At 40.1% G+C, this 144179-nt stretch overlaps 1 protein-coding gene across 1 annotated transcript; it reads right to left on the reverse strand.

Annotated features, from left to right (window-relative positions):
- Positions 1 to 52188: 52188 nt before the first annotated feature.
- GALNT1 (polypeptide N-acetylgalactosaminyltransferase 1) lies at positions 52189 to 114430 on the reverse strand. The gene is made up of 12 exons (XM_082479787.1): positions 114309 to 114430; positions 99172 to 99400; positions 91942 to 92116; positions 79073 to 79239; positions 71842 to 72049; positions 70072 to 70242; positions 68479 to 68596; positions 67337 to 67517; positions 58531 to 58670; positions 57345 to 57443; positions 56457 to 56591; positions 52189 to 53984 (listed from the first exon to the last, which is right to left on the reverse strand). The coding sequence occupies exons 2-12, from the start codon at positions 99308 to 99310 to the stop codon at positions 53838 to 53840; spliced, it is 1680 nt and encodes a 559-aa protein (XP_082335913.1). The 5' UTR covers positions 99311 to 99400; positions 114309 to 114430; the 3' UTR covers positions 52189 to 53837.
- Positions 114431 to 144179: the final 29749 nt, after the last annotated feature.

Consider the following 144179-nt stretch of genomic DNA (forward strand, 5'->3'; position numbering starts at 1 on the left):
CCGTGGCAAAGCGCAGCCACACGCTCCGGCAGCTTCCCGTGCCCCATGGGAGCGACACCTCCAAGCAGCTCTCACCACCGCTGGCCCTCCCAGGCAAGTGGAAGCCCACATCATTCGTGTGAAAGACGAAGCCTCACTGTAAGGCATATTTTAAAAAGGAGCCGTATGATGGGGCGATCTTCTGGTTGCTATTTCATCATCCCCCAATAAATGCCAAAATCCAGCAGGTTTCAATAAATTCAACAGCAGCCTCAGCTCCAGACCCTTCTACCAAGCCTTGCTGTGCAGTCATACTTTCTCCCTCCCCCAAAACTAGGACCCTGTGTTATGGCATCACTGAATGCAGCCTAAATGCTTTCCAAGGGCTTGCTTTTAAAAGCACATTAGCCACTTGCCCAGTCCTTGGCTTCCAGCAGAGATTCTTCCTGGAGGCCAGCCTGGGATCTTCAGTCACCAGGAGCATCCCGGTCTCATTTAAAAAAAAAATAAAAAAAAATCCCCTACTACATTGATACATACTCTCTCTGTGGCAGGAGCATCTCCAATTTGACGTGATTTTCAGCTAGGTGCTCAGGCAGCCTCCCCACTCCAAATAACCAAGAAGAAGAGTATTTGTGCAGATGAAGGAAACCCAGCTCCAGGGCCATCTAATCCCCAGACGGGACCCATAGTTTACAGGGAGGCTCTGGAGGCTCTGTCTCCTCTCAGCTGTCTGCATCTAGTGCCACTCCTGCCCAGCCACTCCTTGATTTGAAGTCACCTGTTATTTTGATACAAAATCCACCATAATTGACTTTGTGTCAGGACTGGAGGTATAGCAGGAGGGTGGGGTGTTCTGCTTTGCTTTTTTTCCTAAGAACAGACTCAGTCTCTAAAATGATCTGCAAATGGCAACAATAATGATGATGTACATAGGGAATAGCAATATATAGTTTTCTATGCCCAGTGGATGAGACATGAACTGAGAATGCAGCTGTATTTGCCTTGAATTTATATTATTTTCAACTTCCCTCTTGCCTGCTACTCTGACAATGTTTGTGAAAACACATAACCAAGCACATGGGTTGATGCCCAAAAGTTTGGGATAGGAGCTGGGTAAGGTGATAGATCTGAGAGATCTCTCAAACCTGAGATAAGACAAGCTGAGAGATCTTGCAGAGTAAGAAGAGGTCTAAAAGGAGGTGGGGGGCAGGGAGAGAAGGGACGGAGGAGAGAGGGGAAAAGGGTTAAGTATGGAAAATGGGAATGGCGAGGAAAGAAAAACTCATAATTTTAAGTAGCCACCAAACACAGCAAGGGGAAAACAAACCAACATGAGAGGGAATTTGTGGGCTTCCAGTTTCATCTAAAAATGAATTTTATGCCCCATTTCTATTTTCATTATTTATGGAGGTTTTCTGATAATCCCTCCTACTGGGAAGGAGATGACCACAGTCCCACATCTGTTTACCTTTGTTTACAGCTGGGAACACAGCCATGGATTTGTTCTGCTTCAGTGAGAAGCAGACTGATTTGATTATTGCTTTCTGACATACAAAAATGTTGTTGCTAAGACTCTTGCTTAAGAAAGAAATGCCAGAAAGCTGGTTTTAGCAAGTTATGGGAAAAGCGGGGATGAGAAAGCTAAGGGCCATGATGGCACTTTCACCCTCTGGTCCCCAGGGTGCCACCACTGAGCTCGGTCAGCTGAGGTGATACGGGGCTGGCCCAGTTGCTCTGAGCAAGACTCCAGGTCCCACCACTGCAAAAAAGTTTGCCCTGATTTCAGCAGAGATGATACCTGAACACATCATCCAACTCTGTCTTAGATGTCCTGCTGCCTGTGGGGATGCTCCAGAGGTGCAGAGGCAGGTAGGGCTCTTGCTGATCTCTTCTCTAAATTATTCGGTCAGTCACAAGCTGTCCTCACTCAGCCAGGCCTGTTTCTGTCATCCCAATTTGTGTGGGGTGGTTTCTGTTCCTGAAGGAAGCCCAGTGGCACACCCAGGAGTCACCCCAAACTGGAGCTGAGAAATTACACTGGGATTTCTTTACCTTTAAGAAAAGCATATGGTCTTTCCTAAGATGCCTGGGAAGCAATGCAGCCTTTCCAGTGAAGGCTTCTTTGAATAATCAGGATAGAGAAGAGAGAGATTTTAAGCACTCGCAGTTCAGCTATCATCGTCTATACTCTTACATTGTCAGGACAAGTGGTAGATCAAAACCTGCTAGAGGGTTTGCAACAAACTGACAGGAATTTTCCATAAAAGCTCCTGATTGCATTAAAAGGCAGAGGCACTGATCTGCATCCTGCTGCCGGGGTTGACCGATTCTCCTCTGGTCGCCCTCCTCCTTGCCCTACCCAGCTTCCACCCAGCCATGGGCAGACCCTCGTGAAGGTCACGCACGTCATAGCAATTTACCTGAGGATTAAATGCTGCACCTGGAAAGGGCAGGTACCACCAGACCAGAGCAATTTAGAAATATCATCAAAGCTTGGTTCAGCTGTAATGGCAATTTTTCTGATGACCAGGTGGCTATGGCTAGTTTGCTTTACTTTTGTTTATCTTTGCACGGTACAAGACTAATTTTATATAGATCACAGTAACAAGCAATTTTGCTATAAAGAACGGGATATTTACAACTCTAACATAATGATGCACTAGAGAGGACAGAGACCTTGAGAGGTGGAGACACGAGAGGTGGTGTAGAGGAGCGCAGGCATGGGGTGATAATGCAAGGGGCACAGGCTGGCCCTGGAGACCCCACAGTTATAAACAACTCACCAATCATCAGTTAATGAAGTGCTGACTTGGAGCTGGAGAAAACTGGTTCTAGGGGTAAGGAAGAGAACAAAGACAAGGTATCCAGCATTCATGAAGAGCAGCATAAATAGTAAATTCCCATGTAATGTGGAGCTGCAGACAACGCAAAAAAACCCAAGGTCCAAAAGGATGTTAGAATGACAAATCAAATGTGGGGAGAGAGAAAGAAGGAAGGAAAGAGAAGTGAGGAAGAAGAAACCATCGGCACCATGTTTCTCCCATTGAAGGACTCCAGATGCCAATGAGTGGCCCTGACACACCCCTCCACCACGACCAAACTGGAGCTTGGGCCCAGAGGACAGCATAACACCAAGAAAAAGGTGTAGAAACTAAAAAGGTAGGTAAATAGCAACTCAACTGTATTATTGTTATTACTGAGACTTTCTCTGCATAGAAGTATTCCTTCTTTTCCTGTAAACAGATAAGCACTAATAATACTTCTTGCATTATACTATTCAGATTTCAATTACACTAACAATAAAATCTTGCCTTTATCTACAAGGTGTGTTTGCTTTTCATCCACAAAAACGATTCGAGTGTAACAAGAGGGGGTGAGAATCATATCCTAGGCTTGGTCCTCACGGGGAGGGAAGGTAGCTGAGAAAGACAGCCCCACCAAGCCAACACGCCAAAAACATCCTGCACAGCCCTTTACTGGCAGCTGGAGCTTTAGAAAGCTATGATGCAAGGAGGGAAAGAGAAACTTGCAAAAAGAAGTCTTGAGTTCAGAGTAACAGCTTGCAGCGATTGCAGTACAAGGGTACCTGCGGGCACGCCTTGGCACCATGTAACTAGCGCTGGGCACACCAATGTTTTGTGTCTCATGATTTACATCATCAAAACGTGGTGTCCAAATGCTACGCAAGCTAAAAACGTTTAAACTTTTCTGGGAAAAAGTATAAACGTCTTTAGACTCTTGAAAAACCCTCAGATTTTGCCAATTCTGACCCAAATAATTCACAAAGCTGCTTTGGCTGAACTGAACCAAAAAGTTGAAGAGAAATTCTCACTGAAAAAAACTCAAATTTTAGTCAAAGCCAAGGATAAGACAACTGGAGGGATACTAGGCAAGAGTTTAAAAGTCTACGGGGCTTCGTCTGGGGTTTGGGAGGGGAGTTGTTGGGGTTTTTTTGTTTGTTTAGAGAAAGCAGACTTTTTTTTTTTATTTTTTAACTAGGTGATGAAGAGCTCATGAGTTTCTCTAGGACATTTACTGTCCTAGAGCCTTACACTGGATTGTTCAGGCTGCTCTGAACACTAAATGTCTGCATGAATTCAAGGGGACCCCCAAAAAAATCATTATTAGATCATGTATTTAATTTGGTGTATTTAACAAATACATTATTAAAGACACAGAAAACACCTGGCCCTACATCAAAAAGGGTTGCAGAGTATTTTGGGGAAATACCACCTATGCTTGTCCTTCACTGTTGCCTACTTATCCACCTGAGGCCATTGCCAGAGGTCATCACTAGAGATGGGGCTCCTTGCATCTTCGGCCTGACCCAGGGCATCCACCCCCACCATTGCATGCAACATCTTGAGCAGACTGGAAAGAACTGTTACCCTGTCTCACTGACATGAGGCGGGAGAAATAAGGCCACACAGCGAATCTGTGGGAAACCGAGATTGCAAATGTCCTGTCCAAAGCCTACCCATGGACCCAGGTTATCTTTCCTCTCTCAGTGGAGCACACAAAATAGATTTCAGGAAAGGAGAGTCTCCAGAAACAGCCAACCTCAGGAGGCACAGAAATCCTTAGTGAGAGTGAGCCAAGCATCACTCTTAGAGCAATACTACTGCAGTTTGTTTGCTCAAAGGTATTTACCACCAGCCCCACATCTTTGTGTACCAGTTGCTGTTTGCTCCTTCAGGCAGTTAGCCACTTGTCTGCTCTCCAAATACTATTTATTACTGACTCGTTCCCAAGGTGATTCAATTAAGAAGTCAGAGAAGTGGTCACATTGCTCACAAGGCAGTAAAGAATTTCTTTTACGGTACAGTTTGCCATGTGTTCTTCTCTCCTGTATGTAAAGGGAATAATATGATGCAGTAAACTGCACTAGGCAATAAACATCTGTTACAATTATTTAAATGCCTCAGATTGGCTTCATTGTTTAATTGCCTGCAAAGAAAGCCATTTAATGCCCTTATATATTCTTTCCCTGCCAGAAACACTATCCTTTAAATGTAAGATAAAACATTTTAAAACGCAAACATATCTTACAATACTGCATTGTAACTGCCACGCTGTAAAATATATCCTGGCTTCAGGTTTCCTGTATTCAGCATCACCCCCTCCTGCAGATGCACACAACTCTGCAGCCTCAAGAAGTACAGTAGTGGGGTGGTGGTGGGTGGTCAGCATTGCTTTCTCATCACTCCTCATTCCCTGCAATAGAATGAAAGAGAAATCGCATATCATTGTAACAAACCACAGCTGGACAAAGGCAATGGATACAGAGAAAACAACACAAAATAAACACAAACCCCAATTCAAGTGGGATTAAATGGGATAATCCAGGAGCAGTTGAGGCAAAGCCAAAAAAGAAAAAAAAAAAAAAAAATCAATGCCATCGCTCAGTGCTGACTCGATAGGTTTCATGCTCAGCAAACACGCTCCTGCGAAATCCCTGGGTGTCTCAAAGGCTTCCAAAGCTGGGGAGAGAGCAGGGCTGGCAACCAAAGCACCAGCTATGAAACCAGCAGCTGCCGTTTACACTGCAGACCGCTCCAGGAGCTGTGCAGGTCCAAAAACACGGGATGGGGGGACCTCCAGTGCCAGGTTACTGGTGTTGGAAAAACCTGGGGCAAACCCATGAAGCTGGCCCACTCATGTTCTTCCAGAGATCACAGAGGTGACAACAAGAGAAATGGGGATAGAGAGGAGATGAGTGTCAGAAGAGAAGGGTATGGTTTTGTCTTGTGATCTGGTCTGTTTTAAAGTAAGGTGTGTGCTTTTAATGTGATGTTAACCTTATGTCATGGAAGTTATTACCATGCCATTACATACAAAACTACATCTGAAAAGCCACCTATTAAAGCAGAAACTCAGTGACTAAGAAATATCAGAGCTAAAACCACCCACACAGCTTCCTTACTTCAGCTTCAAGTTAAAATACAACCTTTAATTACATGATTGCAGACTATATTTCTATACAGAGGCCCTGTCTTCCTCAGTGAGTGGCTAAATGTTTCTATTTATTTTTACCCTGCTACTATAATATGCATCCCTTATCCTTATTTACTTCACATCAAATCCTGACTCAAAAAAAAATATTGTGTTTTCCTCCCAGCTGTTCCCACTGCAGCATCTTATACTCCACAAATACTAAGGATTCCTTACAGTTTGATTAGGACAGCTAGGAATTACTTTCCTCATTTTCCAAACAGAGGACTAAGAGATGGGGAAAGCTAAGTATAGGCCTATCAAAAGCTTCTGCAAATTTTGAATAACGAGGCCGAGACTCCCATTTTCCAGAGTAGTTCATCTTTCTTTCTTACAGCTCATCTTCTAGACAAACCTCCCACCAACTGCCTCTGCAGTTAGCCCCTCTTAAAAAAAAAAAAAAAAAACAACAAAAAAACAAAACCAAAAAGCCCCACCACAAACAAAAAACAACAAACGAAAAAAAAAAAAAAACAGAAAACCAAAAAGCTCCATCTGCCTTACCTTGGACATGCAGAAAAGGAGAAGCATGCACTTTGTGGTCAACTTCTCAGTTTAAGGGATAGAAATCAAGTTTGTGGCTGAGCAAGATAGAGAACCTCATTCTCCACAAAGGCGTCGAGCCTCCCCTCTGAGGCCATTTTAGGACTTTCTGCAGTATCCTGCCTCATTCATTATGCATTTCCAGACTTCTGCAGCAAGCAAAGCCAGAGTCCTCCAGACAACAAACGCCTTCGCTACACAGTCCTACTCCATTTCATTAGTTTCTTCTTCTGTTCTCTTGGGCACCCACTGAGGCAGCCATCTGCAGAAAAAATAGCAGAACATGATATTTTAATTAAAGTCTACATTACTGTGCATACAAAGGACCAAGCTACAGTTATATTATATTGCTCTGTCCTAACTCCTGAGAGTTAGCATTTGAGCCCAAAACATTCTTCCCATCCTGGTTTGTGCACAGGTAGGAGATCCTCGGGTTTTTAAAAAGACATAAAACCAGGAGTGAAATCACCCATACACAGAAGCTGGCAGTGGATTTGAGATGTGTTTGCCGTCAAGCATGAGTCCAGGCAATAAATACCTCCTACGCTCAGGAAAAGGCATATGCTTATTTGCATGTGTAAATACATGTAAATATATGCAATGATGATTTTCAAGTGCGTTTAAAAACTGCAATGGTGGGCAGCACGGCTGCAACTTAAGTTACTAGATGATCAGCCACATGGCTCTGGTGTAGCTGTGACCTTCTCCCCGGATTCAGCACCATTGTAACTCTCGCTACACTTCACATACATGGCTCCAATCCCTGCAGGAGACCTCTTCCTCAGCCATCAACCTGTTGGCTTGCTTTCCCTATCATGAATACTTCACAGGATAAGGGACCTATCTGGACTAAGCAGAGGGAGAAAGCTGGTGAAAAAAATTCTCCCGCTTTCCTTGACTTTTCTAACACCTTTTAACCCTGAATAAATTAACCAGAAAACAAAGAAACAAACAGAAAATTTCACATTATTTAAAAAAAAAAAAAGAAAAAAGCAACCAAACACCCAAACTGTTCTGTGAGCAGCAGAATTAATGAAACTTTCTTTCCGGTGGATTTGTGACATGTTCCATAAACTTTCTTCTCCTCCTAGCTGCAATAACTCCTACTGCCTACTCTCATTTGCCTTTGATAGCACCAAGAAAGGGAAACATCTGTGGTGGCCAATTTGAAAACGCTTGTAAGCAGGAGAGCCAGCAAACACACACACTGAGGCACTGCCAATTTCTAATTCAGTAGGTCTGAGGCTTTCTTGCCTCTCGTTGGCTCCCCCTAGACTGTCAACAGGGACTTCACTTTTGGGGACTTTAATGTCCCTTTCAAATGAGATTGAAACCAGCCAACAGAACGGAGAGTCGGTCAGAGACATTTATCACATAAGGCCTGGCCAGCCTATCACTTGGCCAGCCGGCCAAGTTCCCAGAACCATTCCTTCGGTTTAATGTGCTAAGTGAGTATCCACATGGCTTAGTTGGGGAGACGCTGATATTGAAACTATTAGTGTCATATAAAATTAATAAACCTTGGTTAATACCCTTGTCTTCTCTCCTATAAGCTTAGCTCAGCACCACATACTTGAAAACGAAAACCCATAGTGCTGGATTTGGGCTGTAATTGGAACTCCTGTTTAAGACAACAGACCTTTTTCAGCGAGGCAGTCCCCAAACATTTTGGATGGACTTGGCACGAGCCCTTTTATGGTGCCACATTTAAATATGCACAAAGGACGTAGCATCACTGTCTAGTCTGACTGCTTTTGCATCTCTCCTCAGCATCAGGACCTGCTCCTTTGCTTAATGGACCTCATGCTTTTTATCCCATCCCTAAGTCTTGGGCTTTCAAGGGGAAGAGACTAAAACAGTCTCCCTGCGCATTGCAGGACCTTGGCAGCCATGCAAGAACCCCAATCAGAGCTTGTCTGCTGGTGCAATCAATACCCCAAAAGCACACATTAGAGACAGATTCAAATCAGAGGGAAAATAACTTGTCAACCAAAGCAAACTCTGTGAAAGCTATTGCTTTCGAAAACACAGAGGAACTACTGCTGTGCTTCCCATCTGGTAGAAACGATGAATCAATAGATATTCAATTTGCCCTGAAAAAGGAAAGAGAAAGGTTTCCAGCATGAACATGTCTATTATTTCATCAGCTATTCTGTTTGCACGTTTCAGACGGAAACTTGGCCAGAGCAGTCTGGGAGCTCTGAGTATTGTCGGTTTTGCTGAAGTGCATTTAGGCACCAAAAAAAAAAAAAAAAAAAAAAAAATCAACAACCCCACCAACAAAACAACAACAAAAAAACCCACTGGCAAAACAGGATCCTAGTCAGCTAATTAAATCAGGTTGCCATGTTCAGAATAGCCGCAGCCTCCAAAATGAGCAAAACCTCATTCAGACAGACAGAGGCTCTAGACCAAATGTTGTTTTTCTTTCCCATCTGTTAAAAATAAAACCTGCAGAATGGCATGCCAGTTTATCAAAGTCCATCCCACTAGAATATTAATCAGTGCATCGTATTTGATATTTATCTGCCTATAAACATTGCTTAACATTTTCCCGGCCTTTGTGCATTTTCTGCTGTTAGAAGAACTCTGTTTCTGCCGTTTCATCGCCTTCTTGCAAAAATTATCTTTGCTACTACTAAACGAACATAGAGCTTTATAGCTTTTAAGCAATATGGTCTCTGCTCCTAGACAGAACACAGTTGAGGTTTCATGGATGCGGTTAAACTGACCATGAAGAGAGGGAAAGAAGGGTAAAAGCAAAAGAAAATAAGGCACATCATAGCGTGGAGAGAGCAAACCAGCTTTGTCTAGATACTCACTGGGAGAAAAGGGGAGAAAAACCAGAGCAGGGTGCACCCCGCTGGAAGACAAAAGAAATGGGAGTTCAAGAATTATGTGGGGAAGGAAAATACAGAGCATTTAGGGAAAGGGAATTTACTCGTGAAGCAGTAGCAGAAGAAAGATGAGGAGCAAAGCTAGGGACAGTAAAGTGGGAGCACACAGTGAGCTTGAATTTTTGGCAGCAGCAGGGGTCTTTGATGGTGCCAGAGGGGGCCAAAGCAAAGAGCAAAAAGCAGTGTTTTGGGCCATAAACGCCAGCTAAGCAAGAAACACAGAGGTTAGATCAATCCAAGCTGGAACATGTGGTGGTGTGAGCAGCACAGGGGACAGAGAGACAGACAGACTGCAGAAACTTGGGAGGAAGAGCAAAATGTCTCAGTGAGGTTCAGCGATGGGTGTAAAATGAGGAAACATTTATGTTCAGCATGACTGAAACCTCAGCATCGGGGAGAGCAGTAGATTTATCAGTGTCCGCAAGGACATATGTCAGAGACATGTGGAGACATCACTCTAACCCATGTTCAGTCTAGTCCATGAAGACCTGCTGCAGATGAAAAGAAATGGTGGGAGAGGACAGAGTAGAGAGGGATCCCAGCCGGAGTGGTGTCAATACTTGGGCAGTACAGCCCAGATGGGGTTTGTGCAGGATCCCCACCAGATCACCACTAACCCATAGAAGGCTGCTTTCCTTCGGAACACAGCACCTCCGTCTGAGGGAGTCTGGCTAAATTGCCAGTTTTCCCATCACACGATCGCGCCCTCTAATGTCCTTTTAATTAACATTCTAACACTTGTACCAAGAGAGCAAACTACAGTTACAATAAGGACCAAACAGCCCATTTGCCCGTTTTGCACACCTCCAAAACCCGTGCATAGAATTTCACGTTTACACTATCATACCATTCTGGGTCATAAGCCACCCATAGAAAATTCACAAGGTAAGAGCTAAATAATGACTTTCATTGAATTTTAATGAGAGTCAGTCATCTTACCTGAGCTCTTATTTCCTCAGTCAGGCATGGGCTGCCAAACACTCAAAGCTGGCTTGAAGCCTGTATTATGCCTGTAAATATTCAATCACAAGCATAAGATTTCCCACACTTCCTCATCACACTCCTAAAACATTCATCGTATAAATTAGTTTAAAGAGAATGCTGGGTCAGAATTTCAATTAGAAGGAATAAAGAGTCAATGGCAAAAAAAAAAAAAGAAAACAACCCAAAAATATGCAGCCTGGCAGCAATGCAACAGGAAAGGAAGAGGAAAACCATGGCATCAAACTTTCAGAAGTGTCTATGGTTTCTAAGTCATTGACAAATTTAGGAGTCTGAGTTTCATTGTAAATCTGTGGGAGCTGGTCCCACTAGACCATAGTCTTCCCTCAGTGATACCATTTTCCCTGCCCAGAGCAACGGTGCCTGTGCACTGAAATCCACAGTGACTGGCAAGGGGTCACTCTTATGGAGAGACCTCATCAGCAAGGACGCGTGTTGTGGGCACCCACCGCCAGGCTGCTGCAGGTGTGTAAGCCTCCAGAGGTGATTTCTGAGGGGGGCTGTGAAAGATACTGAAGGAAAGGCACTATGTTTAAACAGAAGCCCGCACCCCCTGTGCAAAGTACGTGAGCTCTGCAAACTGAGGAAGGTGGTGAAGCACTGTCACAGGTCAACAGATTGGTGCTTTTGACCTTGCCCAGTTAGGGGTAAAGTCATCCTGTGTGATCGGAGGGGGTGGGAGACCAGCATTCAAAGGGCAAGTGGGGCAGCCAAGCCAGGCCCCCGTGCTGAGCCTCTCCCTTCCCCACCTGTGTAGGGACAAAAGGAGAGCTGATGCACCACAGGGACTGTGCTAGTGCCTCGCTGCCCAGGGATGCTCACCTCCCTTCCCCACCTCCCCAGGGGGCCATCAGGGTGCTACCACTGTTGGCACAGCAAAACCTGGGCCCAGCACATTGTCCCAGGGAGGAAGACCCAGCTTTGGCCAACGTGTCCTCCATGGGGGAGTGTTTTTCTACATAAGTGCTGCACTAGAGACACATGCAGACAGACTAGCTTCCCCAGGGATCAGCAGCCATGGGCGCTGGTGGAGCTCACAGCCAACCCCGCTCAGCTGGGGGGTCCCCCACTGCCTAGACCCATGCATGTGCATGGGGCGTCTGTCCAGGTCAAGTGGGTCTGCAGGCCCACCTCAGCCTCTGAACGCTTCCTCCCATTAAACCAGCCACCCTAGGGCTGAACCATCTCAGAGCCTCCCCGGGACAGCTGGGGGAAACTCACTGTATTACATCTGGAGTTTCGAACGCCGATAACCATGTGCTCTCAAAACAACTGAGACCCTCAACCTCCATTTGGGGCTGCATGGTTCTGAAGGCTCACCAGTTTTAATCGTACTTGGAAAAACTTGGCTGGGATTTTGCAAATTATATGAGGCCAGGAACAGGGCCAGTTTCACCTGGTTCCCTCACAAATGACTTTTTGTCACTAGTGTTTATGAGGGTTTAAATACACTGAGCAGGCATCACCAAACATCAATAAAAAAGATGTATTTCATATAGCAGCCTTCCCATTCCTGTCAATAGCAGCAAGAATGTATTTAAGAAGCCCACTTCAAACAAGCATAACTCTCAAGTTTCCTCTGACAGGAAAACCATCATGAAAGAAGTGTCTTGTCCATGAGAGACAGGAACAAAAGTCTGCAGATATTTCCCTCTTTCCTGCACCTCCACCTTCCCCAGGAGGAGGGAGGGACAAAGAACTGGGGGGTTTCATAGCCAGACGGAAATAAATTTGGTGAACTCCTGGATTAGAGACAAGGTGATGTTTGCCCAGCCCAGTCCTGTGTCAGAAGCAGAGCACCAGCAGTTTTAATAAAAAGCACTAGATGGGAGTAAAACATCGAGCAAAGTCTGCTTGAAGAACAGCAGGAAGGTTTTTCCAGACAGGGCAAGTGAGCAGAAGGTGCTGCTGCGAAGATGTGTCTTATTCTGATGCAGCTCCAGAGTAGTCTAAATTAACTTAAAATAAATATGTCTGGAAGTGCTGTAATAACGCTCAGTGCACAGACAAAAAAGCAGAACTTCCCTGACATGATGCAGAGACTTGGCCATCTGTCCAACATCGAGTTGCTGTAATTAGAGGGAAATAGAGGGGTTACTTCATAGACTAAACATTTTCCTTCCTTAGGTAAGTGTCTAGGTGATGGTGGGTGGTGCTGGTTCCCAAATGCAGGTGGTATCTATCATTCAATCCACAGTGGAAATTGCTGACCAGAATTCACACACCTGGGCCAGGAGGCTACAAACTCAGCAATATGGGATTTTTGCAGGTTTTGCTTTAAAAGACGAAACAGCATTTACAAAGCAGGGAGATGTTTACACTCTTACAGAATATTAGCAATGCAGCTTTCTCCTCTTCTTCCTCTATGTCCATTACCAGGAGAGAGCAGTGCTTTCTCCACCTTTCAGAAATGACTAAACGAATTATTCTTTTAATGAATCTTCTCAATTCCCATTTGCACAGAAAAGAATGAGCTCATCCCCCAGATACATAAATGGTGTTTGCAACACTCCCTCTCTCTTTTCTCCTTCCTTTCTGCCAGTGTTTGGGGAGGAAGCTGTTTCCCCAGTGCACGCAGCCATTCTGAGCGTACGAGAGCGTGTCACATACCATAGGCATCACTACATTCAAACTCATGCACCCGGGCTGAACACAGCAAGTGCTGGCAGGGACACATTATTTCTGCTTTGTCCCCCCCCCACCCCGGCCTCCCTGAAAAAAAAAAAAAAAAACAAAAACACCACCACAATAACTTTAGGGCTCTTGATGTGACATTAGAGTTGATGAGAAATACCCAGGACACAGACATTTGAAAAATACCCCCTCCACATTGTAGTAGCTTGGCACCTCTCTGTGTGTAGGTGCTCTTATCCAAGCACTGAAGTCAATCAGGAACCAAACCTCACAACCTGTCCAAGCCCTGTGCAGTTCATGACGCAGTGGGACAAGGGAAAAGGTCCTGTGGGTATTTCACCCTCTTTCCCCACCAATCCAGTTCAGAACCTCTCTTTCCTGGGGTGCAAGGTTAAGTAGGACCTCCCATTAACTCTCCAGATAGATGCCCCTGATGAAAGGCTACCAGCTCCCACCAGCGTGCTGTGCAGCGCTGTTCCACCACTTTGGAAACAGCAAGCCCTGCCATTGTTTCCACAGAGGAAACATCAGCTGGGTTACAAATTTTGTTCATGACTGACCTGAGTTGGGAAGAATGATCTCAGAGGAAAATGAAAATCATTTCTCTGGCCCATCACCTGTGGCCCAGATCCTCATGGGCAAAAAACAAGGCTAACAATGGGAGACATCTACAAAAAGCAGACAGAAAAGCAGGTTGGGCAACAGTGTTGTGACCCCACCATGCATCAACCTCTGCACAGACCCAGACTAGGTCCCCTTGGGGCCCACCTTCAGCCCTGCCTTAGGAAGGTCCCAGCTTCAAGGAAGGCGAGGGATAATGCCCATCTATGGCCAAGTCAGGAAAAGGTTTTAGCAGGAATAAACCAAGGCACAACATTGGTGTCCTCACGGCTGGTTTGGAGCTATTATGTGGTGTGGGCAGGGTGGAAGAGGGAAGCTCTCCAGCTGGTACAATGAAGCACACGTCAAATTGCACCTCAAGAAAGGGCACGGCACAACACTGCCTCCACACGTTCATCTCCAGGTGCCTGGAGCCACGTGAATGCCAAGGTCGGCACCCCAGGGTAACCCATGCTGTTGGGAGTATCCTCCTTCCACACCTGCTGCCTTCACCGCTGCTTGTTCCTCTCTCCCCCAGCACATTCCCATATCGTCCTCTCCTTCTCTTTGCTGACATTTCTCTTCCCCTCTTGCACCTCGTCTCCTTCCCTGTTTATCCTCATAGCTTCAGCTGTGGGTTGGCCTGGCAGTGCCATCGTCCCTGGAGAAGCCACCGCAGCACACTAGCAAATTACTAGATCAGCACTTGCCTGCAGCACCAACAGCGCTCTGTCTCCCTTCCCCTCTGCTGAAATAAAAGCAAACAAAAGCTGCTTCAAGTGAAAGCCAGCAGCTGCTTAACCAACAGTTCCTGTAGTATTTGATAACGGAGTATTTGATAACAGAGACCACCTCCAACACCAGCCAAAGGACAGTTTTGCTGCAAAGGTTTTCCTGCTCTCACAAGTAAGCAACAGGCATGTCGAATAATCCGTTGTTGAGAGGCAATATTAGACTAAGGGGTGGGGGGGAATAAAGCAATAATTCACAGGAGACGGAATTAAAACCCCTGTAATTAAATAAACCTTCAACATCAAATGACATATGTCAAACAGGGCCAGTACGTTTTCATTCGATCAGGGCCAGCCTTTCCCAAAGAGATGGGCCGTAGGTAATTCATTCTGTTTGTTTACTCAAAGTTCAATTGTATTCTGCCAGTATTAAATATTTACTTAATTTCTCTGTGCATAAAGGATGGGACATACTAGCACAAAACAGTGACACTAAAAGCTATATCCATTAACTGATGCTTTGTGGGGAGAAGGAGAATGCTGCTATGCATCTTGCATTATCGTGTAACGTAGGAAATAGAGAGGAAATGGCCTTTTCAATTCTCCTGAGCATGCAATTTGACAGTTCTCAGCAGTCTTATCTTGCACAGAGATTAGAGCCAGGCAAATAAATTAAAGCAGTGTAATCAATGAATGCATTCCTTTTTCCTGTTTGTGAAGAGGGGAGGGAGGCCGGGGTAACACCAGGCGGTCAGGTTAATGAATGCGTTCACGGGCCAGCATTACTAAATGGGTATTTGTGCACACACACATACCAAGCTATTGATTACACATAACGCTATTTGCAGAGAAAACCCCTCCGAATAGTTTGTAGTTTTGATTAGACGTTGGACCTGTGGGAACTGTGATTAAAAAAAGCTGTACCAGCCTATCTTACCAAGTTTATTGATTTAACTGCACCAGCATAAAAATCTCTCTGCTGCAGGATATTGAACGTGCAATACAGGTTGGCGCTCGTATCATTATATCAGGTCAGCTGAACACAGACATCATTGTCCTGCTTGCGATCCGCCTGGATGACCCTTCTTCACGGATCACTTGAGATCCTAGCTAAAATCACGAGAAAATTGGGCTCAGCTACAAAATCAAATATTGCAATTAAAAATCATAAAAAAAAAAACACAGGGAAAAAAGCTAATAGATGGAAATAGGGGTACAACCCAGGCAAAGATCCTGGCTGAAGAGTTGCTGGCATGTTTGTAAATGAATTATATTTTGCAGCTTTAGCACCATTGCTTTGGATTCCTTGACAAACAAGGTGAAATGGGGTCAACATGAACTTTGTTTTAGCGTAAACATTCTTCCAAAAATAAGGTGATGGGAAGCATTTCCAGATGAGAGACTCAGGGCTGAGACCTTAAAGTTTTCTGCACTGCTCCAGGCTGCCGCAGGGGCAGGCTCTACAGTATTTTCTCATCGAGAAGCACACAGAGCTGCCTCACCTCCTGAGCATCCTGTAATCAGGGGTGCTCAAGGGTCAGATTGCTCCAGCAGCAAAGGCAGTACCCACCCCAAAAATGCACACGTTAACCCAGATAGCCGGCAGACAGATTTATTGCCGTAGCTGAACTATCTGATCTGGCTAGTTTGTGTGCGCACCCCCTGGGGACTGCAGATTATCTCCTCTTTAATCTCCTCTCCCCTTTCCCTAACCTGCAGGCTGCTACCTGCAAACACGCACTGTTTGCTCTAGCCTTAAACTGTTAGCTATTCCCATCAGGGCCCTACCTTTTATTTGCTTGCAGAGCCCCTGGCACATTTCGGTGCGTCATAAATAAAGGGAGAGTCCGTTCCATTTGCCCCTCCTTGTCGGCCGCAGCTTCCTTGGGTTACCTCTTTGTTTGGCAATAATGGCTCTTTTCATACCTTGGATAAATACACTCAATCCTCTTTTAATATTTCCCCCGTGTCTGCAAGTTCGCTTCATCTCTTTGTTCTGTGACACTTCCAGCTGTTTTCAGTGTCTTTCTATGGGTGTTCGTAGGCACGTCTTTGTCTCCTACAGCAAGGTGCCCGCTGTAACGCAGAGCGGCGTCTGACCGTACCTCTACTGGAAAGAGGCAGGTTTGGGGATTACCAAAAAGAGCAGAGGGCAGGAGGAGACACCACAACGCAACTAGAGGCCCATTTCGCTCCTTCCCATGGCCCCACTGCAGAAGATGGGCAGCAGGCACCTCTCCCCTACCACCACGCCGGGTGTTTCAAGGAGCTGAATTAATTACTGGGGCTGCACAAAGCTTCAGCGCACGAGTACGAACTCTGCTCTTTGGTTTGTAATAACATATAATGTATTGCTAGAGGGAGCCATCACAGTAGCGCTTAACACTGACGAGTTTCTGCCCTCAGCAGATACGATGCTACACAAACAAAGCCATCAGCAACAGTTTGATCAGGCAGCAATTTCTTTTCCACTTTGCATCGCAGTTAAACCTAGCTGAAAACTACTTTATCCTAATACAAGCTTTACCAAACATTACGGTGACATCAAGCTATCCTTTGCCAAGCCCTCAATTGTATAGCCACGCAGCCAGCTAAGGAGGAGTCCCGCTGAAGGGTAATATTTGATGGTATAACTTTGTATAACATAACAGGGGAAAAAATAACCCACAGTGCTTTTCAAGTGAATTCATAATGTTCCATAACGTTTTTCGGGGAAAAAATGCAGGGATAAAGTAAAAAGGAAATCAAAAGCACACCACAGCATGCAAGCTCCTCCATTCAGTCACTCCGAAGCAGCAAGAACAGCTCATATTTGTATGAGTTGGAAAATAAAGTCTGCCAATCCCTTTCCCAGGAAATTATTTCAGGGAACACTACCGAATTCAGAATAGCAGCAGCACCGTTATTTAACTGAAAGATGGAGCAGATAATTTAGTTTGATTTTGCCCCTTGCATCTCAGATCAGCCAAAAAGCAGCCATCCCTGCAAGGGAAAACAGCAGTGATTAGCGACACGCCAGAGAGCCCAGGAAAAAACTTTGGTTAACCGTTCACAGACAAAGCTCTGCTCTAGGAAAAACAGCTTTAAAATACCATTAGACCTTTACTACAGCAGGCAGCCTTTGATTAATAAGGTCTCAACCAAATGAATGTTAACTATTAGAACCATTAGTAATTGAGACTGAAGATAAAAGCACAAATACGTCCGGGGTCTGCCTCTGCGAGCTCCTTAAGCCCGGGCAGAAAAACAACAGAGAGTTGTGTGGCTGGAGGAGATACGAGACCTGCTCAGATATGGAGGAGATACGAGACCTGCTCCCACCCAGACTCAAAAGCAACACCCATTCTCTGTAGCAGGAATGCGGACAGGCCACAGCATCTGCATTGCTTTGTGTTTCCTTCTGAACGGGAGAGAGGGCTGGGAGAAACACGCAGATGCCAAAACCTCCTGCTCAGAAGATGCATGAAGCTGGCTGTTAATGCTGACCTGCACCGTCGCTTTTTTTTTTTCTTTTTTTTTTTTTCTTGCAGAACCAGCTTCCCTGAATAAATTATGTCTCTGGGCCTTTTGCACCTGAATTTATTTTTCAGCACCCTTTGACTGAGCTTCTCTCTTTGGGACCAAAATGCTCACAGTGATGACGGCCCAAATCGCTTCCCATAACCTCTCCACTCTCACCTCTGTGCTCCAGGGGTGCAGGGACCCCTGCCCGGCCCCCCTCTGACATGGCAGCTGAATTATAGCCTGGGCTCAACCAAGCAAAGTGCTCTAACACACCTGCTTCAAGGCTACAGCAATACATAGGCTGCTACATAAGCTAAACACCAGCAGCTGAGATCAGAGCCTCACCACCACCCATGGTCCTAAGCGTGCATGTCCATTTTATGGTAACTGTGCCCCGACACAGCCTGATGGGGTGATGCCTTCAGACATGATGGTGTACTGACTCGAAACAGCACCAAACAAAATTAAAAAAAAACCAAACAACAATAAAAATATATATTTTTTTTTTAATTTAGAAAAGGTCAAACCCACAGAATTAGGAGATACCAGCCAGAAATATATTTAAACTTTGCTATAGGACCTCCATTTTTGGAATTTGCAGCAAGAGACTGGATTTACTTTCCTTTCTTCTTCTAAAGCTGGCAAGTGCCTCCCAGCTCTGTAGTGAAGACATGGAGGTGAGGGAAGAACGCAAGAGGACTTAGTGTTTTGTTCTTTAAATGTGTTGCAGGATTTTTCTTATGCTTACTGTATATGAAGTATTATTTTAAGAAACAAGCTGGGAAATTTTTATCAAAATCACTACAGCTGATGGATAAAAATTGGCATATCCGTTTCATTAGACCTTTAAAAGTGTTTGCCTGAAGAGCGGCTTATAAAATCACCTAAACATCATGAAAGATGCCTAACAATGTTTAGATTGTCACTAAAACATTATATAAATTACTAACACACAGATTTTTTTTTTTAGATAGTATTATATATCTTATATTATACTATATGTATTTCTAACAACTCCCTATTTTACTGCAGTATCTTGAGACACCTTTTCCCCAATGTAGCCCCAGCAACTAAACCAAGCAAACCCCCTATTACCCTGGTTTTTAAGATTTTGGTTATAGCAGAACTGAGATGAGAAAAAGAATTGAGAAAACCTGTCTAACTGAAATCAGAGCCCTTTTTACGATAGAAAGAGTGTTGGCATCTCCCTTCACGAGAAAGAGGATTTTTCACTCAGGTAAACCTCAATGCAAATCTGGTCTCGGGCCTTGTCCCTTACCCAAACAGACACGGCCCCTGTTCCTACATGCAGCAGGTGGTTTTCCAGTGTTTCTAGATGAAGGTTTACACTAAATTGAAGAGATGGGGAACCTGTGGGTCATCCGAAGGGCAATGCTCCCATGAGCGCTGAGGAGAGCATCAAGGGGCCCAGAGGACCCAATCTGGTGGTGCGCTCTGGCTGTGAAGTGTAACGGCGAGGGAGAAGAGAGTGATGAGGTGCTTTCAGGATGACTTATTTCCAGAGAATGGCAGACAGGGAATTTGGAGGAAGAGAAGTGGATATTGGTAAACAAGAGCAGAAATGGTGGTCAACAGTCCTAATATTTTTAAAGGCATTTCAAATTTTAGAAAAACAACAACATTTGAACTGCAAAATCATTACGGGCAGCTGGAGAGATCAGTCATGTGGACAATCAAGTCCGCAGGTCACCTGCAAACACCATGTAGAAAAAATTCAAGCTTACCTACGAGCCCTGCCAGGATACAGAGCATGTTTCCCCATGCTGGCACGGCTGTTACTTTCCAGGGACGGGACCCAAGCCGCTGCACTCATTTCCTCAGCAGTTATTTTCTTGGAACTCAGCAGAGTATTCCTTCCTTTTTTTTCCTCCCTGACAGAAAAGCATGTGATGTTATTGAATGTAGCGAGCCAGATTTCCCATCATTTTAATTTCTTTCAAGGAGAACCACCCCACACAGCAACACACAATGCTGCACAATAGCGTGCCAAAGGCTTTAAGCGGGCAGCATGGAACTCTTTCAGTGTGTCTAAAAGGGTGACATGTAATGCACTTTTTTTTTTTTCATCATTTTCTTTTATTTCCCCCTCTCTGCAAGACTTCCAGTCAAGTGACATTTTGTTTGATATTCACATCATTTCCCAATTACAGTTCTTCTAAAATTCTTGTGAACAGCTGAATAATTCCTGGCATGGCTTTGTTACGGCTCATTTCACTGCATTAGCTTCCACTACCTCTCCTCTTTAGAGGCTGAACCTGGTGATGTAGTTCAAATCTCCCTCTCTTTCACATCCCTCCCTCTCCACTTACACTTTTACCAAAAACTTTTATCTCAACTGCCATTTTGCAACATTTCTGTCAAGATCTGGTTTAGTGTAATTGTCCCAGCACACGACAGCTAAAAGAAAGGCTCAAATACATCCTAGTGATAGAACTACCCCAGCAGCTCAGCACTACTTACCTGAGGCACTCCTGATCAGGCAGGGGACTTACAAATGAGAAGGATCAAGAGCAATAACATGACTCTCATGCTCGAGACTCTCCAGCACACTTTCACAGTTGAAGGAGAGCAGTGATATTGGTTAGGACATTCAGATGCATAAAAAAAAAAAAAGGAGCAATCCATTTTTTATGCCTTTGAAAAGGTAGATGCTCGTTGAACATCTCTCCTGCAAATATTTGTACTCACTGGCAACTTTATAGCTATAACACAGCCCATTGAACGCCACTGACAGTCCTCTCTCAGGTGAGACTATTCAAACAAGGAAGTTTGTTTTCTTTCCCCAGGCAGAGCAATATAGAGTTTGTCGGCCTAGAGACCATCCTAAATGGATGCTGCAGTCCTGGCTCTGCAGGCCAAGTGCTTACCAGTCTGGTTCTTATACCCTCCTTCCCCCCAAACTAAAACAGCCTGAAGACATGAGCTATGCAAAAGCAAAGTGGAAAACGACATGCTTATAGAGAAGCTCATGATTGTTAATGAGTTCACTAGCAATTATACCCACCAAACACACATTTTTGTGCTAGCCAGCCACAAGTCTGAAGGACTTTTCCATCACACGCGAAGACCAATTTTGCATGCCATGACACCATCATCAAAGCTCAGTGGGGCTGGAGAGGAGCTTCCTGAAACACCTGGGGTTTATTTAAGATAGCTTAACACCTAGAAAGAGACCGAGGAAGCAGAGAGAGATAGATACTACCTCTACACGTAGTGCCTCCACCTTCTCTTGTTAAAAAGGGACACTGAGAAAGCCTCTTTTTTGTTGTTCCCTCATGGCCTCACTTCTGCAGACCTTTGAAGACTGGCTGCAGTCGGGTCCCTCTGGTCCCTGCTGACCAAAAAGCAGTAACACACACGTTAACACTAGCAGAAACAGGAGTCCTGGTGCAGAGCACGCAAGACAGAGACAATTTTCAGCTGCGTCCTTGTTATTTCGTACCTCCAGACTCAAGCTTGTTCCCCAGCCCACCCACGCAGCCTGCAGCCATGTGAAGGCTCACTCGTTGTCCACCTTCTTTGTGGGGACATGTGAACTGCTTTTGGATACAGATATTTGCTGAGAAGCAGAACACCGGTCAGGAGATCACTGGGGTTAAGTGAGCTAAGCCAGGCTACCCTGCACTTGGGTGATTTATTTTTTTTTCTGAAGAGATTGTGGGTAGAGCTTATGCTGCCACCTGGGCCCAGTAGGAGAGCCACCAGGTTGGGAAGTCAGGAGCCCTCAGCTGCCATCTTGGCTATTCCGTTGTAACGTTCATCCTTGGATAGCAACAATGATCCTGCACAAACAGTGTCCTACATCTGCAAGCTGGTCTCAGCACTGAGGTTAACACTGTTTTTTTCACCCTTCCTTCCCTCACTATGCTCAGAGAATGAATTTCTCCACCCAGAACCCATGTCCCAGCTCGTACCTGGGCTGAGAAGTTGAGGTGTCCTTCCTTCCCCAGCCCAAAAGCTGAGCAGAGTTTATCCTGAGGTCACCTTTGCAGCATGAGGCATATTTCTGAGAATGTTCCTGACCACAGAGTCCCCACCATGCTTTGCTTCAGCTGCAGTGAGCCAAGAGCCTATAGATTTCCTGCTCTTAAAATACATTAACGCAATAAAAGTCAGAATTACATAGCCTGGTATTTGTGATTTACAGCCCTATGCCAAAGACAACAAGTAAGAAATAAGAACATCTTGTGGCAACTCAAACAACCCAAGTCTGTTATGCAGGGGCTGAACTTTTTACCTGCAGCAGAGGAGAGGAGTTATTATGACCATTACAGCCAAAACAGAAGTGACAGAGCAACATCTGCAATACTTTCTTCTGCTTTTCGAGTGAATGGATCAACATTATTAATGACTAGCCTCGGCAGCTGTCCTGTCTAATTACCAGCTGCACTCGGACATTATCATCTAATATTAATACCACTGGAAACCCTTATTACATTCAGTTTATCATGATGTCATGTCTGGTTTCTTGTCTTTCTTCTCTAAGTCTGTATGGTTAACCTAGACCAGTATCACTCCCTGCTTCCAGACCGAGCTGGAATTTTCAGAGCCTCTTTGCTGAGGATGGTTTTAAGAAAAGCATCACAGGGCAAGGCACTATCTTTGCTCTACAATTAGCTTTATTCTGTCCAGAGTCTCTTTTTTTCCATATCCACATCAGTATTTAATCTTCTTACATAAGCACAACCCCAGTGACTAGCTAATGAAGCTGAGTCTTAATTTTAATGTGTTTTGACCTGAAAAAATGTGCTTTTATTGGCACTGACTGAAAGACTTAGATGAACAACCAGCAGCAGTCCTGCACTGCACCTGTAGCCCCCAAAAGGAGTAACGCAAACACAAGACCTTTGCCTTTCAAGCCTATGTATCAGTGGCAGCACCATGCTTTTTTGTTAGCTTCAACAAGCAAAAAAAATGGAAGAATTATCTCTTTGCATCTAAATGAATGAACTTAACAGTGTTCCTGAAGGGAGACAGAAGAGCAATCCAATTCAGGAGAAAACTTAGGCTACAGATTGCACCATGCTACATGTTTGATGTTCTGCAGTACCAAAGCACCAGGAAAAGGTGCATTGGGGTGCTAACGCAGGGTCCGCATACTCTCCTGAGGGCAATGTAGGCTTTGAATGTCACACTGAGAACACAGAAAACCAAAATATTGTGCTAATCTCTAGGTTAAACGTGTGACAGGCAATAGGAGCTTATTTTCTCTTGCTAGCGTGCTTCAGGAGCCAGATACCCAGAGGAAGGCACCTGGAGGGATGAGGGGGAAGTCAGATCTTGCCTTTGAGGCTGAGATGTGTTTTGGCTTCCTGTTGGTATCAGCTTCTAGGAAACGGGCCCTGTTTCCACAAAGGGGCGTATAAACCGAGCATTTTCCATAGGCTTGTTGTTACTGCTTACGAGGGTTTGGTTTTTTCCGTTCCTGCCAGACCGCTGGGGAGATGGGCCCCACATCCCTTCATCCTTGCCACCTCATCCCCCCTTTGTCGTGCTGGCAGCAGCTGCTGCAGCATCACTTCAGAAACCAGGTGCTTCCACCCCGGGGGTACAAACTGCATGACCCCACTCTGTATAAAAGGGCCACATTAGTCACGGAAAGTGCTTCCAGGAAGGCTAATGACAGGAAATGGACCCAGGCGCTGATGCTTTGCATATTAAGTATCTCTTACTGCAAGGATCTTCCCTGCTCTTCAATTAAATAACATTCAGAGGAAGTGCTGGTCACAAACTTTCTCTGCCATCATCCTTAATAGCTGGTAAAACACTTACTTTGACCCCTTGATGATGCTACCCAACCACAAAAGCAGTGGAAGAGTGGATGCTGTCGTCGGGCACAGTAAGTCAGAAACGACTGTGCACACGGGCTTGAAGTTTTCTCATGGACATCTGCTTTGAGATCCTTAGCATCCATGTACCCCTCCGCTGCCCTCCGTTACGGTCACCTGCAAAAAAAACAGCGGTTATTATAGTGAAGACAACCTAACTTGGGAGCCAAAATTATGGTCATGCCGCTAAACTACACAGGTCTCCTCTTACTCCAGAAAAGGACAGACTCAAGTCCTGAGACATCAGACTCAAATTTGGGCATAAGTCTAATATAAGTGAAAACATTGCCTTTTTAGCATATTGTTAAGCATCATAGCAAGCCTGAATCTGAATCAAGTTACCCCAGTCTCAAAAGGGAATAAGTTACAAGTGAACGTTGAAGCTTCCTATACTGAGGAGCCTTCAAAATCACAAACAGAGTTACTGTATCTGGGATATACATATGCGTACACACAATGTGTAGCTGATCAACAACTGGAAGACCTTTTGCTAACTGTTTTCTTGCTGTAAGTTTTGCTTTTTTACTAGTATAGGAAGGGAAGGAAGAAAGAATCTGATTTTCAGCTAAAGCATGTGTATTTCATTTTCCTTTTTCTCTTCAGTGCAAGTAGCAAGAAGTGGGGTAATTACAGTTTTGAGTACTTACACTATTTAGGTGGTTTTTTTTTTAAGTGGATTAGCAATATCAGTATATATATGCCACGTGCAAGGAACAGATGAGCACTAGGGTTAAGTGACGATCAAAGGGCATATATGTATCTGGATGTGCTTCCTCTAACTGTTTTTTGCTTGCACAGTAAGTACTAGGATCTGTGTCTATAATATAAGCAATATAGAGCATGGGAATTCTGGAAAGGAAAGTGGGGAAGACAAGTAGAAATTGTTTGATATCAAACCTCACATTTGAGCTTTTCTTAGAAAAAATAATCATCCTCCAGAAAACAGAAGGTAAGGGTTTTCATAACATTAAACACTATTTTCTGAAGTATGGTACCGAGACAAAAAGCAATGTCTGGTGGCAAAGAAAAGCCAAACCATGAAGCTTCTAGCAGCTGGGAAGTTCAAACAACCAAGTAAGGGTCTGAGTCGGACAAAACTCAAATGGACTTAAATAATACAAAGCTGCTGGGTCTCCAGCCAGCTCCACTGTTTCCCTACATGTGTAACAGGACATTCCTGACTCGCCTGCTCCAGTTTCCTGCCTTGATTCTCTCTCTTTCTTTTGCTGGTTGTTGGTCTTCCATGCATCTCTGAGAGGATATCAAAAATGTTTTTAATGTCATCACCTTGTGCTGGTTTTGGCTGAGATAGAGTTTATTTTCCTCATAGTAGCTAGAATGGGGCTGTGTTTCGGATTTGTGCCGAAAACAGCATTGATAACACACGGAGGTTTTCATTATTGCTGAGCAGCGCTTACACAGAGTCAAGGCCTTTTCTGCTCCTCACACCATCCCATCAGCAAGTAGGCTGGGGGTGGCATGTCACACAAAGTTGGGAGGGGACACAGCTGGGACAACTGACGCCAACTGACCAAAGGGGTACTTCATACCATATCACATCATGCTCAGTATATACAGCTGGGGGAAGAAGAAGGAAATGGGGGACAGTTGGAGTTATGGCATTTTGTCTTCCCAAGTAACCATTACGCATGATAGAGGCCTGCGTTCCTGGAGATGCCTGAACACCTGCCTGCCCATGGGAAGCAGTGAATGAATTCCTTGTTTTGCTTCGCTTGTGTGTGCAGCTTTTGCTTTGTTTATTAAACTGACTTCATTTGAACCCACAAGTTTTCTGACTTTTCTGATTTTCTCCCCCATCCCACTGGGAAGGGAGTGAGTGAGTGTCTGTGTGGTGCTTAGTTGCCAGATGGGATGAAACCACAGCACATCTTTTGAAATAGCTTCAGGAATTAAAAAAAAAAAAAAAAAAAAAAAAAAAAAAAAAAAAAAAGGTTTTTTCCAATGAGGCACAAGTTTCTTTAAATTTCTGAGTTCAGGAGAGCAGCTGTGATACATGGTGAGGAAGATTATTTCTTTTGCGGAGCATGCAAGAGCCCTGAAGATCTCTGCAATTACTTCAGACCCTATCACTGCTGTTTTACATTAATTTCAGTCCATCAGATCTTTTTCAGGTGAATGTTCTTGTTGCTGGTGGGTGCATTTCCTCAGGACCCACAAGCCCGCAAATTTTGAGAGAAACCTCACAAAACTGCAGCGCTCCTCAGCTGTCTGCTTGCTCCCTTGGGATGCACATGTGTGCCTCGTGTCAACAAAGTTGTTCTCAGTCCACCTGTGAAGAAGAATTGTTATTTTCTCATTTGAATGTTGAAGCGATACCAGGTGAGACAACAAAATATGCCAGATGGAGAGGTCAAGGCAGCACCATCTCATTTACGGGACTCCAAACCACATCAGTTTTTTTGTCTCCTTTCAGAGTACGAGTCCCAGCTGTGTCTCATTTGCTGGTGACAGAGGATGCCAACAGTGGGAAGGGGGGCAAGGTGCCAGGTGGGATCAGCCATTTCACCCCCCTCCCCGAGTCCAGATGATTCTGACCAAGGCCAAGGTGGCCCCAGCAGGTCTCAGGTGGCAAGATCTGAGCCTGGGAAACAAATTGCTCCCTTCAAATTCTGGGGGCTCCTTTCCCTGCCCCCAAAACCAGCGGGGCAAAGAAAGTGCCTCTCCCCCCGTTCCCCCAGCATTGCAGGCATCTCTTCTGCCGCTCTTCACAACGTCACTCCCCTGTATAAGGCCACCGCATGAAACACTAAATGAGACCATGAAAAGCAGTGTGCGCGCAGCACAGCTAAAGGTCACTGCTGCATGTAAATTCACTTTTAAAAATAATTAATTGAACAACAGTCTGACATTTACCCTGCAAAGGGATTTTTGAAAGTTTGCTTGCTGAAGCCTGATGTTCACAGGCTGAAATGTTTACTGCTGGGGGAGCGGAGGATCATTGTTATTCTAGAGCAAATAAAAGAAAATGGATCAAATTCAACTTTGAGTAAAGGAAAAAAAACAACCAAAACTATAGGCAAACCTTGCACTGGATTCGTTCAGCTTTGCTCTTTCTCCCTGCTTTGTTTCATGGGACCAGTGAATACCATTAAGACTGAACAAACGTTTCCAATGCAAAAAGTAATTTCCGCTTGCACGTAATGTCTTTCCTCAGGCTGAAGTTTCACACACCTTTTCCTACTTCAGAAATATTTTTATTAATGTTATTTGCAGGAATGAGAGTCTGAATAATGGTCAAGCAGTTTTTTTGAGGATATAGATGAAGCAGGAATAAAAGAAAGGAAATTGTGGTCTCCTTACATCCTTTTTTTTTTTTTAACTGGTAGCTCAGCTGCAAGTGTTTCATCCCTCTGTTTCAGAGATGGGCTGAGTCATGTGGCCTGATCAGCATGAGTTGTGAGGGGCCAACAACCTAAAACCTTTCTTTTTACACACTTGGCTTTTGCACACCCATGGGCTATCAATTTCCTGCTGACTTTACGCACCCCTTTGAGCCCTAGAAGGAATAGGCAACAGGCTTATTATCAGTGACATTGAATGCAGCGGTTGCTCACCCATAAGCCTGTTCCACACAATGTTCATTAAGTATTTTGTCTCGCAGGGAAGCTAAAATGTGAATTTTCATTGTGGACTTGGACCCGACTCTACTCCATTTTCAAAGCATCTGATATTTGAACGTACTGCATATCAGAGCATCTCATCCTCTAACCAGCTTTCTGTCCATTAAAAAAATATATTAAAAAAACAAAAACAAAACCAACCCAAAACACTTTCCTCCAGTCCCACAGCAACTTAGTTTCTTTGGTAGCCCGTGGTGTGGACCCTGGCCTAATGCTGTTCAGAAATCCACATACATCCTCTCTTCTGTGCCCTCCTTACCCACATACTTAGTGACACCCCCATGGGACCCAGGATGCGAGTCAAGTAGGGTTTCCCTTTAAAAAAGCCTGTGAGAAGCAGTCAGCACAGCTGAGTTTGTATCTACCTGCCCGATGCTCTTAGGCCTTACTATCAGCTCTATCATCTTACCAGTGCTGGGAGTCAGACTCACTGCCCCGTGGTTCCTAGGATGCTCTTTAAAGCTGCTATTCGTAAAGGGATTTTACAAGAAGGGATTTCAACGCTCCTTTAAAGACACAAGCTTTTCATGTGCAATGATACTGATTTTAAGTTTTGACAATGACAATCTCAGTCTGGTGTCTGTATGTTCTTCTAGTCACAGCCAAGTCTGTGATTCTCAGTATTATGGCAACTGCAAGCAAAAGCTTAATTCTTTGCGTATCACGTCTTGCCTAATCACCTGCTATTTGTTGAATAACTCATAAAGGGAATCTCATACATTAGCGCATTGTAGCACCTGGCATAAGAATGCATGTGTAGGGACAACACATACATCTCCCAAATCACAATGTAAATCAAACATTTTTCTTTAAACGCTATACATTTTCTAACATATTTGCATAATTAGCTCTTGTACAATTTATCACTCAAACCACCATTACAATCTGCTTTCTGAATGCACAATATACGCAGCATCATACTGCAGACTGCGTGCAATGTAAAGACACCCAAGCCAGACTTGCCAACTCTGCTATTGTATAGGTACCAGGGAAAGTAACTAAGCCAGCCACTGTGCCAGGGTGGTCCCTGCAGTCACATGAGACCGACTGGATAATTGACCTCATTAGTTTACAGCTAGCTCTGAAATTAATGGTGCAGCCCTTATATTACAGCCTAGAAGGCCAAGTTTAAGAAGCAGGTAGATCTGCAGATTTATTGCAAGTGCATTTAGGTCAATTATCTAAAAAAAATCGTTTTAATTTCCTAAAGGTGCATTATGAAGCCGGTTAATCTTACAGCTGGCAGGCCAGATGTGGCCTGGGACCTCTTATACACCTTGGCTTTGGCTCCCAGCTCCCTTATCTACTGGCCAGAGCTATTTATGCCTGACCCCTGTGATGAATGCGGGTGCGGTACCCAGCCGCCAGGGCTGGGGTCCTTCACACGCCGCTTGTTTCTCAAGCGCAGATGGGGTAGATACACAGACATACGCAGCAAGTTTCTCAACATCCAGTACCGACATTTTGCAATTCCTTTATCTACACACTTCATGGGCAGAGTTCCTCCTGTTTACAAACTCTGATCAATCAAGTCAAGGCAAGTTTGCTGCTGTGTTTTTCTGCCAGTGGATTGTTCTGCTGGTGCCGTTTCGAACGCCAGCTGGCTGCGCTGACCGCATTTCAGCTCAGCAGAAAAAAAAAAAACAAAAAAAAAAAAAAACCAAAAACCAACAAAAAACCCAAAACCACACAGCGTTGCTGTTCTGGTGCTCGAAGGGGCTGCACAGATCTTTTCTAGGAGAGCGGCTCCAAGCTCCTTGCAGATAACAGTGCTGACCACTGCAGCCAGGCATCCCACGGGAAGTGGCACATCCCTCCCTCTTCCCCTCAGCAGGGAGGATCTGGAGAATGCAACCAGAGCAGATTTCCAAACGTGATGGTCCATATCAAAGGTTACTAAAGAAACAGAGCTCACTTGCAATTAGCAAAATGACTCTGGACTAAAATTAGATTAAGAGATGGGAAGCAAACAGCAGGCCTTAGTGGTCAGTTTCGAAGAGAGGAGAGTCCCCCAGGAATCAGTGCTGGGACTGTTCCTAGCCAACATCTTTCTCAGAGATGGGAGTGAACATTGAAATAGTCATGTTTTTGCATGATGCTGAGCTCTTTTTTTCTATGTCGATGGCAAAGAATTTCCAAAGGAGCTGAACAGAGTCGAGCAGGCAGAAAGGTGGCAGGTGAGCTTCAGTGCCAATGTAAGCAAGGAAATACACCCACAGAAAAATAGCCTACCTGTGCCTAATTGATGTGAAGCTTGGAAGAGGCAATTACAGCTCAGAAAAGAGATCTTGGAGTCACTGTTGGAAATTTCTGGCTCAGTGTACAGGAGCAGACAAAAAGAAAACACCAGTGTGTGTTGGGCATCATGAGGAAGGGTAATGAGAACAAGACAGAAAAGAACCATTTTTCCACCACATGAGAAGTTGCCTACATCTTGAAAATGGTGTGTGGCTTGGGTCTCTGCATCTCAAGAGGGACACAGTGAAATTAGAGAAGCATAACTAAAATGATTAAGGGGACAGTGCAGTCGCCCAACAAAAGACTGCAAGAGGCTGTGACTCTTCAGTTTGCAAAGGACAAAGCTGAGGGATATCATACAACACAATATCAATATAATGACATATCAAAGTTGGTGGCTGTGCTGAGTGCCAAACTGTCGCTCACCAGTTCCTACATTGCAGGAACTGGAGGACACTCAAGGAAACTGGCTGGAAACCAGCTTGAAAATGTTAAAACAATCGTGTACATAGGAGGTAGTGAACTCTGGGACTTGCTGCCACAGGAGAGCGTGGATGTCAATAGTATCAGCAGATTAAAAAAGGAATTAAACAAGTTCACAGGCAATATATAAATCACTTCTGAAAGGACTCGGCAAAGCTGTACTCTGTATAATTTTTATGACGGTGATTGTGGATGTTGGAGAAGTATGAAGGGTATGGATCAACACAAATGGAAGGGCTTGCATAATCTCCTTAAACTGCACCTCCTGTTGCCATTAGAATCTATGCAAATTCTGCAATCATTTCCAAATATGGTTAACATACCACAGAACCAACATAAGCTCCCATATATCATGAATGGGACTTGCTGGTAACCCAGCAGCTAAAGGCTGTGATGGATTAAATCCTGCTTGGTAAGGAGGCACACTCTCAGGCTCAGAAGCTTCAGAGGACTTCTACAATTTTGACTGGATAATCCAGTTCCATTATACTTGGCACACAGTGGACCTCATCAGATCTTAAGCAAGATCTGAACGCAAACATTACTGCACATTGCTTACCAAAGTACAAGAAATACATTGTTGACACTCCACAGTGCACTTCATTGTAATTGAATTCTTTCGACTTCCTAAAGACACAGAGTCTCAACCTTCAAATTTTAGGACAGAGACAGACAAAACAACTCCTCATTCGGGAAAGAACCATGAACAAATTGGGATTTGTTGATGTGCATCAAGGTTTATCTGACATTTTGTTTTCTTGATTTATAGGACTGTTTGGCAGTGTGCCATAAGGACACACTCAAGATCAACATTCCCATTTATGAGTATCTGCAAAATATCCCCTAACCTCCCTGCCTTTATATCACATATTTTTAAACAGTGGGAAATCCAAACTACAATAAAAAACCTGCATACTCAGCTCTTCCAGCAAAATGCCAAATCACATTATAGCTTATTCATCTAGTTTGAATTGAGCCTGTCACAGTGAATGAGCAAAACTGAAGGAAGGGGTCACTTAGGATGGTTTACTAAATCTTTCCTATGCCGGTTTTCAGTTGGAAGGGTGGTACTAGTCATGGTAAAGAGCCTAAATCATGCCCTGTATGTCAGCTGATAACACCAAATATAGCACACAAGGGAAACGCTGACCCTTGCAACTACTGGTGAGAAAGAAGTCCCAGGTTACAGATGGGAAAAGGGGCGCCTGGCAGTGAGAGGACGCAGAAACACCACAGATAAAACCTCAGAGAACTTCTTGGCAACCCAAGATCTGAGGACCACGGTACATTATATTCTGCTCACTAAGGTGACTCAATCTCAGACACTCAGTAGTCAACTGAGGCTCCCATAATTCAGATAGGTTAACTGGAAATTAATGGCTTTGGTTTTGCTATCCCAGAGCCTGTGAAGCTTGCAGGAATTTTCTAGGTCTAATTTATGTGTGCCAGCCTACAATTTGCCACCAACGTATGTTGGTAAGGAGATCTGAGAGGAGACTTGAAGGAATGAACATGAGCATTATATCTCAAGAATCAGAGCTAAAATTATATGCTTAATCCACTCACAAACCCTGTTTCTCATTGCAACACAAGTAATCGCCCCCATGATTCTGCTAAATTGACTGGTGTGTCCCAGTTAACATCTTGCACCACCAAGTCTGTTTAGATTCCTATAGATTAACTTCAGTTTTGAGAGGTAGAAATACCAGTAGTTGTATCTAAGTGATCTGAAACACTAATCAGAGGTACTGGGTGCACATAAAATTGTATTGATATTTAGTTCCAAAAGTAGTACCCTTTTACCAAGACACACAGACACCTTTTACTCCACATGAACTTGTGATTTCTGAAAGAAAAAAAAACAAACAACAAAAAAAACAAAGCAAAAAAAAAAACAAACACCCAAACCAAACAAACCCATTTGTTTCACTCCAACATTTTTTTTTTAATCAGTTAGTGATAATGATTGGCTAAAAAACACCTTACCACAGCGATGAATTTGTGTGGGAGCAACATCATCATTCCTCTTTAAGGTTCAAATTACACAAACTTCCCCTTTACTCAGCAGCCAAGATACTTTCTGAGGAATTTCTTAGGAGATGAACAGGTCAAAACAGGCTGCTGCGCAATACCATCCTAGATAAACTCTGGTGTACATACTTACCCAGAAACCTAGACAGAAATGATCTGTTCACATCATCATGGCTTTTTGATGTGGTTGTGCATTACAGCATCCTGAACACTCACTCCCTATTTCAAAGCCTCAGAAGCAGCAAGGCTGAGCCACAACTTTCTACTCCTTTGATGGAAATTTGGATTCATGGGTTTTGTTGGGGGTGAGGGTGAAAGTGTGAATTGCTAAATTAAAAGAGTTACATCTGTGGTAACAGACATTTTCCATCCACAAGCCAAGAGGCTTTTCATCCTTTTACTTCCTTGAACAGAATAGCTCTGATTAACAACTGCTTTTTAGAAGCCTGTATTGTAACACCAACTCCTCCCAGCTTTTTTGGTTATTCCTCTCCACTTCATTTACAAAAACGTGAGCTCATGTCTGGTGCTCGCTTCTAACCTCTGCTCCCTTCTTGCTCAGACAAGAGATCCCATATGCCTTCGTGCCTTCAGAGGTGCCTGGCTAAAGGTCAGCTCTGGAGCATCTCTCTCTTCTGCCATGAAACTGAGCAAACTTCAAACTTTATGAAACTTTCTGTCTCTCCATCACGCCATATCAGTTAGGGCAGTTAGCTGTTATATATTCTCTTAATACAATTTTGTTCACATGAACTCAGAGTCTCTCTTTCTGGTAAGTGCATTTCCAGAGATACAGCCTGCTCCTTAAGACATCGCTTACAGGATTGGGACAGGAACAGAGAAACATAGAGGATCAAAGGAATAGCCTCCGAGAGCTGAGGGCAGGAGGCAAGGGAGCTACACACACAAGACAACACTGCTCCTGACTTCAGGAGGCTTTTGGTTTGGTTTTAACAACAACTAATCAGTAGAATATAGACATGAAAGATGCACAACATGTCACTGCTCCTCTGTGATGTCCTGTGCTCTGCCACCACCCACACCCTCTGGAGAAACAGGATCCTTCCAAACCATGTTCTGAACTACTTCAGCTGAAAAAAAGCCAGAATGTACCAATCCCACCCATGTATGACAATAGTCACTTTTATACATAAACATTAGTGCAATATTGGCTGGTACAGATATCCTTGTGATATATGAATACTATATTACTTCCAGCATGATGCATAGTACTGGTTCAGAAGACATGAATTTAAAATCTGGTCATTTAGAACAAAACAGAACTCAAAGCATGGCCCTGTATCTGCTCCTTACATGTTCAACCTTTTCCCTATTACTACAAGCACTTTTTTTCCTGGTTTGTTAAGCTTCCTTTTCCCTTTTATGCCTCTTGCCCTCTGAAGGACTTGCTCAAATACTTGGACAGGCTCCACCAATGTGTACTTCCAGTCAAGTGAAGGAGTACCCGGGCAGGGTGAAGAATTTGCAAATTGCAGATTAAAGCCTGAGAGAGGAGGACAAAAAGAAAAATAGACAAATAAATTATGTTTTTCCCCCTATAACTTACTGTTGCCAACATTCAAAGAACAAAAATTCATGGAGGCTATTTGGGGAGGAGTGAAGGAAAGAAGCTGCACATTAGCTAATCAGAAACGCACAGATGGTCACATATGTTCCTACATACAGTCTGCATGAAGCAGATGATGTGCATTTTAGACAACCACCTGCTTCACCTGTTGACATCTATTGACATGCACATACGTTACTCAAAGACCTTGCCTTAATGGAGGCAATATAATCCAAACTGTGTTTTAATAATACAACTGTGCTTTCAAAAAGCTATTGATAACTTTGAAGAGTTATTATTCAAAACCCTTGCCATCTCTGGAGACTTTCATTTAATGTGAAACCAGAGCTGATTTTCAATTGAGTTCATTCTCTTCATGTGAGGCCAATATGCCTTATCAAGTTAAATGAAACTCTACCTCCAAGATTAGACATCTGATTTCGTTAAGACTTCTGAAAGCATTTAATTAAGGATTCTTCCTCTTTCCACATTCCCGTAGTCACACAATATTGAAGACACCAGGTGATTCTCTCATTTTAATTTTGCCCCTAGTAGCTTTCAACAACTGCTTCTTGAGCTGGATATCTTTCTGCTGGCAACAGCATCCTAATATCAGCAATGAGACATTCAATACGTGTGCTTGTCTCTGCCACGTAACCAGAAGAAGCAACTGCAGCTAGAGGGCTTCAGGGCACAATAAAGAGGAAAAGGCCATCCAAGTCCAGTGCCCACCTCCAGTAGACAGCATGTCTTCTGGGGTTGTGATATTGATGTAGGAGAGGTAACTGGATGGGAGAAGCAGCAGTCGAAGGAAAAATTTGATTTCAGCTCAAACTGGTAAACAATTGAACTTAAACATGTAGACAAAGAGAACAAGCACTGAGAAATTAATATCCCAACAAACCTGACTTAGCCCAGGATTTTGCTTTTCTGATTTTTTTAAGGACCATTTAGAATTCTGACAAGTTATACCGCCATCCCTGCCTTGGCATTAGTTCCACAGAAACAGAGAGAACAAGAAGCGTTACAAGGTCGAGGACAAGCAAAGCGTTAAGCCTGCAGGCCATCCCTCTGCCTTCACTCCCGGGTGCTCTCACCTCCTGGCTCCTCATATCCCACCAGCAAATCAATTGCACAGTAGCAGCTGCAAATGCCAGAGCATGGAGAAGAAGAGCAGGGGCAGGGTGAAGGGCATCACAGCAAGGAGGTTCCTTGAGCCCTTTATTGACAGGGACTACCTAGAGACACTGCCAGGAGACCCATTTTTATCCCTTGGTAAGGCCATAGATTTACTGCAAGTTACACAAAACCCGAACCAAAGCTCGGGAAACAGAAATAGGACTCCAATGATGCAAATGGGTCTGTTCATCTCTAAAATCCTTTGTTGTCACTAGACCCCAGAGGACCTGCCAAGCTCCCTCACCTTTTTTCCCCCCAACTCAGTGTCTCTATGCGAAACACAGGAGCGAGTTTCGTCTCCAAACACTGATGACCTTATTGTTGGGGAAGGGGTGACGGGGGGGAACCCACATAGATGTATTTGGACAGACAAAAAAAATCCACTGTGAAACTTGGTTGATAAATGCACTCTAGAGGTAAAGGTCTTTGATGGGCGAGTTTCAGCTGCTGGAAGATACGGGTTGACCAGTGAAGCAGCCCAGTCCCGAGGCAGAGGGCTGTTCGCTCCTGGGCCTGGCTGCCGTGGTGGTGGCCCAGCTGGACCACGCAGCACCCAGCCCCTGGTGGCAGCTGGGCCAGCGAGCCACAGAGGACAGCTGGCTCTTCGAAACACACAAAATGTCACTGCTAAAAATCCGCAGATGAAACGGCTACACACAGAATGTTGATTAACACAGTAAAACAGCAAAGTAAATGACAAAAAGATTATGCTCGATCTGCTTGCGTGCATGAGTGTTCCCTTGCACGTTTGTGGAACAGCAACCAAACACAAAAGGTGCCCATTTAATCAGTAGAACAAGTGGACTAATAAAGACTGCAACTACGCACGTCAAATGCATTCAGCTAATACACAGCCGTTTGCCTATTTGGAAATACCGTATTTTGCAGGCCATTTATCTACACCCTTAAAATAGCTTTACTTAGAAGCATACAGTTCCCATCAGTAAATACAGACAGTGATTCAATTTTCTTTTCTAAATGGAAAATGTGGTCCACATGACCCTAATCCCTCTGTAAAATACCTCACCAAAACCACCATATAACACTTTAAAATATTTTCATTATTTTTATATGGTCATGCAGACATATTTAATATTCACGCAGAAGCAGCTTATGCTAAAAAAGTGTTCTCCAGCCATTTGCCACCATAACTACTCTTTAGGCTTTATAGCACACAAAAGAACAGTTTTGAAACTTGGAAAATAAATAACATTTCCACCAGATTCATAAAACAAACCGATTCCTGTCAGAAAGTAGCAGCTGAACCCACGCACACACCGAGGCCAGAAGGGAAGTGCAGGTCCCCAGGCAGGTGGCTTAGCTGATAGAGACCCGAATTGAGTAAGGGGACCTGGCAAGCAGAAATGCACTTTCTGGTCCTTGAGTAGCCTGGGACCTGCTCGCTGAGCAATGAAGGCATGTTTGCAAGCACCTTCTGCCCTGTGCAGTTCTCAAACAGACCCTAACAAGAACTGATGAAAAGAATAGCTTGAGCTTGTGCACAGCGGGAAGAATGAAAGAGCTGAATGCCATGGTATTGAGTATATAGTGTAGAGTCCCTCTGGAACAAAAATATTTAAGCAGCATTTCACCCCAAATGAAGTGAGAACTTGCTAGCAACAATGACGAGGACCTCATTTGGTCAAGTGATGTAGTTGGTATATTTAGCAGCTGTCAGCTGTCTCAGACAGTAGAAGGTAATAGAAGGGTCCACGATGAGATGATGAGCAGTACTGCGTGGTTTTGAGTTGGTGACTGAGGCAGGGCTGATCTTGACGAGCCTCCCCGACACTGTCAGAGACTGAAAAGAAATCAGATTGCAGTGGGAACCCAGAGCAGCAGCCCTAGAAAGGCTACCAGGAGAACTGTACTTATCCCTGGATAACCCAATTCAATTTCTGCAGCTTGCACACAACCTAAAACAAAGCTTGGACTCCGACGCTGCCGTCAGGACTGTCTGGCTCTAAAATCCTGCAGCAGGAAGTCTTGCTGAGCTTAAAACCAGCCAAGCAAGCTGTGGTGAGCTCCACAGGTCAACAGAATATTACCACATGGAGGAAAAAAAAAAAAAAAAACCAAAAAAAAAACCAAAACCCATGCAATAGATTGCCTCATTTTTGGCAAGCACACAGTGGACAGAAATGATCACCTCAAGCACTGCTAGCTAAGGGGAATTGACAATCTGTCCATAGCCTGCTGCAGAGCACTCTGAAAAGCAAATGAGGTTATTAACTTTCAATTGGTCACTGTTACACGGTTACAAGTCAGTTGCCAGAATCAACAGTATTAAATGGAATTAGAAGTTCCAAGCACCGAAAATTTGTCAGTAAGTCCGGGGTTTATTGTGAGGAGTCTGTCCTGTGAGAGGAGAAAGGAAACTTGACACGCTGGTGAGTGAACCACCACCAATATTAATGAAGAAGAAAATATTTGTAGCAGCGCTCAGGAAAACGGTACCTTACCTTTAGCGCATAAATGAGGGGAATACTTGCTCATTGCCGCAGCAATTCCAAGTGTTTAAATATATAAACTGCAAAGTCAAAGATAGAATTGCATCCTACAAAGCTTCAGCCTCCAAATATTTTCCTCCGAGGATGACCACTTGATTTGGTTAAAAATACTGGGAAGCATGAACAGTGACAACTGTCACTTCGTGAAAGAGCCAGAGCAAACACAAACCAAGGCAAGTTTCACATAACAGGAACTATATTAAATAATGAAGCAGCAACTGAAAATGGATGTTCGGCTAAACTGTGACTTGTGCAGCTAAATTTAGAGCAGATCTACAATATAACACAGGTTTCTGGGATCAGAGTGTTTTCAGATCAAGAATGGGGTTGCCGTGATGCTGAAAGCTGGTATCAGAGGTTTGGGTTTTATGGATATGTAAGAGGTAGACAAAGCTTCATAGAAAGCTCTCTGATTTTTGATTCTAGGTTCTGCCTCCACTTTCTGCAGCGCAAGCCCACATCTGCTGGGGACAGCAGACAGCAGTCATCACACCAGCTTGCCACTCCAAAGGAACGTGTGTTGGGAGATAAGAGGTAACACCCTCCCCGGTGTCAGGGCAGAAGGACGCCAAAAGAAGCCGAGGACAAAACTCCTGCTGCCCGGGAAGGCTTCAGGCAACAACCAAAGCAGATTAAACAAGTGCCTCAGGTCAGGCACGTGTGTCCTACTCTGAAGGGGAGAAAGGTAAGAGAGAGCATCTGTCATTTGTTTTAGTGGCCAGCCCAGCCCAAACCACGCCAGACAATACACAGATAAGGATGTTTCAGGTGCAAGCCCAGGCCACCACGCAAAGCAGCTCACAACTTATGTGAACACCAACAGTAAACCCAGATGCAAGCTCAGGGGCTTGTGTTGTACCACAGCAGTCTGCAAAGTCGGGTTTAGCTGAGAAGAGATGGATGTGCTACGGGGACCACCGTCCTCAGGAGCCTACCTACCCCTCCTTCAAAGCCCTGAGATAACAATTTTGCTCATCCCTCACCTTTGTGTTGTACAATATATTCTTTCTTATAAGAAAACACAGGAGATGGGACAAGGAGCGAGAAAAGGATCAACCAACGCATCCTGCCTATTAGAAGGAGACAATACTGATATACTCCCCCGCCAAATCCTTCATGCAAAACCATCCGCAGTCTGACGGAAACATCACCTGACAGAGCTCAGGAGGCTCGCAGGGAGCAAACTGCTGGTGTCAGCACAATGCAAATAGGTGAAGGAAAAGTTCACTGAAAGCACTGCTCAAACAGAGGAACCATAATGCAAGTTTATTCGGTAGCTGGTGGTTGAGCTTTTACTGGGAAGTTAGCTACTCTGAGTGGCTCTTGAGACTGAAATACCCCAAATACTCCTGTAATCCCTCTCTTTTTCTTTTTAGCCAAAGCTAGATGTATAATATTAAAAAAATAACAGAAACACATCCAAATAAGAACACAGCCATTGCACTCCAGATTACTTCCATATGAAGCCTTAATTTTAAACAGATGATGATCATTATGTGAAGCAAACAGGAGTAAAAAGTACTGAGTAATGGACTCTGAAATGTAGTTATTTTAAACAACCTACTTAAATAACAGCCAGCACACTAAATCCACACATCGGCAATTAAGAAAGCGAAAGGACGAAGACTGAAGACCCTCACTTCCCAGTGTGGCATCAAACGCGCTGGAGGCACGGCCACACGCTCTGCTCCTTCCCCCTCGCTTTTCCCCTTTGAACTCTGGTATCATCCTAAGGCGGTTCAGGAACATTACGCAACAGAAGCCAGATCTAACTTAAAAAGTCAAACTTGTCATCTAAACCAGCTTCCCCACTTTAACTCTTTGGCACATGGCACAGTTGTCAGAGGATGATATTTATAGCCCAGAGAAGCGTTTCTGGTAGAGCTCCATCAGGAAAGGAGTCCTATTGCATCACAGGAGAAAACTAGTGTTCTCTTCTGAGGGTTTATTTAGTCTTCACTTACAGGTTCAGAGCAGTATCATTATTTTTAAGTTCAAAGCAGACCATATTATTTTATTCAAATCCTCTCCTCCTCGCTCTTTCTTTTCAGCATTCTCTGTTTATTGGAAATTATTGAAAACTTACTTGCCTTCTTCAGCTGAGCAAATGGAATACTGTGTCCAGTTCTGGGCTCCCCAGTTCAAGAGGGACAGGGAACTGCTGGATCGAGTCCAGAGAAGGGCAACTAAGATGATTAATGGATTGGAGCATCTGCCTTATGAGGAAAGGCTGAGAGAGCTGGGACTCTTTAGCCTGGAGAAGAGAAAGCTGAGGGGAGACCTTATTAATGCTTACAAGTATCTAAAGGGTGGGTTGAAGGAGGATGGAGCCAGGCTCTTTTCAATGGTTCCCAGTGACAGGACGGGACGAGGGGCAACAGGCACAAGTTGGAACATAGGAAGTTCCATTCAAGCACAAGAAAAAACTTCTTTATGGTGAGGGTGACAGAGCACTGGCACAGGCTGCCCAAGGAGGTTGTGGAGTCCCCTTCTCTGGAGATTTTCAAGACCCGCCTGGATGCAGTCCTGAGTAATGTGCTCTGGGCAATCCTGCTTTATCAGGGGAGTTGGACTAGATGATCTCTAGAGGTCCCTTCCAACTCTGAAAACCCCGTGATTCCGTAATATGAAAGATCAAGTCAATTCTAGGCCAGTTCTTGAGGTACAGTAAAATATAAGCACAGAAAGGAAAATTCCCAGAAATGACAATTATTTTCATCCTGAAAAGCAGCGTGGAAATCACAAAAGATTCAGTGAATTCTTATTCCATTTTAGAACAAACAAGACTTAGGGTTAAAGTGCAATACTTGTACACACCCTGATCTTCAGGACTGAATTTCAGCCCTCTGTAGCTAAGCAGAAAAGAAAAGTAGATTATTTTTTTAAAGGCACGGGGAAGTTGTAGTTCTTGCATTCCTACCCTTCCCCCTCAAAAAGAAAACCAAAACAAACAACAAAAAAAAGACCTTCACAGACACTTTTAATTTACTTACTCCAACAAGCACAGGAGAAAGCATTTATCAGCAGTACAAATTAATAATTGGAGCCACCTCTACTCTTTAAATTAGAGCACTTGCTGCCTGTCAAAGCAAAATCTGCAAACTAGATAAAAGTCATGGATAACTATTGATAATTTGAACCACTGTGCTCTGAATCAAAATGTGGTGCCAATAGCAGGTTGATTTTACAAGGCCAGCTGCAAGCAGTTTCAGTGTCATCTAGAAAGCTGTTTGATACAAGCTTGAAATATTTGCATTCTCATTCTTTGTAGTCCTCCACTTTTTGGAAAGGGACTGCAGCCGAGTACTCTGGACGGGGGTAATTCCATGCTTACCCCAGCATTTTAAGCCAGCTATGACAAAGTTTGACAGGACAGCTGGTAATTACTGCTAACCCTACAGGACCCTAAAATTTCAGATCACCGAACTTACAACATTATTAGGCACAGGAAAGAGGTTTTAATTTCTTTCATATGTTTTTATAGCTGCCTCTGGCCTTGCACAGTTGTACTTATAGTAACTGATGCTCCTGGCTTTAACAACAAGAAAGGGGATGCCAAAAATCAGTCCAACACAAACACTTCAAATCTGTTTAAAACAATTGTAAAATGATTTTCTCTAAGATTTGATCACTTGCTGCTATGCAAAAGATTTTGCTTGCAATGCCCAGAAGTTTTCTGAAAGGTTTTCATTACATAGAGGGAAAATGAGACTGCACATCTTGGGAGAAACCCACAATGCAACTCACAAGCGAAGAGATTACTGAAGAAAGAGACCTGGTTTTGACTGGCCCAGGTTTGCTTTTCACAGGCGGACAAAAACCATGCTGATGGCTAACAGGCACCAGCAAGATCACTTACACCCTTCATAGCACTAAACCAAAAACACACTTTTTTTTTTTTTTTTTACCTTTAAAACATTGTCAAAAATCAAAACGCTCGCAGGCACTTTATACGCCATCTGGAACCAACGTTGGCATCATCCCGTTTTGTCTTTGCCACCAGCTTTAAGCTGTCACTTTGAAAAAGGCTGCACCTCATGGCTAGGCGCAGCAGAAGCAATTTATGCCCAGAGCAGCCAAGTGACAGGAGGCAAAGCGAGGTCCTTCATGGGAGGCGGCAAGGACCACAGGAGCCAGGTGCCACTGGCAGCCACAGCGCACCAGGGCTAGCGTTAGCGCTGGTTCAGCTGCCTCTGTCACGGGAATTCAGACAAAAAGGCAGTTAAACGAAACCACGGATAGAGATCTCCCCTCTGAACAGGGCTCTGGCTTTAGATACGTGACACTTTTGCAATGGGGAGGGAAAGCGGAGAGGAGATCACGTCAGAGAGATAGACCCAGCGTAGGGAAGGTTTTGAAATTTAATGGTGCCTTTGATCCCTGGTTTAAGATCAGAAAGAGAAGGGCGGGTGGTTGCTCTGATTTGGTGAGAGAAAAACCACATGAAGCAACTGTCTGTACCAGTGTAAACAGTGGGATGCGGAATTGCTAGAATAATTACAACCGAGGAAAGCGCAGAGCAATGGAAGAGCAGCAAGACACCACACCTGCTTACCTCCTGTTCTGCCCCAAGATTAAGCCTCTGATGTAACCACAGAGTTACATTTTTGGCATTCAAGACAAAGGGGAAAGGGCAGGAGGGAAGAGTGAAAAGATGTGTTGCAATGCCAAGAAAATGGGACCAAACCCAAAAGTGAAAAAGTGAGCTTTTTTAGCTGTCATCATCTTCAAAATACTTTGCCAATTCTTTGCAAAACGATGTGTTGTTTATTCTTCTTTAAGGGTAAACATTTCAAAATATTCAGCCATGGAAGTGTTTTTTTCATTAAAAAATTGCTTTATGTATTATTTTTTCTTCCCATGAACCAGATACTCATGCTGACAGCCGCGGAATCCTGCCTAGCTAGGCTTTCTGTGCAATTCAGTGGGGAGGTTTAGACTAAACACAGTGTCTTAGATTCGCTGCTTCCCCATACCTGCTCCCTCCCTTCCCACAAAAAGGGAATCTAACCATTGTTTTTCCTTTGACTGTTAAGTAAAGCTTCCTTTTCTTTGAGAATTAACCTATTCTACACGTGAGAGGAAAAAGGGAGAGAAAGACAAGCACTATCCTTTCAATGAGAAGAGAAGGATGGCTTTTGTGGGCTAGCCCTTTTGCAAATGAGAACTGAACTGGGCGTGGAGAACGATGACGGCCATTCTGACACAGCCACCACCGTTGTGCTTCAGAGGAAGTCCCCGTTACTGAAATTTCAGTCCTGGGGCTGGTGCTGCTTTGACCATTAGAAAGATGCTGCCTCAGCCTCGGCATGCCCACCTCTTTCAGGATATCCAGAAGTCCTTCCTGTGAAGCAGACGAACAATGCCATGAGAGTGACAAGGGTGGGTTGAAGGTGGATGGAGCCAGGCTCTTTTCAATGGTTCCCAGTGACAGGACGAGGGGCAACGGGGCACAAGTTGGAACATAGGAAGTTCCATTCAAGCACAAGAAAAAACTTCTTTGTGGTGAAGGTGACAGAGCACTGGCACAGGCTGCCCAGGGAGGTTGTGGAGTCCCCTTCTCTGGAGATTTTCAAGACCCGCCTGGATGCAGTCCTGAGTAATGTGCTCTGGGCAATCCTGCTTTAGCAGGGGAGTTGGACTAGATGATCTCTAGAGGTCTCTTCCAACTCCAAAAATTCCGTGATTCCATGAGTCATGATGAGCAAGTCCTCAGAGGGATGCTTTTCTCCAGTTCACAATGTTTCATTTTTATTTCCAGTTGTTATCATGTCTTAATGACTTTTGCTTGTCTCTCAATAACCTGCCCCTGTGCCTACCCCCGCACTCGGGAGCCCCGGTCCCCAGGCTGTGCTCAGCAGCTCCAGCCCAAAGCAAAAGCTCCCTGTGCGGTTCTGTGGCGGCAACATGCAGAGCTGGCCTTTTGCGTTGAGCTGGTAGTCCCTCACAGAGGTGACAGGCATTACTCACCTGCCCCCAAGAAGCACGTGAGCTCAGCCACCCGTTTCAGATGAAGGATTGTAAAATAACAAGTTTAAATTTAGCTAAAACTTGTGAAGACATCTCTTTTGCCAGCAGTGACCCAGATATGATTTTTGGCTCTCCTAAAAGAAAAATTTGTCTTTCCTAGGACTCAGCTATATGCATTTATTGTAAGTTACTTTCCCAGGAGTCACTCTGTTGGTTCAAGTATAACTTGCCCCTGTCCTGACCCTAAAAATTTCGCCATTTAGAGTGGTTGCATATACAGCAAAAACTGGTTAAGATACACTATCTTTTACTTTAAAAGAAAAAATCCTGCGTTCTGTAAGTAGAGAAGCATTAGAAAGTAATCTTTGAGAAATTCAGAGAAGCAACGTATTCCATTGTTCGAATTTTTTTACTATCTCCCTAACTGTGAGAGATTATTAAAACATAGTATAGTCACTAACAGGGCTGGCTTTTTTTGGCTTTTTTTTTTTTTTTGATGTGCCAGCAGGGAACGAGTCTGTTCCAAGTCACATTTACCCCATTACCTTTTAATCCAAACCCCATCAGGTAGAATATGAGCTCCTATTCCTTGTCTCCTTGATTGCATACAGCTGTATTAAATCTGTTTTAGCTTGTTAACATTCCTAGTCCAGGCACATCCTAAAAACACTAAGCTGACGTTTACAGTCATCAACCTACGTCCACAGGATGCAGGAACAATCACTTCATTAGCCTTTTGCAACAGCTTACTTTTCAATAAGCTTCACGCTCTGAATAATCAAGATAGTCAGAAGTCAAGGCTCACACTTCATCAGTTTAAAAAAAAAAATATCATACACAAGTTTATGTAAAAGTGAGATTACCTCTAAGTGGAGTTCTCCAAGTTGCAGTCTACTTCCACATTTGCATCTTGGTTGTACGTATACCACAATTCTTTATTCCTAGTTCCCATAGTGGGGAAAGTAACTCTTCTGCTCTTCATACCTGGGGCACAGACATGTTTAGCACCATCCAAGTTGCTTCTCAGCCACTTGACAGCCACAAACTGTAAGGACTCTTACGGAAAGGGAAAGGAGGGAAGAAAATGAGCGCACACATATGAATTAATTCCAGATGTGGGCTTTTAACCATTCTGTTATCAAAAGAAAGATGTATGGAGTCAGCTATAGTGTTAACATGAAGTGTCCGACACATTGATAAGTACTTGTCAGAGGGTTTCTTCTCACAAACAGCAACTTCACAAACACCTTACTGACCCCACATTATCCCTCAGTGCTCACATCGTCTGCTTGAAGAAGTGGCAGGAAGAACACTTGATACAACCCCAACTGTAGTGAAGTACTCTGCAAAGGAGGAGGACACGGTGCATACACAGAGGTGACCATTCCCCTAGCTTCGTCAATTAATGCTACAGACAACCTTACCATTGACAAAGGTAAAACTGTCTGTGGTTACACTATGAAGCACAGCTTTTGCGATGAGCAGTTTCATGAAAAATCCGGGTACCTTTATATCACAATTAAAGCAGACCTCAGATTACTGCAGGAAGAAATTTAAGCTGAACTATCTCAAAAACACTTGGGTAAAGGTTGGTGCAGGGTAGGGGAGTTATCATCTGTAAGCATTTTTATCTTCTCTGTATTTCTGGGACAATTTGTCCTTCTTGCAGACATCTTCACAGACAAGTTCCATCAGAGAACAGGTAGGATTCGTCTAACTTCCTTATGAAGCTGTAATATTATGGAATGTGAACACAGCAAAAGACAGTAAAAAAAACAAACAACCACCCAACACCAAGACCCACAAATCAAAACCCCTTTTAACAAAATGTCCGCAAAACTGAAGGACAAACCAGTCTCCTCCAATCATACATGGGTATACACTGTGTAATCCTTTTTGCCATTGATGAAAATATCATGCAAGACAGAAGAGATGTATGCTCCTAAAAGAGCCGTCTTGCACCCATGCCCAAGATCACGCACAGGAAAATTGATAGGCACAGTGCTGCACAGATCTCCATCAGGAGGTCTGGGAGAAGGGAGCGCATCACTGAACAGTTTTGAGAGCACGATAAAAAGACATTCCCACTATCACTACAGTCCCCACCAAACCACATCGATTATTACCACATTGCCATCATTACTATGAGTCTAGTTCTGTCCTCTCTTTGAAAAATGAAGGAAACTTGTACATCAGCCTTTCCAGTCCTACAGCCAGAATTACATCTAATGGATCTCTTAATTTCCCCACACATCACTGACAGGATGAGAACAATTAATGCATCTTCTTGATGGCCAAGTCAAACACACAATTAACAGGCAGATTCAAATGGCCCCATGTCTACAAGAAAGTCCATTACACATTCCTCTGATATTTCCTACACAAGATACAGGAACTTGAACCAATTCAGCCTGTGCACTAGAATATTCAGAGTATGCAGTAAGTGAGCCATAAGCAAATCTGAGGCTCAGTGCACCAATATACCAGTGGTCAACTGCTTCTACACCAAAATACAACATTTTGCTGTGTTGTGGATATTATACCAGCTGGTTACATCGTGTTGTCAGCTGCATGTAATGTCCCAGTAGATACTGATGAAACACCATGCAAAAGGTGTTGCCTGTTCATTGTTCAGGATAACGTGGCCTCTTTCCCTTTATAAGCCAACAAGCTGGTTCTGCTCTAAGCAAACGCTTCGTATGAAGCGCCTTTAACTAGCTATTCAGGCAAAAATGGCACAGAGGATCCCACCTTACTGAGTATCAAATTGGTTCAACCACCAAAAAAGAAAACATTTCAAGTCACTACTTTGTGACCTTCAAAACAAAACCATCCATCCATTCAAGCTGTGGCAAGCCAGGTCTGCAATCTTCAGGCACCTGTTGTGGGATCAGGTGAAGGGAAGGTGGACGCTGCCACCTGTCCCTGATGTGCTGCATGGTGGCAGCACAGTGGTGGCAGGAGCAGAGAGGTGCTCACAGGCAAGTAGCTTCCAACCCCAACTACAGAGCAGAGCAGGTGTGCTGAACTGGAGGGAATCGGTAGCTCAAAAATGCCTATGCCTGAGCATAGCTGGAGTTGTCTCTAGTTACTGCCCTGACAAAGTCCCCCAAATCCCTTCTCCATTGAAAAAGTACTGGTTTGGGGTGGAAGGATTTTTGGGATCTTGAAGAAAGCAATTTCTTTTTAGCGATGCCAGTGCTTACTTAAGATCACCCCTAACAGTCGTCAGAAATCTGACTGCAGGAACCGACTGAGTTAATGGATTATACTCAAATGGCCTCTTAAGCTTTCATGAGGCTGGCAGATCACCGATCCAATTGGACTGAAGCATCAGAGAAACAAAGCACGTCTCAGGGCACTGATCGTGACACATTCAGGAGATCTAGTCTCCGGCAAGTCCTTAGCCAGAAAAAAAAACCCAGACCTTTGGGTCTGGTTTCCACCAAACCCATGACTCAGAAGATACAATTTCTTTCGAGATGTTTCAGCACTGTTGCACAGGGCCACAATGCACTTTTCAAGGCAAGAATACAACGCAGAAAAGTGGAAATGGCACACAATGCCTCCTAGCAGTCCAGAACTATGAAAAGGAATGAGAACAATGAAGCATTTCATCACACCAGGGACCTGACTGAGCAGGCTTGAGATGGTACTGACTATGTCTTATGCACCAGAAGACAGGCAGGGCTAAGTATGCCCACAAGATAATACAGAATTAAAACAGCCTCTCAAGTGGTAGTGTGTACACACTCCTGCTGTGGGGCTGAACTTCAGTTATAATTGGTTGAAGTGGTTTAATGTGCTTTGTCTAAACTACTTCACATAAATACGCACATATGCGCAATCCGTAATTAAATAATTCTTTGCTTTTTCGTTTAGTAATTCACATTCAAGATCACAAAAAACCCAGGCAAGATCAGAAGAATGATTGGCTTTGACTACAAAGGGTAATTTTTGAGAGCTACTACATTCAAGCAAGCCATAAATATGGGTAATACAGAGCTGGTTCCTGTGGTTTTCAGCATCTGGGAATGAAAGAGAAGATTTGGGGGGTTGAGATTTGTCTCCAGTTCATTCACCATATTAGTACAGCCACATCTGAATGGAATTATGTGTGCAACTCGATCTCACTGCCTCAAGGATACATTTCTTTTTTCGTTTCATATGAGGAGAGGTTCTCTACTCTGGTAATGGAAGTGACACTTTCTACTCCCAGCACTTCCCTGACTTAAAAGGCTACAGGAGAAATTGCAAACAAAGGGTTCATCGGCATTCAACAAGCCATCACTTACCATGTCACAGCAATCACCTATAGTGACAGCTGTTATATCCCGAAATCCTAGAATACTTACCATCACAACTGGTCACTTGAGCTGTGTCCATCTAACTGGTGTAGATCTGAAACTACCACTTTGCTAATCTGGTTAGCTACCTGAAAACATTTTCAGACCACAAAGATCCATTAGAGACTCGGACACCCCGATTCATCAATTCACTTACATCAAAACCATGACAGAAAACAGCAGCTTAGAAAATTCTTCCTGTTTTCACTGAACTTGAAGCAAGGTTTCTGCTCTGAAACAATCCAGATCTCCTCATCGTGCAGCCAAGGCAACTACAAAACTTATTCTCAAATTCTTTGGTCTGAATATTTCCACGGCTGAAGTTGCCGCAGCAATGAAGGCTGGGCTCTTTTCCCACTTCCTGTGGGCTGGACATGGACACAACAGTTTTTCTTGGACCACTTAACAGGATAGGTGCCTCCCTTTGCCAAAGTTAAGTTTGTAGGAAAGGCGTACTTCTAGAATTTAGAGGAAGCGGTGGTGAAGTCTCTTAAAACACTGGTTTAACCTCCTTTCTATTAGCAGATCACTTTCAGTATATAAACTATACATGGCCAACTGGTTATAGTCCCAAAACAGGGAAGTGACATAGCAGAGAGAGTATCTGAACAGTAAAGATTTACGATCACCTTTGAAATACACAGTGAAAAGACGAGAGGCAACAGACAAGTTGCAGGAAAGGAAATTCCGATTAGGTATTGGAGGAAGGGGGGGGAAATCTTCACCATGAGAGGTGTCAAACAAACAGGTTGACCAGAAGATTGCATCCTTCAAGATACTGAGAACTTGAGTGGACAAGGCCCTGAGCAACCTGCTCTAACTTTGAATTCAGCCCAGTTTCTGCAGGGGTTTGGACCAGATGACCTGCAGAGGTCTTTTCCAACCCAAGAAGCAAAGATGGGAACATCAGAAACTTGTGACTGAAACAGTATCCTTAAGTACTGAGAAAGAAGTCCAAGTTATTTAAGATAGCAAAACAACCAAAACTAGGTTATTTAAAACAGCATACAAGGAAAGAAAGCAAAAATCTCTAAATTCAACTTAATGCAAATGGAACAAAGAATTACTTCTACAGTCCTGTGTTATAAGATAAATGTTCAGAAGACTAAAATGCCACTGAGGATCACTTCATGAAAACATTTACTTAATGCACTATTAAAATGCATAATGGATAACATAGAAAAAATGCACATCTCTAATGGCAATATATGAACTCATTGGTACCTTTAACACGATAATCCAATCTTTGAAAGAATAAAAAAAAAAAAAGAATCAGGAAAGGGGATAGAAATGAGACAGAACTCCACAAGAGGTGAAACCAAAAAGCTTTCTTGAAGAATACAAATACAAAGCATGAATAATATCAAGGTTATTTGAGAACTCCCGGAGACATTAACCTACTGAAAGATGATGCATTTAAAACTGAACAAAAGGAAGTTCTTCTGCGTCTTACTAGTTGCTTCAGAGGTAAGGAAACCAGTAATGACCATTTCAGAGGCAGGTTACTATCTACGCCCCGACCCGGTGCTATGGCAATTGCCTGGTTTACTGTCAGAAGTAGCAGCTTGCTTTCACTTGAGAGTTCGGTTTTGATACGGAGTAGCATCACCTGTCTAAATGGCTTGCACGGTAAGGATCAGTTGACACTATATGAAATGCAGGCAGAATGCTACAAATGTATTCTCCAAGATTAAAAAAAAAAAGCGAACAATGTAGTGAGTTAGATTTCGTCTCAGTGTCATAATTTCTAGTCTCTAGATAACTTACTAGCTATGTGCCAGTTTTTTTCTATGTTAAAAACTTTTATTACATAAAAAGTACTATTTTGTTATTCAGAGTACTGTACACCATGTGCATCACCTTCACATATTACAACTATGTTTAGCTGAACAATTCTCAATTATTAGAGTGTTTAGAGTAAGGCACAAACTTGGGAACTATTTGCTTTACGATTGTAAGAAATGTTCTTATAGACCCGAGAGCAAACAGCATTCTGACGTTGTGCGAGTTTGATCATTTTAACTTGACATATTCCTGCCTTACCCTAAATCTTAAGTATTACAGTTAAGTTCAAATATGATGCAAGGCTTCTAAAGCTATTAACACCTATTCTGTAACACTTAATTTTTCCCGGATTTGTTCATTTGAAAGCATGGAGAAATTGTTAAAGTGATGAAGGAAAGCTTTGAGTAACTATTTCTCAGTCAGTCTCCTGAAGCATACTTGTATTTCTTACTTACCTTGAAGGGGAAATATGGCAGAATAAATCTGCCAAGGTTTTGCTCATCTCTCTGAATGCGTTACATTACTTGAACAAATAGAGCAACTAAGCAGCATCCTGCAGAGTAAGAATTCAAAAGATTATCTTAGTTTTGCTGCTAACTTGTAACAGAGATTCTCTCTCCTGCTTACAGTACATATCTCAGATTAGGACCGTTGCTGTGATAAGATGAAAAGTGACTGCTAAGCTCTTTCATATAATACTAGCATAAAAATAAAGCTACTAAAATACAACTTAATTTCATACTGATAAAACAAACTGGCAGACTGAGACAAAAACATTCACAGTTTATGTACACACTGACAACTGTTTTGTGTCTTTCAGTACCTAAACAGACTGAAGATGACCTAATCAGACCTGGCACAGTGTAGTTATCCAAAGTTTGTACCATAATACACTTCAACTCAGTTAAAAGGCACTGCTGTTTCTCAACAAATGTCTTCGCACAGGCAAATGAGAAGAGATGGAGAGCAGAACACTATCTTTAGAGAATACATAGCAAATTTATGCTAAACACACTGAGCACAGGACAGAAGAACAAACGAGAGTTTACCTATTCTCTGAAAAACTACTGATTTTTTCCACTTACCCTGCTTGTATTTGCTATCAGTGTCAAATAAGACAGAAGTGGTCTTTTATTTTTCCTCCTAGATTTGATCTGAACAAAGCAGCCACAAATGCAGAGGCACTGGAAAGCAGAATAGGATTTCTACTAGAAATTACTCATATGGCTAATAACACAGGTATGTCACACAGTAACAAAAGATGCCTTTTTTTTTTTTTTTTTTCCCTCAGAACTACAGCTAAACAGAGTCACTGAGGAAGCCCACCTTCAGCAGGGAGCTCTGACGACAGCCACTACATTTGTGATAGGTAAGGGAAGCTAGAAGAAAACCATGTGGGGAAGCTATTCTGTGGTCGCGTTTGAGAGATGCTTAATACAACGGAGTATTTGAGATGCACATTATTACAGGGACGGGGAACCTTTGCAGAAGCCCTGTGTTGTCCACCAACACAGCCTGTGGCGAGATGAGCAAGCTAAGAAGAGCCCACTGCCAGTCAACCAGCACCCGTTACCCCACCCCTGAACTGGCTGAGCTACGGGGTTTTGAGCCAAACAGCCAGGGGCTGCAGGCACTCTCCAGCCTTCTGCTTCCCCTCCCCATATCCAGAAGGGGAAGGGGGCTGCCTTTGCAGGTAAGGATCGATAAGGCATAGGCTGGAAATCGGACTGCTACTTCAGCTTTCCGAAGCTGACAACTTGATAAGTGAGTTTTTAAGTTGTGTGGTGGTTTTTACTGCAGTTTTATGTGACCAACATATAAAATGACTTGTTGAATTAGCAAGGGTCAAAATCAGAGTAACGCTGAGGCCTGCCTACAGGTTTAGTTACATTACAAGCCATGGCACTTAAGTTTTGTTAACAGGATATCACAGCAGTAATCATAAGAGTTAAAAATACAAAGTGAAAATGTATTCGTGTGTGTTCAGTGATGTGCCATACACTTATGAAATCTGAAACGCTAAATAAGACATTTTGAAAGCTTACAGGACTTTTACACTGCACTTGTGATGTTCTTGCTTCTCATTCCACAAAAGGTTACCCACCTCCGATTCAGAGCCCCTTTGCTGGCTATGTTTTCAAAAGGATGTATTTTGAGTTTCAGAAATTGTTTCTGAACTAATACATGACCTTATCTTTACACACCATGCCCCCTCCCCTGCACAAAGTGCTAGTTTGCTAAGATAAACTAAACTAAAATCCAGAACAAGACCCAAACCATCACTCACTGGTACATAGCAGAAAACTGAAAACAGTATTTTGGTGGCTAATATGCCGTATCAGACAACCACAAACTGTACTTCATAAACAGGATAAAAGCAGGAGGGACCACAGATTATCTAAGGAGCAAGAATACATATAAATTACAAATGATGACGCTGTCACCCATTCCATCCTTTTCCCTGACCATACCAAAGGAGTAAGTCTTCTCACATGAACACTCAGCCTTTTTTTTAAGTCATCTTGGCATACTTCAGTATCTTGCTGATGAATGTACCACACCATTACTTTCATAAATCCACTTCAATCTCATAAGATTTGCAGGGCTGTCCAAAAAGAGGAGTCAATGAAAGATAGGTAGATATTTAGATGCATTATGTGATGTTAATCCCACATTGTCTCATTCTATGTATTTTTAAAGTAGCAACATAATACTGCAATTTAACATTTCCCCTGCTTTGAGGATGAACACTCTTGTGTACTGCTGCAGAAATAACAGGTAACACTGACTAAAGCAACTTGGAATAGTAAATCTAAAATGGCTATAAAAGCCAAATATAATTCCACACAACTTTTGCATGAGTCTAGGTTTAATTTGCTTTACAGGACAGTTGGCCAAACAATGACATTTATCATAAAAATATCCTTTCCATTAAGCAAATCTCATTTTTCTTTCCAAAAGAAGATTCAATGTATACTCTGAGCGTTCAGTGGCTCATTTTCAAGATCAGCCCACACAGATTTTTCTTAACAAAACAAAGCAATTCAGTTAAAAAATGCAGACCAATGTAATGACATAGTCATATTGCTTTTGGCTATGTTAACTTTAAAAACCATGCCAATTTAACTATTTTTCTTTAGGTTTTATTAGAAAAAAAGCAGCAGATCAACATTACAATTCAGAGTCTAATCTAAATATGCACTTGACAATGAAGCACATCTGAATATGAAGTGAAAAAGGATTCCAGAAAACCTTCGTTTTTGCCAATCTCCTGCTACCCAAATCATGTATCTTTTCTTCTGGCTTTCTGATGACTGAAATCAAACAAGGAACAAAAGATTTATTGCTATGAAAACAAAACCGTAGTACAGTAGTATGAGTCTTGGGCGCTAAGCGTATTCCATCAAGTTAACTTAATTTCAAAGTGTACTTAAATCTTTTGTTTGGCCGTGAAAGTCCATAAGCTGACTGACCCAAGTATAAACTGAAACGGCAGGTCTGGACAGGAAAAAAAAAGTTAGACAGCATGTTAACCTCCAGTTTTCAGACAGTAATAGAAAGATACAATTCCAACAGCCAAGAAATTAAAATAAAAAAAATGAAAAAAGTTGATCTGACATTCAAGAGCTAAGTTTATTCTTATGCTCATTTTGTTCGCGCCCAAAATAATTTTAGACCCACCAGAAAAAAAAGTATTTATGGACTATCACAATTGAAAAAGAGAAACAATTGCCTTTTGACTGGGTTATTTTCCCCCACTGAGGTATAAAATCTACATATAAATTTGATACTTCACTATAACAAATTGTACTTTTCATAGTTCCGATTTAGTTTCCATTAAACCCTGTTTACTTTTTGTTTTTAAACCACGGAATTCTTATTTCATGTTACTGAATCTGGTTTCCAGCGCGCTCTCATTTATTTGTGGATCTATATTTAGTAGCCTGGTTACCACTGCTAACCAGGAAAAAAAAACCCTTGGAACTTTCTTCATTACAACAGCACTTTCAGCAGAGGTTACTGATGTGCAAGCAAACTACAACGATATGCAGCTCTTCAGAGAGACTATTTCATTGATTATGTTTCCACTGTCCAAACGTTCTCTAAATTATTTGCTGGAAGAAACTCTTTCGATCTTGTAAACATCAGTGGGCGCAGTTTCACTAGTATGTGTGGTAGTTTCACATCCTTATACAGGAAGGCTGGTTCACAGCTACTGAGAAGCTGCAGGAGTTCTAACAGCCGACGAACTGTGGATTCTGCCGAGCAGAAGTTTCTTCTGTTGCTACTTAACAGTGTAGCCAAAGTATCAGCCGAGGTAGCCCAGTCAATCCTTGCTTTTCTTTAGAACCTTTCAGAATATTTCTGGAAGGGTGACATTGCGAAGCAGCCACTGCTGGGAGCGGCTGCCGTTGCAGTCTCTGATGCTGGGTACCTGGCTGTCCTCTTCGGTGGCTTTGTCCAGGCACTGGTTACTGTTCACATGCAACAGGGTTAATTTCTTGAAAACAAAATGAAGAGAAATTAGTTTTACAAACATCACCAGGCATAAGCTAACCAAATGGTTTCTAGCGGCCATTAACATTCTTCCATGGGTAAGTAGGAAATAGACAAGACCCCTTGATTACTGACTCCAATCCCAATTCTAAAGAACACTTAAATGTGCTATTTGATGCTGTAGATAATAAAACCACTGCTTCGTGAAAAAAAGACCAGTCTGAACTTTTAAATGATACTCTTTATCAAGCAATATCCACCATTCTTTAAATAGGACTATACAGCTACAGATCTTTGAGGAGTTAGAAATTAAAGTTTTGTAAGACATACAACTTCAATTATTAGTTATAATAGTAGTTTTGATCAGATCAGAATAAACACACTGAATATGCATTCAAGAGTACATTTTTTCTCAGCTGGGGACACCAAACTGACCTTACACTATGTTCTTTTTAAAAGTATGTTCTTTTAGAAAAAAAGATGTGTACAAATTCATATATGTATATATCTTTTCCAATACCTACTAATCTCACTTATGCAATCTTCCATACACCACTCCATCTATCTCAGCACTATCCTCATGGAGAAGAGTTCTTCAGAAGCTGCATTTCCTGCCACTGTACTGCAGATACTCATCAGTGCATCAACTTGTGTACGGTACTGACTGGCATTACTATCAGTATTTCTTCTCTCACTCAGCAGCACAACCAGGACACTGGACTGACTGAAAAGTGGCAGAACAGGCAGGCCTTATGTGCACAAGCAGCGAAGCGTCAAAAAAAACACAAACCAACTCAAACCAACAACCTGAGCACAATCTCCTGCACTCATACAGCAGCTGCAGAATGAAGAAGGGAGTTGGAACAGACTTAAGTAGACAACAACTAACACAAAGCTTTCCCACCCCCCCCCACCCCTCCCCCACTTTCTTTTTCTTCCTGGTAGACATTAAGTGAAAGGGGTTTCTTACATGCCTCCTGAACAGAGGCAGAAGGAAAAAAATACTACAGGAAAATCACCCAACTACGTGGGCAGGAGTTCTTGCTAAGTATTCTCTAACTTATTTTTGTGCTTTATTAGCCAGCTTTCAGTAAAGTTCTGAAGATTATACCTAGATTTTTCATTGACAGAATAAAGAGAAAAAACACATACAACCAAATTTATGTTTGAGGATTGACACGGGAGAAGTCTGTTTTACAGTCTGTGGCAATCATTGCAAGACAGTGCAATTAGGTGTCTAAAGATGTAGTGTTCTTGCCATTTATAAAGTAGAAACAAAATAAAAAGCACTTGCTGCTTGGTGAATCACTGCATGTAGTAATATTACTCATATTATTTAAGTCAGGTAAACTAACAACATAAACCCCAAGAAAGAATAGTTCCCAAGACTCAAATTTAATAATATAAATTAACATTTAATCCTGAAAGCCTTCAACAGCTTTCTTTAGTCTCCTATCAGCAGTTGCTAGCAATATGCAGAAATCCTAGAAGAGATCCACTGTCTTCCACATTAACTGCCATCCTAATCAAAAATCATTATTCATACATATTTCCTTTTAGTCTTAAAGGCTGTAGGTTTTGTTAACACCTCAGCCACCAAAATCTGTAGTAAGTCTATTTAGTTAGAAATACACTTTTTTTTTTTTTTTTTTTTTAAATCAGTGAATTGAGGTTTTAGTTGCTAGATATCTACATGTTCTCTTTGTAAAATAGTCATCATGGTTATACTGGCAAGATTCCTCTTCCACAATAACTGATTTTAATTTAACAAGCTTGAGAACTATTTTTTTAGGTAGCCATGCCATAAGTCAGAGTTCTTGACTGCACTACTCCATCACAAAATTGTTTTTAGAGCTTGCAAATCAAATTAATGATGAATGGATCAATGGTCAATGATTTCTAGATCTGACAGTTCAACATATGAACTTCAAAATAAATTTGAACATTATGTACAAGAAAGAGAACGATTAAAATAAAGCTGTTTTAAGGATCTCTACCTTATACATACTATGATCAGAAAAGTAAAATATGCCTTATAATTTTGGGATGCTGATTTTTTAATCAGAAAAGTATTTCCTTTAAACCTTGTCCAAGATAAGACAACAGGTGCTGAATTTGTCACAAAATCATTAGCATTATCTTTTACTGGTCCAGTAGATAACCTGGAACACTTTTCCATTGTTGATCTCATTGTAACACAACACTACACTATAATAGACTATCTTTCTCCAGAGCATCCAAAAGCACATTGAGAATATTCTTCTAAAAGCTCCCCCAAAAGTCACTAGGTAATTAAATCAATATAGATGCCCATTGAGTGACTACACCATAAATAAGAGGGAACATAACCCTGACTTTTACTGTTCCCTGTTTTGACTGTCAAATAGTGGTCCCACACTGGAATATGTTGCTCTGTAGGCTCACGTAAAAACTCAACTTCTCTCATTTTAATGTCACAAGTCACTAGAAGACTTACCACTGGATCATATTCCCAAAGCTGATTTCCTTTTAGATGGTGGCACTTAAGCATTGTTACTGGGCCATTAAGTTTGGATACATCTAAACACAAATCATCTGTCCGAATTTCTTTGTTGGCAGTATATGAGAAAACCTAGACAGAAAAAGAATGAGAGGAACTCAAAAAAAAGTTCAACTAAAAGATTTTCTGGGGCAGGGGGAACATTCATGCATTACTTCATTAATTACCCATTAAATCACTTTTCTTTCTTTTCCCTTCAGCATGCATAGAATGATTAATTATTTTTTTTTAGGGAGTAAATATAAACACTATATGAACAAGCTCTTCAGACAAAATTGACATTTTTTTTTTAATTGCAAACTGCTTCCTGCATAGAAACAGGAGGATTCCCAATACAGATAATCTCTGTATATTGGAAAACAATTCATCAAGAATTATTATCAAAGTAGAACTGAAAACCAGATATAAACTAAATTCCATAACTGACACCCAGAAAAAAAAGAACATTAAACCAGAATTTCAGGTACAGGCATGTTTTGTTAAAGTAATGATGCCAATCAGGAGGTCTAACCAGAGAACCTACAGGAGGTGAAGTCTAGCATGTAGCAGTCTCCTCCTCCCCTTATTTCATTTTTGACTTGAAAGTTGATCTAAACCCTATTGCAGTCAGGACTCAAAATACTACAAATGACAAACCAGCAACAAATCTCATGCATTTCCTCTTGCAAGCGTCTTTTTCAATGAAGGTTTCCTAAACTTTACACTTTAAGTATACTTTGAAGATAACTACTAAAAGAAACAAAGAATTGTCCTGATGAGAAATAGGGTTCCAAATAATTCAGTCCTTTAAGATAATTTAAAAAAAAAAAAAAAAAAAAGAGTCACCTGATTGCCACCCATTCCATGGCAGTTAAAGATTCCAACTTTCTCGTTTTCTTTTCTTGCCATGTTATCCAGACATTGATTTGTCTCCACATTTCTTATCTGGGAGTGAAGAAGAGCACATCACCAAAGGCTGTTATTTTTAGAAAAGAAAGAGGTCCCTATCAAACCACACCAGCACCAGTTCTCTCAGCTATACACCAGAGGTTACATAAAATGTAAAATATGGGAACCGTACTGCAATGAGACACCACTGTCTGAGACTCAAACTCCCAAGCAAAAGTTACCATGTTACAGAACCACGTTTGTTTCTTTGCTTTCTTTCAGGGACCTTTATCTCAGGGACTCTTTTTTGCTCAAAGACTCAGCTACAACAGAATGGACACAACTGAGTATCCAGCCCAGAACCTTCAGAAGTTTTAAAGCACTCTCCTAGGCACAGTGGGTTTAATCCCCTTTGAAATGAGTGGGTTCAGTTTCCTCACTTCTTTAATCCCTGTATTACTATATAGTAAGCAGGCACGAATATCAAGTCTTTTGATAGCCACGCAGCAGCATGAATACCTGCTCCATTTTTTTAAAAGAAATGCTTTTAACAACAAACAGTACAAAAATCACCCTACAACATCCTTCATATTTGGTGCAACATGATTTGTAGGGGAGAGTGAGTGCCTACTTATTTAGGACAGCATCATCTGTGCTACCTCTACAGTCACTTAAACTTTAAAGAAAAAACAGAGAAATGCCCAGCAAGGCTTAGAGATCACTAAAATCTGCTAGTCATTGACAAGGGTTCTGGGGATAAAGTTCAGAGTAGTTTTTAGAAAAAGTCCTTGTTTGACCTGGTATAGCTTTTTTAAGCAAACCTCTGCTCATACTCTACATAGAGAACATTATAAAGTTATCCATAACTATACATTTCCAAAAGAGTATTTCTAAAGCCCTTCTATGTGACATCTAGTACCGTAGTAAAAAAGGGAAAACATTCAAATTACAGTACTGTACACCAAAGCTCAGTTTTCTGCCCCACTGAGAAGCCAGATGTATCATTTTACAGATAACAGGAACACAGGTGCAAGAGACTTGAACTTTGCTGGAGATAACTTGTTTGCACAACGTAGTTCAGAATACAACTTACTGTGTAATGTACTTTACATAGGGTAGATAAATACGTAGGATGAAATCTTACCTCTCCCAGAGAAAAGTAATGGCGTGGAATTTGGGAATCAGGATAAACATTCTCCAGGTACCAGGAGAAAGGCTTGCACTGGAGCTTGCGTCTTAGTCCAAGTCGTGACGATATGTCCCCATAATCAACTTTTGTAACGCCTGTAGAAACAGAACGTTTTATTCAATGGCTGCTAATAAGTGTTATATAATTCCACTTAATACAAAAATCATCAGTATAATACACTGCTTGCATGAAAGACACTGTCTTTCGAAATTCATCTCTACACAAAGAAATGAGTAGTTTTTGGTTTTTTTTAAGATAGCATTATGCTGTTTACATTCTCAGAGAGGACACGTCAGTCACTACCTGTGACTTTTTTTTCCAGGTAATTATACAAAAAGATGGAACCACTACATCTGTGCTACACATGACAATTTCTTACCTGTGGTTTGTGGAACAATTTGAATGCAGTTGCTTACTAAGTTATCAGAGGAGAAAGGCTGAAACTGTTATAGTCAATAATGTTATTCTATCCCCAGTGGCAACCGGGGTGCATATCTATGCAGCATAACACAGCAGTCTCCTTCTGTGAAGCAAGGAGAATTCCATTTTAATTTAGTTTTGTAAGCCAGGTACCACCTGCTGGACCCTTCATCATCTAACTGCACAAAGAAACAGTCAGAAAGCAGCCTTCATAAAGAGAACTAATCCTTTAATAATTCAGTGTTTGTTCAATATAACTGCAGCATTTGCAGGAAGTACGTTCACCATTAGGACTGTTTTGTTTTTTTTTTTTTTTTTTTTGTGGTATTTTGCTTGTCTTTTTTGTCCTTTGCCTCTCACTTATCAAAGCGCTCGTTCTTCCTGTATCTTCCCACTCCTTTATGGTTGCTCTAATTCCTTCTGAAAATTAATTTGTGCAAGTCCCATCTGCAGATGGGTCAAGGAAGGCATGCATGATCAGTATTTATGCCTTAGAATTAAGCACTATTGTCATTAATATTCCAATAGTATTAAATAAGGGTAGGATAATTTCTAGTTTTCAGGCATCACGTTCTTGTATTTTCCACACTACACTCAATACCACACAGGCAAAAGTAATACATTACAAAAAAAAACAAACCAAACAAAAAGCCAAACCAAAAAAAGAACAAAACCAAGTCCTAGCAATTTAAATTCCCCTCACAGATCACAAATATGGTTCAACTGGCCACCACACTATATACCTCCAGCTGCATACGTTTTTCAGAAATCCCTCCCTTAGAGGACTGTGATTTACTTCTAAAACTGTTGACCTTTTCTAACAGTTTGAGGCATTTCTAAGTTGGCATACTGTGTTATTAAATCGACCTGCCAGCAGATGGTGTATTTCTACTCAATTAAGACAGATAACTGCATAATTTCAGCTAAATGTTTCTAAATATCAATAAAAACATTAGTAATTCCAATATTCCAGAAAGAAAAAATACTAGCCAGGCTTTGAGGCTTTTGTTTTGTTTTAAAAAACAAACAAAAAGAACAAACCACACAGAGACTGTTAAACAGAGATGCCAGAGAACTATACTGGTAAGGGAATGAAAGCAAAGGAAAGTTTATTTTTTAATGAAATTTTGAATACTGTCAATGAAATTTCTTGGAACAGAATCCCAGAAAACTTCAGTCTGGGCTTTCCAATCACAAAAGAAATACCAAAACGAAGAAACACAAGACAAAAAAAAAAAAACAAACACTTCCCTATCTTCACCAAAGCAAATATTTGCTCTACATCAAAAGGAGCACTCTCAAAAGATGATGAAGTAAGAAGAGAAAGACTGTACCAACCACACCTAAGTATGGAGCTAAGTACGGAGTTCTTAATTTTTCAGTGATGAAAAAGCAGCTGATGGATGAAACATTTATTATGCCATCCTCACAACAGCCTTATGATACTCAAAACTGATCCATCAGTTTGCCATGCTGACCTTCAGAAAACAACACTGTTAAGGCTTTGTCACATAATTGAATGGCAATAAGAATTAAAGTCACAACCATAAAGAATTAAATGCAAAGTGATACTTAATAGCATATAAGTGTGCTGTTCCTTAAAGTAGTTTTAAATGTCACCATGTAGAAAGAAAAGTGCCAGCTGATTTTCCCTCCCTTACAATGACATGAGGTGTGTATTATATTCTATTTAACCATTTTTAGTTTGAAAAACTTCTTAAAAAGTCCTCTCTCGAGTTAAGTCTGCACCAAACCATGTACTGGCACATAGACTACAGTCAGCAGATGGACTGAATAGCAGCACCAGTATAGTTGTCTTAGTAGTGTCCTCTAACAAGACTGAATTACTCTGTTTCCCAGGTTTCTGGTACCTTATCCATACTACCCAAAACTAGCTTGACTGTTCCTATACATTTGTACTGTGCAGTACAGTGGCAGTTACTTATGGGTAACAGTTCTTTTTTGGGAAAAAAAAAAAAGACCAAGAAAGCTGCAAAATATAAAGTAAATAAAAAAAATTACGTACATCTAAATCATTATTTCCTCCACAGACTGGTAAAATTTATATACACATAACAGTGACATACACCATCCAGTGTTTTTGTACTTGTTTTTAAAGGCTCAGCTAAGAAAACAAAACGAAAAACAAACCACAAAACCAGCATTAGATCAAATCTTCCTCCTAGAAGACAATTATGGCAGACTCTACAGGTATGTGCATCATGAGGAAGACAATCATATCCACTAGTTGTTCTTTCAAATATTTGGGTTTAGTTCGTTTAAAAAAACCTCTCAGAAATAGTATTTAACAACACTTGCTACTGTTGTCTTTATTTGACCATGCAAGATATTTTTTTCCCAAGCCCTAATTATATTAAAAGCCTGGACCTCCCTGATGATTCTATTTGTCACAGCTTGCTATTTGCTGTGGGGCAATCGCATGCTTTTTTCCACACGTACGCTTCAAGATGTACTAAAAATAAACATTGATAAGGCAAAAAAACCCACATGAAACCATCCAATCACACCATCACCAGATAATTATACAAACGTAAGATTCATCTCAGCACTTGCTTGTGCTGTCGCTATTCTCGAATAAATTTGGTATGCCGTACCAAATTTCTCTGATTAGTAATATATAATATATATAGTCTTTCTTATACCTTTAGAAGATCGTACGTATAATGATGTCTATCAGTAGAATATTCCTTCAGATAACTTTTTTTGCCACCTTGTATTTAAGCTCCCCATCAGCCGCCTTGCAACAGTTCTGCCATCCTCAAAATTTCAAAAGAGCTGAAGATTCCATCAAATGGTTAGAGTTGGAAGGGACCTTAATGATCATCTACTTCCAACCCCCCTGCCATGGGCAGGGACACCTCCCACTAGACCAGGTTTCTCAAAGCCCCGTCCAACCTGGCCTTGAACACTTCCAGGGATGGGGCATCCACAACTTCCCTGAGCTACCTGTTCCAGTGTCTCACCACCCTCAGAGTGAAAAAATTCTTCCTAATATCTAATCTAAATCTACCCTCTTCCAGTTTGAAGCCATTTCCCCTCATCCTATCACTACATGCCCTTGTAAAAAGTCCCTCTCCAGCTTTCTTGTAGGCCCCCTGCAGACACTGGAAGGCTGCTACAAGGTCTACCTGGAGTCTTCTCTTCTCCAGGCTGAACAACCCCAACTCTCTCAGCCTCTCTTCATAGGAGAGGTGCTCCAGCCCTCTGATTATCTTTGTGGCCCTCCTCTGGACTCGCTCCAGCAGGTTCACGTCCTTCTTATATTGAGGGCTCCAGAGCTGGATGTAATATTCCAGGTGTGGTCTCATGAGAGTGGAGTAGAGAGGCAGAATCACCTCCCACAAGCTGCTGGCCACACTTCTTTTGATGCAGCCCAGGATATGGCTGGCTTTCTGGGCTGCCAGCACACATTGCTGGCTCATGTTGAGCTTCTCATCAACCAACACCCCCAAGTCCTTCTCCTCAGGGCTGTCCTCAATCCATTCTCCACCCAGTCTGTATTTGTGCTTGGGATTGCCAAATGAAGGCCCACATGCAGGACCTTGCACTTGGCCTCGTTGAACTTCAAGAAGTTCACACAGGCACACATCTCAAGCCCGTCCAGGTCCCTCTGGATGGCACCCCTCCCCTGTAGCGTGTTGACCGCTCCACACAGCCTGGTGTCGTCGACAAACTTGCTGAGGGTGCACTCCCTCCCAACATCCATGTCACCAACAAAGATGTTGAACAGCATTAGTCCCAGTACTGACCCCTGAGGAACACCACTTATCACTGGTTGCCACTTGGACATGGAGCTGTCGACCGCAACTCTGAGTGTGACCGTCCAGCCAGTTCCTTATCCACCAAGTGGTCCATTAGTCAAATCCACATCCCTCCAATTTAGAAAACAGGATGTCGTGTAGGATGGTGTCAAATGCTTTGCACAAGTCCAGGTAGATAAGTTCAAGCAAGCACTTGCTTGCCAAGTTCAGTGTGTGCCAATACAGTTACGTTAAACTGCTTTGAAAAAAAAAGTATGACGTTTTCATCACGATTATAAGTTGTTCAATCATTTTCAAAAGCACAGTATGAAAACTGTTTCATCTAAAACTAGTCTTCTGTTAAAAATCATAGAACTTGGGTTTTTTTAGAATTATGAAACTTGATAAGCGATAATTATTCCAAACCAATTTGAAGAGCTACATTATTTGCATTCCCAATTAAAGTTAATAGGAAATACTAGCTGAAAACAAGAACACATGGAATCAATCAGTACATATTTTGACCACAGGCAAGATCTACTGTCATGGACTCAGCCCCTTCTCTGTCCTCCTGATCACTCAAAAAATGTTATCCACGTACGCAGCAAACCTCAACTTACCATGCTTGGCTAGAGACAAGTACATGCAGTGATTAGAAACTAGGCCTACTGATCCAGTTTTCAGGATAACACGTCTATGTTTCTGTCTAGATGGCACTCGCAGTGCTGCCTTTCCAAGCCTTCTGCCTGTCCACTTAGCCCCAGTGGAATGGAAGATACCTTCTGGGGTAAACTTTTGGTCAATAATAAAATTAATTTCCATAATTTCCATGCCAGACAAGGCTCTACCGAATCTCATTGGAGCTGCGTTTTGGGATGCCTTCAGCTCACCAGCTGGGATACGAGAGGCTGCTGAACAACAAGGATGCACGCTGGACGAGGAGCAATGGGCCACATGTAGCAGCTGGAACCCAGACTCACATACAGCACAGGGAAATCACATATTCTAAAAGTATCCATGCTTCACCTTTAGATTAAGGATACCAACAAATTCAATTTATCGTTGACTAGCAGTTAGGAGAAGGTTAAGGGGAGGTAGCTGTGGTAAGACAAATGCTTTGCAACAGCTGCTGTGAAAAGCAGTGGCTTTCCCTTGCTTAACTTCAGATTCCTGCTGCACCTCCTGTGCGGACAGAGGTGCTAACTTAACCAGTAGAGAGCCAGCCCACAGCGCAAATGATCTTGACAAGTTTGACAAGTCAAATCCATTGACATAGATGATCAGTAAGTGAGGGGAGGTGAAGCCCTATCACCTGCGATGAAAAGCAAGGCACTCTTCTCGCAGCAAGCTGTTAGACTGACATTGCCATCTCATGAAGCCTCACCTTGGACAATCTAGTCCTAGTATTTTAGACTGGAGAGAGTGGTGAAAGGCCAGCATTAGAAATAAAGAAGTGGCAGAGTCCACAGAACAGAACGACCAGAGCCAGGAATCAGACTATTCACCTGCACATGCTGGATTCATCTTCTGAAAGCCTAAGAGAAAATGGCCTGGGAAACAGTGCCCTGCTGCAATGCATGACTGTGAGGAAAACTGTCGGCTCATGAGAAAAGACTACAGCTAGTGCCATTACTGCCACAGAGAATAGCTGGTGCATGCAATGAGATAGACTTGATTTTGGCTGAGCAGTAGCTGCTGCAACACTTTCCTGCCTAACCTCCATCTGTACCTTAACCACTTCTAAGCAGAGAGATGGCTTCTAAAATACATGAAAGCGTAAAACGGACAAGTAACAATTTCTACTAGGCTGTACTTATTCAAGAAAAAAGGATTACAGGCTTACTTTTCGAGAGGGCAGCTTTCCATTTAACTACATCACATCAATAGTAAAAAGTCTCTTGAGTGCCTATCATTCAAGCAGTAAGCCTTTTTTTTTTTTTTCCAGACAACACAGATTACATGAAGTGGGAAAGCTACTCGAGAATCGTAGGTTTGCTTTCCTGGACCAATCCCTCTGTGATTCACTGTCTTAGGGGAGCAGAAGAAAAAGGATATAAAGGAAGAAACAAACTTCTTGTTAGATAGGCTCAATGATGCCTGTCAGTATATTACCTCCTTCAAAATCCAATTTTCTCATCCATGTCAACTAACAGGAGAAACACCTGCGTGCCTGTTTTCTTTGCTCATCTGCACCCAGGCTTGCAAACCAGCATCAGCTGAAAAATTCTCATCTCGCTCCTTGCAAGAACTTGTGACACTGTCACAGTAATATTGAAAGTACACATCGTACTGGCAAAGAGTTTCACAGGCAGCATACTCCGGTCTGCCAGAGGGTCACTACACCATCATTCCGCAAGAACTAAACATTTAAATTTTTATATTAGAAAGATACCTGGAAAAGCAGAGTATGGCTAAACGATCCAACATAGCAGGGATTCATCAAGTTCTTAAGACAACTATTGGCCAGAAAGACTTACTAAAATTTACATTGCTGCTATTTACTGTCAACAGGTAAAATCAGGGTCTGCAAAACTCATAATATTTGAGATACCAAAATTACAAAAGTAAGGTGTTTGTGAACTTCCCAAAATAGTAACGCTTTCTAGTTAACACCTACTGGCTCTCACAACTTACGTGGATTTGGGAAGTGAGAGGCATGAGCAGCACTGAATACATTTCTGTGTTCATTCTCTGAACAATAGGTATTATATAGCTAAGAACAAACCACAGTACTAACCACTCTCTTCACAGCCCCAGGCAACAAACCAGTTTCATAACCCAACTTATTCAGGTACTATATGAACCTATTCTTGGAACACTTAAGAATTCTGGTATCAAACTTTAGTGCCGTGTCAATACAGATATGGGTACACAAATGAGAACCTGTGCCAGTCAGCAGGTGCAGATGCTCTAAGAGGAGCTTGGCAAGAACACATCCCTATCCACCAATCATTCAGGCTATTTGCATACAAAGTACGCAGACATGCATCTTTTGAAAGGAAAGAAAATATACAGTGTAGTTACAGATAATTGCTCAAGTTACTTTTACTATCTCAAAATTTTTAGCATATTTATTTTAAATTAAATTTCTTTCATTCCTTTTCTCCACCAGGAGAATGCATGCATATTCCACAATACTGCAAAGCTATGAAAGAAAGTCCTATCAAAACAACAATCCTACATAATTCAAACAGTACAGCTCCTTTTGTAGCTTATGGTTACCAAATGAAATGGAAGGTCTACAGTGATTATATATAAAGTAACATAGCCTCATCACAGTGTTCAGTAATTTACATCTGTTTTCAAGAATTAGGTTATTTTTATAGTCAGGTGTTCCAGCTACTTAGTACATTTTAAAATCTAGCTTGACATGAATGCATATTAAGCAATCTTAACCAAAAATGACTGCACCTCTTTATATACAACTTTTCTGAATACTATATCTATACATGTCATGTTTGAATTCATAATGCTTCATTAATAACAACACAGGGCAGTAACCATAAGCTGTTAGCTTCTGATTTCACCTAAAAAGCTTTGAATAGTAGCAAAAATTATTTTTTAATTAAAAAAGCTACATAGTTTTATTTGAGTAATGCATTCTCTTAAGATGAAAAACCACCATAAATCCGCACAGTCATTTGTTCTTACAAGTATTCTTAAAACCTGCAATTTAAAATTTGACACTTTTCAGACTCCTATTACAATGTATTACACCTTTTAAATTTCAATACAAATGCAGGCTTAATAAGCAGGTCATAAGGAAATACTAGTTTTAAAGATAAGACTTTGGAGAAGCAGACATGGCATATAGAACCACTTAGTATTTAAACTGAATGTCTCTAATGTCTCAAGTATTTAGAGAGGATGTCCGTTGCTACCCAAAGTTTATCTCTTTTTTGTTTTTAAAAAACAAAAAAAATACCCTATAGTGGAAAGTAATAATTCAGTAATTCCCAGGCTTCCTTTCTTTTCCTGATTTTTTTTCAGAAAGTTTGAGTTAATAGGAAATTTGCTCTCATATTTTACATCCTCTCATTTTGTTAACATGCATTTTAAGAAACATAATAAATATCATCACAGTCAAATATATTGGCAGTTTGCCTCCATACGGTGAAGTGCAAACACTACCAAGCCAAGAGATGTTAACTTTTGCCACTCATGCTACAGGGTTTCACTTAAATCACTTCTGACCTATTCAACCTGGAATGCCTACAACACCCAAGGCGGAGGCCAAACTCCAGCACATCGTGAGATGTATTTGGACTGCCAGTTTTTAGCACTACAGTTGAGCTCTTTGATATTCCACTGAGCTTTAATTCTCTTACACATGAAGCTCATTCTTAAATAATATTTAAAAAAAAAAAAAAAGAAAATGTTTAAAAAAAAAAAGGAGAAAAAAGACTTCAAGGCACATCTCTGGCTAACAAAATTTTTCAATTAAGACCTTCCTTTTTGTACATTTTACGTGAGCTTTGTCTTACAAACTCCAAATCAGTAACATTATTTAAATACTCGTACTCTTTCCCTGTAGTAATAACATTTTCATAGGTATTTCTTATAACCAAAGACTTGCTTACCTGGGGAAATGATATAAAAAAAGTTTTTGAATTCATCCATCCAGACTTCTGCAAGCCGTCTGTTATTTTTGTTGATTATCTGCCCTGTACCTCCTGGAAAAGTGTATGGTGTTGCTTTTCTGAACACATGCCCAACATGTGAACAAGTTACAATTTCCAAAGTGCCACCACACTGCCAAATCTGAAAGTGATAGACAGTTATTGCATAGCTTCAAGTTGATAAAAATGCTTAAAGACTTTAATCACTTGCTTCTGTTCAAGTTGGAGAAACAACATTACATGAGGTCTAGAAAAAAATATATATACTCTGTGGAAGAGAAAGGTATGCTTGTTTCCTGCTCAAAGATGCTCACAGGCCTGAGCAAGATAGCGTAAGAAAGAGTACGTCAGGCCTCACAGTAATAATGCGTCAGCAAGAGATTACTTTAGAGAACTGGACAAGCTGACAGTGAAGGAAAGAAAAGGCTCACATGAACCACAGGGAAGTAACAGGCAGTGATCTGTCCAAAAAAGTCCCATTATGAAACAGAATCTCCATGTGAAAACGCCCATTCACTTCCCAAGTAAACTTTCTGAAAATATTTTCAATATTATTTTGGAATTCTAAAAATGGCAGATTCAGAAAGCTGATCTACTTCAGAAATATCTGCCTATATACTCTGAGCTGATAAGTAAACCAAAAGGAAACAGTGCTATTCGGTAGGAACTGTGAGAACAGGTCCACATCCAAATGAACATGCGCAATCATTAAGCTAGAAAACAGCGAGAAGAGTTTGTGACAGAGGTGATCACATTTCACTGACACATTAAATCACACCTTAATTTAATCACACATTAAATTCACCCTTAACTTATGCTCCCCAATTAGCTTTTCTAACTGAACTCCTTTAGGCACACACACATTCCTTCTTCAGAATGACCATCCCAATCTTTTAATCACAAGGCTCTGCCAATTATTCACCATGCACGTTCTACTGACAGATACAGTCTTTGTCTATCTTCATTGGAGGAACTTGACAGGAAGCAAAGTGCTAACAGCAACAGGAGAGGACACTGACACAGGCAGCAGACCCATATTTTACAAACCTCAGGATGCACTGTCCTGAATAACAAAATACTGAAAAGAGAAGAGCTTTACCTACCCTGAAAGAAATTTCCAAGTTTTCTCCACCCCAAATATCCATTCCAGCATCATACGTTCCAATTTCCTGAAAGTAATCTCTGTCTATTGAAAAAAGACCTCCTGCCATTGTAGGTGTCCTGGAAAGAAGAAAAAAAAAAAAAAAAAAAGAGACGAAAAATAAGCACCAGTCACTACGAAAACATATACTTAAATACATTTCACACTTACACTGACAAAATGGCTTTTTATTTCCTAAGTTCCTAATATGTTCTTTCTCAGTAGGCTTCCAACCAAATTCAGTTACCATTGATGTACTTGCTAGCTCAAAATTTTCCAGAGATGGAACCAGTTAGTGACAGTTCTCCTTATTTTCTCACTTCAAATTGGAATCTGGACAGAGAAAAAGGCCCTCGAAAGCTGCTGCCGATCCTGCAAAGATGACTTCTGCCTCCAGTGATCGTAAGTCATAAAAGAGAAACCAGTTTCTTACAGTAAATTTATACTCCTAGCAACTATTATTGAAAAAGTTATGGGAGGCCATAAAATGGCCTGCTTGCTTTCACTATTATTGTTTCATACAAGAAAATTAGACAGGGTTACATTCAGATTTTCTTTACAAATTTCTTATTGGTAGAAAAAAATAAAAATGTGCTAGGTTTCTCCAAACTTCAAATTTCCATTTTAGCCATCAGTTATACAATAGGTAAATTATATATTAGGCTGATGATATAACTTTTTAATTCAAACGCACAAATTATTTACACTTTTAGTATAAACTATTTTCTATCACTAGTAATGTTCCCGAAATACTTCACGCTTTTTGTAAAAGAGACATAAAATACAAGCTAGGTCACAATCTAACTAAAAATTTATGTGGCTTTTTTCCCCCCTAAAAGGAAAGGGGAGTAAGGGGGAGGAACACAATTAGCCGTATCCTGAGAAGACCTCAGGACTTCTTAAATGAAAAAAAAAAACAAACAAAAAAAGTGTAAAGGCCATATCCTCAACCTTGGGGTAAGTAAATATTGCCCATTTCTCAGAACAATAAGACCAGAAAATGTAAGTTTACAATAATTAAAAAGTACACATTACACACAAGTTATGTTTCTCATTACCTTTGTCATAACATCTACATGACATGCAAGTAAAAAAAAAAAATCACTTCCTTTCGATGCACTTAGAAGACATTAATTTTGTATATTGACAAATATATGCAGACATATGTATATGCAAATATATGCAGACATATGCCAAAAACTGATACCTTTTCAAAATATTGTTTGCTTTGTTAAAAGATAAAAATAAGGCTCAACAAAAAAAGATAAAAATAAGCTTCAGTAAAAACCCGTGCATCAGTATAAAAATAGTAAAAGCTAGTAACTCACCAGAAATTGACATAAAACTTAAAAATATTTCTAAAGCAAAGACTGCTTCCTTCACTGCTGCCAAGAATTACCAACAGCCAATCCATGCAAAAACTTTTATGCTGTTCTTTCAACCAGACAAAAACAATGCTACAACACAATTCATTAATTACTTAAGAGATTACCCTAGAAAAGATATGAGTAAACATCAGGTGAACATCTTAACCAATTTAATAATTTCCCATTACCTAACAGGAAGGGTTCGATCTCCTTTCCGACGATCCATCTCTCTCTGAGGAACAGGATACCAACGGAAATTCAACTTCCAGTTGAATCCACCATAGGTCATGTCAGAACCTGCCATATATTCAAAGGTGTCATCGCTAATTACATCAATGATGGGACACACTACTGTTCTCCTAGAAAGAGGAAAGAACCAAAACCTATTAGTTAAAGTGTCAAAAAAAGGTTGGGATTGTTTGGGGGTTTTCCATTTTGTGTAACACATGCAATTTAATTTTCAAACGCCATCCCTTAACAACAGTACTCAAAGATTGTTACCATGAAACATATTCCAAATCTGTCTTGCTAATTAGAGTTAATTCCTCTAAAGGAAAATGTGTTTTTCTGATGCAATTTTGGCAATGCTAGCTCTTTTTTAAAATAGTATTCGCATTATTACCAGTAATAAATATTCATCCCTCTGCAGATGGAAAAATAATCATAGCTTTCTCAGTGCTACACAGTGATTGTATAGAAAGTAAGAGCTTTCATTTCTAGTTAAGTGGTCAAAGTAACTTGCATGTTTTGAAATTAAAACTGGCCGTTAGCTCTGGAGAACTATTCTTATATATCCTCAGGACTAAGAAATGAACGTCATTGTTTAACTACTGAGCTAAGTGAAGAGAAAGAGGCTTCCTTGTCACTGTACTGTCATTATTAAGGCATATACTCACAGAAAGTAATTCTAATCATCTTAGAGACACTTTAATTGTCCTCAAGCAGGCTTCCTCTCACAGAAAGCTCTGCAAAAAGATTCAAGGGTTGGTTGCAACTAAATTCAAAGCACTTACTTATTTGGGCCGTTTGCACAAGTTGTAACAATTTATGTATTGTAGTCTTACAAAAATGCGTATTAATGATAACTTAAAGGTTAGTATTGTGTCTTAGCACATTTCTGAATTTCTTTATTACTTGCACCTATTTATTCAAGTAATGCTATATTTTGTAACATTAAATTTTAAAAGTGATTTTTATCTATAACCATAAGAACAAAACATAGATCTGTAAGATCATACTTAATATCTAGTCTATTTAATATGCTGGTTACTAACAGACTAGTGTGCAACTACAGTTACTGCTTGGATGTATGAATGTTTTACAAAGCAGACTATTCTCTCACTTGTGTTTTGTTGGTTTTTTACTCTCAAAACAATTTTCATCACACTATCATGGACATAAGCGTTGTGACTTAATGACTTATGATAGAAACACAAAGCTGTTACTGCAGTGTAGATGAGCCTGATTCCAGTAACCATTCTAACTTCAGAAAATACACTCCAGAAGACCAAGCCACAGCACAGAATTCCGTAACATGAATACATTTTGAAATAAAAAATTGTGAAATCACAATGAGAACCTGAAAACAGTAAGCCTGACAGTTCTCGCTCAGTGTTGGTGTTACATTCTTCCTCAAGAATATCTTGCCAAATTCATGAAGGAATGGGCCATGCTGCAGACAGAACTCCTCAAATTCCACTACTTCTAACTCTATTCATGCTCAGATCTCCTGCTAATTAACACATTATCCCATGCATCCTAATATAAGCTTCATTTTAAACCAAGTTTTACTTTTTAAAAGTTGTACTGAATTAGTCGTTTATCTTTACACAAATGAGAAGTAAATAATTTATCCAGCCTTTCAGAAAGTAGATATTTGCTTGTAGGCTATACCGTAATACTTGAAGCATTTTTTAATAACTGAAAAACACAACATGGACCAGTAGATGGATAATTACCTGTCAGCTTTGATCCTTGCCAGCAGAGGTTCAAGCCAGCCTACTGTACATTCACAATGAGCATCTAAGAAGGTGATGACCTGGCCTTTAGAAGCAGCAGCCCCCTTTAATCTGGCTCTAATCAATCCAGAACGCTGTTCCATGCGAATCACATGAACAGGTACTTTTAATTTTTTCACATAACTCTCCAGAGGTCTTTTCAAGAAATCTGCAAAGAATGTTCAAAAACCACAGAAACTGTCAGTTACAGAGTTCATCTTTTTTTTTTTTATTTTAATGAAAAGACTCGAATTAAGAGACATTTCCTCATTTCTTCTCTATCCTTTTCTTACTTTCTCAGCTAGTTTCCTCTGCTGCTTATTCTACGCTTCACAATATGCCCTTCCACATCTCCATGTGTTTCACTTGCTAGAGCAGGAAGTTCCTCCTCCTCTTCATTTCTTCATTATGGGAAACACAAAAATGAAGAGACTGTAGAATGCTTACACAGAAACCAGATGGGATAAGCAAGCTTTTATTATGGAGTAGATGTGACTCTTACTTTCAAAAACATATGCATAAGTGTTCTTGGACATAACACTTCTCTACTAAGAAAATACAGAAAATTATATGACTAGCTGAACATAATGAATTAACTCCTACAGGAATGTAAGTTACAGATAATTTCTTCGCAAACAGTTTAAAACATGATCAAATCCACTTTTGAATTGTGCTTTCTCTAGATTTTTCAGGCTAATATTTTTTCTATTAAATTATCACTATAACACCTAAAAGCAACAATAAAGACAAAATCAGCTATACATAAATGAGTATCTGTAACACTAACAAACCTCAGTTTAGCTGAGAAACAAATTATTCAAAATAGAACAGTCATAGCTGACTGCCATATGCCTGGAGACTCAAAATTACTTGCATTACAAAGACCTGCCAAATTAACAGATTTCCCATTGCCAGGCATAGTTTTTGTCCATCATGAAAAATTAGACTATGATGGATGATGCCAAAAGGCAGAACAAAGAGTTGAGGGAGAATTAAATTGACAATCACAGAAACAGACTTCTGCAGTAAACTTGCAGATTTCAAATCCGTAAAAAAGGCAAAGTAATCTTATAATACAGCTACAGAATATATTAGATTACCCACTCAAAGCACATGGGAGTTGTACGACAACAGTGCAAAGCCTGTAGTAGTATTTAGCGTAAGACAGTAAGCACCTCATACAAGAATAAGCACGACTGTGGAGGGGCGGAAAAAAAGCACGGCATGAACTCTTAGTGGCTGTTTTGTAAATCTCAAGAGGCAGAGCTGACCTGAGGGCGATTACCATTCCTTACCACTGCTCCGGATGAACGAGTTCTAATTGCCTCCTCATTTTTTTCTGTGCATTGTTGGACTGTCACTAAAACCCACAGAAATAAGTTCTGACACATCTTGAAAGCTGAATTGTGCTAGAAGAGCCTAAGAGTTTGATAGATCTTAAATATTTGTCTCCAGAGAAACTCAAAACAAGTTAAGTCTTATTTTGCATATTAACAGAGATTCAAATGAATAAGTGTTTATTACTACAAAGCAAGTGTACACGTCTGAACATTTTGCAGCCGTTCTGGGGTAGAGCACAAAGATCATTTGGCTGACTGTCTGTAGCAAATATAATCTCATTTCTTTATGGTGTAGCTTTCCAAAGCCGCTAATTCAAAAGAACTAGTATCATGGTAATGTTTATAGTTTTAATGTATATGGCTTCCATGATATACACAAAGAGAATACAACGTTGAAGCATTTCTCTCTATGCTAACCATCTCATGAGCCAGTCACACAAACCAGCAATGTTCCTCTGCATATTTCAAGTGTACTGCTGATAAGATCTTAAAGTAGTTCTAACCACTTAAAGCTGAATGAATATGGGCTGTGACATCAGTCCTTGAACACACAGTTACATTAACAGAATGGTAAAATTCTGCCAGGAGGAAGAAAGAGATTCAAAATTTCAATAATACAACTGCAGCCAGTCAAGAACTAGCACAAACCAGAAAGTTACATTACAGAAACTCACATTACAGAAAGTCATGGTCAACATATTGCATATAATAATCTTAAGTCCTACCTACATTTTCTCTGTAAACTATTTCCAATTTCAATTTATGTTTTCAAGTACTTTTCAATTTTTTCTCTAAGAAACGATCAGAGAGATCTGTGCAGTTTTTTCACTATGGAGGGAATAGGGTTAAGAACAGTCCTTCTACCACGTTGAACCATGTCCATAAAAATACTCTTATGAACTATCACGTTGTTGAAAACTTCAGAAGGGGATATTCCCAGGAACACAACACTGTGCTAGACATTCAGTAACTGTGCCCTTAAATATTACTGGAATTTCAGCAAAATAAACAAAAAGGTAAAGCTTGATGTCTCATCCATACAAAGGCATGGAAAAATAACTCAGGCATCAAGATTTCTGGTGTTCCTCTGCTACCAGCAGTTAGGGTAAACGCTCAAATCTAAGCAGTGTATTTTCCCTTCAGAGCAATACACATGCCCCACAAACTGCCCCCTTAGTTCAAGTAGCAAGAGTCTAGAATTTTGAACTCGTCATCCATCTAGAAACTGGTAATAGTTTCTTGTAAGGCAAGACTTGCTTTTTTCTTTTCTTAAAAAACAAAACAAAACAAAAAAAAAGAGTATTTTCAAAAGTATTTTAATGCATGCAATACATTTTGGTCTACAAGAAATGCCAGAATCAAGCTGTAGAGATGGATGACTGTCTCTACAAACCTATTGGTCATATTTATACAAAATCTTATAATAAACACTCAAATGAAAAATTTTATGCATTACAGAGTCAGTTGTTTACAAGTGACCCAGGATGACAGCTGAGTAAATTTTTAGCATTGCGTCATACACTTCAAACAGAGAGGGACATTTTGGTAATAATAAAAAACCAAAACAAAACAAATATTATTCTTCCCAAGTAAAAGTAATTCATGTATTTTCAGGGGTGTAGCTTTAGTTTCATTTGACTTTCTCCTGGATATTTCTGTCAAACTTTTTCTGTATCAAAAGGGTGCATACTTTTACCCAAGACTATGGAGAGTTTAAAGAGCATCTGTGGCAGTAGCAGAACTAAGAAAGCCAAAAGAGCATATATGTTCAGTTCAAGTCAAGTAAGTGCATAAGTTGAAATATACTTTACCAATTCTATTACTGAGTCACATTTATATGAATATAAAGGAATAATTAAGTTTCAAACCTTTTTTATAATTAAAATACAATAAAACACAGATTTATCACATACAAGAATGCAAACAATTTTAAGAGGTGGGAATATTTTTATAAGGCATTATGGGCAGGAATTTAGTTTTGGTTACATTGTTTTGATCTGTATCTGTATAACTAACTTCTGTGAGCGTATTCTATCCTGATACAATCTGCTTACCACGCTTGGCTATTCAGTGCTGACCTAGTTTTAAGTACTGACTAATCCTGATTTCTCCTGTTAACTTTTTTTGTTTTAAATAGTTAAAGATCAATACTTAAAACATGCAATTCTGATCAATAACTAGAGAACAATGGTACAGATATGTCTTGTTTCCCCAAAGCTTTTCTTTTCAGTGTAAATAAGTGCGTGATATTATGCAAATTCATTCTTTTAAGAGCATGACACGAGCAGGTACAAAGTGTGCTTCAGGCAGACTGAATGCTTACGTTATTCCAATTAAATTGACTCTGATGCTAGAATTCAAAATACACTACTCAAGCTGAACATTTTTTTTTCTGGAAAAGTCTGCTGTTTTAGTTCAACACAAACAGAATGCTTAAATAGCATATGCTAAACCCTTCAAATTTTCAGGCATCATACCCTTCCATTTTGTTTAATGTAAAAGCATGCTTGCTGGAACCATAACAAGTTTTTGGAAAACAAAACACAAAAAATCTTTCAGTAATTGCTGAAAATAACTACAAATAAAAGATGCCTGAGTGATCCGAAATGAAGATCACAGATTTCAAAACTAAATATTGGAACAGGTTCAATAACAACACCAAAAAAAGCCTGAAGTGCTATATCTTTCAGCCTGGAGTTAAGTTACCTTGTTTTTATTACCTAACTCAGGCCCAGAAACAGAAAAGTTATCTAGATGTCCTGGTTTGAAGTAAAACAGAACCAGTTTTGTTCAGTAACTTCGCTTCTTAGCTGGGCCTCTTCTGGCTACTGAAATTAACTGCATCTTGTGCAGAGAGAGCTCACTCTCTCAGAGTGATAAGACCAATGTTTATAGCTGATGCCCAGGCATGGGATGCAGAGAGGCTCCTGCTTATACTTATGGCTATAATCCCCAAGGCCAACCAACTTTGTTATTTGCCACGTTGGAGGGTCGGAAGCGGAAAAGCATAGTGGGGTCCCACCTGCGGGGAGGAGCGGACAGGACAGGTGACCCAAACCTGACCAACAGGATATTCCATCCCATCTGCCTCGTGCTCAGTAGAAAAGCTGAGGGATCAAAGGGTCACGGGCTCTTCCTTCAATGGCCAATGTCTGAGGAGGACTCTGTTAGTCTGCCTGTGATCCTGATCCTGAATCCAGATCTGGAATCCAGTTCCCGTCTGTCACTGAGTCCAGCCTGGGACTGCCCCAGTGCCAGCTGGTGTCATGATTGTCATCTCGGGAGCTTGATACGGTTTTGTATATATTTTTTCATTATTTGTTTTTATTTTATTATTAATATTTCATTAAAGTAGTTTAGTTCCTTCTAAACTCATAAGTCTCTTTTTCCTCCTCTGCCTCTCTCTTTGAAGAGGGGTAGAGGGAAGCATCTGTCGGTCCCATCTGGGGTCCCCCAGGTCCCCAGTAGCCGATTTGGCCTAAATAACGACACTAGAGAAAGCCACATGCTTTAACTGGACTATAATTCTACTTCATAATGAGGACATGGCTATTGCTGTTAAAATTGATTATTTTAAAAACAGAAATTGAAGAGGCAAAACATAAGAAATATTATGTCTACATTATTTTAATATTAGCTTGCTCTATTTCTAGGATATACTGAAAGCTAACCTGTCACAACTAATCACTAGTACTGATTTGAATTAGTTCCAAGGACTGTTTTGACAAATGAAACAGAGCCCACTTGCAATAAACTTTGGTTTTCTGGCAAGAGTCTGTGCACAAAAGCTAACTAACCAAAACAAATGTATTATCTCTGTTCCATTAAGGAAGCATATACCTGTATCATAACCTGGTATAGGCACTCAGACTCGAAATATCAGCATCCGTGTTAAAAAGATGATTGTTCCCTGGGAACAACACCAAGAGACATGAGCAGTTTCACATGCATCAGAACCAAAAAAAAAAACACACCCTGGAGATTTTATATAAAGGTTGAAAAACTACAAGAAATTGTGGAGGGTAAATACAAATTCCCCACAACTGAAAACTGAAATTTTGATCTTGTGCCTTTCTAAAAGCAAAAGGTAATCACACCTCTCATCTAAACTGGAACACATTTATGTGGTAGCCTTTCCCTTTGCATAGGCATTCCTCCTCTGCTACCAGAACATAATTGTATTTAAGGCTTCTGTCCCTTCTTCCAAATTGCACTGAAACTGGCTGAACAGTCAAGGTTAGTATCAGGTAAGAAAGCAAAAGCAAGTGAGGGTGCCCGAGAGAGGAAAGGAATACAGACTGATACAAGTGCAAACAGAACCTGACTGCATGAGCTATGCTTCCTTAGGAAAACAGGATGAACGGAACTCAGTTAGCTGATACGATCTTTCTTTAGTCTACTCAGCTACTCTACAACCAGCTGTACTCTAGACCTACATAGTTTGGAACAAGTCAGTTAATATGCTAAGGCATCATACACACATGCAACCTGAAAAAAACTCATTATACTTTCTACCATGTTTGATAGGAGTGGATTTTTGCACTTCATAAAGTTCTTCAGCTACAAAAACTCCTGTTAACCACTGTAATGGTTACCAATCCTCATAAAACCTCCTGTTAACCATTGTAACCTATGCATCATCCTATGCATCATAATGCTACCTAGACCATATGATCTGAAATCCAGTGTTTGTCTTCATACATAGATCTTGTTTGAACAGATCTTGTTGTTTGGACAACAGTCACCCATCTTACTGTGAAGTTGGAATTAGCACAAGCAGCAGAATATGGATTTTGCATCACTGGAATCAGAAGCATCAGGCAGAGGTGTCAGTACGCTGGGTGTAAAACCCTTCCGTGACTAAAGCATGGCAATTCCTGCTAATACAGATAACAGCCTCCAACTGGTGGCTTCCAGGACTTTTTTCTAGTGGCCTACTAGCTATTAGTCCTAGTGGAAAACTCTCAGTGTACAAATATAGACAAAAGGGTGGTTCAATATAAAAATACAGAAATGTTTTAGATAAAAAAAAAAAAAACACAAAACATCATACCCTCTCATCTCCATTTACAAACACAAGAAAAAAATATCCCTCAAGTTACACTTTATAACCTATACCACCAAGGATGATTAAGCAAAGAATAAGCCAAATATCAACTATTAACCAAAATGAAGTATCAGTTACTGTCTAGATTATAATTTTTATATCTACTATATTGTATTGCAATTTACAAAAAATATGAAAAGAATAAAATCTAAATAAAGTTATTTTATTTTAAGAAAAACATCAGCTTAAGTTTTGTCTATTAATTTCTTTACACAGGGAAAGTTTCATTCTGTAGCACGGAGTTTTCACCTGGAGCACTAGTTATTAAAAAGTGGAATCTCTTACAGCACAGACACTGAATTTCGATTTCCCAGGAACTGAATAATCAAAATTAATCCCTCTGAGCACCAAGTTTGATGGTGGTACTGATAGTAAATTTGGATGTGTGTGAGGAACAGAGTTGCCTATGCTATTATTCATCGGGTGATTCAAGTATTAAATGCCCTCAAGCCTTAGGAATGTGTTAAAACTCTAAACACGTAACATGAAAGTTATCCCATATAATGGGATAAATCCACTAGCAAACACAAACTCTACACTGTCAACAGAAAAAGAAACAGACAGATAAACTTACACTAGTTTTCGGTGGAACATGACCCACCTGTATTTCAAAACGGGCATTGCTCACTCTGCTTCCCCTGCCCCAGCTACTGTGTTTTGCTGAGGAGAGCTAAGCCCGTACAATGTCAGCCTCAACCTTTGAATTAAAAAGAGTAGCAGGCTAAGGCATCGACGTTATCATTACCTCTTTCACTGGCATCATCGACCAGGACGATTTCTTCTAGCATGTGTCGTGGTGACCGGTTTATCACACTATGAACAGTTCGTAGAAGCGTGCTCCAAGCCTCATTGTGAAAAACAATGACAACGCTTGTCGTGGGAAGGTTGTCTGCATACACCTTCGTTTTACACCTGTAAATAAATAAAAGGCATATATTTGTAAAGGTCAAACCTTCAGCTGGAACTGCAATTTTGAGGTTTATTTCTGAGTATCGATACTAACATTCATTTTGTATGCAAAGTATGACAAAGGAGCAAACAGCGCACAGATTATGTTTTTACCTAAAAAACACCCTGACTTTTATGTATACATCCATGTATTCCACCCTTCCACTAGGAAAGGAGAACCTCAACCCAATAAGCAATTCTAGAAATGAAAGAGACGTCCATACCGCTAACACGCAGAGATAACAGATTATTTAATTCCACTACCCCTGTTTTGTGAAGTCGCATGTCCAGATACACTAATCCAAGCCCCTAATTGAGGCCTGCGTTCCCTCCGAGGGCAAGGGGGAAACCCTCGTGCTGTAGTGGGGTCAGAGAGGGAAGGGACAGACACATGCAAGATATGAAATGGCAAAATTAAACTAGGAAGTAAATGCAATAAAAAGCATATAGAACAAACCCAAATAACAACTAAAAGAGGTAGAGAATTCTGGACATGATGTTTGGGAAAAGGAAAGTCTACATGTATGCTACTTATAATACTAGTGAGTTAAGTGTATCTAACAATTTAACGTGTTTATATTACACAAAGAAGGTGAGTTTTTTTCCTCCTGATTGTATACATGTTGAAAGTGCTATAAAGGTTCATCAAATTAAAAAATAATTATATTCACATTCCAAAGTTAGCACAGAAGACCACAAGTTTAGCTCTCCTAACAGCATATATAGGGCATTTATGCAAAATATGACATACACTCCAAGTAACCCCACATGCAGCCAACATTTCACTCTGTATTGGTATTTCAAAACAAATGATATCTTCAGTATCTCCTAGAAAAAAAATCAATACGCTGTACATAAAGTACGCTTCACAATTCTGAAAAATACAATTCTGCTCTAAAAAATAACCATACAAATATAAGTGTCTCCCCACAGATCTCTTCCTCCTGCATATTCAAAAATCACACACAGAAACTTACATAAGATTTGATGGTACTAAATCCTTTAAGAATCAAAGCTCAAGAGATACATGCAGATCTCAAACACAAGGAAAACATTGAAGCAGAAAAAGAAATATATTCGATGGAGTTTCATTCCAACAAAAAAAGCTTTTATTAGATCCCAAATTACTGAGTCAATTCGCTCTAATGTAACCTGATCTAAATGCTATTAAAATATGCTAACAAGTATTTGTGACTACCACGCTAACAGTAGTGGCCCTGTCTGAGGGCTTGAGAAGTACATAGCGTGTATTCTATACCCTAAGTGTATAAGAAGAATACTGAAGGAACAACCTCCCCATACAGGATCATGGTGTCAGCATCTATGCCCACCCTTTTTTCCCCTTTGGAAAAATTGGTGACACCAGGTATGTCAGTCAAAACTGAGCTCCCAGCACAAATATTTTATTTGCTGGATAACTTGGTTAGCCAGAGCACTTCTACATGAGAGCAGCTCTCACAACACAAAGGCATTTCAGCTCTGAGGTGGTAACAAAAGCCTAATGTGCACTAAGATCCCAGAAAAGAACAGTAAGTCCAGGTACAATTGAAGAAATATCTAGAAGAGCTTCTGTGGAATCATGCTTAGTTTCTGAGAACTGAAGCAGTAGGATAAGGCACTATCTATCTTCAATATTATATATATTATACAGTTATGTCCAAATTTAATTATTCAAACTGAAGTGAACATCGTAAAATCTTTAGGGAAAACAGCCATATATCCCTATGCTTTCTGATTTAATTCACGTACAAAAAAAGTTGCAAAGCTTGCCAACCAGTACATTTATTTCTGTGGCATTACTTGAAAAATAAAATAGCTTTTCACAAAAATGCTATGAATTTCAGATGAAAAAATCATAAGCCAAATATTTTTTGTCCCATGTTTGTCACTTGTTCAGCCTATTTTGCTATTTTAAAACCAAATTCTGAATGTTTTATTCCTTCTGCTGTGCTGCTCCCTACATCAGAAAATAAGCATCTGATTATAGACTTTCAGCTACAATAGTAATACAAATCCACCAATTGTTCCTCTACTTTTTGGCAGAATATTTGTAAAAAAAAAAAAAAAAGTTGAGAGGAGCCTGTTAGCAGTTCTCTGTGAAAAGCAGTAACAATATGCCATTCACCAGGAATATCTTGCTGAGGTGGCCACAGGATCTACAATTGTAACATGAAATCTCTCATCTACTGACTTGCCTTTTTTTACGGTTTTACAGAAGCTTTTATTTTGCTGAGCTCAAATCAATGAATTGGTACGATAAAACCCATCCAAGTGATCAGGGACTACCATGTTTATAAACCATTACACTGTCCAAAGTATAAATACATCAAAACATTTAAGATCCATCTTTGAAGGGGAACTTCTTAGTACCAAGAGGAAGGCATACAGGAATTTTTTGGGACATTCTCCCCCAAGGCATTCCCACTGCTCTGTCCTGCAGAAGGTTAATATCCTCCTTTCCATAATGAGACCTGCCTATTCTCACCCTCAGAGATCAACCCTTTCTGGAACAACAATTTAAGAGCAACCTAGACTGGCTTTCTTACCAATATGTAAAAGGTTGCCATGCGTAACACAGGGGTGTTTCATAACAACAGTGCCTTGAACATTTTTGAATGCTATTCTTAATAAAGTGTTTGGCATTAAGTTATTCTTGAAAGATTCACACAGGATAAAGGAAAGAATTAATAGTACGATATCTGAATTTAATACTCTTCACCTGTCTTTCTCTACATACTTTTTTAGCTATGTTGGTACAAATTTTTGTGAATATATACAAATAAAACTCCCTGGTTTTAATTTTGAAAACATGAGCATACACTTCTTCCCCTCCAGGAACATATTGCTGCAGAACATAAGAGAAATAAAATAGAACAGTTGACACCTGTGATTAGAGCATTAGCCTTCTATGTAAACCTCATGTTTTATCCTTACTAACCAACATTTAAATTAAGAATCCTTTTTGTCTTTTTTTTTTAAAAACCAATTACCCGAGGAAGGGATTACTATAGAATTTAAAATAAAATATTAGTTTCAACCAAGAGTTATGCAACATTAGTAGCAGAATAACCATGAGGGGAATGACACATAGGGTATGAATTAAGGACAATTTGAATTTTAATTCACTACTAATACATTATGTTCCTTTTGTTGGATCATGCCTCAAACAGTTTTAAAATTGAGTGCATAATATTAAGGAAGGCACACCATCTCCAGTAATTTAATGAAGACTCCAAACGGCAGCTGAGAATGTCTGCTTCACATGGAATGCCTCATCCTTTATTTAATCTATGGCATTCACCATGCAAACTCTCAGCTAATGTGACTCCATATATTATTTAGATTGCGGAAACTCCCTAAAAAATGTCAGACATTTTAAATGCAAGCACAGACTTACTGCCCTATTACCTAAAGACACAGAAAAAGAATAGGCCAGATTGTTAAAATATGATCAAGACAAAAAGCCTAATTAGTCTACATTTCTTTATGTACACATTCCAATGCTCAAAACAGTACCATTTTTTATTTCATAGTAAGACTCCTTCTCATGCACTGAAATCCCCACCTTCAGCTGCATTAGCCTTGTATTCTTCCTTAAGACTCCATTTCTTGCTTTCATGGGATTAGGAAATAAAATGGCAAATTAATTAGGAAGTAAAATTAGTTATCCAAAATCTCTAGTGTCCCATCAAAAATCAGATTTGAGAAAAAAATTAAGTTTACAAACTATAATTTTAATAGTTGTTTTACAAAGGAGCCACAGGACTCCCCCAGCCAGGCTGGATGGGGCTTTGAGCAACCTGGTCTAGTGGGAGATGTCCCTACCCATGGCAGGGGGCTTGGAACTCAATCTTGAAGGTCCCTTCCAACCCAAACCATTCTGTGATTTTTTGACTATAAAGACATGACTCTGCTTCGACCTCTTTAAGATGCTCATATGCGTTCCTCACAGAATTTCACCTTTTTGCAATTTTGGGTCATATATTCAGAATACTTTGGCCCAGTCCCTTACAACTACACGGCTACTCGTAGGTCCATATCTTCTCAAGAGCACAAGGCAGTTTAACAGGTTGAAATCCTTCATAACCTAAATTCAGTTTTAATGGCCTAAAAGTAAAAAAAGGAGGACGGATCCTAGCATATATGTGCATAACTTTGCCAAAGAACAGCGACAGAAAAATACAGTGTTGTCCGTAACACCCTGTAGCCTGATTTCAAAGTTTTAAATCCATTACAAAAGTTTTTAAAATGGAAGGCAAGAAACAACTGAGTTGTATTATGCTTCTCTAGTATCATGACTTTTTGTGAAGATGTTAATTGAATCTTATATAGAAGCTCTGCACACTTTAGATAAGGAGATATTTAGAAAAAAAAAAATCTCAAGAATAATTTTATTCAGTGGATTATGTATAGCCATTTGAAAACTACCTGATGCTACTTAAAATGCACCTGAAGAGCTTCTAAATAAACTGCTTTCCTCTTTTCTCTTTCAGCCCAGGGTACAAGTAGTCCACAGGAGACATTACAAAAAATAATCAGAGACACCAAGTAAGGCAATTCTGTCCATATAAAATTAAACCATTACATCTCAGAGTTTAATTGCTGCTTCAGCACAATCTTGCAAGGAAACGACAATTCTTCATTTTGTGCTTCCCACACCACCACAACCATATGCTCTCAACTCTCCTCCACATCTGGCAGAACTGGAAGCCTCTCCCTTCTCTCATGACACTGAAGGAATGAGAAAAACATACTCCACCACTGCAGGGACTGAAGAAATCTACCAGGCGATCTTACAAGATCCTTCATTTGAATTCCTCAGAAGGTAAAATTCTTCTGATACCTATCTGCTCTGCTCAGTGCCCAACTCAGAGATCAACAAGGCTTACTCACTCTAGCCATCCACACTCAAGACACAGAGATACCAGGAACTCGGGACACTGCCATTTGCTATCCTAATGCCATCTCTTTCAGTTTACTGTTGGGACTTTCACAAACACTTCAAATATTGCCTTAAAAAAATGCAACTGCGCAGCCATCTTATTACAGAATAGCATTTGGCATTTTATCAATACTATGAAATTGTATTCATAGATCAATTTACTTAGAAATTATTCCTAAAATCCAAGATTGAGTGCTACGTGTGTAATATTGCATTATCTTGAAAGACAAATATTTACAATGTTAGCAGTGATCTGTTTGCACACCCTTCAAAGTCATGCTAAATCATTTCTGAAAGTAATGTAATAAAACAGGATTTAATATCCTGATAGCTCTTAAATACTTTTTTATAGGCTAAAGCATCACGCCCCCAAAAAAGCTACAAACAAGGTAGAAGTCTTGTAGGAAATCAATTATACACTACCATAATGTTTATGAAATGAGACACAATGAGGAAAACCTCATTCACTGAGGCAAAACATGAAAAAAAATAGGTCACTTTCTAGAATGATGTCATAATTATATTCTGCATTAGAAAAACGCTAAATTTCTAAATACTGCAGGGCAGATGCTGCTAACAGGTTATTCTCCACAGAGGAGCAACGGGAGGACTAGTAACATTGGAATATATTTTTTTTTTAAATTTTGGAATTTTCAAAACAAGGCTGCTCATGCTTAACTAAACACAAAAATTAATAGACCCAGACACTACCTGAGCCATGATTTGCCTCACCTGATATCAATTTTGCTCCCAGATTCCACCAGCCTTTCATAGGAATAAGGCACAACCAATAATTCACAGCGGCTCAAAAACATTAACAGCAGTAAAACATGTATGCAATCCTTGTTTTCTAGCCCAGTGCGCACAACTTGGAGAGCTCTGATAAAGGACAGAGACAGAGCGCAAGCAAAAGCATCTCCTGTGTACTCAGCAGCTCAGTTGGGAAATCCCAGTGGAGCTCGGACTGGAGCTTGTATGTGCGGTATGGTAAAGCAGTGCCGATGCATTTTTGAAAAGAGTACTAGCAACAGATTGGGGCAGCGAAATGTATTTAGTCATCTTACAAATTTAGTACAATCCTTTATCTTGCACACTACAAACAACAGTTATAAATAAAAGTTGAAGTTATAAATAAACTTCACCCTAGAACTTAAATTCAACAAAGGAATAATCAAAGTCTTGCCAAAAAATCAAAACTTGCTGAAGTTTTGAGGAAACGCTGCACAGCACAGCCCCTGTAATAAATCTGTTTAATATTACTGATGCAGTACAAACAGCATACTCCTCAGTATTAAAATATATTGGAGTCCCTGGGAAGTAAGCATTGGTACCCTTAGACTTGAAAATACACATTTATTTTCTGTTGAGGTTACCAAAGTTAATGGCAGATCGATAGAGAAGAAAAATCAGAAAATCTGAACTCCTCTCAGGAAACCTCAGGCTTTAATTACTGATATTTGATGAATATTGCTGCAGTGCCATAAAATGTCAGTACTCTATTGTTTACCTGTCCACTTGCCATAAGTTATAGCCTGCAATACAGTTAATGTAACAAAGCTGAGGCATGGCTATGCCCAACACGCAAACTCCTCTCTGCTTAAATCACGGATGAAAACAGTTTTGAAATAAGACTCAGAGTCACCCTGAAGCTGCTGAGACTGACCTACATTTCCATCCGAGGATAACGCCCTGTAGCAGAGGTGGCAGAGAAAGTGTCAAAACACAACAGCAAGAAACACCAGCACTCAAGTCAAGTGGTGTTTCTGGTAAACGCTGACTTAGTCTTTCCTGGATATGAGAAGCAGCCTCATAACATCATTATGAACAAAGGTGTTAATCAGTCTGCTTCTGACATAAATTTTAAGAATACCCCAAGCCCTCAAAGTGAAAACAATTGAGCTGGACAAAGATCTAATTTTCACAAAGATCTGACACAGCTAAAAGGGCTGAAAGCAACACTTCTGAGAAAGATGGAATCACTGACTGCCGTAGCATGCCAAACCACTTTTCACTACACAGACTTTGTATGCAACCACAGTTTTAACTTGTGGCCACACAAAGCACTGCAGATAAGAAACAAAACTTCACGCTACCCCTGAAGCTGCTTCTTCTGATGAAATGAAAACAATTCGATTTAGAATGAGGTTTTCATTTCTGTAATTCGTATAACAACTCCAATTAATCTTTCTGAACAGGTTACCTGAATGCAGGCAAATCCCTTATTCTTATTTAAACATTTCCATCCAGACTGCTTAACGTCTGCCTTCAACAGTATTATGTAATTTACCTGACATCAAGAGTATGAAATTTTCCTTTCTTCTGATCTCAAAGATTTGGATATAAGAAAGGTCGCATTATCTCATGTGTCAAGTGGAAATCTTCTTTAGACCCTGGAAACAAAATCCAAAATGGTCCTTAAAACCATTGTGGTTACAGAATTCAAGCAGAATTTCACAAAAATAATTAGCTGCAATTGACAATCTTCCTTATCCTGAAAGTGATTACAGGAAAGCCTCTCTTGACAGAAGCAAGAACAATTCTGTCCTCAAAGACTGAAATTGGACCTTAAGCTTTCCTGCCAAATTATTTTCCATTATTTTCCATACTTCACCTATCAATTTGAATAAAGTTCAGTCTATGGCTGCCGATCCAAAATGCTCATAACTAAAAATGAGATCGCCAAGTGTTTGTGTATATACAGACACACACACATATATGTATGCATACATACACGTGTATATATATGTCTATATATAAAAAAAACAGTTTGCAGGAAACAAGCTGATTTTTAAAGTGACTTTTTTCCCCTCTAAACTTTCTCTGAGAAAAAGATTTATAGGTAGTTTCTTCTATCAAACTCATTAAGTCAACGTAAACAAGAACTTTCCCAAATGTTGATTCAACAGTGGGCCAGTACCAAAAGGAGCCCAGCGTAATTGCTATACACTCCACAACATTCATGTAAGTTAGACTTAGAAGAATGGTTTTTAACCCCAGAAAAAAAATTGCCTACTTCCTCCCGATTGTGAAAGTAAACTTGGCAGCAGGAACTGAGCAGGGTAGGTTGATTCAGTAAAAAAGCCTTCAATAATAACTTAAGCTGACCACATTACTGTGCTAGTTAAACATTATGGTCTTAGTTAGAGATCTGCATCTCATTTTTCTATTAAGTGGCCAAAGTCATAGTTCATATGAATTTAGACCCAGTTCACTCAAATATGTAGGGCCATGTGGCTAAAAACTCTGATTATATCCTAACACTATCTATACCACTCAAAATTCAACATAATTCCTTAATACAGACAGTTTGAGAAAAGGACAGTTAAAAGATTCCCAAATGTTATGCAGAACTAACTGAGGTATAAGAAGATGTCCAATACCCTTAAATCTGGCAAAATTATACCAACTAAGGAACCAAATAACAAGGAAGCTCTTTTATGCCAAGCTCTACAGAACCTGCAGCCTTGGAGAAAGGGTTGCTAAGGTATCCCAAAGCTATCCACACTCCTCCTTGCTGCAGGTCTGCTTAGGAAAGCCCATCCCCTGTCCAAGACATCTCAACATGACAAAATATGACAACTCTCCTAGCACTGCATCATAAGCTCCAGAGAGGACCAGAGCTTACATCAACGACATCATTCTGTCCCAGCTATGGCTTCCAGCCTTGACCATTTGGTGCCTGGAAAAGAACAACATTTTAAGATGCTCTTTTCTAGTGTAAGAAAGTCAGAATTGGGTTTAAAGTCTCACACCAGGGACCCAAATGTCTCCTTAAATGTTTTATATATTCCACAAATTATTAAATAATGACTATAGCCTGGAAAGTTCAGCCTTAGAACACAGTACTCTTCTTCATTTTATAAAGCAGCTTCCAAGTCACCTCAAACAGCACTGAGAGCAAAACCAAGTCATATGACACATCCAAGTTTCACGCATTTAACCACACCACTTTCCATCCGGAATGCTGGTCTAAGACACATAGGCACAGCTGAACACCTATTTTAGTCATTGACACCTATTTTATTTATTGCCTCCCTCGTCTTCAGCAAAATCAAGGCAAGACTCTGGTGTTCCTAATCACCCATCTTTTACTCTTTGCTGTCATGTCAAGCCCACAGCTGCATATTTTCCTGGCAACTGTGAATCAACTCCCACTTTGATGACTGATTCACAGACCAGAATAAGATGTGCTTACAAGAATTATTCTATTAACACCTTAAAACCAATCTGTTATCCCCAACTGCTTATCCCTCCGCAACAACATCCCTCCAGAGGTCGTGGTACCGTCAATTCTATTAGTGAGTTACGCTAACCTGCCCCAGTCCAGATTCAGGGAAGTATCCAGGCTAAAAAAAAAAAATTACTTCTGGTTTAGTTCTTTCTGTTAAGCAAATCATTCAGTTGGGATGAGCAGAATAACATTCCTGCTTACAGACACAAAATGACTAACAATTCAGGCGTATGTCAATGATTTCAAAGGCATTTATGTGCCTCGGTAATTTTGTGCCAAATAATAAAAATAAATATAAACCTGTTAATACAACTGGGGCACAGCTCAGCAGAACAGAGATTTCAACTTCTGTAGATGTCTCATACTGAGGAGTTGCCTGAGCTGGAGAAGTGCCGAGAAGTTATTAAAAACAGCTCACATTTTTGTTCTTCTAGTAAGAAAACAAAATTTCTTGGCCAAAACATAAACATGATGCCCAGAGTGGGTCATCTATAAAAATTCACCTACGAGCACTTGGAGGCAGAAACGCGAGACAAAACATGTAACCCATGAAGTTACTCGCTGCATTGAGGACCAAGCAGGTACACAAATGTGCTTGCCTTTGCACAGGTGATGGGGGCTTGGCAGAACTACAAATTAATGCAAAGGACAACGTAGACTACTTCAAAAGCTGCTGTCGAGCTGACAGGTTATGCCATCCCCATTAAATACATGTGGCAAATTGGTCCTGGCACACCTAATTCACCAGCTTTTCAATGATTAACTGTTAGGCAAAAGTTTTACAGACCTCTGTATTTCAGAAGAACTGACATGCCGGAGAATTATAGGACTTGAAATAGTCACATCTTCCCCCCACACCACATTAAAGGAAGCAACCCACAAAACCTGTGAAGAAAATAATTACATGGTTGAACAGTTAAGTGTGCCTTTGAACATATCCTGCTTTTTCAAAACCTTGATTGAAAGTGCTACTGGCAGCTGTGCTGTAAGAACATAAATGTGGTAAGGAATGATTAGAAATTACCCATTCTCCTTCTCCCCAAACTGTTTCCCTATTAGGAGGGATACAGATAGAACACGTTATAAGAGAAGTAACTTCACTAATGCAGTAGAAAGTGTTTCTGACCATGTGAGTATTTGCACTAATCAGATAAATACTTTCATAAGACAGACATACAAGACCAGCGCATATTTATAATTTTCACAATTCTGACAATGCCTACAGTGTTTTTCAAAAGTAATATTAATCCACACATACAGATTAAGATTCCCTTGCATTGTACAGACAGCATTGTTCTCAAATTTGCTGGGGAAATGTTAACACATTCCCCAACTTCTTAATTAGCGTGACCTTATAGAGTACACACTGAAAAGATGACAAAAGGAGGAGCTCTTGGGGGGGCATTTTTCTCTCAAAATCTACTAAAAATGCAAACAGCAAATACATGTTAAAATTGTTGGCAGCAATTTACAAAAACAGAAAATCCAGCTCTGCCCTGAGACCTTACCTAAAATTTTATTCTAAGATTCAACTTTCACACATAATATTGTGATAGTATTTGTGTCCATACAAACGGAAAAGAGAAACAAATCTAACATTACTAAATTTATAATGCATCTCTTACTGTGAAACACTAACTGCAGAGCATCGTCAAGTAGGCAAAACAAGAATGCCTATAGCTCAACTTCCTTTTAAAATTGGAATTTCATTTGTCTGCAAAAGCTTGAGTGATGCTGAGGTAATAAATTTTTACTAGTTTATAACAATTTCTCTTTCCATTTTTGGTTAATTCAAAGTCTAGACTTCACAAAGCTTATGATTAAGTCAACTTTTTAGATACACAAATTCATTTTCTTATCTTTGTACTTACACTATAAAAATGGTAGAATATATACATGCAAGTTTTCCAATATGAATCCTGATAAACAGATGTTATTTAGTTTCTTCTATACTTCCAGGGCCATAATGAAAAATCACTCATATTTACCTTCCAAATAACCAACTGCAGTAACTATTATTTCCCCAAAGTTTCGTTAATTCCTTCCATTCAGCTCTTCCAGAAGAAACATACAGAATTCACCCCAAATTAGCATCCCAGCTTTGACAAAAGTCTCCAACAAAACTCATGATTTTCCTCACAGCTAAAACAAGCTCAGAATGTTAACTACGACTTCTTAACCGGTAGAAGTCACCGCTTTACAGTGAGGCAATTTCTTATCCTATAAAAAGTGTGATAAAAGGGGCAGATGCTACATATGAATCTGCATGAATGCCAAGAGATCCCATTGCCAAGTTACACACACAACCAGAGAATAACATGAGAGAAAAGGATATAAACCTCCCCCCAAACCAGCATCTATCAGTTTTGAAAGAGAACCCTGCAAGTTCATGATTTGCGTTCTTCTACTATACTGAGAAACAGGCAAGTAGTGACCATAAAATCTGACTAAGAATATATCTGAAAATCAACTGAAAATTTACATGAATTCAAACTTATGAAATACTATTTTCAAAAAATATATAGCTCAATTAAGAACACCAGCACTGCCAGGAATTCACATGCTACATAGAATCACATTCATTACAATACATTAAGATACCTACAAACCAGCTCTTTATCACTCATTAAAAATGAAAAGCGGACAGAGCTTCATCTCTTTCTTCTAATATTATCTTCTGAAGTAAGCAATGAAAACAAATTAACACAGCAGCTAGGCCTCGTGTATACAGAAGCAACAGCAGAGCTTCTAAAGAAATGGGGTTTCTATAGCATCTGATTCTTGCAAGAGAATGCAGCTAATTGATTGGGAAAATCTTGTTTCATGAGCTTTATTTAACTTGAAAGTCCCTATCAAAAAAAAGAGGGGCTGGGGGTGGAGGGAGTCATCAGCTACCCGGCCAGAGTAGTCCCAGGAGAGTAAAGCAATCTTAGTTTTATTTAAAACAAGGCTACAGTTTTCTTTTTGATTACTTATGACTGAAATAGCTCTGAAAGGATCAATATTTCAGAGGCAAGATCAAAAACAAATCACATGAATATTAGAAAACATTATAATGCAATCTAAATGAGGCTTGCACATTTCATGAGGTAAGAAATTTTTAAAGTATTTCTTTCTCATCATCAAACCTTTACTATTTCATATAATGCAGAATTGTGGTCTGCCTCATTATAAGCAGTGGATGAATTTTTCAGATAACTATTAATTTTTTTCTGAAACGTCAAGCCTTAAGGTAACTTTGCTCTCCTTCAACCAAATTAATTTCTATTCCTCAAACAGGTTTTATACTTGTAATCAGATTCAAAGTTAAATAACACTGTAGAAAACTGGTTTCCGGTGTTCAATCTTATGTTACAAATAAGTACCATATATACAGGAAATCTCCTGCTTTTCACTTCAACAGCAATATCTTACAGAACTGAGCTCTTGTTTTGGATTACTCTTTGCACATTTTTCGTTTGAGTACATTTTTAATACAATATAAAGCACTTACCCTTCTAACCTGACATCAGGTAAAGATCTGTTGAGTGCAATCATTTCACTTGCCATTAAATTAAATTGATTTATTTTAAACATTTCTTTCATTTTTTCTTGCTCCTCTTTTGGAATGACCACAGGCTTCCCCATCTCTCCAGGTCCTTCATGTGGTTTTTGTATGGGTTCTGGAACTAAGAATAAATAAAATGTCGGTAACTACTTTTATGCGTGCTTTTGTTTGTTTATACCTTATTTTACACTGTAGGAGCATTCCTGTTTAAAACAGAGTTCAAAACCCACCAGGTTTTGGAATTGACAACTAATCTTCAGATTTGGGATTTTAACAGTAGTAGTTGAGTGCTATTCTTAGACACCACAATTCATCTGAAAAAACAATAAAGGTTTATATCTATCCATCATCATGTCCTAACTGACCTTACTGCTAAAGTTCTGGAACAACAGACATTTATATCCCAGATTGTTCTTGCACACACAAGATTTTCAGGAAAAATGGAATTTTCCTTTACAGGGACTATAGCAAAGATTAAAGTAACTTTACATTTATTTCCACATTTTTATTTTGACAGAATGGCATTGGCATTTACAGTTCAGAAATAATTTCTCTTGGTTTTACTAACTTTATTTTTAGTCAACATAATTACATTTTGGAGATTAATGTTAGTACTCAAAACAGAAACAGTTTCACTTAACATGTTTAAACCAAAGAAATCTGATCAAACTGACAAAAGATACAGGAAGGAGAAAAGGAATCCAGTCTTTTGAATTATTTGTTTTTTTTTCAAACAAAAGAAATGAAAAACCAAAAAAAAATGTTACATGTTGTTTACAAATGTTCATTTACTTTTCTCCTGAACTCAAATGTTTTAAATGCTCGAATACTGATTTTAAAATATATTACTACTTCACAAATTAAGTACAAGTTTTAATTAAAAAAATAGTAATTTAAGATCTGAACAGAAGAACAGGAAGCATTTTAAAATAAAGGCACAAAAGCCGTCAATAAGCCGCCTAGCTTCAAATTGTCTTTTATTTGCATCTGGGACAGCACAGTATAATCAAAGCTTATTCCAAGAGCTAATAGTCAGTTAAGGAATAAAAATATTAAAAAAAAAAAGTCCAAGCCCTCCATCCTTGCCGAAACACTAAGAGTTATAATATACACTTATTAATTTTGCTAGTTTGCATTTAGCATTAATCAGTTACAAGTACAATGTGTTCCTTGAGAAACTTTCAAGTATCTGAAGCAACCGCACTAATTGCATTAACACAGTAACATTTAGCAGAGAAAATCCTCCCACCACAGAAATGCTTTCTTTTTACCAAACTCCCCTTAACTGCAAGTTGAGCTCTGTAATCTTAGAGGTTGCCAGCCAGCCACTCATACACTAAAAAATGACAGAATCAGTACGTCCAAGCAAACCCTGAGCAGACTGATTTATGCACCTGTTTTAACCATGGGCTAAAATGAGCAAGCAGTTTGCTTTCATATGTGCCTCCTAAGAAAGTACGGTTAAACCCACATTAAAATGTGCTGATTTGCAATTGCACAACCTTTTAAACTAGAATTCGTGTCTTTTAGGGGCTAATCAACATAAAATTATGTTATACAATAAGGCAATTATTTGGGCTTAATTTTATGTATTCTGCTTGGTTACCGTAACTATTTTTATTAAGTGTATAGCAATTAGTTTAGAGGTTCACTTGGACAGAAAATGATTGAGTGCTCAACATACCTAAAATAATTAAACAGAAACTATCAGAATAGTTATATGTTAAAAAAAATATTCACCATGTTTTTCCAGCATTCAAGAGTGAATGTCTTATCCTACCATATTTGCTATTTAGAAGAAAAAATAATTTCCCATTTCATTTATATGTCCAGTTGTTTCTTAATTTCGACTAAACCAGTTAAACTGAAAAGCTAAATTAACTGAAAACTTATCTTTCACATTTGCAGATCTTGCTGTTAGATCCTAGTTTAGCACATCAGTGAGTTGGATCCAGGTGTGCAAATTCCACAAAGTCATCAGTTGAATTTTTAAATTTCATTAGCAAATATATACTACTCGATTACACATTTTACCTAAATTAAGTACTCTCTTCTCCTGCAGAAAAATTCAGCAATAGCTAATTAGAACCGCAGATATTTTACAGAACTCACTAAATGCAGACAGGCAAGCTTGGTGTGCAAGCACAGAGATGACTTTCCAAGAAGAGCTAACCATCTCCTCTCAGGTTTCTGCATTTACAGTAATCTGTTTTCCCACAAAAAACATGTAGTTTTCCTATCAACACAAACCAACAACATTCTCACAAAATGACTAATACATATTGTTTAAAAAAAAATAAAAAAAACACAACAAAAAAACTTCAGTGCCCTTTTGTCAGTTAACTATGAAAAAAATGCTTTCCTTGAAGGACTGTAGACATGTACTTATGACATACTTCTAACAAACAGTAATTTAATTTACAGATACAAGTTTCAGAGCTAAATGAATGACTTAATTATCACCTGATTCAACGGGAGATCTAGTAATGTTTTTGCAGACGTTTCTCATTTTATCAGTAAACCATTAGTTTCAAAGATGGTTTAATCTCTTCTAGGATCTTCATTAAAAGTCAGGAACTTTTTATGGACTACAGTCTACAAGTTCCTTTATTACTCAGTAATATGCCTGATGAAAGCCAGATATTTCAAAACCTAAGACCAACTAAAGCCAGAACAAGGGCTGGATTCTTCCCTGACATGTCTTTAAGGGCCACAGCAATGGTAACCTGACCAAAACACCAAGTCCAGTCACTTTTGAGGAACCACCACAATTACAAGAATGTTGTTTTGACAGGTGGAAGTTCAGAGAAGTTTGTGTCTCTTACACACACCTCAGACTTAACAGAACAAGACTGATTTATGATGAACAGTTCCTATTTTCAAAACTTAAATCTGTATTTTATATCTTGAACCCGCTCACTTTTGTTCTTAAGGATTTTTAATGCAGATGAGAATATTCAGAACTGAATCATAACTTAGATATTCAATCTTTACTAAAGAGCTCAAAATTCAGAACACAAGACCTTGACTGGTATTTGACAAAAATGACTGGTCCTAGTTTAAATTTGTCATTGCCCCAAGAAAAGATTGTAAATAGCAAGCAGCTGAGATCATAAGACTCTTGCAAAACCAATCCTCGGTCTGAAAGATATTTATCTTTTTTTGGCAGAGCTTCTAATTACTACACAAGTAGAATGCCCCTTAAGGGGGAAAAAAAGGGTTAAAGGATGAGTTTGGAAGTTTATTTAGAAACTGCATCAAGCACCAAAGCTGGAAGTTCCTTAGCAGTCATACTTTCAAGAAGCCTATACCTGGGAGTAAGGAAGGACTCATTTGATCTTCATTCAAGTCAAGACTTCAGAGCTGACATACGGGATTTCTTGCAGAAATAAGACAGATCTACACCAAAATAATCTTTATTAGTAAAACTACAGTACTACCTGGGCTTTTTTTTTTTTTTTTTTTTTTTTTTTTTTTTTACAGGAAAGTTTCCTTTTTGTATTGTTAGAGAACGGCTTGAACCCTTTAAGTCTAGATCTTATTTACGCTTATCAGTAAATTCTATTCCAGGCAGCAAAATCTAAATTGCAATGCCAAATCCCCATCTGGAAACAACAGTGCTCAACTAGACATCCTATGAATTTCAGGTTTGGAAAAAACTGCTATGAAACATGGATGATGCTTATTAAGGTTCAGTGATTTTCATTCTAACTCATAACAAACTTTAAACTTACAGCAACAGCCTTCCATCATCAGCTATTACTCTGTGAATTTGACTGATGAACCATCAGTAGTAACAAAAAGGGAAACCATCACCCACAAGATATGCCAACTGTGACAGTTTGGGCGAGGGGTGTACACCATCCAGGTCGGCTAGATAGCTCAGAATAGGTAAGACCATCTCAGAGCTGAGCACTGGAGAGAGCTTCCCCCTGACCTACTCCCCCTTCTCCGGAGTGGTTATGGTGGGGAGAAGAAAGAGCAGCAGTATCAGCCAGGACAAGCACAGGCTCCCTCCCAGCTCCCACAGATGGATGCCGAAGTCAACACTGCTATGTGTTCTGATCCCACTTTCCCAGGCTACCTCCTGAAGTTAGTACTGTCTTCTTCCGCCATGGTGTAAGGGGTGGGCAAAGGCTTAAGCCTACAAACATATCATCCCAAACAATTACAGTCGCCAGATTCCAAGTATCCCTTTAGTTCCCCAGTCCCTGTACTACCCAGACACTATGCCAGGCCCCCTTTTCCCAAACATCTCCACCCCAGCTCTCTTACAGCCTGATAAGTACCTGTCCAATTTTCACTGCACCTTTTGTCCCCTTGTCTCCACTCTTGCATTCCAACTACCAACCCTCAATCTCTATGACACTGGACACAAAGACCCTCAGCCCACTCTTACAGTTCCCCACAATCACGAACACAGTTTTTTCCACAGATTCACATTCCTTTTTTATTATTTATTTTGGGCAACTTGTAAAATATAACAGCAGTATACATACAATCCAATATTAGACACATAAGCTGAAGTTCATGAACTAAGATGCTAGTATCTTATGCCATCAATACCAAGGAGAAAGATTTTTCTCACAGCCTTAAGTCTTATTCCAAAAAAGAAACTCCCTCCATTTTCTGTATTAAAAAAATCTAAGGCAAACATCCTTTTAACTTCAGGCTTTCAAGCCTGAACTGTCCAAAATTATCCTCAAAATCCTTTGCTCCTGCTGAAATACCTAAAGACTAATTTTTCCAACTAGGCAAGCACAGCCTAAAATAAACTTAGAAATTCTTCAGAAAAACTTACTCATGTTGAGTAGGTTCGTCAAATGCCATGGAATTCTTCCACAAATTGCAAAGAGTGACATGGACAAAGAGACTATTAAATTCAGAACACTTACATAATTTATGCTGAATCAAGAAAACTAAATCAATTATGGAAATGAATGGGGGGGAGGGTGAAGTGAAAAAGCAGATTTTGATAAAAGCTTCACAGAAAAAAAATAGCCTCAATGTTATCGAAGGAGATCCTAGGCATTCTGAGTGGGAATAAATCCACTACAAACTCCAAATCAGTAAACTACTGCAACAAGTAAGAATATCTAAGATCAGGCATGCAACTAGGTTAAAAGGAAATGTCAGTGTCAACTACAACCATGGTTTCTAGCAGACATACTTCTGCACGTACCTTACTGCAAGTCAGCTGCTTAAAAAAACCCAAGAAAATGTACAGAACTACATACAAAGATTTTTGGTTGGTTGGTTTGTTTGTTTACAAGCAAATAAGATATTAAAAAGATATCAGGAATTTTAACACATACAGGTTAGGGACAGGCCAGAATGAAGACTGTACTCAAGTAAGCGAAGCTAATGTTGCATAGGGAAAGTCTTAATACTAATCTTTAAAAAAAAAAAAAAAAAAAATGCAGATTTTCCCTCACCTGAAGGATCCCTCAATGACTTTGTGTGCAAAGTCATCTGAACTTTCGACATTATCAGTTGCCGTTCACCAACAGCAAAACAGATCCTGTTTGCAAGACAACTCTAAAGGAGCCTGGCATAAGTTATCTGCTCAGCATTGTCTAAAAACCTCGTGTGAATCCAAAAAACGTATCCATTCCTTAACACCACAATATCAATCATCATCATTTCCTCAAGAAAATTTCCCAGCCTCTGAAGAAAAAAAAAAAAACAAACCACACCAGAAAAGACATACTTTCTACGTAACCCTAATTCATTGTCATGTCACTTTCTCTTCCACTTACTGAAAAAGAAACCCAAAAGATGAAATGCAACTGAAAATGTCAGTCCCTTCTGCAAAACTCAGGTGAATTAGAACATCTCTAAAATGTTTGCATGCAGTTTAGAAAAAAACAGTTCAGAGGTACTAAGCGCAGAAATTCTACATTCCTATACTTTTGTTGTTCTCTGTGGAGAACAATACTCCTTTTCACATCAGCCTGTTCTCATCTAACATCTCCTAAACATCTTCCCAGTGTTATTCTATAACAGAGCAACATGGTTCTCAAAACATTTCAGAAAATTTCCCAGGAAGGTCAAAGTTGTCTACATCAGATGTCAACAGGTGAAAAAGTTTTTTGTGATGGAAACCATTAACTAATCCTGAGTATGGCTGGCTGATTGGACTTAACACTGAGCACCACTGCATAAGTTTCCTATAGCAGCAGTGAAACATAGAGATACAGCCTTTCTGGTGGGTGAGACACCAGACTACAAAATTAGACGTTTCTCCAATGCGCTACAGGCAGCAGCTGCATGCAGTTCTAAATGCCTGTGCTGAGACGTTGCAGGGATGAGAATCTCCCTGCACCAGCCCTTCCTCCCATGTGATCAGCTATGATGACCTCCCAAGAAAAAAAAAAAAAAAAAAAAAAAAAAAAAACCACACTCAGCTCATCTCACTGATACCCAAAACCTAAGATGGCAGTAATGAAACTGAAAGCTTATCTGAAGAGCTGTAGTATTAAATAATACAGCTCCCACTTCAAAGAAAAAGTTACTTACATAAGCACGTGCATGTGTGTGTGTGTGTGTGTGTGTGTGTGTATGTACACACACACACACACACCCCTTATCTGTCACTTTTACATCCAAGTTTATTCTAGTTATTTTCATAAGTTTTCATGACAACATTCACTGTCCCTTACTGCTATAGTCACTGGACAAATTCTGGCTTAGATAGGTTTTTGGTGTTTGGGATTTTTTGGGGGGGGTTAGTTTAGTTTGTTGGGTTTTTTTTGTTCTGGGTTTCTTTTTGCAGGTGCAGAGGGACAAGTAAACTTGGTTGTTGGTTTGGTTTCTTTTACCACCAAGTCTAGTGAAGTTAACAGCGCCTTTTCTTCCTCACTAGTGGAAACTTAGAACATGCTTTAAACTACATTAACATAGCTTACATTCCTGAATTGCTTGTTGTATAGTTTTATTATTTTTCATATACATTAGTGCTTAAAATTCTACATCTTAAGTAAGCATTTAAGTCTGCAACGCACATCTCCGGAAATGTGCTTATTCCATAGTCATTCAAAGGAACATTGAACATTCTGCAACACCTAAATGCTGATACAATGCTATATTGTTGGGGCGAAAAATAAAATCAAGTGTTTAAAAAGAGTGCAATTTTAGATGAGCATTATCTAAAGATTAGTCAGGCATAAAACTTACCATCTCCAGCAGGCAGGCCTCGTTCTTTTTTCTCATCACATTTGTTGCATTCACTGAAGTACAGCAATAGAAACATATCCAGAAGGACCCAAACCAAAGAGGTGGCAAGGACCACCTTGCAATATGCAAATTTTTTCATGGCACTTTAAGTCAAATACAAAAATAAAAAATTATAAATAAAAATATCAACAGGTTTCTTTAATCCAGTTTGAGACACACTGTTCTATATCTGGAAAAAAAAAAGAAAAAGAAAAAAGTCACAAAAAGTTACCTAAGGACAATAGCTAAAAGCAGAAATTTTAACTACATTTTAAAAGGTAACAATTTAATTACCGAATGCTGTACGTATCAAAATGAATGCTTTAAGCACTCCAATGAGATTAAGGGAACGGGATCAATTAAAGCAGCATTACTCCAGTCTTTCAATATGTTAACATCCATCACCAGAAACATTAAAATGAGTGACCAAAACAGAGTGGTCTGCAGAGTCACTGGAGAAGAGGGTAAACACATCTAATGAAATTAAAAGAACCTCTCTGGACCCTTGGAAATCAGAACAAGCTAGATGAATGAAACCCAGGAACATCTCGGGAAGCAAGGTATCAGTCTGTGCTGCGTGAAGCCCATGGCTAATATTCCTCATGCTCCCACCGTGTAGTACATGCTGACTTTCTGGAACCATCACTAGGAATGCTAGTCTACAAATGCCTGTATTTTACATGAAGTCCAATGGCACATTACACCTTCATCACAAAGACAAATGCTTTGCTTTCAGCAAACCAAAGAAACATCCCTTTTGGTAAAGTTAAACAGTAAGCAAACTGAAGAAAGTACACACAAGCCACCAGGATCACTTACTAGGCATTCAAAGCTAAAGGTATCAACTAATAATTTTGATGCGTAAAATGATTTTATTAGTTTAAAGAAAACAAATGTGAATTAAAAATAACGTGTTTTAAAAGAAAACTAAACAAATTCTTATCGTTTCAGACTTCTTGAAGTTCAGACTTGTGAGATGTTAGGCTATAAAAGAAAGTGTAAAACACACAGGAGCACAGTGCTTAGGAATCCTCAGACACCAGACAAGAAACCAGGAAGAGAACCGTTATCAAGACTTTTTATCCATAAAAATACCAACTATAGCAAGTGCTTTAAAATGCATAGCCTGGCACTATATCTGCCTCTGATGCAAGAAAATTCCTTTGAGAGTTCAGTGAAATGTCAAAGAGACACTTTGTGAACCCTTTGAATCCTTTGAGAATTCAGGGAAGTGATCAAGAGACAGCAACGCAAAAGTTCAGCACACACCAAGTACTATCAGTAAGGCCCTTCCCTGTACCTTTACACAAAGGCTCTCACTCCCTTGGGAAGTTTAACACCTCATGAATTAAAAACAGTGGTAAAAAAATACAGTGTATGACAGCACTTCTGCTGTCTGCTTACCAGCAGAATTCAGGCAGCACACCAGGGGCCCAGACACTCTGTCGAAGCAATTGCTCTCAGCATACCAGATACTCGACCCAGACAGACCTCTGGAAGAGGACTCCACCATCCAGGGCTTGGGCTGTAAGAAATGCAAGGTACTTCTCTCTGGTGCTGGAGCAGTGCTGGTGCCCATGGCAGGGGTACTCTGCCTGAGGTGCTGCTCTTTCAGTGGAAGGAGCTACAGTGGGCCAACTGGTACACCATGAGCGAGGGCAAACAGTGAGTAGACAGGCCTTCACAGAGACTTTGCAGCGCCACAAGTCTGAGCCCCATGATGCAAGGAAGAAACAACAGCTAGGCATTGCACTCAAAGGATGAGTGGATGGAGACTCCTAAGATGGGGGCCGAGTGAGGAACAAATACAGGAAATTAGTGACTTGTGGCAACAGAAAAGCCTGCAGATGTGCATTTCCAGCACAGTTCTACTGCCTGGGATGCTGTTGAAAGAGTGATGAGTCTGCCCGAGTTCAGCTCTTAGACAACCAACCTTTGGCTATTCATTCATGAATCAATGATACTGCCAGATGTGAACCTGAGCATATGAGTAGTGACTGCAGACCTCGGGGAGAGGTAGAGTGTAGCAGGCATGGGACCCAGATACTGCTCTCAATTTCTCCACTGGGCAGGCAAGGTTCAGGCAGGAGTGTACACAGCCTATCAACACCTGGCTGCAGGGCTGGTGTCAAAAGCAGGCTTCGAAGACCACAAGACTCACTTGAGGAATGATAGCTGCTGGCCAGGGTCTGCGTGACAAAGTGAGGCAAGCAGCATCACAGAGAGGTTCTTGCACTACTTGTGCAACATACACACAAGATAGAAGCAGAGCTGCTTTGGAGGAATATAGAAACATCTCCTGAGCATGTGGGGAAGTACTCAGGGAACCCTGGAGTTCAAGTTTGGAAGAAACAAGAACAACAACAAGAAAGGCACCTGTAAGGATTCTGGCAAAAGAAAGGCTGAGAATAATGCAGATCCACTGCTCGGTGGGACAGCAGACCCGGTGACAATGGGTGTGGGAAAGGCTGATACTCAGTGCCTTTTTGGCTTCCTTTGTTATCAGATGCCCCAGATGGGAGACTGGTGGCAGAGTCTGTGGGAGTGAAACTTCACATGCAGTACAGACAGATTGAGTCAGGGATCAATTAAGCCACTTGGACATGCGCAACTCCATGGCACCAGATGGGAGGCATCTCAGGGTGTTGAAGGAGAAGACTGATTTTATTGCAGGGTCATTCTCTATCATCTCTGAAAGGTCATGGTGATCCAAAGTTGCTTTAGCATTAGGAAAAAAAAAAAAAAAATCTATCATCAAGAAGGACAAGGAGGATCTGGAGAACTATCCGCTAGTCAGTCTCACTTCAGTCCCTGTGAAGATTTTGGAACAAATCCTCCTGGAACCTACATCCACACACACACACAAAAACAAACAAAAACCAACCACCAAAAAAACACAACCAAGCAAAAAACCCAGAGGGCAACTGAGAACAGACAGTACAGACTTTCCAAGGGCATATGACCAACCCAGCAGCTTGCTTTAAGGGAAGGTCTGGTTTGGTGAGCAGGGGAAAAGCAGTGAATGTGACTTTAACAGGGACTGTGACAGTCTTCCAGAGTACTCTGACAGAAGAGAGTGAGATGTGACCTGAAGGAGTGGGCTACAAGCTGGGTGGACTGATAGCTAGACCACCAGGCTCTATGGGTTTTTATGAGCAGTACAAAGTCCAGCTGACAGACATTCACCAGTGGTGTCCTTCAGAGGTCAGAACTGCAGCTGATACTTGTTAGTGTCTTGTTAGTGGGAGATGGGACAGAATGCACACTCAGCAAAGTTGCCAGTGACACCCAACTGGGGCTACAGCATGCAGACAATACCGTGAAACAATATCCTGAAATGGCCCTGGGTGGCCAATCCAAAGGACATCCAACAGCTAGAAAAGCAGGCATGTTGAAAATCTCAAGTTCAATAAACACATGTACAAAGTCCTGTACCCAGCATGGAATAACCTTGTTATAAATACAAGCTAGGTGTCAACAGACTAGGAAGCTGCTCTGAAGAAAGAAACCTTTGGAGCCTGATAGCAACTTGAACATGAATCAGCAGTGTGTCCTTATGGCAAAAAGTCAACTGCACCCATAAACAAGTTCAGTAACCACAGCAATAATCCCAAAATGCATAGGTTTAATAATTGCCTTTGCTACAGAGTAATGTAATAAAATGGAAGATTTTTGCACAACCAGGTACTTTTCCTCCCTTCAAAGTACTGGATAATAGATAACAAAACCTTTACACCATAGAAGTAAAAGGAGTATTAAAAACGCCTTGGAAAGAGTAGAAACAGAGGCTGTAACTTATCAAGAATAAAATGAAAGGAGGAAAAATGGGTACATTCAAGTCTTGTTACTTCTGAAGGTCAAGTGATTTTCTTTTCCCCTCTGACAAAATCCATGATACACTTGACACTATAGGAAAAGGTCATCTTTAAAATTACTGCTCATATAAAGTGCATTGTTTCACTTTACCACCTCTTTTACGAACACAGTTGGCATGGGAAAGAATGCCTACTCTTTTCAGCAAGACACATAACTATTCAGTCATTTTTATCTTTGGGCCAACTTCATCTTTGTTTATACTAGTCATCAGTCTTCACTACAACTTTGTGACAGACCTGACAAAGGACTTCATTGCTGTTATTCAACTAAATCAGGATTCTACACTGGATGTGGCACATAAAAAGACAAAGCTAATGTAAAGTTTGTTTTCCAAACTTTCAGATATGAATAAACAGTAGTTGGCATAAAGTAGGAGCTCATCAAAATCCTGACACAACATTTACTATTTCTAAGCTATTAATATCAATTTAAACCAAATGGAAAATGATTAACTGAACAGCATCTAAGGAAAGATTGATGGCCTACACAAAATTGAGTTTTCAGCTTTTCAGTCTGTTTAGTAATGAGGGAAAAAAGAGTGACATACTCTAGGTAACATATTACGCATTTGTATGGATTTTTTGAGCAAACTTGAAATGAACCAAATGCAAATTGTCAATATGAGCATTGTCTAATAAACTATTAATGAGGTCTATCCAGTTGAGTATGTCTATATTTGAAAACAGAAGTGATGCCAACACTAGACTCAGATTTCAGAGCTACTTTTGCTACTGTGCTGTTTTTTTCTTTTTACTGGCCCACGCTCTGTTAAATTGTCTTTAGTGCTTGTTTGCAGAGAGCTCATTACCATCAGCTCATCAGTAAATAGGTCAGTTTGAGGATCAACAGTGTTACCTAGTTTCAGTGTTATAAAAGTGAATATAAAAAACCATTCAAATCAGAAGGTCAACCCATCACCTGTGGAAAACAGGTGTATTGTGTGTCTTCTTCACAGAAACATAAACACATCTGGTAAAATTCATCAGGCAAAAAAATATTCATGAGCTTGAAGATGCCAGTACTCTCTTCTGCTCAGAAGCTAACACAGAGAGAAGTACTCTTCATTGAGCTACACTTGTTTGATGGATTTTGAAAGGTTTCAGTATTCAAAAGTCATCTGTTCAGTACAACTCAGCAACAGTAAGTTCTGAAGAAGTGATGAGAGAAAACAGATCACACCAGTCTGAGCAGTACGATAACACTTCATTAAAAGCAAACTTTCTCTTCCGAAAAATCTGAGAAATGTAGGTCAGTAAAATCAATTTCTATTCTTCTTGCTGTATGCAGGAAGACTACACTTTTAATTCATCAGAAGTGAATTTTCAATTCATAAGTCAATTTTCTAAATTGACCATTTGAAAAAACTATCAATTACATCTACGAAACTGATAGGCCTCGGAATAAAGGCAGAATAAAACAGAAACATAGAAGTAGGTGACTACACTTGAAAAAAGAAGGATGAACTTAATTCACAAAGGCAGAAGTTAGGAGTTCATAAAGGTTTTCCTACAGATGAATTAGAAAGCATAAATATGCTTATAAAAGTAGAAGCTCTTGTTAGATGAAAATCTGGCTCACCACATAGAAAAACAATGCCAAAAATGGAACAACGGGCATGTACTCCATCCACAATTTTGTCAAACTGTTTAGAACTGTATGGAACTTAGTCACTATGCACTTGAACCTCTGATTCTCCTGATTTACTTATCTAAGTAGGCTTTACTTAACCTTTAAATTTTTATTATTAATTCTAATTACTTCTACAAATATATAGTAAGGAAATAGCATTTCTAAACTGAGTAGAAACACTTTCAAAACTGAGTTCTTCTTTCAGTTACTGCAATAAAATTAATTTAAAAGACATTGCTATTTTGGTACCCATACTTTTCAGAAACATGTTAACTGCAATCATTTAACTTCTGAAAGCAGTTTATCATTTTGCAAATTAGAGTGCTTAACAGTTTCTCAAATGAGTTTGTAAGCAGCATGTACTATCTTGATTAAATATCCTCAATTTTCCAAGAAAACAAGCATTTGGTCAACACTTTCAAGCAGTTCCCACTACTACACAGTCCTTCCTGATTTTCTTCCTAATCACCGCTATTCAAATAAAAATGATCATTTGCAGATTAATAACTACCTAGTATGGCCAACATGTTAATTATACTAGAAATACCATTTACCTCCATTAAATATGTGAAAATCAATTGCAACAGGGTCAAGGAAATGGATATGATCAAACTCAAGATAAAATAAAACCAACTGAGATTACCGACTCTGGCAAAACCAGGATGGCCTGTATGATCCATTCTGCACAGCCCAAAAAGAGCTGCCATGTGAAATTTCAAAGTGCGATAGCAGAAAAGTCTACTAATTTACTACACACACTACCTGAAATAGGCATAAATGCAAGGATATTCAGAGGGACATCAAGTTGTTCAGACATAGATAGTTTAATATATTAAAGTATATTAATACTGCATTAACATAGCATACATTAATGAAGTAATTAATGATATATAAATATAGACTGAGTGAATGATCAGGGATATAAGTGGATCAGAAGTTGAATAGAAAGCAATACAATTTTGATAAAATTGGAACAGTGTAAATTTCATTCAATCTATAACGGACTTCAAAGTTACTGCTGTCAGCTAGTGCAAAACATTTTAAATACAGCTCCCACAAGGAAAATTGCTATTTAAGGTGAGGAAGATCAGAATTAATACAAAAAAAAAAATAATGTGGATAAACAAGATGATTACAAGAAAGACTGTAAAGTCTTATAAAAAAAAAACAACTTAGTAGGCTGACGAGACTGCACCTTTTATAATCTGGCAACTATTTTCTTTAGTAATCTTGGTGGAAATCTAGATGGGCAATCTTGAGACCTGTTGCTGTTAAAAAGGAACAAGTGATAAGGTAGGAAGAAAGATGGTTTTGTGGACTGGAATAACAGAATTGAGAGGACATTTAATAAAATACGTCCAATAGCATGCATTAGAGTATGTAACTTCGCTATCAGCTGAAGAATTTCAATAGAACAAAGGCTCATAAAGGTGACACTGTGAGCTGCCACTGTCACCCAGTCGTGGAAAATAACATTTTTGGATGCATCATTTAAGTTTTTTCCTTAAATATAAAAATCAGAAACCATTGGATGAGGCACCAGTATTCCACAAGGGAAGGGCAGAGGGAGAGCTATGTATTCAGCAAAGAAGATGTTTCAAAGCAGAGCCCTGTGGATTTATAAGAGACCACTGCAGGGGACTGGACACAGTGATTCAACCAGTCCTTTCTACTCCCACTCTTCCAGCCTGGAATTCATATAAGAGTAACAAACACAAATAAAAAGGCCTATATTAATTGCTTCCAGAAGCAAATGCAGACACCAGATCTTTGTCATAGAACTCCTCCGTACCAGCTCAGTGTTTAGGGGGGAGAGGCGCAATTTGCTTTTAAGTTGATCTTTTTGAAGAAAAAACACAAAACCAAATATCCACACTCATGAAATCTCCTAATGCCAAATTCTCCAATAGATTGTTTTTGAGAATAAATCAAAATATTATTTACAGAACTCCTCAAATTAAAGTCTTTGAAAGGCTTTCTTAAGTTACTTCTTTTCACCAGTCGTAGCCAATACTTTTTACACTGACTTTAAGAAAGCCCTATCTTGCTTGCAAGGAAGCAACTGCAATAGGCAAGGTTTCAAAGGACCAGATGAACAATATTTTAATCAAATAAGAAGAGTTCAAACCCAATTTAATCCACAGATTTTGGATTTACATACTTTTTTACAACATTTTTTGCTATACAAGAAAAAGAATAAATTGATCCAGGAGGGAGACAAAATATTCCCTATCAGAATATCACTGTAAATATTACAGAAGCTCGAGAGGATAGCTAAAATTTGGAAACCAAGAATACAATAAAAGACTACTGCTGTCATATAAACAGCTAAGATTCACTACACTCCTATGACTTTAAAGTAGCTTTCAAATGACTGAGGCAACAATTCCATTTTTCTGTCTGCTCTCCACATTGCATGAAAATTATCTAAAAATAGATTTATTCAGGGATCCTTCAGACATTTCCATTCTCTCAAATGCTGTAAGACTTAAAATATACTTCTATTACGCCCAGTGAACAATCAGTATACATTACTTAATATTGCCAATCCTATACAGAAAAACTACACATCTTCTTAGAGTACTGCTTCAAATATTAGGAGTGTATCATTAGCTCAATTTAATTACAGCATATAAGAAAATGAATTCACAGGTATATAGTACCTGGAAGCTAACAGGTTTTGCATAACAAAAATTGCTAACAGTTTTTGCATAGGCATTCTGTTATTGGGTAGTGCAGTATTGGCAGGTAAGTTCAAGCCACTGTTACTCAAATATTTTTCATCTTACACTGAACAGCAGATATTGCCTCTCCTGACAGCTATAGAATAGGCAATCCTTTTAGGAAAGCAGATTTATAAGCCGATAGACAGTTATTTCTTTTCCTGAAACAACTGCAGTCTTAAATTGGGCTACTGACACCTCAGATGCTGACGGAGAGCAAACATTCCTCTTCAAAGCCACAGCTACTTCACATACACACTCTGGGAGGGCTACTGAGCGTGCTTGACTGAAGACTAACAGCCAGCTAGAGAATACAGGCGGTATTTTAATCAATGAGTACCACAGGCAGCATGAAGACAATGAGCAATTCACAAGTGAAAAGCTTTTGTTATTAACAGCAGCAAGCAAGAATATTAATGTCAGTGCTAGCAAGGCACCAGGCTCATAAATCCCCAACATACAATAATTAACACCTGAAGATGCAGCAGTAAGATCTCTTTGAGCCTTCTGCTACCCTTCACAGAGGCCCAAAGTGGGATTTTCTTTGGTTTTTCTTTTTGGAATATTCACAGTTGGTGGACCCAGCACTTAGCTTTTTCAGTACAGAAACACTCCTGCCCATCAGCATCCTAGAGCTACGAACCCACTCCCATCTCTAATAAACCCCTGAAGAGCTGTGCTAGCTGGTCCGCCAACCCCAACACTACAGGGCTGGAAGAGGAAAATCCAGGTCACAGCAGCACAGGTGTTCTAGGTGAAGACCTCTATTTCATCAAGATAAACCATTCTGTCACTTGAGCTACAGACATTGCAAGTTCACCTTTACTCAGAAGAAACATTTTTTTTTAAAACTAAGTAATTTTAGCTTCCCTATCAGAGCTAAATACCGGTTCCAAGGCTCTTTTAAGAACTAAAAAGCTGAAGTGCCCAGAATTTGTATTGCAACAGGATAGTGTCACAGCAGTAGTGATTAGGCTATTAGTATACTATTTGCTGTCTGCAACAAAAACCTGTAAACACCTCCGCATATTTTAGACACTCAGGCTTGTGAAATGATGTAACACAGCAAGAAAGCTTCTAGCCAAAAGCAGCATCACTTGGCCTTACAAGGAATATGTTCCCTAAGACCAAATGCCTGCAAGCAGTCAAGAACTTTCTAATAATCAAGAAGTCACATGTTCCAGGACTATTTTAAATCATCTGACAGGTGCCAGATGAGCTATAAGTAGAACAGGCTAGCTGACAGGACTTCTTTTGAAGTTAAAATTCCTGCTGAAAAAAAATTAGATTTATTATTGCGAGCAATCTTCTTTAAGAAATCATATGCACTAGATTAGACTATGTGGAAGTAAAAATATAGTAAGCTGTTCCATATTCTCAATGCTCATATTTTCCATCTTCCTTTGTAATGTTTCTGCATAGTCTAGAAAATCAAATTTACTTCCAAAATTTTTGAAAAGTTCCACATTAAAATGTCAAACTGCAAATTGTTTTTACCAGCTGAGACTGAACTAAAATGAGTACTATCCTTATCAATAGATCACTCTTCATACAGGTGTGTCAAATACTCAACAGAATTCTCTGCAGATGATACTTTCTTCAGTCTGCACATGTCAACAGTTACAAACGTCAGGTTGCATTTTCTTTTGAAGTATTTTGAGGAAATAAGCAGATTCTTCTTGAAAACACTGATGGACACAGACAAAGAGGGTGGAATTTACTCTCCATTCAGCTATTAAAATAGAAGAGAACTAGCAACTCAGGTGTCAGTATTAAAGAATCACAAATTTCAAGGAGAAATCTTTGACTACTTAAAGGTCAGAAGAATTCACCTTCACCAAGCTAGCTGCACATTTTTCATAGACAAAGACTTAAGCAGACTATGAACAATCAAGTGAATAATTCTTTTACAAGACAATCTTGAAACCCTCCTCATATGTTAGGAGAAATTGTTAAATCTTGCAAGCTAAGTCTCAAATGCTCCAAAATATCCAACCTCCATAAAGCTTCTGATTATTCTTTAGATATGTATCAAAGCCAAAAGCTAGAGTGGAATAAAATTGTTCATTAATTCTTCAAACACTTTTAAAGACGGCAGAAAATTACACAGGCAAATAGTCATCATTAAGGATGAATCACTAATGGGCAAGAATTTGAATTAAAGAAAAGCAGAGTCAGCTAATTAGGAAAAAAGATTATAAAGGAGATTTCTGGAAACATAGGGTAAATTGCAGTGAACAGATTCAACCATGCTTATGCGAATAACCGCAGAAATCTCTAATCCCAAAAACTTTCTATTGTAGATTAAAAATCCAGAAGGGGAACTTGAACAATACCAAACACATTCAAAGGCCATTTTTTCTCTACCTTCATTATATGTGGAAAATATTCAAGAAATTGTAAGTGTTCTAGAAGAAAAGGTTTGAAAACAATACAGGTAAAGAAAAATTGATGTTACACGCTGGGGCCATAGGGCGTGTATCCTAGAGAAGCTGACTGAATTCTGCCTAGAATAACTGCAGATCTTGCTGGCAAATCAAGTATAGGCAGATATCATGTTAGAAACTGCTGAATAGGAAAATGCATGTGACTAAACATGAAGACTTAAAAAATTAAGAAATATAATTTAAAAAAATAAGGATGACAATAATTTAACACATGATGGGTTATACTATCTCAAGTAAAATGAAGAATGATAAAGAATTCAAAGGTTTTGTTAACAAGTTTTGCTTCTCATCCCTTTAACCTGTGATAACTGACAGTACAAGAGAATTTACAGAAGTGTCAGTAAACAACAAAAGTCTACTCTCCCTTTCCTTTTCACTGCATATTCCCCTTCGATATTCAATCAAGCAAACTATCCTTAACTCTCAGGCAGGCAGCAGCTCTGACCAGTTCTGTTCCATGCAAGCAAATGGATGCACTCTCCTTCCCCCACTGCTCTTACATCTCCTATGTTGCTGCCATACAAACAAAAATGAAGATAACAGGAAGTAGAGACAGGATGAAAAAGTGCTTTTCTGTTGCTTCTGGAATCAAGACTATATAATAAAAAGAGGAGGAGGAGGAGGAGGAGAAGTTAAGACCCCACCTGTCTAAGAAATATACAGCTGCCTATATGTTTCAGAAACACTGAAGCACACAGTATTCATTCACCCATCCACCAAATAGGTCTTTCTGTAACTGTAAAAGTAGACAATTATAAAAGATGAACCTAAGCACAGAAATTTTAATTGACCATGGACATCAACCTAGCTCATTATAAGTTATCAGCAGGCAGAGCTTCCGCATTCCATTAAGCGGAGGGGAAAGAACTCAGTTTGACCCACCCAGGTCATATGCTAGTCCTAATGCAAATAAATGAAACCATCTATACATTAGCAGTCCCTAGAAATATGAATACATGAAAAAGCTAGATTGGTAGACAAAACACAAACAAGAAAAGCCCAACTGAATAGTCATGAAACACTGGCAGAAATTTGATGGCAAACAAAAAAACCCCAATATAAATATTACTTTTAATTGTGTAATACTGAGACTATACAGAAAAATCCCCAAAGACTAAAAGGACAAGAAATCCATTCAATGAATTTCATTGTGCAGCACTGTCCTCTCCCCACTGCTCCAGATATATTAGATAACCTTATAAAAAATATTTACAAACCAAGACTTCATTTGCTAGCATTTCCAAACAAACAAAACACTGGCTCCATTGAAGGCTTTTCTCAGACTCATCTCTGATACTACAGTAAATATTTTAAACTCTTTATATTTAAAATACTCTTTATATTCACTACAGCAGTACTTCCAAACAATTAAGCAACAAAAAAAAAAAAAAAAAAAACAACCTACTAGTTAAACTTAGTTTGCTAAAACTTAAAAATACAAAGAATGAACATTGAGACCATGAGCATGTTGCATTTAAAGCCAGCCAAGTGTGACAAAGAACATATTGGTTTCATAGTTTTTTTAGGATGAGTAAAAAGCATACCAATACTAATGAGAGAAAATGTAACAAGAAAGAAAAAAGTCTACATCAAACAGGTAGATATAAATTTAGAGAAGCTCTTGGGTAGCCCTATCAAGTCACTGTAATCACAGCATTTGTGCAGGAAATTTCAGTTTGGATTTCCAAAGGTTGAACAGAACCACTGAGCACTCTTCCTAACTTTCAACTTCATTGAAAAATAAAAAAATTGACATTCAAGTTGACATTTGATAAAAAGCAGTAGTATGGAAACAGTAAGTTAAGTTCTATAGAAAAAGGCACTCCAGTTTTGTTAATGGCTTCAAAAATCTGTACTTTTTTAAAACAATAACAAATCACGTTTTGAGCTGCTCTGTAAAAGAAAGTGCTAGAAAACCAAAAATTAATAAAACTGCAAAAAATTAGTTTTCACTTAGGTCACGAAAGAATTTAAACAAAGCCATTTTTACAGGAAAATGCTACATTTTCAGCATTCTGTAATAAATACTTTTCCAGTGTTGCTGGATTTTGTTTTTTAACTCTAGAAGAAAAATGGCAGATTCACTCACATGTTAAATTTCAAGACTCAACTCTTACAGTTAGTGATTTCAAAAAACGTGGTACATCTGGATTAACTTGTAAGTTTTCATCCTAATATGAAAAATGTTTGACAAATTTAAATAAAATAGCCACATCAAGATATAGGCATTGCATCAGTAAGGGAAAAGTACAGAAATTCTAGACTTATTTGTTGCACTGTGCAACAGTCCAGAGAAATCTGAAGAGCGTGATATGTAATTTATGGCAGAAAGATTATTTCTTGAAAAAGTTCACTTTTTTTCCAGTTACCTGTAAGATTAATGCTAACAACTTTCTGCATAATTGCATAGAGAAAACAATCAGAATAACATTAGGTATGGCAGATATGTATTAAACTTTACTAAATTACTTAAGTTTCTTCAAATACTCAGGTGCTTATTACTTTGTCAATTTTTTTTGCCGAAGTTGTCAGGCACTTTGTAAAAAGCAGCTAATGTATTTAATATGACACATCGTTTTTGAAGGTATAAAGCCGGTAGCAACATAAGCTTTTCTACAATCCAAAATTCATACCTAACTAGAAGCCAAGAGAGAAATGGGTGGCCATAAAAATAGTTAATGTGTCAGAAAACATTAAAAAAGGGAATACGATGGAACTGTTTTGCAAATTCAGCTATACATTAATCGGAGACTTTGACATTTGAGTAATACAATCACTTTTTTTAATTTAAATTAAATCAGATACTTTTAAAATCTCTTTAAAAATTCTGTGCTTCAATTCATTTAAAATTATTTTTCAGTAAATTTTCTGAAAGATTTTCATCTTCCCTGAAGATACTAAAATCTTTACAATAGCATAGAGTAGACATGCCTGAGAAGCCATGCTACATGGTTAAAGATTCATCAACGCATTACTGTGTAACTAGTTGCTACTCCAGCTTCTCCGTCATGCCAACATGCCAGTCTTCTGCTTTGCCAGCAAAAATTTACACGGCAATGAAAAAGCTCAATCAGGGAACTGGTACAATTGAAAAATAACCAAGAACAATTGTGTTTTTTCAGCCACACCAGTCTCCCTGTGCAGACCCAGACCAAAAAGTGCAGACCAATCACATATCTCCCTCAACAGCAGTTATTTCCACTCAAAGCTGTTTTCTCAAACTCACCAATACAGTCAACAACCACAGAAGAGGTGGCTGGGCTACAGCAAAAGAAATATCAGTGGATCTACAGCTTGAGAGGCCATAAGCAGAAATAAAAAAAAATTGCTCCACTTTTTTTTTTGGACCCTAAATTTTTTATTCTAAGTAGCCTCTACTATTATTTAACAGCATTAGGAAGTAATTTTGGACATATATTTCCCTCTCCCCTAAAGCGATGCTTGTTCAAGCTATAAGTTTTAAGCACTGAATTCAAGAGCACATGCCAGATTTAGATCTTCTGAAGCTGAAGTTGACTGGAAAATGATCCACTTAGACCTGAAACGGGCTTTTCTTTTTCCCTCCACTGAACCTGAATTTCAAAGCTGGTCCCAATGAGTTCTTCAGAACTCAGCCTGTGAAAACTAACCTTATGAAAGGTGCTAACAGGTTTGCAGGAAAGAAAAAAAAAAAAATCAAAGCAAAAATTAAGCACAAAATGTCAATACCAAGGATATCAAGTGGAGGACAACATTTAACACACTGACTACAGCTGAACTGGTCAATCTTTTCTGCCAAAGGAAACAGACTTGTCCTAACACATCTTTGCCTGTCTGATCATCTTGTTTCAATCAAGTTTAAAAAAAAAACCTGTAGCAAGTGGGAGGTGCACACATAGAGAAGGCTTGACAAGAACTTAGTTGTTACACACCTCATTGGGCAGCCAGTGACTACACAGTGGTAGTTTAATAAGTCATCTCTTGTCCGACAAGTATGCTTTCAGGGAACTGTGTTTACTGTAGAAACATAGAAAACCACGCTTTCTTAGTTCGGCTGGATGAAAACCGATCTGAATTCCAGCTCATTGGCCTAGATCACTCTCTTCAAGATGATATCACACTGAGTAAAGGTAAGTTTGGGAGAACTAAAAATGGGGTGCTTTATCCACTTGGATATTGTACTTTCCAATACCCAGAAACAACCACAGCAACCAATAAATTAGGCTTGTGCTAATATCTAAAGGGATTCTTATGGACACCTGTTTAGTAGTTGCACACAACTGAACTGGTCCACCAGAACCCTGAAGGAGCAGAAAAACATGGAATATGCAATGACAAAGTAGTAGCATACATGCAGTATCCAAGTGCTCTCTTTGCTCTACATCCAAAGCAGACAGACCTGGCCAAAGCGTCAAAAAATTCCCGGATCACATTTTGTACTAACCTCCTCTGCAGGTTTACAGCCATCTGGATGGTCCACTAGCACTGGTGGCAAAATCCCAATATATTGCTGTAGAGTGCCTGTGGTAGGAACCAGAGAGCAACAGATTGGCCTAGGCCATTCTGACATGAACGTAGAAGCACAAGAGGTCTTCCATCCACAAGGTCTTAAGGCTGTCCTAGAAGAATAATAGAAATTCAAATAAGTTCCCCACTCAATTGTGGCAGAGCTTGAGGTGGAATAGGAAGGGGAGGAAAGTTTTCCAGCATTTAAGACTTCAAAATCCTGTGCAAGGGAGAAGGAGCCAAAAGACTGCTTCTAAAAAGAGGCAGTGAACTGAGCCTGTGAGGAAAACAACATATGCAGGGTAGAGTGGAGAGGTGGAACAAGTCATCAAAATTTTTTAGCCTTTCAGATGATATGATTTAAGTGGGAGGACTGCCTGTCCTCCCAAATAAGCAGTTATCTATTTTTGAGTTCTATATATGTCGTCCTCTATCCAATCATGAACACTTAGCACAACAAACTATGAATTGTTCTCGATAAGGCTAAAAAACAGCCTCCTCAATGGCACACATTCACATGAGCAGCTCCTCAGACGATCATTCTTTTGGACTAAGTCTTCCCATACACATTCTAGTTTATAGATGTAGGGTTTTTTAACATTCTTTCACCTCTCACCCACAAGCTAAACATTAGCATTTATAATGACAGCTTTCGTAAAAAAAAAGGTGTTATTAAACTAACACAGACCTGATGCTTAAGTAATGTTTTTTCACTTCTAAAAAAAAAAAAAGTGACACATGAAAAATTATGCCTGAGCCCTTCCAAGTGTTATCTGTTAACATTTTAGCAATATTGAATGTATTCCTTCAAATCTCTTCCTCTACCCCATTAATACAGCAATGTCTGAAGGAAATTCTAAGCTGCTGAAAAGTAAACAAAATATCTTAGACAAGAAAGTAATTTTTTTTCAATTTTTAATGCAATTACAACCTGCCTACACTTAAGTAATATTTGCCATATATTATGAGGCTGCCTTGTATTTGCCGTATTATATATGAGCCTACTAAGTTATTCAAGTTTCTTGGTCTACCTGTTTTAAGTGCGAGCTTTATGTATTGCCTGTCCAGATGAAAAATTATGTACAAGGGAGAAAAAAATAAGATGCTGCCACAATGATAACATGACAGTATGGAGGAAATACATGATAAGGAAAGCTAAGATTGGCAGTGATAGAAAAGATGTTTATCAACTGCTTATTCTGAAACAAATTATTACCTCAGTACTGAGGCAGGTGAACTAAGTATAATACTTAGCAGTTACCCAATTTTTTTGCATATCAAAATAGAAAGGAAAAATATCTCAACTCCTGATTTTGTTCTCCATTTGAGGATAGATTACCAATATACTGACAAAGCATACTGACAGAACAGGAATAGTAAGCATTTTTATATCCACAGAAGTGGCTTACAGCCTGAATTTTAAAAGAACTGGCTAAGGATCTCCCAGAAATAATATCAATTTTTACCAAATCTGGAAAGTTTCAAAGGGCCAGGAAAATATACATTCACAAGATGACCCAAGACATACCCAGCAGGAAACCTACCAAATTACATAACTGTCACCTTTCTGAAAGTGTTAAATATTATGAGATCATGACATAATTCTGAAGAGATCCTACTGCCTTTATAAAAGCAAATCGGTCACTGCCTTCAAGAAGGTTAAACACACAGAATTCTGATATATATGGCTAGGGTCTACACACATTGCACTGTAACATGCAATACACACACACACACACACACATAAAATCAGTGTTGCTTATATTAAATTAGCTTTTTTATATCACTTTTCTTCAGTTAAACTCAAGTGCCTTACAGAGGTGGAAAACATGACCCATTTTTTACAGATGAAGAAACAAGTCCATTACTGATGAAGTGGCTGGTAAATCTGGGAGCAAGTTTTCTTCTATCTGCTCAAGAGTTTTAACTGAAGTATCTATACACCTGTCTGGTTAGCTGAAGACCCACCTTTTAGAGATTTTGCTAATTTATATATTTCTTCAAAGGATCCTAAGACGACAGGCTCTTTTTTCAGTGCTGTCCAGACACTGGACAGAAATAGCTCTTATAAAGCACACAAACAAAAAGCAAACAATGAGAGCAGGACACAGAACGGTCCACATTGCCATTAGTAAGCAAGGCACATCTACCAAGGGCAGATGTTTGCTTTTTTGTAGCGAACTTCCACACACTTAAAAGCTTATCATTTCCCTTGATCTTTTCTTTGGGTTACAAAAATGCCAATTCAATTATTCTTTCTGCACATACAATCTTTTCTAAATCGCCAGTCATTACCATTACCTTCCAGAGGCAAATTAACTATGCCTACATCTTTCTTGAAGTACAATGGCCAAAACTGATACAGTACTTTAACTTTACAATACAGAACAGAGCAGAAGGCTCAACTCTACATGTCCTCCAGATTATACCATTTATTCATGCCAATACACACCCCCCCCTTCTTTCTGAACAAGGCTGTATTGTTAACTCTCATTTTATAATCCATGACTTGTCCTAGATTGGGGTGGAGAATGGGGTGGCAGGAACAATTATAACAGTTGTTCTCCATCTTTTATTTTTGTTATTTTGACCTAAATATAAATAATTTCACTTATTCCTCTACATCACATCCTAGATTCTTCTGAATTACCATCCCAGTTTTGTGTACCTGCATTTATTCCCAAGCACAACTTGTCTTCATATTTCATAACCATATGCTATTCCATTACCCAGTTCATGAACAAGAACAATAAGCTGAACCAGCTACACAAAATCCCATACAATATGCCTTCCCCTTGCTGAAAGTGAACTACTGAAAAATAAAACTCTGGCTACTGTTAACCTAATGATTTTACACACATCCTAAAATAGCTTTTTTTATCTAGGCCAGGTTTCCTTAGTTTGCTCGGTAAGAGTATCACATATGGCTTTCTCCAGTCCACAAGCTTCCTGTTGTAGAGGAAGTTAGATTGGCTTGATTATGCATTTCTGATCTTCACAATAAGGCTTCCAAATTTGCTTCCCTAAACTGCATGTTCAAAACGAAGACTGTCCTACCTGTAAGACATCTCTTCAGTATGTTTCTACTCTAGCTGGATTTTCCATTATATCCTGTCAGGGAAAAAAATGAAGGCACAGTATGCACACAGAACTGGCTGGTGATTAGATCATGGTTCCAACTCAAAACAAAAGCCATTTTAACCAGAAACAGGTAAAAGAAACCAAGGTGAAGAAGATACACTGTGCCCTTTCATTTTCGTGATGTGAATCCTAAGTAATCAAAAAAAAAAACCAAACCAAACCAAAAAACAACCTACACAAACTGCTGATGTGGAAAGGCAAGTGGGTTAGGAGACCTGGACCAATAACAGAATATGTAGGTGAACAAAAACAAGAAAGCACCTGCTGCAATAGCAGTTATGAGTACTTAGATTAAGGCTACGAGTAGCCATTAGCTTTCAATGTTCCATAGGATGTTACGCTCCCACACAGTTTAAACTGAAGACTACTTTGGCTTTAAACTGTACATACAAACAGCCTACAGACTTCAAATGAAACTGTTGGAGCTAGGATTTTGGAATCCACGCAGCTTCTGTTAATAAGAACTTCTCACATCAACTCCAAGTATTTCACAGGATGAAAGTTAGATAAGGATGATTCTAGGCAGAGATGTCTCTTGCCTATAATTCTTACTGTCCTGTTTTATACTCCATTACCACCAGCTAAATGTTCTGTCATCACGTGCACCAGACCCTCCGAACAGCGGGTGGCTTAGTTTTTGTCAATGGCACCTAACAAAGAACAAAGGTTCACTTTTCAGGGGAAACCAATACCCTGAACTTTTATTTAAACTTGAACAAATTTCAGCCAGCCTCTGATATGCTGACCAGATTCACAGCCACAATGTTTGCTGAGAGCAAAATGTAATTGTCTTGTATTCAACTAAGTGTCTATACCAAACAGTCCCAATATTTGCATTTCCACTATTCAAAAAACTTCCTTTTGACGCAGTCGGTACTAATAAGAGCAACAATCATGCAGAGCTACTTATGCACAATGAAATATCTATCCCTAATTGTCACTCTTTATCCCACTTACCACTTTCACCTCTTCCTAAATATAATATGGATTGACTGTATGATTTTTTTTTTTTAGTGATGCATTATATTCCCATTCTGTACAGTCAACCTCTGTTTATTCAGTGACACACTTCCACACACACAAAATCATACAGCTGCCATAAAGTATGTAGCCAACTCCATTTTGTCAGCTTATTGTTCTACCAGCTCAGTGCAGTGCTATCACCCTGCACGTAGTCAGAAACATCAGAGCAAAGGAGTGAAGAAAAAAGCATGAAATGGAGAGAAAATTATTAGCCTGCCATGAAACTACAGAGAAAACAGATTTATAACACTGAGAAAACCACATCTTCTACCTGTTGGTCTTGAAGTGACCAACAATGCATTAAAAAAAACAGCATACAACACCACCACCACGGTTTTATTCCATAAGTTTCCATGGCTTTATCTTATACAGAAAGACAGTAAGGGAAATAATTATTTGCATAAATCTTTCTTAATGAAGACAATCCAAATATTTTTTTCCTGCATGCAGTTTGTCAGAAAAAAAAAAAAGATTCATAGGCATCATTTATAATACAATCAGTAAAACCATAAACACAGAGATGCCTAACAGGTGCAAAGTACACACTGCTATCATACTATCTCCCCAAAACTCAAAAAATTGTCAAGGTAACTATTATTTTGATCCAGCTGATACCTAAAGGGTATGCCCTTACTTTTCTTGGCCTTCATCAATAGGTTGTTCCCCAACCAAGCAACGATTCTGGCAAGTACAGCCATGCAAGCAACGCAGCAGTGCCTTCCTCTCACAGGCCTCCTGCCGCCTTCTGTCTTTTGCGGACACTGACTCAAAGCAAAAGAAGCCAATACTAGCAGTGTATGAAAGGGACCAAGGGTGATTGAACCCATGGGGTATTTTTTTAAGTAAATATTCTTAGAAGTCAGCTGTAAAATGCTCCCCCTGTTCCCTGCCCCAAAATCAAGACTACAAAAGAGCTTATTTTTCACTTTGCTGGAGAGTACTACGCTGCTGGAAAGCACAAGAAAAAACTAAATACAAGACAATCTACTGCTCTCAACAGCAAAGTGCCTGCTATCATATTCAGCATCATTATTAAATCTCTTTGGACTGTAAGAAATATCTTTTTCATAATTCAAACAGTACCTACACAGAATTGCACAACTCGAAAAAGATAAAAGCCATCTTTCATAACCTCACTACAGATCTCTAGAAAGACAAAACCCGAATTATTTGCAAATCAGGAGCAGTACTACAGGTCTGTAAAGACGATGGAAGTTTTCTTAACTATCATGATTCAAAAACATTAGTAAAGCAATCAGCAAAACCAGTTTATCTTGATAGTATTAATGTACATCAGCCCTAAGTATGAGCATGGAGCATCAATGGTCCAGGCATGTTTGCCTTCAGTGGGACTATCAACAAAGAGTTGTGTGTTGACTGCTGCGAGCTGGCAGACACCCTCTGCACCTTCTCTTCAGCCACCAGGAAACACTACCCTCATTGTTTCACAAGTATGCAAAGTAACCAGCACAGATTCATATGGAGGATGTGAGCCACAGTGCGAAATGCATTAGACACCTCTCAGCTCCTTCAGTGAACAAAGCACTCACTATGAAGGAACCCAGAAGTCAAGAAAATAAGATTTAGTGTCAACTACAAGTTTTCTGTTCATTTTGTTTGTTTATAAAGAGTGGGCAATTTAGTTTTTCAGTATTTTTTCTGTTGTAATGGGCTATTGAAAACTTGAAGACTGAGCTGTACTTCCCTCAAAATCTCCACCTTTCTATCCTGTTCCACAACAGTTTCAAATGCCAGTCTTGTCTTCTCTCCCCTTACTTGCAATAGCTCAGGTGGGACCAGCAGCAGACGCACACCCCTTGGCATTACAGACAATGCATCTCCTGTATACAAAGCACTGAATTTGGACCCCACTGTCAACTCTTCTCAAGTCACATGAGGCTCAGGAGACATCAGATAATCACCTCTTATTGTAACAGCTCAGGTAGTCATCTTCCTTAAAAAAATGCAAGTATGGCAACAGCCTTAAACCAAGCAGCAACAACTAGGCAGAATGATCAACTCCTTCCAGTATGCCAACTGGCGTTAACCCAGCCACCTACACAGATGTGTGCATGTGTACATGTGCATAGGTATGTACACAAAGCGGATTTCTTCATTTAGTTGCTATGCATATGGCTCAACTTCCACTTTGAGTACTGTTTTTTGCTAGAAAGAGTGTACACGACTTCAACTGAGAAAGGCAATGCTTTCTGCTTAACCTTTTCTAGTCTTCCTTACTCATCAGAAAAAAGTTCCCGGACCTCCTGAGGAAAAAAAATCCTTTTTAATTATGAATACAAAATAGTTAAATACATAACTACATTAAAATCAATCACAGCTGCCCTCATAAACGTTCAGTAAAATTTCATGCTCTATGATGGTCAATGCTTTCTTCAACAGTGAGCGGGCAGAGAGCATCAGAAAAGCTGCCAGCTATATTCTCAGGTATAATACTCAATTGCATAATCTGTAACCTCTCATTTTCCGATCTGATAAAAATAAATAAATAAAAAAAAAACCAAAAAAAACAGTAGGAAAGCTTACAGGGAGAGAGTGCAGGAGAACATACTTTAAAAAAAAAAAAAAGTACCCAAGTTATTGCAATACCCAGTTTCTCCATTTCCACTGATAACCTTTAATGGAACTGCAGAGAATGACATAACAACAAATATTTCCCATTACCTCAGAAATGATCAGAGGGATGCAAAATTGAAGATATTCAAATATGCTGCTTTAATGGTGCTTAAAAGATCACACCCTGTCCTGGTTTGAGGTAAAACAGAGCCAATTTTGTTCAGTAACTTCGCTTCTTAGCTGGGCCTCTTCTAACTACTGAAATTAACTGCATATTGTGCAGACAATATTCACTCTCTCAGAGTGATAAGGCCAATTGTTTATAGCTGATGCCCAGGCATGGGATGCAGAGAGGCTCCTGCTTACACTTATTGCCATAACCCCCAAGGCCAACCAACTTTGTTATTTGCCACGTTGGAGGGTCGGAAGCGGAAAAGCATAGTGGGGTCCCACCTGGAGGGAGGAGCGGACAGGACAGGTGACCCAAAACTGACCAACAGAGTATTCCATCCCATCTGCCTCATGGTCAGTATAAAAGCTGAGGGATCAAAGGGTCAGGGGCTCTCTTCCTTCAATGGCCGACGTCTGAGGAGGACTCTGTCTGCCTGTGATCCCAATCCTGACTCCAGATCTGGAATCCAGTTCCCGTCCGTCACTGAGTCCAGCCTGGGACTGCCCCAGAGCCAGCCGGTGACGTGATTGTCATCTCGGGAGCTTGATACGGTTTTGTATATATTTTTCATTATTTCTTTTTATTTTATTATTAATATTTCATTAAAGTAGTTTATTTTCTTCTAAACTCGTAAGTCTCTTTTTCCTCCTCTGCCTCTCTCTTTGTAGAGGGGTAGAGGGGAGCATCTGTCGGTCCCGTCTGGTGTCCCTCAGGTCCCCAGTGGTGGATTTGGCCTAAACCACGACACACCCTCAGCCTTCCGCAGGCCAAGAAATGAGTTTGCAAGTGGCAACTGTGGGATAATAAAAATATAGCAATGTCTGTCCTATACGTAGAGAAAGGGAACTACGGGATTGTTCTAAACAAAGGCTTAGCTGTTTTGGAGATCACACACACGCAGTATTACAGCGTGCACGACAGCATATTACTTAAAGCAAGAAAACCAAAAGGGGGAGATATCTAAGCAAGATCCTAAGACTTGTGATTCACAACAGACAGTACTTAAAATAAATCAACTGGTAAATTTGTAAAAGCAAATGTCAAATTTACACAATGCTTCTCAACATTTACAAAGGATCTCAATAATATAATATTTTCTCATGAAGATAATAAATTGCTAAGCGCTAGAAAGTCCCCAAAGTAAAACCACTGCTCCACACATCTAATTATGCCTATTTAGACACTGAGAAATCATTTCTTCCAGCACTCTGGCATAAGAGACAGCCTACTGTCTATTCAGCTCCGTACCTTCATGGCGAAAGAAATATAAATATTGGAGTCCTTACTCTACACCAAATAATTTATGGCTGTGTACAGAGCTAAAAAAGGCTGTTTATGTATTTACTAGCTTAGGAACCAAATGCAATCATAAAAAACCCTCACAAATCAGATAGGAAGTATTCTTTTGCAGGATGTGATTAGCACTTTTTAATCAAAGAGGAAAATGAGAAATCGTATTCTTGTCTACAAGCTTTTACAAAGCCCTATATTACACATTAAAACATTAGTCCCCCAGTAAGTAATAGAAATATTAGAGACAGCTGTTTAAGAGGTGAACAAGCATATCATAACTCCAAAGTCCAAAATAATGTGCTGCCTATTAGGGGAACTTTAACTCAGGGAACAGGAAGCTTACAGCACATAAAAGTAAACCTTTAGAAAAAAAACGTAGCCTAAAGCTCAGAAGTAATACATCGAACCTCCCTTAGGAAAAAAGTCTGGCCTGGGGACTCAGTCCTTTGAAAATATTAATGCTCTATTTAAAACAAAACTTTTGTGGCAAGGGAAATAAATGGCAGTGAAGAGGGAATGGTTTGCTGCCTTCTGTCAGATTTAAAGCAATTCAGTAAGACTGTCTGTCAGTGTCAACAGAAGAATACGTACCCTAAAACAACAAACTGCTTGAGTGAGCATATGTCTTCATACACAAATACTAAGCCTCCCACAGAAATTCTAGTTTCGGATATCTTCATCTGCCTCCAGGCGAAGCTCTGCTGCTTGCAACAGTATCTGAAATTTGGCTGAGCTGACAAATGACTAACATTTCTCATTTGCAAGAGCAGGAAGATCGCGTTAAACAAAAAAATTTCTTCCATTCTTCTAAGTAGAAACAGGCAGGCAAACATTTTCTGGCTTCAGGTGAGATAATGGTCCCTATTTCAGGAAGTTTTGTTTACCACAAAGGAACACAGGAAACCTTACATTATCAAGTTTCCAAAACAATGGATTCGGTCAGTAATACCAATCCCAAATTCTTTCTTGTCCCTTTCTGTAAAATCAGTAACAGGTAGTTGAAACAGAATACTGAGCACTATTAACACTGTCATAACAAGGATGAGGAAACTGCAACAATAAACCAATGAATTAACTTTTCTAAAAAAAGCACTGCTGTTTTAATGCAGCCTTTGGCAATGCAGCAGTCCAGCAAACAGTTTCCCCAAATGTGCTGCAAATCTTAAGGTTTCTTCCTAGAAACACCCTGTTTCACTTAGTTTACTAATTGCTGAGCCAGTCAGCTGTTTGCAGTGCCTTTCTTTTTACAAGCACAAACCCAGAAGATACGTTGGTATGCAGGAAACAAGGTATGCAGCTTACATATGCATTATGCCTAAAATCAAGCGGGGGAAAAAAAAAAAAAATACTGAAAATCAGCACTGCAGCTCAAGGAATGCATAATAACGTCCCCTAGTCCCTAAGCATTTGCCTCTATGCTCACACTCCTTTCTGACAACATCACATTTGGGTACAGGTTAGAGCTAATTTAGCACAGAAATGTACTGCAATCCAGAAAATTTTGCAATCTCTTTCACAACACATGCCTAAGGAAGGGAAAGAATGGCCAGGAAAGACTGTTTACTTCAGCAGCAGTGGCAGACTGGCATGCTCACCAAGCTAACATCCTAATTCTTAAATTTTAAGACTTGCCTGTGTTATGCTAAATCTCAACAGGCCTATTACGTTGTAATTATGTCTTCTATTTATTCTAATTGTTTGTTTTTCAGTTATTCTATACCTGTTTTCCATCTCAATTTAAACACCTCTTTAGCAGCTGCTGTGGACCAGGAACATTATAAATTATATCATAACATCATGAGGGAAGGATTATTAACCTGATACCAGCCAGGCTGCTTCAGGGTCTGGGAAACTTTCACTACTGGAAATCTCCATCAACTATTCAGATATAAATTCAACCACTTAGCATTTTCAGTAACTGGAAAGACATCAGTTGTATTAATACTTGCTTCCTAAAACATCTGGCTAGTTCAGGTTTGAGGAATAATTCTTGTTGGAATATTCTAGAAAGGGGTGAAACAGGAATCTTCCATATAAAAGCTCATCCTAGGGTACACCAAAAGTTAGGTAGCAACATGAAAGCATTCAGAATGTTTAAGTTTCTAATCAACCTCTAAAAAGAAAGTTACTAAAGATAAACTAGTGTAACAAGTAGGCTAGGTACTTGCTATTTTGAAAGGAAGGTCAGGATATAGACTATGACTCTCGGCAGACTAAAAGCTGAACATTTTATGTCATAGTGGGTATGCAATACTACAAAACATTTCAGCAAGCAGCAAAATGAAAGAGGGCACCTTTGAAAAAACAAAGTTAAATAAAAAGCAATACAAATATGAACGTACTACTTTTGTTCAATCAACACTGAATTATTCTTTTTCCTTTAGAATGATGGGAAAAATCTTTGCAAGTACTATACTGCCTTAAACCACGTAACCTGAAATGTTTAACTTCACATCAAGAAAAGCAAGCAGGAAGCTCTCAACAGCTTTGCACACCTCACAATAGGCCAACACAAAGCCTCCCAACTCATTCAGCTTTCAGCTCAACTGTTTGACAGTCATACCCTTAGTAAACCACTTCTTAATATTGGCTCATGTGGAAAGTATCAGCTAACTTTTTTTGTGTACATTAGGAAATGTACTATGTTTTTTAAAGCCTCAAATCCAATTCATCATTAGTAACTAAACTAGAGAAGCAGTGCCAGTTGAAAAAGCATTTTTAAGTCCTTCCTCTGCAACTGAAAACTTGGGGCTTGCGATTAACTCCCTGTGCGGCTCCCATCAAAACAGAAGATCATCCTGTTGTAAAAATATCTAAGCTGGATTTCCACGGTATGACACATGAACATTTAACTTCAAATTACTTCGATATAAAATTAATAAGAACCAACTTATAAGTAGCAGCTCAAGTGCTTCATCAGCTTCAAAAGAGCAAACGCTGAGAACAGTTATTTGCTTTGCAAGCTGAAGCGTTCTACAGACCAAGTACACTCAAACCACTGATTTGTCAGCATTGCTCTTAGGTTTGCAGCAAAAAGCATTCCACGTTTCCAGAAACTAAGTTCTAAATAAAGTCTAAATAAAAAGATAATGACTTAAATATGATCCCTTCAACAAAAGCCTGATCAACCTTCCATATTCGTGGAAAAGTTATATACAGAATGGAAAAGTCAATCTGATTTTCTGTACCATAAGAAGAATATTCTGCTTACTCATCAAGAATGAATATTGAAAAAAAAGTTTGCAAAAGACTAAACATTCAGTGCTATCTTCAGCACATGTAAGAGAAACTACAAGAATTTAGACAGCATGTAAATTTAACTTCTTATATAACTATCTTGTCTGTCTGGTTTGGGCTACCATGTAATGTTTTGCTCAAGAGACATCACATGTTATCCAAATACATCAACTGTCTTGTCTAACTCCTCAACAATTATTACAACATACCCCAGGGCTATAACGGTGTGCCCTATGCTGTAAATGAAAGCAGACAGTACAAAAATGTTCCTTTTTTTATGCTTGCATTTCCAGAAAGCACAAGCAAGTACAAAAAGGAAACTAAGTCCTACGTCAAGAGAAAATTTTACTCCTGTCAGAGTCGAGAGGGGCAGAAAGGTGAAACTGATTGTTTCCTACCTGAAATTGGCTAGACATGCTCGTCAAAACTTTCACCTGCCAATAGGTAGATTCTCCCAAGTCAACACTTCTGCATTCTCTTAATGGTTCTGGATTTGCAAACTCTTACTACTTAGCTTGCTACATAACTGTAACTGTCAATATTTGACAAAAGAACTAGTGAGATACTATTTAGCCATTTAAATATTTTTCTTATCTTCTGGAGTAAGACACTTTTTATTCACTCTTGCCAACTCTTCTGTTCCCCCTTTTAATGGTTTTCATTTGCCCAATTCCTGTTTGCCTATACTTGGACCCCTAACACATGCCTTTAGGCAATGAGTTGAGTAGAAGACTCACCAGTGCTGTTTGTAGTTGCAGTAAATTAAAAAGCTGAGAAGGGGAATGTCATTGATTCCTTCACACTGTCCAGTGCAGCTGTCCTGGGAAGGCTGGAGATCACAGCTTTAGTCTGATCAACAGGATCTTGTAGCAGAGTTCTTATTTCAAAGCTGTTCAGATGCTACCCAAGCCTCTAATTCTGACCCACCCTCAACTACTTTTAATCATTAAAAGATGCTTGGTAACATTGCTTATGCCACCTAGTCTAAATTTTCCTCAGTCTCAAACATTTGCTCTTTGAGGCAATCTACCACTTATTTTAACAGCCTTCAACAAAGCAACATCTCATTATCAGATTTTATTTTTTTTTTTAAGCAGAGGTCTAGCCTTTGACCATTTACAGCTTATATACTTACTGACATAATTACAATCCAATAGTACAATACTGTGACTCAGTCATATCCTTAAAAAGCTTTGAAAAGAACATTAGTGACTCGTGAACATTGTGAGAACGAAGGGAAATTTGAATGTAAGCGAATGTATTATGTTACGTGTGGTTTGCAAATTTTTGTTAATAGGCTAAAAAAGAAAAAAAAAGTGCAATCCCTGTTAGGCAGATCAACATAAACACATAATTCAGATATCATTAGCAACAAATGAAAAATAGTTAAAATACACCTAAAGACAACCTATGCTTTTTCCCATGATTTACACATTTGAAGGCTTGAAACAACTAACTATTTTGATGATTATATCTTTGATGACAATGACATTGTTATAGTGTTATGTATAACATGTAAAAATAGAGAATTCGGGCAAAAACCTGGAGTGGAAGTTTAGGTAACAATGTTAAAAATATGTCCACACTTACATTGACATTACACTTCTTAGTAACAATGAAGTCCCTATAATCATATCATTTAGTGGAATTCAAACAGCAAAGTGACAGATCATTGTAAGCGGTTATACTATTATGCGTAGCATAAGAAGTTAAGTCTTTCCTAGGAGTTTCTGGGACACTACAGCACAGAACACATGTCCACCAAAGAAACTAGGTCATGACTAAATACCCAACAATTGAATTTTAAGAAAGTCTGAGCAGACAGTTGCTTTATTAATTTTCTCATACCACCCTTCTGTCCAAGTAGCTGTCACAGTTAAGAAATAAGCTTCGGTTTTCCCAATGCACGAAGGTATCCAATTTAATTTTAATGTAGAAAATACTAGCACGAATACAGTGAATTGAGCTTCTTTATTCATTTTCCTCATGGTATTCAGAAAGTTAATAAACAAGGTTATCACACTCCCTAATTACATCAGCTTCCATACTTTACATGTATGGACAATACATTAATCCTCTCTTCATCTTGTCTGCAGTCTGCTTTCCTGCTGTTTTCTTTGGTTTTTCAAGAGAACAGGAGCAGCATACTTACAAAATATCCACTTTATAAGCTAAATATCTCTTCTATGAGCAAATTTCAAACTATATTCATTAAAAAAAAAAAAAACAAAACAAACAAACAAAAAAAAAACACAAAACAACCACATTCAACAAATTCAGATTGAAGAGTTCATAAGCAAACTGTGGAAACTTTGTGTCAGGGAGAAGAAACATGACCTACACTCGTTAATGAACGACAACTGGTTTAACTTTTCCTACTATGTTCTTCCAAAAAACTACCCTGTAGCAGCAACTAGCTACCTTTTAATTTAAAAGGACAAGCTGCAGCACACTAGAAAATATCTGATGGCATCTCAATGCTTAGAAAAATAAATTACAGCCTATCTGCAAGCAGTCCTGGCTAAAACAAGTTACCCTGCCTCGTGGAAAGCAGAGCTTGTGGCCTGACCTCCCATAGATTTCAGTGAACTGCAATAACCTCAGCACCTTGCTGCTGCTGCCCCTTGCAGGGTCTCCTTTATTCCTCCACCCCCACAACATCCATTCCCCACATGATACTATTATATCTTCCCCATGTCTCTTAATTACTAAATCAGCAAGAGATATCACATGCTAGGGTTTGTGCCAAGGTTTAGGTATGCCATCTGGTCAGTCAAAAACACGGCTCACTGGTGAACTGGCAGGCGAGGAAAAGAAGAGGCAACCGTTGAGCTGTTGAGTTGTCTGCCTTCTTCCTCAGCATAGATTTTCTACAAACCTGTGTCAACTTAGTATTTTGAGGATTTTTGTCCATTAAGTGTGACTAAAAGCAGCCAACAAACTGGGGGGTGGAGGTGGGGGACATGTGGAGGAAGAGTGATGGAGGGCTGAAGATGAACAGTGTCAAAAGGCAACTCTTCCAGCTCCTGCCAAAGGGATTTTTTGATGCTTGGCTGGGGCAAGCATTCACCTAAAAATACTATTAGCTTTTATAACATGGATTACCACAGGGCATGATGTTACCATACTTGACATATGATGAGAAAACAGACTAACTGCAAGCAGAGAACAGAACCCCAGCCAGCACTGGTATGGCCAGGGAAATGCCCTTTCCATCACTTGAAGGCTGGACACTTGATCCATATAGATGCAGCCAAAGCAAGTGCCTTCAAGTTTTTCCAGATGTCCCCCAAACTTTTTGTTTCCTTAAGTTTTGCCTTTAACTTTCCTCTCCCCTGAAAGAACCATGTAAAAAAATGTTTATTTATGACTCTATTCAACATTCTTTTTGAAGCTGAAAACAGTATTTCTTCTATTACATTCATTTACAGTAGATACAAAGATTCTCAGACATATACACAGTTTTAAAATAGAAGCCTTAAAATTTTCCCAGTCTATATACAGTTGACTTCATAAGCTTGGACTTTTTTCAGTAGTGTTCCTCCATAAGCATTCAAGCTTTTATAAATACTTTTTTCCCCCCTTCCATCTGAAAAAAATTCCTTTTGGAAAGGAAGGTAATTCTTCATCAACTGTTTGCATAAGACTGGCTAAGCTTTCTCCTTCTTGTGTCTGAAAGGGACTGCTCAGCCCATGACAAGTTCCATGATGCCAAAGTAGTAGCAGTTCCAGCTGCCACCAAAGAGCCAAACTAATCCCCTTTCCCCCAAACCAGAAGACTCAGATTTAGAAATCTTTAAATACAGCGCTTGTCACTCGGGCCACTGTGTTCACTTCCTCTTCAATATGCCCATCTATAAATAGATTACAATTTACTTCAAAGATGCCAGTCGTCACTTTTCTGTATAGTCTCCATCTCCTGACATATCCTAGTTTACCTTTTATGTAACTGTTTCATATAATGTTAAAACACAAAGGAACTCATTAAGTTACTCAAAATACATTGAAATATCTCTAGTAAATTAAATTATGCCAAGAACTTGCATGCAAAGGAAAATACAAGACCTCACGCCTTTTCTAAATACTCTCCAAGCACCAGTACAGTAAAATGAACATTCTCAGGAAGTTGACTTTGAGGTAATTTTCTTTTTTTCTGAAATGCTTGACTTACACTAAAAAGTTATGATTTTCTGAAAAAGGCTGAGCTTCACTTTCAGCCAGCCAGGTCTCTAAGACATGTCAAACTAGGCATCAAAAAACCCTCAAATTACTAGCAATTTCTATTATTTTGACTTTTTAGATACCTTTCTCCACTCCCATTCCTGAATCACTACCGCATCCTTCTGAATAAAACTTAATGATACACCCAACCACTCATTACACACCCAAGCAAATGGAAGAAATGGAGAAATCGCAAACTACGGAAATCTGTTAAGCTGGTATGCTACATGAGTAATTGATAAGAGCTGTTTTAAACTAACAATTTAGCCAGCATGTTATAAGTGAAAGATAGAGAAGCAAACAGTCTCAGAATAACAAGAAATTGTTCTTGTTTCTGCTCCATAGAAAGAGACTGTACAACTCATCCCTGCAGACGGAAGTGGTAGTGAATCATAATTTCATTAGCCTGCGCAGCAAAAGATGGTTTGATTATAAGAAAGTTCGTATCAATTATTTTTACAGCCTTGAAGTTGAAAATTTAGCTACGAGGATCCCAAGGTCAAACATCTCATTTGGAAACCAGTGTCTGACTTGCATGCTGTTTAAGTCTGGGCTCTTCTGCATAGAAGTGAGAATAAAGAAAGCCTGCTTATTTTAAAAACCACCCCATTGCGAATTCTTTGTTTAAAACCGCTAGTGATCCAAACCAGTGGATTAGTGCAAACTAGTGACCACAACTCAGTGCTATTCAACTCTACTGCAAATAACATGAGGTATGCTATAAAAAATAAAAGGCATTGTTTCCTGGCAGAAGCCGAGACGTTTTATGAAGTTTTCAACAAAGAGGAAAATGTGGTTAAAAAGAGTCCTTAGATGTCTTTCAAATATACATAACACTCATGAAATATAGAGAAGCCATTGTTTCAGCTCTAAGAAGTTCTTACTGTGTTTGGGAAAGCACAATTTTTGGGGAAAAAAAAAGGAATAGTCATGATAGCCTAAAACTGCATAAGAAAGCTTTGATATAATCCAAAGCAAGAAAATTACATATTATTGTACTTCTGTGAATCAGATCACAGCTGAGATTGGGACAATTGGTTTCTTGCACACAGCAGATTTCAAGCATTAACTGGTTGAAGAAGAGTGATTAGTCTTCCTGGACATGGAAAGACAAAATAAAAGATGTGATTTGACAACTCCGCAAAATCCAAAAGGAACTAAAAGAAAGAAATATAAGGAAGGAAGGAAATAAAATAAATAATATCCAGAAACAAGGGGCTTGTTTTTCAGGTTTTTATAGGTTTGGTTGTTTTTAAAGATGTAACAAATACAATATACAAGATTACTTGGTGTCTTTGGGGCATTGGTTACCTTACATTTTTGAAAATTAACTACTGCAGATATAACATCTTCATGATTTAGAACTGCAGTGCAAAATTAGATATACCACCTGACAAGCATATTTTGACAGAGAAAACAGTTTTGTGCTGCGTCCGCATACACAAGGTAAACCTTGCTTTGAAGTGTTTTAACCAGTTCTGGTTACTCACTAAACTCCTAGAATTGGTCATGTTTTTTGAACACCCTTTTTCGTTTGGTGAGATGACACCATAGCAGAATAATGTGAATAATATTATGAAATAGTACTTGAATTTGTAACACACACACAAAAAAAAAAATAGCCTTGAACTTAAAAACTGTGCCATATGCCTTCTGAATATAAGTTAACATTTTTTACAGATGCTTTTGTCAGAGTAACTCTTATTCTGCTGCACCGCATTTAGATACATTTCTTCCAACTACGCTTTTACAAGAGTTGATGAATTGTTTAATATTTTCTGCAGGAGTGTGTTAGTGTTACTGGACAGTCACAGTACCAAGTTTTGCCTCATTCTTTAACATTCTGTATAACAAAGTAGCATTTCAACTACAAACATACAAATTATTTTAGACTTGATAAAACAGTAATGCAGCTCCCAGCAATTCAATGAATCTATTCACAGTCAAACATCAAATACAGATTTTAGAGCATGTAAAACCTATAATGAACACTATTTTTTCTAAAGCTATACTACCAATACTTTTTAAGATCTCAGCACATTACAGTTATTTTGAAGGCTAGATTATCGACCATTTACTTCTGGGACTCTGCATAGCTGTAACAGTCCTTAAGGCTGATGTCGATCTATACACTTTGAAAATATTTCACTCCAATGTTCATAAAACCTGTGACATCATACGTTAAAACCAATTAGAAGCTGAAGAAAATCCCATTTTTGATGAGTATGCCATTTAACATATCAGCAGCTGCCCTGTTCTGTTCTGCTTTAGCAGGGAACTTGAGCTTTTACAGAGTAACGAATTCCTGCACATCCTTCCTATCCATCCTTCCTATCACATTATTTCCCCTATTCACTTCAATGCTCAAATAAACCAGAGTAGAAGTTGAAGAAAAGGGACCACTGCACAGCTTGGAGTTGTTTTCCCAGATCTATCTTAGACCACATTTCCAAAACAATACCAGTCCGTTCTATTAAAAAGGCCAGATGCTTAGATTAAAGCTAAGTCTCACGCAAATGCAGCTTAAACTTACTGGACTTTTCTACCCTATCTGTAACCCCTTTCATACACAAACAGCATTGGAGCAAGAAGTCATAATAAGGACCTAAAGGCCTTTCAAAGTTTGTGAGAAAGCACAAAGAGTGCATAATTTTAAGCTGCATTAAGACTCCCGAAGGTGGTAGTGTGCTTTCCTACTCCCTAAAGTTACTGAACTGAGCAACTTCGTATTTTTGATGCTGTTTGAGACTTCCAGTTCAGGATAATAAAACCACAAAATCAAATATTTAGAAATGCCAGCCTGAAAAAGGACTTTGATTTTATAACCTCTCTTTGCAGGCAGAGGGCCTTAAGGGGTGAATTTCGTTTTTCTTGAAATATATATTTCAAATAAACATATTTAAACTGTAATACCTCTGCTGCACTTTAGGAAGCTGAATATTTGTAGTGCAGACACACATCATACTATCTCCAGAATTTAAAAACAGAAAACAAAATAGGTTTACTAAACTATTACTGATTTAAGTACCTGTATTTCTTAAACCTCTGATCAGTGAGCCCTGAAGAAAAAATTGCAAGAGTATATTGGAAAAGGGGTGAACAAAGTCACACACTGCTTGCAAGGATGGGGTTTTTCAGCTATTCTAAGTATATCTGTTCTTCCAAGTATCTCTGTTTGAACAGGACTTCTCTGGTATGCTGTCTTCAACCGTTTTTCAAAGATAAAGATAGCAGACATTCATTTCATTCACATGATACTATAGACAGAGTTTAAAACCACAAAGCGGTCTTAAAAAATAAGAGAATTCTGTGGAAATGTGTCCTTAACTTCTTTACAACACTCACTAGCTCACAAACTGGACATTCAAAGTAGTATTCCAATCAGCAGAAATTGAAGTAATTTCTTACAGAAGTACTGTCTGGAGACAATAGTCAAAGATGAGTTTTGCATCTAGAATTAGGATTTAGCTTCTGTGTTTCAAAAGCGTATCAATCCCAATTACCCTCAGTACGCAATGAACTGAAAATTAAATAAATCCATTATTTTAATTTTAACTTAAATGGCTCCTTAAAGATACTTAAAAAACGCCCCACCAGTGAATGTTCTCTCTTCAACGTATTTAATGCAGAAGCATCATGAACAGGATATACACATAAGAGGCCAGGTTGTTCTTAATGCTAAATTATTCATAATGGTAATCAACCTGATGCACGTTACAGAGTGAAAACACAACTCTGACCAATTCTGTTTTTTCCACCTACAACTAATTTGCACTTGGACCATCTGACTATTTAGAAACCTATTGTATAGGGGTTGGGGGGAGGGAGGCAGGTGCTAAAAAAACAAAAAAAAAAAAAAGCATCACCGAGCAAAGTTAAGAACTGAACACATGAAATTACATCTGCCTGTCACCCACTTTTAGCTGGGGTGAGAGACAGCTTTATGCTTGGTCTTAGTCCTTGCTCATCCTGGCCACTCTAGTTAAACTCATTTCAGAACACTGTTGTGGAGACATCTGATTAAGACCAGTACTAGATACCTCTTCCTCTTTATAGAGGCCCATGGTCATTCAATCGATTTTTTTATTCTGCTTTTTAGTCAGCTTCTACATTCAGATATGTAATGAGCACCTCCAAATTTCTCTTCACACACTCAGAACTGACTCCAACCCATTACCAATATTCCCATCCCTTGGTTTGTTTCTCACAGGTTTGTTCCTCCCAAAAAAAAAACAAACACTTTGTTTCCCTCTCCCTGGAAGAATCCTGGCATTATCACTTCCCTTTTAATTTTCAGTGTAATTCTGGTTATCATTCACAATTTACACTAAAGCATTGCTAGCATACAGAGCGCAGGCTTAAATGGCATAGAAAAAGATAACAATGACCTGTGGCTATAGAAAAGTAAACAGATTTGGATTTGCGTTCTTCAGGCTCTTTTGGCCTTTGTCATGTTGTGCCTGTAAAATGAGGCTAGTACTCCTGTCTCCTATAGAACTACTTAATGCGAGATATTTATGCACTGTGATATCATAATTCCTGTGGCTGATGGGAAGCACCAGCAGAAGCTCTGGAGTCTACTCTGATGCACTGTAAAAAAAAAAAAAAAAAAAAAAAGTCAAAGAACATGACATACCCTCTTGCTTGCCTGTAACAAGTTTTCACAGGCAACTTGGATGTTGAGTATCATCCCGATTCAATTGTTCTGCATAACTGGGATGACAAATTTTGTCATATGACTTCACTTACACACCAGGAATTGTTACATGAAGAAATACTGGAACTCAACATGAAAATAGTACCACACCCCATTACAAAGAAATACTATTCGTACAAAAAATGCTACAAGTTTATTTACAGTAAGAAATCCCACCACAGAAAAATCCTAGAGATTCTACCACTTGCACAGCTTAACCAATATTAGCACTAGTGAAAATAAAGTAGACTTTCCAGAACATTTACAATAATACACTGGCTTGCAATTTACAGGACAAAATTTTAAAAAGCAAGACAAGCTTTATGGAACAAAAGAGCAGTTCACACATTCTGCCTCCAAAGGATGCTAATGCTCTTTCAGCTAGACAGCAGAACACTGAACTGGCTTATCTTTTGGATAAGTTTTCTAACAAGAGTAAAGTTTCTGAAAGTTGATACCAGCATGGCACAAGAAAAAAAAAGAAGTATGAAAACACTTCCCTCGTTAACTAGGAATGAATTTCACAGCAACTGTACATCAGCTGGTCCCACAGCCTGAACTTCCACAGCAGCAAACTGCTGCTGCATTATACTGTTCTTCACTAGCAGTAACCTCTCTCAGGAGAACAAACACAAATATCTTCAGGACCACCAGATTACGAAGCATAGCAGCCCACAACACAAATAGTGCTCAATATCCCTACCTGTATCTCTCTCTTCAATGCTGGAAAAGATCTGATAATAAAGGATAAATACACAAGCCAAAACTATCTGTGAGAGTTGCAGCGGTCACGGGACACTGATTCCAGTGAAAAGGCACCATTACAAAATTCTGACTATTGAGGATAACTTTTTGATTTTGCTGAAATGAAGCCGACCGTTCCAATACCAAAACCAAATACCTTGGCAAAAAAATAAAAAATCTGCAGCCACTTCACAACCAAGTTCCATACCATAGTTACATACCACATAAAGCCAGAAAAGAAGAAAAAAAAAATATTATTTTTAAATGATTGAAAATAAAGCCCTGGATCACAGAAGTAAGGGGGGTAAGCGATATCAAGAGGCAATCTATGGAGACCACCTTGCCAAGGGGACCTTTTCTTAGCTGACCAGGTCTCCAAGCACATTCTCTTTCCGTGACAACTGAGACACACCTATCTGTGTTGACTGCTTAGTTCAATTGGCCCTTCAAACAGACACAAGGAATCAAAATCGTATTTCCTACAAGAAACTACAAGCCACCACTTAGTAACCTGCATAGTCCAGGGCTCTAGAACTCAAGTTAATTCTCTTTATTGGATTATAACCAGATCTGTATGTGAATCTGATGGTAAAAATGCCTCAATGAGTTAGGAGTTACTACAACAGTACATGAGCAAAATATTTATGCAGTGCTCAAAGTCACAAGCTTCTAATTTAACTGAAAGTAAATGCCCCTTAAGAATCTTTGTATTTCATAGTCTAAAACCATATCTAAGCAATCAAAAAGTGAATAATAGAGCAGTTAGCCAGCTCTTTAATACATTAGCTAAAAGTATATCAATTCCATTGATTTTTATGATGGGCTGACTTCACATAATGGACTAAGCTCACTAGAAAGACTGTAAAAGGGAAAAAATGCTTTGCCAGAATTAGTGGACAATGGTGTCAAAATGCTTTTATGACTGACAAGCATACAGTTAAAATATTTTATTCGGGGATGTTAAATTTAGAATACTACTGTCAAGAATAGCTTTGGTACTAAAAGTTGAGTAAAAGCCATGATTACAACACTGCAGATATATTTTGCAGATTTCAGTTATATTTCGTTTTAAATATTGTGTTTTACTCCCAGCTAAGAAACAGGAAGCTTGAAGTATGAATACCTAGTCAAACTTCAACATGGCAGAAGGTTAACAGAAGGATGCTTCAAGGATCCATAAAGCAAGCAACATTTAAAGGCACTAATTAACAATTTGGAAAAGAAAGTCGAAGAGTTAACAGTTACATAGGTTAGTCAACTACAGAAGACCAAAAATGTAACCAACTAGAAGCTAATCAACCGTGATGCATAGGTAACAGTAGCAGATAAAATTCAATGTTAATAAATGCAGAAGTGTCACTGAAAGTTAAACACAGAATTATTAGTATGGTCAGCAACCTTCTAAATTAAGTGGACCTAGTACAAACAAGAGGATTAGTCATCCCTGTGGAACTCAAGGAAGATCTCTGTTCAATATGAGAAAATAGCTGCTGGAAATTAAAAGTATCAGGATTCAAAAGCGGCAGTGACAAGTACTAACAAAACTGTGGTACCTTCATATAAAAACAGTGCTTCATTCTTAATCATTACCTGAAAAAGGCTGCTGCAGTTTTAGATTAGGTGGAGAACTAGAAATTAATACCGTTAATACAGAGAATCACAAAGCAAGACATGAAAAAATACATAGTTATAAGTAGACTAAACAACATAAGTAGAAGAAAAATAATTTACACCTCAAAAATTAAGATACTGCTCAGTGAAAGCAGGAAGTATACATTTCAGAGGTATGCATTTTTGATACAATGCACAATTAAATATTCAAAGTAATTACTAGTGCGTATTCATAATAAAGAATCTGCCAACAGTCAAAGAAGGACAGAAAACAGGACTGGGATGAGGAACGTCACATTTAAGGATTCAAGTCTACTTGTATTAAGCATTGGTGTAAGACCCATACCACAACAGAAGTATTCAACATCTGCCTCCTGTAACACTTCTTGTATCTGCCACAAGCTATTCACCTAGATGAACTCCAAATATGCTCCACTACCACAATTTCAATGCTAAAATCACCTTGTTGGCACTGCGAGGCCAGGGCAGGGGGGAGAATGGGACGGAGGGATGACAGGATGAGGACAGGATGACAGAGGGCAGACACAAAAAACTAACTTCCAAACAAACTTTAAAAATCAAGATCCTGAAGAACAACACTAGAATGCAAAAAAAAAAACACTATAACTTTGCCTAAAGGACAACACTATACTTTCCAGATTTTGGTTAATAATTTAAGACAAATAAAAGAACTCCACCATTCTTGATATAGTGATTGGTTTACAAGTATGAAACAGCACCATTCTCAAAAGCACCACTCCAACTACTAAAAAGTGTTTTCATCCATCTTATACAAAAAAAAAAGTTCCATTTCAATTTATAAGCCAGTCCTTTTCCTTGTAAGCACTGAAGGCTCCCAATACAGGTGAACTTGCATCTAGGGATGGTTTCAGCACTGTCACATAAAAGATACTTAAAGAAACAGACTGGGGAGGACTGCAGAGCCAAGAACCGTGCCATTTTTGTCCTGTGATTCAAACTTTTGTGCCAGGTGGATAGTTGAGACTTATGTGCACAAAAAAAAAAAAAAAAGCACTAAAAACATAAAATGCAAAATCTGTCAAGAATCTCTTGTCTCTTGAACTAAACGTAATGTAAATTGCATTCAAATGATTTAAGTATTTGGAAGTACCCTATTTTTAGATGAGTGTCCCTGGAGCTACTTTTTGTTCTCATCCCAAAGACAAATGCCACGCTTTTTCTGTGACAGAATAAAGAAAAATATTGAACAAGTTTACAGCTAATATATATTTTACCAATACATATGCAACAAAGAAAAAGGACAGCAGGGTGCTATTTCGCTAAAGCAGGAATTGGGCATTGATATTTAATCTAAATTACCCCAATTCTTTCTCTGTATAGCTTTTTCCTGAACTCATTTGAACAAATCCAGTTTCAGATTGGGGTGATGGTGGTGTGATATTTTTGTATTAAAGTGAAACAGTACCACCTCACCACTAGGCTATGCAATGACTGCCACATGGTATTTTTAAAACATTTCCATGACTTTCATTAGTCTCTTTGAATTGCCCTATTCCTACAGGAACAAGGTATATGAGGAATAAGGTATCCTCATTCATACAGCTTCCAATTCTGAAAAGCCAAGCAGCATCCAATAATAGTCCAAGTGTTATCATTATCACCTTGATCTCAAGGGTGGCTTGTACGTGGTGTCCTTGCCAGGTACCACTTGTATCATTTTTCTGAAGATGACCATGCTGCCACAATCTCCCTATCGACAATCATTTGAGGAATATTTATCTCTGATGTGCATTCATGTTTTACAAATAAGGTAAGCCTGATAAAATGCAGCAAATTCTGAGTGCTAGCAATACCACTTAAAAAAGGCCAACATCACAGGAGGACACGGACAAAATTCCAAGTCACAGAAAATGATGAAGCTGGCACTAGAAAGGGAAAAGCTTTCTCCAATATAAGCAATCCTTTGTATTTACAAGAAAAACAAGTTCTGTGGTGTTCCAAGTGTTCAGAGCAGCATGATCTTCACTGCCTTTGCAAAGGAGCAAAGTCGAGAGTAGCAGTGTATAAAAAGACACGGTTAGTTACATAGTTTTGGTTTGTACAGCTGTTGGCTATGTTCATTTACAGTTCATGTAGTGCCAACATCATTTATATAAACAGAAGAGGCTGGTTCACTCCTGTTCATCACCATAAAAGTTATTTCTCTCAGCAGCTGCTGCACAAAAATCTATTTCAGTATCTCACCCCATAAGTTTACAAAGTGGCAGGTTCTAGAGACTGCTAAAAACAAGGAGGACCTAAAGAAATTTGGCCGTACTTAATAATAAACGGAGGCGGGGGGGAAAGGGGAGGGGGGGGCAGGGAAGGGGAGGACGACCGACACACACTTCTGCTTTCTCAGAGTGGAAGGAGGTGGTAACCCTCTGTTAACACGGGGAAAGTCACATGAAAACTAAGTTGCTTTAGGCAACTCCTTGGAGCGAGAGCCGTAGTTTCCCCGACCCTTTCCAGCTTTATGAATTAAAAGGAAATAAATTAAGGCTGATCCGGATTCCAGCAGATAAAGTCTGAAATATTAGTCACATGTTATGTAATAACCATTAACTGATCGAACTTGACGTGACAGCGGTGGAGAGGCAGAGCCGGAGATGCCGCCCCGGTGCTCCCCCCCCGCCTCCCCTCCCCATCCCCCCCCCCCCAACCCCCTCCCCCCGCACACACACACATACACCCGCTCCCGGCGGCTGCTGACACCGAGCAGCTCCCCGACCCCCGCCAGCAGCAACAGGGCGTCCCCGGCCGCCCCCTTCCCCCGGCGAGGAGCAACTCGGGGAGACGCTGAGTCTGCCCGTCCCTCCCGAGCAGGCACCGCGGAGGGGCCGCCCCGCTCCTCCGGCCGCTCGGCGGGGAGGAAGCGGCGATCGGCCGAGGCGGCGGCTCCCCCGCCGGCGGCCGGAGCTGGGGTGGGGGGGGTGGAGAAGCCCAGCGCTGCCTGAACTTGGCGCTTCCCCTTCCCCGAGCCCCGGGGCGGGAGGGGGGGATGGGGGAGAAGCGGAACCCGAGGCGTCCCGGAGCCCGCACTCACCTCGGCCCTCTCTGTCGCTGCGGTGCGGGGCGGGCGGCCGTTGGGGGGAGGCAACGGGCGCCGCCGGCCCCGCCGCTGCTGCGCCTGTCACCGGGCGCCCGGGGAGGAGAGTCCCGCAGGGTAAACCCTCCGGGCGGCGGCGGGGACGGACGAGACGCGCACCGCCCGCTCGTGGCGGCGGCCGCTGCCTCGCACCAAGTTGAGGCGCGGCCGCCGTTGCCGTTGCGCAGCCGGGCTGCCGCCGGCGGCCGCTGCCGCTACAGCCACGGGGAACCGGCGCCTACCGCTCGCCGCCTCGCTCCGCCACCGGGGAAGGAGCGCTGCACCGCCGCTGCCGCCTCGGCCCCCTTCTTCCTGCGGCTGCCGGGCGCCGCGCTCCGGGCGCAGCGGCGCGGTCACACGGAGCCCCGCGGAGGAGCCGCCGCCTCACTCAGCGCCTCTGAGCCCGCAGCTGCAGCCCCCCGGCGGCGCCCGCTCCGCATGCCCCGTCCTCCGCGCACCACCGCTTGCCGGCGGCGGCGCCCCCGCCCGCCCGTTCTCCCTCCCGCGCTCCCCGCTGCCGCCCGAGCCCTCCTCAGCGCCGTGTCCCCATCACCGGCGCGGGGGCGGCGGCAGCGGCGGCGGTGCGGGGGGCGGGCGCAGGGAAAGGGGAGGGGCCCACCCCGGCGCGCGAACACGTCCCCCTGGCCGCCCCGCCTCCTGGGCGGAGCCCGCGCGCCCCGCCCCGCCGCTACCCCGGATGTTGGGGGAGGGGCAGGCGGTAGGCCGGGGGTGCCGGTAGCAGGGTGAGGGAGGGGTGTTCCCGCCGCTGCCACCCGCCCCCGGTACAGCGAAGCTGACGGGCGGTGGTGTCCTCAGTCCCCGCCTGTCCCCGGAAGGGGCTGCTCGTTTTAGCCGGTTGTAGCGCGATAAGCGGGTGGAAGCGCGGAGTGCTGCCCTGCGCGCCGCTGGCCTGTCCCGTCCCGCGTCCCCCCCCCGCCAGAGCCCTCCGGGGCCTGTGGTAGCCCTGCGGGCTACCCGTGGGTGGCTGCGAGCCGGGCTTGCGGCTCCGCGTGGTGTTACAGGGTCTGCAGCGGGCGAGCAGGTGGTGTGTTCTCCTGCGTGGTCCCTGCTGCGTCCCGGTACCTGTGCCCTAAAGCGGGGCTGGGCTGGGGAGAGGCGCAAGAACCGCATCACCGACCAAACTGTCCCTCCCATGCCTTGGGGGCTGCCAGCAACAGCAGCTCCCGGCTACCTTGCTGGGCCACGGGTGGCCTTGGTGCAGCGTCTGTACTGCCACCGTGGTGTGCCAAGCGGAGACTTCAGGAGCTGTGGCTGAAAGAAGTGTTGCATTGGGTCAAAGCTGGATGGGGACTTTTTGCAAGGGCATGTAGAGATAGGACAAGGGGGAATGGCTTCAAACTGGAAGAGCGTAGACTTAGAACAGATATTAGGAAGAATTTTTTTTTGCTCTAAGGGTGGTGAGACACTGGAACAAATTGCCCAGGGAAGTTGTGGATGCCCCATCCCTGGAAGTGTTCCAGGCCAGGCTGGATGGGGCTTGGAGCAACCTGGTCTAGTGGGAGGTGTCCCTGCCCATGGCAGGGGGGTTGGAACTTGATGATCTCTAAGGTCCTTTCCAACCCAAACCATTCTACGATTCCATTATTAGGCCATAACAAGCCTCCTCTTAGCTATGGCCCCTGAGCAAGGCAGTTGGCCACAGGTATGGGGCCCGTTGCACCACCAAGATGTTAGACATGTGCCCTATAACAATGTTTGTGTACTGAGATTATTTAATACAGCTAGAAAAATTACTTCAAAACCCCCACAAAATATATTTTGACACTTGAATTCTGGGAAGTGTTTTATCTTTCCCTACTCTTAAATCCAGCTTTTTAGTTTACAGATCAAAGTTTGTATGCCCTCTTTAAAAAGTCTAACTAGCAAAGTTTCAGTGAAGAAAACACTGAGTTCCCTTGACGAGTGAATCCTAAGTTTCTGAAATGATGTATAACTTTAAAGAGGCATTTGTTTACAGAACCCAAAAACCATGCTGTGCTCATTATAAACATATTTAACAAGTTCCTTGGCAGAAACCCTATATCCTAAATAGAATTTAAACAGGGAAAGGGAAGAAAAAAAAACAAACAAAAGAAGGTGTGCAGATAAAGTTAGGTGAGTGCCGAACGCTGTCATACTGACACCCTGCAGTTCCGTGGGGAATTTTGCTGGTGCCTCCACTTATTTCTCTCTTTCAAGGTCTTTTTATTCAGACACCGGCTGGTTCTAGTTCTTTACCCACCACACGCCTGCAGCTTCCACCAGCCCTGTGGTATTTTTATTTTGTCTACCTATAAGATTGATTTTTTTACTTTCTTTGCCACATAGGCAGGTGCTCCATGCTCTTGCCTCCCTTGAAAGCAACGTAGATCTTTTTGAAAGGTTTCCCAACTGTTCATCTGGGATGCTTTTTCTTCAGACAAAAGCAGTGAGTTCAGAGTCCTTCTGTGCCCCTACAGACCTGTTGAGGAGGAGAACTTCATTTGCTGGGTAGCGTGTGTACAGAATCCCATCCCTCCGTATATTTTGAGGTACCCATCTTTTGACAGCTGTATACTTGCCTACTTTTGGAAGTTTTAAAGACACTATTTCAGGCCCGGCCTCTTCAAGCAGGAGAGGGCAGGTGGCAGCACGGGGGTTGCACTTGGGACTCCAGCTGCCCGGTGTCCCCTCACTGGGGGGAGTCAAAAGTGGACGATGGATTCCTGAGGAAAGGAGACATCTAGCCAGGGTAAACTGAGGATTAGACTAAAAGTGGCTTTGACTAATGGTGACTGAAATAGTTTGAACAAAAACCGTTTTGAAAAAAATGCTTAAAATTGTAGTCAGGTGACAGAGTAAACACACATGTAAAAACATCAAGGTAGCCAACGCGTAAACAGTAGGACAAGGAGGCATTCTTCACCCGGCGCAGGACTCGCACATATGTTCACCTTTGGTGAACTGAATGGGATTCCTTGTGTGCTTAAACACCTTAAATATTTGAGCTGTGCTGTATTGCTCAGCTGATGCGTTCGTCGGGGACTGCGTACTACGACAGGCAGCTTCCCTGTCGGAGGTAACGCGGACCACTGCCAGAACTATAGTGCTGCCTTCATTTAGCATGTATAGGCTGGAGATTGCATACGTGTGTGTTTATACACAGGCAGATAATATAAGAAGTATCGGTCTTTCCTGTGCCAAAAATGTGTTTTCAATTTACGCTAAAAAGTTTTAGCAAGGATGATCTATTGTATGCAAGTAATTTACCATATGCAAAAAGCTTAATTCGTGTTCCGTTATGATTGATGATGCTGTGGGATGTATCCCAAATCCCTCTGGTGGAATGTCTTTATGACACCTCGATAATCTATTCTATTGCATTGCAACCGAGTCCAGGAAATTCACTTAGCAAAAATGTTATCAATTTCATGAAAAGAAGTCAGCGTGAGATGTCTAGATACAGCCAAAGACACTTTAAGAAGTGATATGAATTCACTAAACCATGTAGATAAAAAGATGTAATTTTGGAGTAAGTGTACATTCAAAAATGTAGTCTATAATTTAAGGACTAAGTTTATGGCACTTGTATTAAGAGAAGTATATCGATATTCAAGTTTATGGATTGTGGAGCACTGCTAAGTCAACTTTCTAAAATTATTATTGGAGGGATTTTTTTTAAAATATGTACATCTCCAAGTCATGAGAGCAAATAAATAGATTTTTAAAATCTTTGTGATGGTTTGTAATTATAGTCAATGCTATCCTTCTGATTTCATGAGACTCTCAAATTATTCTAACACACGTACTGCAGAATGCCTAGAGGGGAGAAAAAAAAAAAAAAGAAAAAAAAAGGGATTTTTCTTGCTTTGGTTACATGTTTGTCCAAGCTGTGCCACTCCTCTGATGTGCTCAGAACCCCACAAAATACCAGGTCTGGGGTAGACAGCTAGTGCATTGCGGAGGGCAACCCCCTCTGTAATTTGTGCTGTAGCAGGCACTAATGGGC

The sequence above is a fragment of the Vanellus vanellus genome, assembly GCF_965231255.1.
Source record: "Vanellus vanellus genome assembly, chromosome: 2".
Lineage (NCBI taxonomy): Eukaryota > Metazoa > Chordata > Aves > Charadriiformes > Charadriidae > Vanellus > Vanellus vanellus.

What these genes read in the sequence shown, in the direction of transcription:
- GALNT1 (XM_082479787.1), bottom strand. Translation starts at nt 99,310, where the DNA reads ATGAAAAAATTTGCATATTGCAAGGTGGTCCTTGCCACCTCTTTGGTT. An exon ending in AGGCCTGCCTGCTGGAGATG is followed by an intron (nt 92,117 to 99,171) that starts GTAAGTTTTATG and finishes ATTTATTCTTAG; the next exon opens with TTCCAGAACCCATACAAAAA. An exon ending in ACTTGGAAATTTCTTTCAGG is followed by an intron (nt 67,518 to 68,478) that starts GTAGGTAAAGCT and finishes TATCACTTTCAG; the next exon opens with ATTTGGCAGTGTGGTGGCAC.